Source organism: Hoplias malabaricus, chromosome 2, assembly GCF_029633855.1.
Source record: "Hoplias malabaricus isolate fHopMal1 chromosome 2, fHopMal1.hap1, whole genome shotgun sequence".
In the NCBI taxonomy this organism is placed as follows: domain Eukaryota; kingdom Metazoa; phylum Chordata; class Actinopteri; order Characiformes; family Erythrinidae; genus Hoplias; species Hoplias malabaricus.
Genome location: NC_089801.1, coordinates 25,995,196 through 26,115,869, shown reverse-complemented (window position 1 = coordinate 26,115,869; position 120,674 = coordinate 25,995,196). Strand labels below are relative to the sequence as shown.

Genomic DNA, 120,674 nt, shown 5'->3' with positions numbered 1-120,674 from the left:
TCAGCCACGGTTCGTGCTGAAGAACCTACTGTTATTGGGTTCCAGCTAGCAACAAATTTTTCTGGTTCATGTCGGTGGAAATGCGCTGGACGGTTCCAAACTTAGTTCACAAACTGGAATGTGAAACAACAGATGGTGTAGTAGTTCCACTTTAAGTTCTGTCGGTGAAAGTGCATTATGTTTAAACTTCTGCATATATAGTTTACTTACAGAGACAAATATGATGGGATCAAGTGAGTTAAGCTTAAATAATCTCATCTCACTCTCTCTACTCTCGTAATCCTGAGAACATGGTTGGTCTTTCTGGAAATGTGCTAAACTACTTTACCACATATTTAACTGGAAGACAGAATTTTGTAAGTTTAGGTGATCATTTCTCAGATAAACCTGATATGCTCTGTGCTGTACCACAAGGCTGTTTACTTAGTATGCATTAATTTCTTTTTGTAAATCTTGCAGACTATGCAGAGCAGGAACAGAATGTTAAGTAGCATTTAATGAATTTCCATACTCAATGCAGATGATACACAATAGTTACAGAAATCAGCATTAGCTCTAATGGAAAGGAGGCTGTTTCAAAATGAACACAGATATAAGACTTTATGACCCCTCCATCATAAATGCATATGTGCAGTGACATGCCTTCTAAGCTAATTTACAGAAGGACACTGCAGAGCAGGCCAGCACTCTGCCATGGATACAGGGCTGAGATATGGGATGTTCTAAAGTGGGATGGTGTATAAAAACCCAGGGAAAGAAGGGTTCAAACCTCACTCATTGCTTGGGATAGAGAAAGTCATCTGTCTGCTCTAACAGGTCAGTTTAAAATTAATCTGTAAATATTGTGTCCATACTGTGAAATCATATTTAGTGATATGATTTTTAAAATAAACTTTTATCACCTGGATTACAGTAGTATTAATTTCTGTACCATTTTGATGTTAAGCATTCAGCGTCATATAGCAATATAACCTCCAAATCTTTAAAAGAAACATTTAGAAGCAGCAACCAAATGTCTTTGCCAAGAAGAATTATTGTTGTGTCAAGAATAGCTGGAAATACATTTCATATGTATCCTTCTCCAATGCTTTCACATTTCCATATTTTGGATGTCAACCCCAGAACTCATCTTGGAGCTATGTCTGGAAACCTGTGCATCCTTTTAATCCTGTTTGGAACAGGTATGTACGACCTCTCACATCTATAAAGAAATAGTTTTAGGAGATTTTATCCAATTTGCTTCTCCATTATAATTTGGGCATTGTCAAAAACTACGTTATGTTTTGATAAAATTTATAGTGTGTGATAAACCCAAGTGTATCACCTCAGAGTAAGTACACTTATCTAGAAACAAAACCCTTGTAATTTCATGTACAAATTGCATTATGTAAACAGCAAGATCTGTGTTCTTACAAACCTGTTCCAGTTTACTGTGATGTGAATTATATTAAATACAATGAAAAATGGTTTGCTGTAAATCACTCTAATAAATATATTGCTGTATACATCCATAACATTATATTATATTTTCATATATATATATATAAAATACATGTTTTTTTATTATGGCTAACTGGACAAGCCAAGACATAATGAAAAGCTGATCTGATCGTCACAATAATCATGATCTTCATAATGTTACCTCTTAATTCATGTCTGCGTAATTAATTTCCCAGCTGCTTCCTCCAGCTCCTCCTACGGGTCTCTAGGCACTATAAACCTTCTAGTGAGGCCTGGGTCTTTCCCTGGGGCCTCTTCTCATTTGGCTTTGTCTGGTTTTAAATTAAAACTCTATTGTTTGTAATTTGTTTGACCAGGATGAGTCTCTCTTGTGAGTCTTGGGTCCTCCCATGGTTTCTTCCTGTAGCTTCAAGGGAGGTTTTCTTGCCACTGTAGCCTTTGGCTTGCTCACCTGGGATTATTAATTTTACTTTTTTGTTTGTTTTAATTTCCAATATCTGTTGAGCTGCTTGAGACACCGTGAAGTTATAAAAAGAGCTATACAAATACATTTGACATGATTATTACAGCAGATTATGACTTGGCATTGCACCTAATGGCTGGTCTCACAATCCATGTTCCCCATCATCTGTGAAGTTTAGGAAATCTGACTCAGTAAATTTCTCTAGAATGCATTATTTCACATGAATGCACTCCAAGTGATTCTAACCCTAATCTTAACTTTGTCATACTAGTTAGCTTTTTTCTTTACTCTTACTTTCAGCAATATTACATGGAACATAAAAAGTGTCATTCATATCCCCCAATCCAGATGCAGCAGTCCTTCTTCTTTCCTCTACTGTTGAAACCTCTGCTGCCTTCTCTAAGTCTATTGCTACTGCTACTGCTGGAACAGACCCAGTCACCTCTGAATCTTCAGTTACTGAGTCAACTTCTACAGGCCTCAGCTCCACCACAGAAGCAACAACATCTGAAGGAGTGACAGAAGAGCCAGGAAGTGGTTTAAACCCGGCTGAGGCAGCAGGAGTGGCAGTGGGGACCATTGCTGGAGTGGCTGCACTGGGTAAGTCCTCAGATCACATTACTAGAGTTTGTATGCTACTGTTCCAATACATTCATTCATTGTCTGTAACCACTTATCCAGTTGAGTCCGGAGCCTACTCGGAATCACTGGGCAGAAGGCAGGAACACAGTCCTTCACAGGGTGACACACACTCACACATTCACATCTATGGACATTTTTGAGTCGCCAATCCACCTACCAACGTGTGTTTTTGGACCGTGGGAGGAAACTCACGCGAACACAGGGAGAACACACCAAACTCTTCACAGACAGTCACCCGGAGCGGGACTCGAACCCACAATTTCCAGGTCCCTGGAGCTGTGTGACTGCGCCACTGTGCCGCCCAATTCCAATACAATGTTTTTATAATGATATAAAGGAATAATAATTGGATTTTTCCAGCTTTCATTAATACCACAGTGTTATATATTATATACTGCAAAATATCACATATAAATGATAAAAGTATTTTAAAAACAATGTATTTGCATCCAGATGTGCTGACGATTCATGAAATACATCATAGGTATTATGGATATTAATTTTTTAAAAATTCATTTTTGTTTCATGTTCATTCATGTTTTACAGCTTTCACAAATTGACAAGATGCTAAATATTAAAAAAATATTTTTAATAAAAAGATGAATAAGATAAATCATTTACAGTCACTATTCAGGCTTCAGTTCGCTTTATTATACTGAATATTTGAGAGGATTGTTGAAGATGATTAGGTGTCACTGTAGGTGTTATTTCACTGGTTTGATGTGTTCTTTGTATTAAGTAAATAAAAAATGAAATCACATAGAAATTCGCCAATTAGAAACATGCCATTACTTATTCAGTTTAGTTGTATCTGTACATTTTCCAGTAGAGCATTAATGTATCTGGCATTTGGCTTCCATTATAAGTCCAGATTTTGACATGATTTTGTAACTGTCTGTATATTAAAAAAGTGACAAATAGACCTGCTAATTTTATTATAATTAATGTACTATGCTATAGTTAATATAACATGTTAAAAGTGGCAGTTTAGGCCCTGAAATGTTAGTGTTCAGTATGACACACAAATGTGTTGTATTTGGCAGCGTGCATCGACATCATTAGTCCTTTTTTAGGGGGCTATATTTCCCTGAAACCTGAAACAAGATTGGAATGTTTAGTGGATCTGTGATACCACTGGATATCGCTTTACTATAGTACTTAAACAAGTAGTGTCACTTTATGTGTAAGGGGGAATGTATCTGTGTGAATAGATGTTCCTGGAGGTGAATGTAATTTCAACACAGAATTAATGAAAATAATTTAATGACGCAATGATGGTTTAGTGGAAATATAATTAATATAGCACAGGAAACCTGAAGATTGACCAACTTAGTTAGTCTACAGAGATAGAATAAACAAAGTTTATGCATTCAACATTGCAGTATTTAGTGTAGACATTTTATATTTTATTACTATTTTTAACAAATATCTGTTTATAATAAGTTAACATCTAATGAGAGACCCTAGACCCCCCTAGTCATCGATAGTCCCCCATATTTCTAAATCTACAGTGAACCTCAAGCAGGTGGTATACAAGAGATTTATGACACCAATAAACTGCAATATCCTGAAAATATTGTTGCGTGTTTAACTATTTGTTGAACTCTAAATGACAAACAAAGACCAGTGCAGGGTTAATTGCACCTTCCCAGTAACCAAACGCATTCATATTCCATTTAAATGACCAGTGAGAGGAGAGTACAAAAGAATCTAAGAACCTAACTTTATCAAATCAAGGTTCGAAACTAGATTTTGTTCATGTTTGATCACTCTCTCTCTCTCTCTCTCTCTCTCTCTCTCTCTCTCTCTCTCTCTCTTTCTTTAGGTGGAGGAATTTTTGCTGGTTTGAAGTTCAGTGGAAAACTGGGCTAACTTCACAGCTTCATGCTCTTATTCTTCACTGAGAACTTTCCTACAGAGTCTGGTTCCAGCCACAGTCTTTCATACTATCTCCAGCGGATTATATTAGATGCATAAATGCTAAGTACAGTTGAGATAAACACTGACCACTGATTTTAGAGAATAGAGAGTATATATAGAGAGAAATATAGTAATGACTCAGTCCGATAAGCTATGCATATGAATTTTAATGTATAAATCAAGATTTTCCCATTTAAAATTGATAGTAAATGAAAGAAATGAATCACACTGAGAGCAAAATCATAAATAGAAAAGAAGTCCCATGCATCAATTCAAATATATCTTCAAATATTTCATTTATATACATAGTTGTATTAACAATTTCTTTTGCAGCTTGGAATAAAGCAGCCAGTGCTATGGTGTAATAAACAGTGGTGAAAGCAGTTGTAAAGATGCGGTAAAGAAATCATTCTGTTATTATCAGATTGTTATATAAGATTAGATAGCAGATGTGGTCAAATATGCTGTATTTTGCATTAATTCTGGATAAAAGAGACTACAATGCTTTTACAATGCTACAATGATTTTTATTAAAATGTGTATACTGTGTATTGTTATCAGATTCCCTATTTATTAGTTGAAACTGTGTGTTCTGTTTCTGCTGGACTTTATTAAGATCAGTATGAGGCTGGCACAACTTTTATGACACGATCATCAGTAGCTGTATATGACTGATGATAACTATACAGACCATTAAGATTACATAAGAACAATTATTAACACAGCCCATAAAGTTGGTACAGGATGGAGCAGATAGAGAATCTTTCTCTCTTTCTTTCTCTCTGTGTGTCACTGTCTTTCACACTCTTTCTTTCATCCTCTCATACTCTGTTTCTTTCTTATTCTCTCTCTGTCTGTCTGTCTCTCTCTCCATCTATCTCTATCTATCTATCTATCTCTCTCTCTCAACAGAACAGCGTATGAAATATTTAGCCTAACCCACGCAGCTTTCTAACCCAAGTGCATTTAAATAATATATTTTGTTCCTCTCAAACTGAAATAGGCAGGGAAACAGGTAGGGAAAAGTGATACTTAAAGTAATAGTTTTTGCCCAAAGAAAAGATTAAAAAAAAAAGTTGAAGCACATTTAGTGTCATAGGTGTACTTTGAAAAATTCTTTGAAAAATCTATTTGAGACTATTAACAGTTGAATACACTTTGAGACAACAGTGTGGTGATACTGTTTGTTGCTAAATAGATTTGTAGCAGCTGTATCACCTGCAAGCTAAATTAACTTTGAAACACACCGTTTTCAGTCCCTGGTGATATCTCAGCAGTCCGTGGTGTGTAGTCCAATAGAGCAAAATTATCATTGCTTTTTCAGGGTTGGTAGAATTGACAATGACCACATTTGAAAAGACAAACACAAGACACCAATTATGTGTTTACTGATTAGCTACTTTTAGCAGAACCGGAAAATCTTTTATCATTTCAGCAACAGTTCTTTGACAAAATCTTGAAAACTAAAAAAAAGTAAATAATTGTAATAATAAAAAATGTAAGGGATAAATTAGAACATTTTTTTTTATTCTCCCAATTTTCACAACCCAAGGTATGGCCTCAAACACATTAAGAAGGCGAGTGGTTCTACAAATGAACTCTTGACGAGGCCACAGCTGTTCACTGAAAACCATTCCAGGTGACGACCTCATGAAGTTGACTGAGAGAACGCTGAGAGTGTGCAAAGCTGTCATCAAAGATAATGGTGGCTACTCTGAATAATCTGAAGTATAAAACACTTTCGTTTAACACTTTTTTGTTTGCTACATAATTCCATATGTTATCCTTCATAGTTTTAGTTTCAATTTAGAGATTAATAAAAATAAAAAAAATTGGAAATATCCATTGGAAAATAAAATTTGTATATATATATATATATATATATATATATATATATATATATATATATAGAGAGAGAGAGAGAGAGAGAGAGAGAGAGAGAGAGAGAGAGACTCTTTCATTCTGAAACTGCCAAAGATGGGTTAAATGTGGAAGAAACTTTTTCTTGTGTGTTGTACAGTGACAAATAAATGCCCATTTGATATTTGTCACATTTTACTGAGGTAACTGTTGCACCAGATAGGCGCAGTAGAACTAGATTTCGCAACAGTGGTAGAATATATCCCATTATAAATTTACATTTATGCATACATTTGCTGCAAAAATACTGTTGGCATCTTTACTAGCACTTTTATGACACTTATGTAGAGCAGTATGTGTGTGAATAAAATGTAATGATGTAGTGATGTTGTAGAAGCAGTATCATCAGGTAAGTATACCAGGAGATTCCAGAAGCTGTGGTGTCAAGCTCCAGTTCAAGCTTTTTCACTCATCTTCACCTCACACACAGATCATCTGTCTCAGCCTGTAAACCTGATCTGCACAGACTCACATGGCACTCACATTAACACACATTTAAAGCGGATTCTTGCCAGTGCTCCGTACTGACTCTTGCACCAACAGTTGTTAGTTCTCTCACACCTCTATTATCTGTCTTTGAAAACTGACGGTCTGAAATTTTTTAATAGCTTTTTTACTCTGTGTTTACTCTATTTTATTTAAATACATTTTCTAAACCCATCATTACAGTAAACAATTGCTGTTCAATCAGATCTCCTTCGATTGGTTTCTTGGTTTCTACCTCTTCTCTCATCTTTTTCCAGCCTGTTCCTCAAAGGCTAGGGGCCCCACAAAGTAGATATTATTCGGTGGTGGATCTTTCACTTTGAAAAACTCTAAAAAAACATTTAAAAGACTAAAGTGTGACACCCACTTATATCTAAAGGCAATGCCACAGTTTTTTGTCAAAGATGATGATTTTGCAAAAGGTAATATTGTTATAATATTATTTAAAATAATATTAAACAGTTTAATATTAAAGTGATAATATTAAACATAGTTGATTTTATTGTAACATCAAGAAAAAGTCTATGTTAAAACAGCCCTCCAGACCACTTTACACGAAGCAAACAAGATGACGGGAGCTCGCTGTAACTACAACAAGTCTCACACAATTTAATTCTGACATTGGAATAAATGTCCCATAAAAAAGTCATTAGATGTAATGTTGGCATGTGTATTGTTTTGTGCTGGTACGAGTGGATCAGACACAGCGGTGCTGCTGGAGATTTTAAACACTGGCTATTCACTAGCCAATCTATTAGACACAATTACCATATTGGTCTTCCATGTAGATGTAAAGTCAGAGACAGTAGCTGTTCTGTTCATACCCAGTTTGCGTTGGTCATTCTCTAGTTTTTTAGCAGTTATTACAGGGTGCTGTCCATATGACAAATAAATGTCCACATGCTGGTATGATTGGACACAGACACAGCAGTGTCGTGTGAGTTTTTGAATCCATACCAGCATCACACAGACAGATGTGTACATGTTGTTTCAGACATATCTAAATCTTTGTAGTACAAAAAAATTATATTTTATTATTATAATACTATTATATATATAATTTTTAATAAATTAACTAGTAAAATAAAATAAAGAAATACGACTTAAACATGGTTTCTAAATTTTTATATGAATCTATCACTTGGCTGAAAAAAACAATTAACCACATATTCATGAAAACTTCTTTAAAAACATTTTTGTGATTATGATGTCTTTAAGAGTAGAAAATGTGTGGTCAACAGATTTAAGTATAATGTGGGAAACATTTATTAAATTATAAAACAAATATAAATAAATAACAACTTCATCAACTTCCAAAATGAGAGAACCACTGTTCACCGACATATGTTTGCTTCTAATATCAGTTCCCCTTTAAAATCGTAGCTCTGCAGGTTTGACATTCCCACTTCTGTAGCAAGTCATAGAATTACTGCAATCACTCACCAGCAGAGGGCGGTAAAACTGTTCTAAAACTGAGCTGAAGAAGAAATTGCAAGAGAACTTGTTCGGTGTTCTTTACATTCATTATGGGGAACAAGTTTGGACATGTAGTCTTAACGTTTTCACCTGACTGTCAGGGCATCTATTATAGCGTCTTTGAAGAAGAGGTTTGAGACACACCCAGTTACTGCTCCAGTAAACTTTATTATGCGTTCAAACCGATATAAGGGTGCAAAGAAACGGGAACATGAGCAGATTGTGCTGGCTGTGTGGCAAGGGCCAAGAGGGCTTTACTCAACCCAAACATCTCTGCCCACCTTCACACACACATACACACACACAAACACACACACACACACACACCAAACCCCAATAACACACATTTCCAAAACCAGCAACCATGACACACTCACCAAATAATCCCAGGGGAGCCACAAGGCATGCAGGGAGCTACCCCCATTTCCCAGGAAAGCCTCGTATTATATCACTACAATTATTATTAATCATTCAGTGTTAGAAGTCCTAAAGAGCCCAGTACATTTTTATTAGGTATTCAAATTAATTAACTTCATTAATTATTTACATCTTACTCCAGATAATCACTAATACAATTTTGCAATTATTTTAATGAAATTGTGAATAATCAATCAATAATATACAAACTTATTTAAGTTAAAAAAATGCAGTGGACAAAAGGTTCGTGAAGTGAACAGGGGAAGGGAAGGTTTCTGTAAACACTGTTTGAATTAGTCTACATACAGTTTGAGGTGATTTTTTCCAAAATCCGTTAGTGCTCAGGTGAAGGTGGGTGAAAAAGGATCAGGGCGACAGGTTCGCATTAAAGTCACTAAACTGCAGCAGTAACTCAGTTCAGACAGTGTTGGATATGTTAAGTGCATGAATACATTCTAAAAGAAAACAAGGAAGCTTAAGCAAATTTGCTATAATTTTGTTTTTGAATCTAATATTTGGCTGAAATCACATACTCAAGAATTTTTTTTAGGTGGCACAACAGGTAGAGTTACAGTCACACAGCTCCAGGGACCTGGAGGTTGTGGGTTCAAGTCCCGCTCCGTGTGACTGTCTGTGAGGAGGTGTGTTCTCCTCATGTCCGTGTGGGTTTCCTCCCATGGTCCAAAAACACATGTTAGTAGGTGGATTGGATTCTCAAAAGTGTCCATGGGTGTGAGTGAATGTTTCACTCTGTGAAGGACTGGCGCTCCCTCTAGGGTGTGTTCTTGCTTTGCACCCATTGATTGCAGCTAGGCTCTGGACCCCCTGCAACCCTGAACCTGATAAGTGGTTTCAGAAAATGAATGAAAACGAAGAAAACTTTTAAAATAAATTTGAAACGATATAGTTTCTAAGACTGAATGAGTAGTCATTATATTCCCAGGGCAGGAATACACCCTGGAGTGGGCACCAGTCCTTCACAGGGCAACACAGACACACACTGTTTTGGACTGTGGGAGGGAACCAGAGCACCCAGAGGAAACCCACGCAGACACGGGGAGAACACATCAACTCCTCACAGACAGTCACCTGGAGCGGGAATCAAACCCACAACCTCCAGGCCCCTAGAGCTGTGTGAATGCGACACTACCTGCTACGCCACAGTGCCACCCCATGTAGTTTAATGAATACCTTATTTCAAGCCATAATGTACAATGAATGTAGCCTGGTGGATACCCATAATACACTAGACTGTTTGGTTAAAAACTCACATGTTCCAAATCCAGCAGAAAACAAGACATTTGACGTTAAGACTTGAGGCTAGCTTTTTGTGTAACACTGACCTGACAAACCAGAATACAAAGACACACCGTGCCAGGCTGAACTGAACTGAATTTTTATATTATGCTAGTGTGGTATAATATAGAACCAAGAAAGAATACACTGCACTGATTAGCATCTCCTCCATCTTGAATTTTCATCCATCTGCCTGTGCCCAGACAACTGAAGTCAGTGTAAAAATATTTTATTTCAAGTAATTTTGGAATTAACCTGGCTCATTAATTAATGTGTCTGTCTAAAATGGTTTGTGTGCATAACCTTTTTGGTGTAGTAAAAGCATTACGGTTTAAAGAAAAACTCTCAAACAATTAAAATTATAAACCCATCGGTCCATCAATGTTTTTCATGATTTAACCATAAAAAAATAAAACATTCGGAACTAATCCTGTGTTAATGGTTTATTTAAGCAGGATTTATTAAAGAGCGGCGAGACTCCATCTCGACTGGTGTGCGAGAAGACATCACACACAAAGAAGTTAGAATAGCCCTCAGAGGATTTTGTGTGGAGGGCAATGTGAAGTTCATCACAGCCATATTTAAAACCCACCGCACCATTTTTAAAAACCCCCTCGTTTTGATGTGGAGTTGTTTTTTTCACCACGTCACTTCCAGAGTAAAGGGGCGCTCTGATTGGCTACTGTACTCCGAACAGCAACAAAAACAACCCGAGCGACCTGCACAGCGCTCGCCAAGAACACACAGCAATATAGCTCATCCGTTTACACTTTTACTACGTATTTCACTTAGTGGCCGCGGTTCGGTGGTGGTAAGTGCAATGTGAAAAATAAATCAGCTTGTTTCCACTTGACGTTGAGTTTTAGGCGAATGCATTTTTTTCCATAAAAAGTCAACATAGGAATATTTGCATATCAGTGAAACAGGTAAATTAAACACAGCTTTGCGGAGTCTAAGCATAGTCCATTGTGTGTTTTTTTAATGCGATTTTAATAATTCTTTTGTGTTGCTGCGGTGTCTTACGCTTGTTTCCTGTCATGGTAAAAAATAAACAAAATCTCGAGCGCTTATTGGCTCGCCTCGCCGTCGCGTGTTACGAAATAAACATACTAAAATGTGATAGCTTTTAACCAAATTGTATGTAATTTACCGTTCATGACTACTTTAAACACTAAAGTCGTGCCTTTTATGTTGTATAAGTGTTGTTTTATTTTAAGTTCGCTCGGTTGTACTTCGAAGTCTTAGGTAACTAGAGGGCAAAATGACAACGACCCTCTTGGTCTGCTGTTCACGAACTCGAACCGCGTCGATATATTTATGTTGATTAAATTAGAATTAATATTATTATAGACTTTGTTGCAGGTTCTCGTTAAACGTTGCTGATTTGAAACAAACTCCAGGGCTGAAAATCAGTCCCAGAAAGAATCGATTCACAGATTACAATTATTTGAATCCAGAGTCGACTCCGAAGTTTGACGTTCAAGTTTGCCCACTCTCGCTGAGATGTTGTGCTGCCACAATCTAGACATTTCACCTGGGAAAATGATTGAAAACCCAATACCCATCATTAGGTTTATCGTTTTATTGTTTAATGTCAAACTAGAGAGCATACACAGTGTATAAATATTTGCACGCATGATGTAATGTTAACTTTATTGGTAGAGGAAATTACAAGCGTTGGTTAGCCAAGCTTATTGGGCTATATTTAATTCCAAGAATTTCTCTGCTTAATGCAATACTCTTTACCCCTTCTCCAGATGACATTTTTATTTTTATCGAGATTTTTGTGAGGCATTGATTCTTTGAGTCGACTCTTTTCGTTTCCGTCACTGGGAATCGGAAAGAGAGTCGACTCCAAAATATCCGGAATTGAACAGCCCTTATAAACGTTGTCATGACAGCAGTGCATTTGAAATTCAACAACATTCCACAGCTGTTGCCAAGACGCTCAGTTCCCCTGAACCTGGATGCTATTTCAAGTGACGTGCTAGTGCTTACATCTCACGTTTTGCTGTAAGAAAATCGAATTACAGGACAAGAATTATTAAGACTAGACGCTTCAAAACGATGTAAACCGACGCTGAATTAGAAATCTTGCGTCACGCGTTCAAAGTCTAAAGTTAGTAGTTTGAAATGTACCTATACTGCCAACTGCAGTAAAATACAAACACGTTTTCAACACAAATATACAGACGTAATGAGATGCTGGTTTCATTTGTATACTGCTGATGTAGATTGATTGATAATAAATATAAAAGACAATTTATACATAAGCAGAGTATCCTTGACAAGAGTCTATGCACATGTTACAGATTAATAACTCAATATATAAAACAATCTAACACACTACAGGACCTGCATGTGTGCCTGTCAAGAAAATAATATAGTATGCTAATTAACTGTATATAAACTGAAACTGAAATCCAACTATTCATTTAAAACATTGAACAAATAATTAGGATATCCCTAATGTCCTCCTACAAGTAACATATAAGAGCTTGATGCATCAGGTCCGAGTTCTTCAGCTCATCCTAAATATATTGGTTTGTGCTCCCTCATTCAGGTAAACACAGTTATACAGGTCCACAGTCCAATACTGAAGGTCCTTATATCTCTGTAATCAAACTTTGATGTTGACTTTGCAAGGTTGTGTGGCCGTTCTATTGGCAGTGCTTTTTCATGGAGATTAAACAAGTGCAAAGATAAATGCCTGTTCATTATAACATGGGTTACAACATGTAGTGCAAATTTGTGAGCATTAAGTAGGCGTATTTATTACTGACTGTCAGTTGCATCTTAGTGTGAATGTCAGATATGTATCTAAAATTGTCTACATTGTAACTCAAAGAGGTCTTGACATACTGAGATATTTGAAATGAAGAGATTGATTCATTCATTTATTATTTCATTAGTGTGTGACAACAAAGCTCTTCATTTCAAATATTATCATAGCATGTCAAGGGCTCTTTGAAAAGCAGGTGGTGAATGTTTAACCAAGTGATGGACATTCCCAGCCTCATAAGAATGTGTAAAATCACAAAGCCCCTTTGATGACAAACTCAGGTTATTGAGGGTCAATGCCCATGACAATTTGATGATTTTCATGCTCTAACACACCTGACTGAACAGATCAGTTAACAGGTTTTTTAAAAAATGCATAAAGTCTGTATTGGAGCTCTAAATTGAGAGTTGTTGATTTTTTTCTGTGGAAATCCATTAATGTTTTTTCATAATTCAGTATTTGAGGTGATTTTCTGAGATAGAGTGGAGCATTGTAGAAAAACTTACTGATTGCTTTACAGTGATGCTGATGGGAGTCCAGGGTTGTGATGTCTGTGACAGGTGTTTATTGAGTTTTTAATAGTAATATTGATAAAAGTACAATAGTAATGTGATAAATTTAGTTTTCATTAAACACTATTTTGCTTTACAGCACTGTGCATGTACATTTTTGCAAGATTGTAAGTTAAAAATATGTTTTAAGCTAAAGCTTATAGTGTAGTGTATTCATAACCATTTTTGTACATTTTTGTTAGCTTCAGGCGTCTGTTTCCTATCACCACTACTGTAAGAGTTACTCAGCAAGTTTCTCTAAAGTGATGCATCTCATTTGAGACCACGTCAAATATCGTGTGATTTAAATCTTCTCACAATGATTTAATTATCAAGCAAATCTGAAAAATCAGTGGAATTTCCCTTTAATGTAAAAAAAAACAGACCGAAAGTTCGTATCTGGCTTAGAAGGCAAAACTAAAAATATTACAATAGTTTTAAAATGGAGATTTTTTTTCTCACAAAAAACAGCCTGTATTTTTTCTTTTTTTAATCTTGTTTTTTTTTGTCTTTTTATCAAGAAAAATGCTTATGAATGTTGAAAGAGCACTGCATCCAATAAAATAAGCTTCTATTTACAAATTTGAATCAGATAAATGTTTTCAGTATTTAAATAAATATTTACATACATTTCAACAAGAAAACTGCAGTATAACTGACATGAATCTGTAATAAAAATTATACCAATTTAACAGGAATAACATACATCAAAATATATCCACATCGGTTTGCTTAATTTGGACAATATCTGCTTTGATATAAAATAATTCTATCGAAAATGATGCAAATATTTGATGCAAAAATTAAGTAAATTGAGTAAATTCAGATCATCCCCATTCTCAGTGTAGGTCTCTAAGTTGTTGATATTGCATCTCCAGCAGCATATGGTAGTTGGCAAAAGTGTTGTAGGATCTGATTTCAAGTCCAGTCCATTTCTTTCTGACTCTAATGTTACCCCATTGTGCAGATGTCACAATAGTGCAAGAAGAATGCCCATTCTGTCACTGTTAGTGTTTCATGTCACGTCCTCAGCCTCTCTACTTTTCTTTATCTCACTCTTTCCTCTTTTACCTTCTCCATTTTCTGCTTTGTTATTGTTTGGGAGTTAGAGGGCTTGTGTGGGGAAACCCAGCCTTAGCCCCAGCCCCAGAAGACCTTCTAACCAGATTTTAGGCTTCATCCCTGCATGGATGCCTGAGCTTCACGTCCGTTTGTATGACTGGGGCTCAAACACAGCACTGCAGTGTGTAGCCATCGGGTGGATGTCCAGAGCTGGACAACAGCAGAACATTCAGCAGTGAGGTAAATAAGTTCAGTTAGTTCCTTTCAACTCCACGAGTAATAAACGAGTAATTATCTGTCATTTTCAGATAATATAGTAATCAAGATCAGTAAAAGTATTCTCCACAATAACCATGTTGTCAGACATAGGCCTTTTATTTCACACCTGTCTTTACACTGCCTTCTGGGATCAGCACACTCTTGACCTTTGTACTCTTCCAATAAAGGACCCCCTTTTTATTAAAAGTTGGTTTCCTAAAGTGCATTCTCTATCCCATTATCAGTTAAACTACTTGGAAACTATTGTAAGCACCAAAGGTAGTTATTGCTGTTTTGTTGTTTGTTCAGTTTGCAGCGTGAGAGAGCAGTGGACAGATGGAGTCAGACGATGAAAGTGGACGTGCTCTAGTACAGGTCATCAGTGAGAAATACAGCCCAGACAACTTTCCATACTGCAGAGGGCCTGGTGCTGGCGTTGTGATCCGCACCAGTCCTCAAGGTTCACCTGTTAAAGGTGAGAGAGGCCTGTGAGAGGTTTTACATTCATGGCTATGTCAATCAGAGTGCTCATACTTAATTGGACACATGATAAGGGAGGAGATTTGTCACTGATTAAGAAATGAATGGGAGGTCTCTCTTTATAGGTCTCTCCACATTCAAGCGACAGGAGCTTGGTCTTACATGAGTAGAATAACTGCCCACTGCCATTACCAAGATGGCCATTGTGTGGAAATATCAAATAGCGTTATGCAAAATATAAGGTCACAACCCTGCGCCACACAGTGTTCAGCTTTAAAGCGAGTGAATTTTATTGTATCATAAAACTTCAGTTTGTGGGGTTCTTAGCTAAATATTTTTGTTCAATGACAAGAAGTCATTTTGGGAGAAGGTAAAGAAAAATGTAATTATTTTTTTCCCCCACTGATGCAGGGTAATATAATCAAAACACAGAAGACATTAGTGGACCAAAGTCAGTACATTTCTAACAAGAAAATCTTGTTTTTTTTAATAATATGGCATAGTGAACACGAACTAACAAATTAAAAAACAATCTGTTTTAATTTCTTATTGACTAGCTTGTAGTTAAAATTGTAATAGCAGCTATTTGAATGTAGCCTCTTCTGTTGTCCAGATGGTTACAACCTCCACTACTGTCTTTAGTTGTGCTATATAATATTTATATTATTTAGCAAAATTGTCTCAATGTGGAGAAGACTGTTTATTTTTAAATTTATTTCTTATATTACAGTGCATGATTAAAGGTTTGCAGACACATACTTGCCCAGTGATTCCTTTGATATCAAAGGTATCAGAGGTATCAATGAGAAGCTTGTCTGCAGTTCTCTAGTCTTCTATGAACAATTTACATGTATTATTAGAACATGTGATTATTTCATTGGATTTAATGGTGAAGGAAATTCTGCACTCATCTAGCTCATGCTTATTATTTTGTGATAGTGACCTCACAGTAAAGTGTGTAGCCCTATTCTTATTCTATTTTTACTCTATTCCTCTGTTTTAGATCGCCTGAACCTGCCTAGTGTGCTGGTACTCGATGGCTGTGGAATCAGTCATGCTGGAGATGAAGAGGAGTTGGCCACATTCTGCGCTCATGTAGTTGAGCTGGACCTGTCTCACAACCAGTTCACAGACTGGGGAGAGGTGAGTGCAGTGTGTGTCCTACAGTTTTATTGTACACAGGAGTTTGCATTGGTAAGAGGTCTTGGTCTGATTTGCTAACTGAAGTCATTACACATTACACTACACACTTAAAAGAGAGGGTTCTTTAATGGTTCTTTAATAAAGGCAATGGTTCTACATAGAACTGTGAGTTTGGTCTTAGAAATGTGCCAAAGATGAATATTAAAACAGTTATGCACATTCATTTTATGATCACATATGACCATGTTCAACTTTGATATATTATGAGCATTTATTTGTCTACATACGTTGTGAAGCATTTTATGACGGATCTGGAATTTTCAAGGCATTTAGAGATAGCTTTTTAAACTGTTTAATAGACAAAGTAGCAGTTTTTTATTTTGTAGTTACACTTTAGGCAATTACTGAAAAATCTATTAATTTGTAAATGTAATTAATGTTAACAGCAAGCACATTTTTGGGTGGGTTTTAATCTTAAACTTTAGTTTAAACAGTAAATGCACCACACTGCTGAAAATGATCCATAGCTCCTTTTTTTTTTTTTTTTTTTTTTACAGAGCGCTGAAAAGCTTGTCAGGGTGAAGGATAGCTGCTGTTAACATTAGCCCTCAGCTTGCTTGTGTCCCTATGTATTCTCACTATTTTTGTCTTATGTCAAAAACACTCTGGGAGATCTTACCAGCTCAAGTTGACTGTGTATATGTGTGTATGCTCATTTATTGTAGTGTTTACTGAAATGCCATGGACTAATACATGTTGCAGTGTATGACATTTTACATTGCCATTCTTTTTTCAGCAAAATAATGGCAAAAATGTTGCAACCCCCATGGAATCTTACTTTGTGAAATTCTGGTTCAGCTTTGTTGTATAATATGGCTGTATTATGTATCCTTTGTTCGCTGTTATTATGATACAAAAGTGAAAAAAAAAATTATGCACAAAAGTACTGGGACACCTACACATTACACCTACAGGAGCCTTTATGACAAATGTTATGACTTTTACGCACTTTGCATTTCAGCACACTTCGGCACACTGCTCTGTAATTTTACATGGTCTGCTACTTCCAATGCTTCCAATAAGAAGCTGGGTGATCCATCTCCTCTTTATACTGGAGGATACAGTATCCATAATTTCCAAAATAAAAGAATTTTACATTTTGATTTGTTTCGCCACTGGACATGTCTCTACTTCACCAAAGTGCATCTTACATGAGCTTGGGCCCAGCGAAAACAATGGCATTTCTGGATCCTGTTTACAGTTTCTGCTTTGTATGATAAAGTTCTAACTTGCTTTTGTGGGTGCAGCGATAAATTGTGTTCATAGACAGTGGTTTTGGGAAGTGTTTCTGAGTGCATGCAGTAATTTGCACTATAGAATAATGGCTGTTTTTAACGCAGTGCCTTGTGAAGGCCTTGTATTTGTTTTACTTCATAACTAGATCTAAATTGCATTGTCCCAATTTTTTTTGGACTGTTTTGCCTCAATGCCAGCAATGTATGTATATACAAATTGTGATCACAATCTCTTTAATGAAATACAGGTCAAAGAAATGGTTTTATTTTCATTTGCATTTTCCATAGCATTCCAGTATTGTTTATTATTGGGTTATACAAATACATTGGTAATGGATTTGACTGGCATTTCAAACATATATATAATAGGGCTGTGCCATATTGTATTGTTCTTAAAAAAAAAAAAATCTGTATCGTAATGATAGTGATATTCTTATTGTTTACGTAATGACATCATGCAGTTACACATAATATGGCATATATAATTTAGGCACAGGAAAACGTCTCTGAGGTGGAGGAATTTGCTCCAAAAAAAGGGGAGTGACAAAATATCAGGTGTACAAGAAGCCATGGTATTATGTTAGAAATGAAAGAAGCCTTTTATATTATTTAATATAATTAATATTAATATAGCAGATTTGTTGCAATAGTCTGTTCTTGAAAGTAATAAAAGTATTTTTCAGTGTTGTTTTATATCGCCAAGAATATCGTTATTGCCAAAATATCGTGATGTTATTTTAGGACCATATCACCCACCCCTAATATTTAGTGCAGGTGAATGTTCTATTTTCTGTTTCTCTTATGTTATCTGCCTTAAGTCTTTATCTGAAAAGCCACAGCAGGCAGATGTTTGATGGGGGTCCATGAGTGCTTTAATCACTGTGATATCCTTCAGAATCTTACAGTCATCCTTTTGATGTTATCTTTCCAACCATGACTAAATTGTGTTTTTTGTGTTTCTGTGCAGATCAGCAAGATCCTGTCTAACATCCCTCACCTGGACTTTCTGAATCTTAGTATGAATCCCCTGAATGGCCCCAGTCTGGAGCCTGGGGCTGCTGAAGCCTTCTCGGGACTTCGTCGCCTTGTTCTCAATAACACACACGTCTCCTGGGACATGGTGCACACACTCACGCAGGAGATCCCTGAGTAAGGATCCCAAATTAACAAATTTAAGGCCTGTTCAAATGACACATTTTCCTAGGGAAAAATTAAATATGCAAGTTTTCTTCATATTTTAGTGAACAATTTTAATTTACTAATTTTAGGATAGTTCTGAAACTTTAGCCTTTCCTCAAATCCTATATAAAATCTGTCCCAGGTGGAGGGATATAATTCAGAATATTTGCATCATAGACATCACAATCTCTGGTTCCTGTCACCAGAACTGAAAAGAAATCTGAGGATATTCTTTAGAATGCACCAGTTGAAATGTTTTCGATGGATATTGCACTTGTGTATCGTGTTAATAAGTAGAACAGCAAATGTTTTATTATTTGAATTAGATAAAAAGACAACTCTACATTTTAGTGTTGTGTCATTCATGATTTGAACGTTTCAACAGAGAATTTAAATCAAATGCAAATGAAATTCATTATATAAGTAACTACCCTGTATGTTCTAGAAGTTTAGACACCTGCTCATAAAGTATTTCTTATGCCATTAAAACTAAATATAAGGAGATTGTCTGTTGTTTGATGCATAAAAGCCTTTACGTTTTGGTTTGTGGTTTTACACATGGCTGTGAGAATTACATTTTTTTATTTTTTCCATCCACTGGGATGTTATGGAATTCAGATTCATTCTAAATTCTATCTTATGCTTGAGATTGTTATGGTGAGGTTTTCATGGTGATGTTAAGTTCATGAATGGCTTCTTCACAATGCTCCATTCTATTGTCAAAGCTTTCTAGTAATGAGTTCCTATTAAAGTGGCTGAATTGAGATGGGAGGTGCCTAAAATGTATGTAACGAATTACATAAAAATAATGATTAAGTGAAGTAAATCTGATATACAACAAAGCCACTATAATAAAATAAGGTTTAAGATCCCATTACCCCATCTGCATGCCAATATTAATTTCTTCATATGTGTACGTGTGTGTGAATATATGTGTATATTTTTACTACTTGTCCTGCATGTGGGTTTAACATTTTTTGTCTATGTATAAGAGGCCTTGTATCCTGACCCAAATAGTGTATGTCTCTCTTCTTCAGACTTATGTATTTGTGCATGTGCAAGAGTGTGAGCCCAACAGTATGTGTCTTTGTCTGTTAATTTTCACCACACGTTTATCTCTGCTGCAGGCTGGAGGAGCTTTTCCTGTGTCTGAATGAGTACGAGTGTGTGAGCTTGTCTCCGGTGGCATGCCAGTCTCTGCGCCTGCTGCACATCACCGATAATCAGCTGCAGCAGTGGGGTGAGGTTCGCAAGCTGGGCCTCATGTACCCTGGCCTGGCCTCGCTCATCTTGGCAAACAACTCCCTGGTGTCCATCCATGAGCCAAAAGACTCACTGCAGCGCCTCTTCCCCAACTTGCACAGCATCAACCTGCACAACTCAGGTTTGCCAAACCCATACAAAACTAGAAATATCTCAGTCACATTTTTGTGCCCCATACGCCAGAATACGTTTCAACCTTTAGAGACTTAAAATTCCTGTTTGCAGATTTTAAACTGTATTAAAGTACTGATCCCTGAGAAAATAATAGTATGATATATTCGTTTAGTAATCATGCTAATGAATTCATACTGAATCAGACATCTATTTTTACTTTATTTGACAGCAATACAATGAATTGCTGTTTAACCTATCCATGGCAGAGGACAAACACACTATTGATTATGGGAAGTGAGTACACACACATCCCCTGACCCCATTTTCCTGAAGGACCAGTGGATTAATGTGGCAAACTTTCAGTCCCATGCCTGCTTCCGCTTCTGGCTGCCCATAACACACAGACTGTTTCTCAAACAGATGTTGTAAGGTTGATTGTCAATACAAATTTGTCCAGAGGTGTGTGTGTGTGAGTGACTGGGTGAGTGTATGAATCCCTGAGATGACCTGGAGCCCTGCCCAGTGTGAGTTCCTTAGTGCCCTGTGATTCTGAGTAGGCTTCTGACACACAGCGACTCAGTTACAAATGAAATAATGCATTAATTTGTGGTTTGAGACACATTTGCAGAATGTACCTGCCCACTGAATATTTTGTCACCGAAATCTACTGCACATGCATGCCAGAGAGAAAGAGACAGTGAGAAAGAGCCAGAGAGAAAGATTCAGAATGACACTTTATCTGCTTCAGTAAATGGAAAGCATTTAGTGCGAGACATTTTAACGTCCGGTACCAACCAGACACCGGACAAATAAGCTCAACACCTGACCTGGCAACCCATCCAGTAAGGTGTCTAAATGTTGCTTTTTTTTTCCCAAGTAGAATTATCACCTTGTGACAAATACTTTACCACATACTACTGAAATTGTTCAATAAGTTCAAGTAGATTAGTTATGTGCATTTTCAGACTGCACTGGACAAAAGTAAATGAACAATGTGTGTCACAGGGTTAACCACTGGTCATAATGTCATGTGAGTCTCACAGCTCCAGGAACCTGGAGGTTGTGGGTTTGATTCCCACTCTAGGTGACTGTCTGTGAGGAGTTGGTGTGTTCTCCCCGTGACTGTGTGGGTTTCCTCCGGGTGCTCCGGTTTCCTCCCACAGTTCAAAAACACACATTGGTAGGTGGATTGGTGACTCAAAAGTGCTCGTAGGTGTGAGTGTGGGAGGGAATTTGTGTGTTGCCCTGTGAAGCACTGGCGCCCCCTCCAGGGTGTGTTCCCGCCTTGCGCCCAATGTTTCCAGGTAGGCTCTGGACCCACTGTGACCCTGAACTGGATAAGCGTTTACAGATAAAGAATGAATGAATAAACATATCAGGCAACTAGATTCAATTATAACTAGAAGGTTCTAGAAACTATGAGAAATTATGGACAACAGACAGAGAGAAATGCATAGAAAGATAGAGAGATAGACAGACATGCTAACCAAAAGACACAGAGACACAAGGGAAGAATGAAAGACATGAAAGAGACCTAGACAGAGAAAAGCAGGAACATAGAGACACTAGAAACTAAAGACTAGGACTGAGAAAGCTGAATTTGAAAGAGTAGAAACAAACAGATCTTGCTAAGAACATGGAGACAGAGACATGGAACCGGGAATAGATACCATACTGAAACACAAAACACCTTAGGATAATTAGGACACATGACGGGGATGTAACTTACAGCACAAGGATAATGGGATGGAAACAAAGAAACACATGGAGAACATGGACAAGAGAACAAGACCAATTCAAAGGGGAACAGAAGTGAAGGGACACCAGTTCTAACACATAGACATTTTGAACCGTACCTTTCACAAGCAAGTGTATTTAAAATTATTTTTGGAGGTGGAGTAAAAAACATGAATATCATAGATTTAATATTATTTCACCCCTGTACACAAGTACACAAGTGATATAAATAAAAATCAGTGGAAGAAAAATGAGCTAGAAACATGAACAGTATAATAAGGCTTGTTTTTATTGCAAGTTGTTTCTGTAGTAAATCGGTTTATTTTAGTATGTTCCTAATGTGATACTCTGAACTGAATTTTGTATTGATCTGAACATACTTTTACATCTAACGTTGTATATAGATATTCTTACTAATTAGTGTAGTGGCCCTCAATTCCACACATTTTAAATATTCCTCTGATTTCACAGCACCTGATGCAACTAATGAAATAAATAACAACTCCTTCTGAAGTTGAAGTGGGTGTGATGGAATGAGGAGAATACTACTACATGCAGAGCCGAGACCAACAGTGGTTGAAATAGGTTTTGAAATTTCCACTTTAATCTTGGCTGCACACTGAAGATGTATTGATTGTTGGTCTGTCTCTGGATCTGATCAAAGTTGTAGGTCCAATAAAATGTGCAGATCCAATAAAATATGAATTGTCTCCTACATCAGAGTGGGACCTCTAAACTATGAGCAAGGGTTCTAATTAAACAAGTGCTAGATCTCTTCCTTAATGTCATAAAGTTCTAAACACAGATTGCACACCCAAACGCTGAGGTCATACTGTATACTGCAGTACCTGTTCATCCACTTCTTTGTTTGTGGCATGATATACATAATAAACCATTACTGTTGCCGTATTTATGATATGGAAAAAAGACAACAAATGACAATTGCGTTTGTCCTTTATGGGTTGAAGGCCTGAACTGCTGGGAGGACATTGAGAAGCTAAACTTTTTCCCAAAACTTCGAGAAGTTCGTGTGATGGGTATTCCCTTACTTCAACCCTACACTGACCAGGAGAGACGCTATCTTATGGTGGCCCAGTGAGTACAAACACTCTCGCACACACATACAATATTGCATAAATCATTACAATGTATTCATATTAACTGATGCATTCTCAACAGATAGATGGATAAAAAAGCATGGTCTTATAGGTTAATTTTCCTTATTTGTTAGTAACAGATAACTAGCATAATTAACTAGTTAGCTCCTCCTGGAGATGGAATATACCTTTAGGCAACACAACTGGTCTTTAAAACCACGGTTCTAACTTTAAAGGTACAATAACAATGTTTGTACATTTAGTAACAATAACAGTATCTTTTTTTTCTGAAAGAGTATAATGGAAAGATCTTTATGATTTTGTGTCTGCAGTTTGCCTTCTGTTACTGTTCTGAATGGGAGTGTGGTGACTGATGGGGAGAGAGAAGATGCAGAACGCTTCTACATCCGTTTCCACCTGGACTGCCCAGAGGATGAGTTACCACAAAGGTACATCACTAAAAGCATGCACACACAAACTACTTTGCCCCTTAAATGCTCACAATTCTTACCATTTGGATGCGTGTTGTTGGCATGAACTGGGTCTCAGTCTCTTTTAGAAATCACTGCTGACACTTACTGTGATTTTAATGGTATAGAATTGCAGCATATGACTGTAAAATACTTCACTGATATTAGTGCTTCTGTCCACAATTACAGTATATTTTTGTTTTGGTAATACTTTATTTTAAAGATACAGTCTCCATGTTTTGTAAATGTATTCTGTTAAATGCAACTTAGCTTTAAGTTGAATGTAAATCGCCTTGGAAGTTAATGCTAATCTTATTTCTAAGCCTAGCGTTTTTTCTCTAGATTGATAACAATGAATGCATCCATGAATAATATAGTAGGGAATATCAAGATAAAATTTAGTTGTGATTTCTAAGAAAAAGTGTTTGAGCTTAGTTGTAGATACAGAGCTATGAGTAGTCAGACACTGGAGTGATGCCATAGAAGAACTACTTTTAGCTCTCTGTAGTATTAAATGTTGTTTAGGGAACTAAATGAATACTTTTTAAAAAATAAATTGTGGATGTGATGAACCTTTGATCGACCAAAGTAGCTTTTTTTGACACCTGCTTATCCACTATGGAAAAAAGCTAAGCCTACTATATATATATATTTTTAAAAAATCACTTTTCACAGCCCCTAGTGCACTTGTGTGTGTGTGTGTGTGTGTGTGTGTGTGTGAATGTGTTCACTGCCAAAGAGGGCTTAAATGCAGAAGACACATTTCGTTTACATTGTACAATGACAAATAATTGCACATTATTAATTGTAATTGTATTAGCCACTGATCTGAGTATCTCCAATCTATGAAAACAGTTTCATGTCGGACCACAAAGACAAGCATACACAGAGTAAAACAGCCTCAACGAGAGCAGAGAAATAAGAGAACTGAGAAAATGCAAAAAATGAGAGATTCTGTTCCTCACTTGTCGCTGCTGCTTGCTCAGGGCTGTGGTGAGCCATTCAGAAAATGTCTGTTTAGACAGGTGGAGAATGGTGTTTAGACAGGTGGAGAATGGTGTTTAATACTTCATACATTCAGACCCCCAGGGAACTGTGTTAAAGTTCTGTAAGAATAGGGGTATATAATTTGTCACCTTTTATGGTTATTAATAATAGAGGTGATTATTCCTTCTCTGCAACACTAGGTGTTGAAACATTACTTGGACTTGATAATATTGAGCCACGAGGGGATTAATGAGGTCAGATTGTGTTGTTGGATTTTTAGTTCTGGGCCACAAATGCCAACTCATTTCTCGGTACTGGATTGAGCTCCATCACTCCATAACACAGTTCCACCACTCCATAGTTCAAATGCTGAATGAGCTTTATACCCCTTGGGCTCATGTTGAGCAATGACCATTGGTACAAATTTTTTTTTATCATTAATTTTAAGGGTAATATGTTTTGGACATATAGCACAGCTCAATAAAATGCAAAGGCATAGATTTTTTTTTTCAAATATCCAAGCCAAAAGTGAAATTAAAAATGTCACCTTCACCCTGTGGGCAGATCAGTCACTATCAGTTGTCCAGATCTCTTCAGATGGGAAAACTTTAAAAGCTATTGTTCAACATGGCTCTCTGTGTGCACTGATCCATTTAGAACAGTCTAGAGATCAGTAACACACAGTGTGAGCACGCATACAGAGAGCACAGACTGTGTCCTTTCTTTTGTCTTATTTTGAAATTGATCTGAATTAAATATTGGTTATGGTCACTGTCCAGCACATTCTGCTGATTTAGTTTTTTCATTATCACCTGACTCATGCTGTCCATCGTGATCTTCAAGCTATCTGAGCGATGTCTTCCACTTGTCCCCTGATGATTCCTCCCTCTCTCTTAGTCATGACTCTCTCTATTTCCTTCTCCCTGCCTCTTTGTTGAGTGAGGGTATTTTCCGGTGACCGGAGGAAGAGGGATCACCCCTGTCCTTTAGCCCACCGTGTTGCATTTTAACATGGGAGAGTATGAGGGAGGACATTTTTCTGACTAGAAAAGCCTAACCTTTTGGAGACAATGTGGCTAGTCTCTGGCTCCTCAAAGACGCCTTTGTGCTGAAATACTCCAGCCAGGAAACCGATATACGAGGTGGTAGCTTGATTTTTTCCCCCCCTTCTTCTTCTTTATATCCCCCTCTCCACTACTTTCTTCTCTTGTATTTTCTTTATTCTTAAGTGGACTGAGGTGGCAGGTGGATTGTTTTTATTACAGCAAGATGGGATGATAAATGTCTTTAACTCAATTTATGAATTGATAAAATTATGTTAAGCAGTGAAGACAGTGCAATGTCTGTCTGCAGAGGAGATTTTAATGTTGAAATATGTATGGATTTCCCCCCACAGTGTTTAGAACAAAGCAAAGTCTCCATTGTACCAGGTGGTTCAGTGCTATTACTCCAATGTTCATCATTCATATTACCTGATGCATCATAAAATATGGTATGCAGTTAAAGTTGGAGCACTGAGCAACATAAAAGCAAAAAGAAAATTTGACCCTAAATAAAAATCCATTATTTATATTATACCTGTATAAAATTAAATGTAAACTTAAAATTATTTATTTTAAACCCTGTATATCCCTAAATTGAATGGAAAACTATACAAAAGCCTGGTGAAGTTGTGTAATTCTATAATATATATAAGGTAAATTAGCAACAGGTCAGTGATATGGCTTGGTTTAGAAAGAGTATCTCCGACAAGCTGAGACTTTCAGAAATAAACATGAGAAGGGGTTCACCATTCTGTGAAAGACTGCATTGGCAAATAGTGAAACAATTCAAGAGTCACGTTTCTCAGAGTAAAAGCAGAGAACCTAGGGGTTTCATCTTTGACGGTACATAATATCATTAAAGGGTTCAGAAAGATTCCGCATCATCTATGCTAAAGAGGAGAAGGACCATCCAGGTTGTTATAAGCGCACAGCTTAAAAGCCAGCATCAGTGGTGGTGTGGAGATACATTAGTGCACATGGCATGGGTGACTTGCATATCTGCGAAGGCACTGTTAATCCTGAAAAAAAGTAGAGGAGATGCAACACAGTGGTAAACATACCCCTGTGCCAAAGGATTTGAAATAGGTTGCTAGCATAAAATTCAATATGGCCATACATTTGAAAAAATATATATATAACTTTTCAGTTTCAACATTTGAAACATTGTCTTTGTAATATTTTAAATAAAAAGTAAGGTTTAAATGGATTGCACATTATTGCATTGGTTTTATTTACATTTTACGCAGTGCCCATTCATCGCAGTGTCCATTCAACTCCCACTGCCCCCCCACTCTCTCTCTCTCTCTCTCTCTCTCTCTCTCGTCCCCATTCCTCCGCATTAGGATGTTTCCCAAGAGAGAGTGTTTGAGTTCAGTAGGGGGGCGTGGGAGGGCAGGTGCTGAGTGGGTAGCACTGGTGTAGGGTAAACACTAGAGGTGAGTTAAGGTTGCCCCTTTTCTGACCCAGACAGCTTGCCCTCCCCACTGGGCTTTGGGCTGAAGCAGATTTGTGTCCTTCTCATGAGAGAGTGATGTGGAAATGGTTGTAGTTGACCTTTAACCTTTGTAGTATTGGTGTCATCATTTTCTTTATTATTTAGTCACATGTAGCTAATTGTTTAATATATAATTAATAATAGAGTTACATAAACAGCCATCACTATTTACACATTTTTTTCTTAAGTGAAGAAATAAAATCAAATATAATAACAAAACAAATTAATAGATTGAAATTAAAAAAATATTTTCTTTGTTTTGATTTTGATTTCAAATGAAGAATCTGGAAAATACAAAGACACTCTCTGCTTGGTTCAGTGAGCTACACGTACAAAAATGATCACTTTGGTTATCAGCAACAGTTTATGTGACCTATGTGAATAACTGGGTGATATGTTAAAAAATACATTGAAATGTTTCTATCCTTGTGTCCTTATATCTATCTTTTTGTCAAACATCTCACTGCTCATACATATATTTCAAAAATGGGTCCACAACCCATTTTAGGCCAGTTTCCTAAAATACTTGTAATGCAAAAATGCCATTTTCTCACTCAACACTTTTATAGAATTAGCCAAGGAAGAAAAATTGGTACAGAATTGAAATCAAACCCCAGGGCTTCCATATTGGAAGCTATCCATTATAATGTTGAACCACTTTAGTTTTGTTGGTGCAGTGCTATAGGTGGTTGCTCATTTCAACTCTGGAAGGGTTTGTTGATGAGCTCATTATTAGGAACCTGTGTAAGGAAAGTAAGGACAACTGTAAAATGTGTAAAGCAGAAAATATTCCAGGATCAAAGTTTGGACCCAATGATGGAAACCATGGGAATGAAATGTACAGCTTGACTAAAGTTCTTCAGCCTTCATTTGAGACCATGTTTACTGAACTCTGTAGGAGTAGCTTTCATGTACTAAATTTTACTTTGAAGGAATCGGAGAGAACTTTAAAGGTTTTGTAACCCCAAGCTCTGCCATGGTTGCTTAGGCGAGGGCACAGTAGCCATGGTACTGTTATCTCCATGAAGGTGAGGGGATATAGGGAGTGGGGCACACGAGTAATCCTAACCCTGTACTGCTTGGTTGCTTGCCTTCGTAACGCAGATCAGGCTTTTGGACTATAGCTTTCTCCAGCAGAGCATAAAAAGAATTCAGTGTAGGTACTGTCTGAAGAAAAATAAGAAGAGAAGCAAGTTAGAAAAAAAGGAATGGAGGAGTGAAAGAAGCAAGGTTGAGGTGATTTAATATTTCACCAGATGCCCATTTTACTGCAGCCTGGTGAGAAAGAGAAAGACATTGCCCAGGGAGTTTGAGGGAGACACTTCATGATATAACTTGTTTATATCTAGTAAATAATTGATTATTTGGAGTAATGGACAGGGACTTGATAGAAAAGAAGAAGATTGAAGAAGCGCCCCAAATTTTCACAACCATTTGAGACCCCAAAATCACAGCTGAGGACAAATATAGTAAATCCAATTCTGAGAGGAGTACAGACAGAAGCCATTTTCACATAAGAACTGTGGACAATGTTTCTGGGGTTGCCCTTTCATGCATGTAGCATACAGCCAGAGATATTCCATATCAGATGCATTCTCAAAACAGGTAATGATCTGCATGGTTAGGCATGGGGTGGCACCAGTCTAGTGCATGCAAGAGGCTTGTCATATATTCCCTCTGAATTACTCTACTGACACATGGACCTACTCGTATTTTACCTGGCCTTTGTACTAGGGGGCTGGCAGGACATTTGCATTCACACTTAGAGCTCCTCTGGGTAATTTTCCAGAAGATTTGTGGGTTACCATTCATGTGTGACAGGGTCTAGAGAGATGAAAGACGAAGGAGTTAGTGCGAGAAGAAAGTAATCAGGAGCATAGAGTGAGAAAAAACAGGACTATCTGTCACTGTGTAACTGTGCCCTTGTTTTTGCCAGTGGCAAGAAAGATAATTATGGACAATAATAAAAGATGAGAACGATTTGTGCTGGCTTAAGGGATGAGATTATGAAAGACGAGGACATAAATAGTTAGAGTGCCCAATTAAAGACATTTAGTTGTACCTCAAGAAAATATATAGATTTTAAAAAACTATATTACAATTGGGTACAAGTAGATTGCGAGATCAATTTTACAATGTCCACTGACTAAAGGACCTGGACATGTTGTGGTGCACAAAAGTAGTGCAGACTCGATACTTAAATAATATTAATAGAGAAAACTTAGTCCATTTTGGTATTACTGTATTTGAGTTATTCCTGTAAACCTTCATCCTGCAGCTTTCAACAGCCTTCAACGAAGCCCTTCATACAGAAAAAAAATGTTTTTTAGTTCTGTCTAAAATGTCTAAGCTAAAAATGAAGCACTTGCACAACCTAAGAATGAAGCAGTTAATGAGGTGAATGAGAGACATTTCAAATGTTAGCACATAGTATGTACATATTGTCACTGTCCAAGGAAAAACCATGTTTATCCATTTGATATCCATTAAATACATTAGCTGGCCTTCACATTGTGTGACAATTTCTTGATCTATGAACCAATAGAAAAGCACTAAATGACTTGGAAAAAAATCTTTTTACGTTGACTTCTCATATTAAGTTGTTATTTTGAAGATGTTTTGGGTTTTCTTTGTACAGTAATGTTATACAGTTTTCTGCAACCTAGCAAGCATAAAGATTAAAGATGGGGGTGTACAGCTCTCATCTCTGAAGACCATTGTCTGGCATAGGTTGGTGATTTGCTTGCTTAAACGCATCTGCTCTTAGTTACCAAGTTTTGAGCAAGGAGTTCCCCAATCAATGGATACGTTCAGGATTTGTAGTTCTGAATATAACTAAGATATGGATATCCTTATATTTGCAAAAATTTAGATCATGTACGGGTGGTGCTGATTCTCCCATGAGAAGTGATCTAGCTAAAAAGCAACCAGATCTTTGTGTCATCGTTCTGACTCAGTAAAGGAGACGAGTCATTGTATCCTTTCTCTTTCTGGCTCTTTCTCTGTCTGTAAGCTCAATTGGTTACCGTATTACAGTGCTTACTGTACACTCACTGTATATCTCCTGGTATGAACCCGTTGTACTTTCCACTAGTCATTGTCCAGTCTCATCTCTGGGGCTGATCAGAGAACAGTGTGTGGGAGGAATTCAGGGCAGCCGTGTTATCAACGCCAATGCGATTTCCCTGCATTTAAGAGAGCTTAGTCCTTACTAAATAAGACCTTTGAGCAAGACTTGCTTTTTTTCCCCCCCGTCAGACAGAGTGGCACTTGTATGGACGGGGCAGTATTCCCATGGCGAAGGCTCAGAGCCGCAGGCACCTACCCATGCTGGGCTTCCACTTTGTGGGGACACTTTTCTCAGAAGATGGGGAAGGCAAATTAATTTGATTGGCTCACCCTGTACTGGAGCAAACCCCCAACCCACAGCATGGGGCTTTATGAAATAATTTCTCTCATTTCAGTCTTATTCCCCACAATCACTCACTAAATAGGGGGTAGGGGGTAGGCTTTCCCTTAGCAATGTGACTCATGCTTCACAAACACATGCAAAGAATACATAAAATCTCTTATCCTATCCAGACCTGTAGACACATAAACGTTATGTGTGCATTACAAAATCCTCACCGGGCTGATTTTTCTAGGCTGAAAGGTGGAATTCATGTTGGGCCAATTGGAGACTGAATTAAGACTTTGCCCCTAAAATTACAATGAAATGTATATGTCGTACTTAAAAATAAATAAATGCACTTTAGACAAACAACATAAAAATATAATATAAAAGTATAATATAATGTTTATTGTTAGTAATACATAGTTCGTGTTAAGATTTGCAGACGTGGTGGAAAAGAAAACCATGAGGTCTTGCACATTTGACATGATACTGAGCCCTATGAATAGCACATACTGGATGGCACATAGTGTCCGTTCAAATGTGTGAGAGCAGAGGCCACACATTCAGAGTTTTAGACTAGGTTATTATTGGCACTCAGTCAGCTAATGATAGGGGAGAGGGAGGGACAACTTTCTCTCTTCCACACACACACACACACAGAGAGAGAGAGAGAGAGAGAGAGAGAGAGAGATACTCTTTTGGATTCCTGGCCACAGATAACAATGACATTAATAGGGATTGAGCTTGCTATCTTCCAATGATAGTGCAAACACTTAAAGAGTTTGGGCATTGAGTCATTGAGTCATTATATATAGCCTGTACGATCAGTGAAGCTGATCAAATGGACAGTGAATGTAGATACAAGGTGGGTGTTCTTAATCCAGTAACCATTCCTTGTGTGTGTGTATATATATATATCTTGATCAGATTTCATTGTCCTTTTACTTCTCCCAGGTTCCACACTCTGGTTGCTCGATATGGGCGTCTGGAACCACTGGCAGATGTGGACCTGCGTCCACTGAGCTCTGCCCAGGTGGAGCTACGTTTTGGGGACCACAGCGACCAGCTGGAGCTTCGGCTGGATCAGACAGTGGCTGAATTAAAGAAGCAGCTCAGACCTGTGGTGCAGCTAGCAGCCAACAAGATGCGTGTTTACTACATTGATCGGCAGCTAGGCTACGCCCTAGCCCCTCAGGAGCTCAAGTATGGAGGCCGTGCCCTTCATTCCTACAGCATTCGGGATGGAGATGAGATCCTTGTGGTACCCAAGTCTCAGTGATTCAGGAGATACTATAATGTGGATGCTACTTGTGAAAAGGGAGCAGTTAATCTGGCTCTGACCTTCTAGGCAGAGGCAAGAGGGATAAAGTCTCCCAATAAATCTGGTGTAAATCATGAGTTCTGAAATAGTGCATAACTCAATGGACCGGTAAATTGTTAGGAATTGGGGAGAGAGATTGTTCTGCTTTTTAAAAAAATGCTGAACATCTATCTTGATGCTTTACATCAGACCTGGATTGGAGCTCAACCTTTCCTCAATTCTTCCGCCACCATCTCTTGTGAAGAGAAGGGATTTTTAGACACTGGTGATTTTTTTAAAAGTTGTTTTTATTGTTTGGTGTTTGCTCAAATTATAATAATGTGCATGTGTGGGTGTGTGAGACTGTTCCTCAGGAATAACAAATGATCTATGTATTGTTTTTGATCAGCAATAAGCACATTTTGCCAATCCAAGTCAAGTAAAATTAATTTGTATAGCGCTTTTTTACAATGGGATAGTGTCCAAAAGCAGCATTCATAAGTCCAAAATAAAAGCAGAAACAAATGAATGACCCCATGTGAGCAAGCCAAAGTTGACAGTGACAAGGAAATACTCCCTCAAAGCTGGAGGAAGAAACCTTGAGGGAAACCCAAACTCACAAAGGGGACCCATCCTTCTCTGGTTAAACAAGTATAAATCACCAAAATAAAGCACCAGAGTACCCTAAAGTCTAGCAGCTAGCATAAACCTGCCAACCTTCCTTACCTCCAGTCATGTACAATACGGTACTGTTAGACAAAAGGCCAGTGGGGAAGGTGAGATTGCCTTGCTTTTTCCTACAGTATATCCTTGTATGATGAATGAATGGAGTAGTTAGCTCAGTGCTGGGGGAAATGGGGAAGTGCACACAGTAGATCCTAGCTGACAATAGTAACACAGCAGGGAGGCTTGGATTACAATACTGTTGCCCAACACATTAAAAGCCCACTGGGCTATTAAATTAGCATATTTTTGCTTAGCTTCTATTTTAAAGAGAGAATTCCACACATTTTTCATAATGTCTCATAAATAATTTAGCATATAAACATATTAATTTAGAGTGGTCAAACAGCCACGTCACTCTCTTTTTATTTTATTTATTTATTTATTTATGTATTGTTTTTACATTATTATTATTTTTGCCCACCACCACCCCACACTCATCAGGAGACTATTAGAGCTTTATTTTTATTCCTAAATTTATACTGAATTGTTCATGAGGGAGGAACAAGTAACGTGTGCCAACAAACAATGTGAATATGAACAAACAGAAAAAAAAGTAATAATAATAAAGTGCAAAAACTATATATACAAATTTAATATTTTAAAAATCATACACAGTTTTGATCCCTTTGTCTTGGTGTTTTTCACCACTACAGACTTTTTAAAAGGGATTGTTTAACATGTATAGTTACTGTGAGGTTTGTGTTTAAGTAAATGATTCTGCACAAACAGAGTAGTGTAGAATTTATAATCGCTTATTGTTCACTGAACATTGTTTATGTTGAGTTCATAAATGTTTGTTTCCTGTTGCGGTGTGGCAGTTCTTATGCATACTTCATACGTCATGAGATTCTTGGTTCCTATCACCTACTGTGTGACTCCGTGGCTCTGTGTCTGTAATTCTGACACAGTATGCTTCTTTAGTTTCATGGAGCTTTTCTATGAGGCTTTTTTGTTATTATTTATCACACCACTCGGAAAGACTTTGTTCTTGTCTTTTTTTAATGAAGATATTATGAACAATTTATGGAATTCTTATTAAAAACCTTTGATGGATTTCAGTGGGGTGAAATTCTGCTTCACATCAAGAAGAATCTCAAGTTGCCAATGAGCCCATTACACTCTCTACCATTTATGCAGATATGTTTAAAGCAGTTCTTGTAAATGTTGGTCCACTAGATCTTTTCTGTGTGTAATGGTCCATTAAGAAGTCCATGTGCACAACAAACGCTTTTGTCTTGCCTTGTAGGTGTTTGGATCAAAAAATAAAAGGATCATTGTGAATGTAACTGCTTTTAATTGCTGCGCCATTGGTTGGCAGCCATACTTAAGACGCTTTTACAGGTCAATATGTTTTATCATTTATTTAGAACTGATTTAATCAGAATATTCAATATATTTAGGTTGCAGGCTTAATGAGTGAGTGCTTTTATGTCTGAGTAATATGGTAAAAAGAGCAGAGTTTACATTTTCATGTTATTAAGTGCTTATGGGTTTGGTATAGTTTTATGTGTATAATAGATTTAATAATGATATAAATGATAAATAATAATATTACTTATTATTATAACAAAAAGAGTAACAAAGATTGTGTCTAGGATCTTAAGCATTTTCAATAATCCTCTCAGCTGATTATTGTTGTGTTGTTCAGCCTTCAAAGGAACATATTGCAACTTTTATACTCCAATATCATTCAGATGATCTTCAAAGAGTTCAAAGAGACATTTCAGCTAAGACATGCTCAGATAATACAGGTCTTGTTTTGTCTTTGTTTTTCGGGAACTTCCATCATGTAGGGGCTTGTGAGACATTTGACCTTGATTTCAATAACAATTACCCATAAGACAGACTCGCTGTTGTATTCCCTACTGAGGCAGCGAAGCTTCGCTGATACTGATGATTCAGCTACCTGTGGAGTCTTTTTCTAACACAGTCACTGCATGCCCATCAATACATTTTAGGTTTTGGTTTACCAGGTCTTGACCCCTCTACTCCTCTGTCATTTCCCAGCAAAGTGGCTCTAATCCTGGTTTAGGTGATATGGGCTACAGCTCCTCTCTGGTTACAGACAACCCTATGCAACCCTACACTAGACAAGAGTGTTAACAGAGAGCTCAAGACCCATTAAGAGTATATTTTATCCCTATTGATGAGACAAGATCATGGAGTTTGCTATACGCTTTGTCTCAGTGTAGATATATTTGTCACACAGATGAGCCATTATTGTCCTATTACTGTCTGAAATGCTGTCTCTGTTTAACAGCTACCATTGCTCTATAGCAACAAATTGGCCAACCACTGTTGTCATGTCAACATCCCATTCATGTTCAGTCGCTTCCATTAGAGTTCCTTCAGAAATCATTTTTGCTCTAATCCTTTGATTATGCCATTTACTGATTCACCTTTGTCACTTTGCTTGGTATCTGATGAGATTGTTCTTATTTCAGCGTCATGTTACTCTGGGAATCTTGCTAATACTTATTGATGGTTCTTAAATCAACATGTCATCACAGCTGCATGTATCCTCTCCAATTCTTTTTAATCAGTATTGTCTATTCGCTTTCTCTACAGCTTTCCGAACTGAGTCACCTTGCTTTTGCCTCTGTACTACTTTTACAGTGGTTCGTTGTTTGTGTTTCGCTCTAGATATGGTGTTGATACTAAGTCTTTTCAGAACAACTCCCAGAGGGCTTTCCTCCCAAGCTCCGAAACCAAAGTGTTGATTAGCTGGTGAAAAGGCAGCAAGCGCTACTGTGCTCCCTGTCACTGATGAGTCCAGGCTGTGTTTCTGAGTGAAAAGACACCGGGGCTGTCACAACAGTGATAAAATTGCCATGAATAAGTTGATATTCATTTTTTTCTGTTATGTGTGGTCAGTATAGTTAAATGAGTGCTGTTGTAAACTTTCTTGATTTCCTGTTCAAGAGATGCTTAAAAAATAAAATGCTGTTCATCTTCATATCATCATCCCTGCTCCTTCATGTTCTTACATACATGTGTGTGTGTGTGTGTGTGTGTATTGTTTTCCCAGCATTTGTTAGCTTTCCGGTTTGCTTACATGCTGGAAAAAGGTCCAGTGTTAAAATGCAGCTGTGGCTCGGTAAATGGACCATTTCACTTTAAAAGGTGCACCAAGTCTGCAAACTGCATGAGAGTAAACACATACTGAAAGTGGTACAAAACTAAACAGCTTGAGTGACAAATGAGCTTCTGTGATATTTCAAACAGTGAACAAAATCTTACAGGCACTCTGGCCATAACTTGATACTTGGCTTCCTTAGTCATTTTTCCATACATCCAGTCATTTCTCTATACATTCCACCTAATCCCAAAAGGCCATTTGCATATTAAAATATATAAATTTAAGTCTATGCCTGGCAGACTGAGATTTAGTTCAGTTCCTGGGCTTTAGCAACATTCAAAATTTTAATCAAAACTGTCTTTTTATAAAATTCTGAGGATGTTTCTTCACCATTTGCAGTTCTTCAGTCTATTTGCCTGCTCGTAATTGGTCTAACGTTTACGAATCCCCAGTGTCTGTAAACGGGCAAAAGGACAATGTGCCTTGGTCTGGTATGCTAGGTGTTATCTTTCTTCATGCCAGAGAAAAGGCACCTGGAGGTTTTTAGACAACGGAGACTCCAAACTCCAAACTTTGAAAAGCATGAACCGAAATGAGGATATTGCTCTATTCCTGCTCCATTTGTAAGTAATATTGACTTCTCTGATTTGGATTACTTAAGGTGGAATTGTCTCCAAATTCAAGAGGCAGATAACTGCAAATAACCGAAAGTGCTACAAACTATTAAACAACTCGAGTTACAAATGAATTTATGTGGTAATTCAAACTGTGAATATAAACTTACAGACAGGGAAACTTTTAGCCACGTATAAAGAACAGTTGTTTTTCTCCTCGCTCCACCTTACAATACAGAGTGCTTTTGAATGTAAACAAACCAGAGAGAACAGCATTTCCTTACAATCATAGACATCCCCTTTAATGGTCCTTGGACTAAACTAACTCAACATGTGAATAACAGCATCCGTCAAAATGACTTAAAGTGTCACTACTTTTACTAATATTGCTATACCTTTCAAATCTAGCCTGTACCATACCATTCTGTACCCATATCACAGATCAGTACTGTCTCAGCAGTTTAGCTTTGCTTTTTGCCTGTTGTTTCTTAACTGTACGAATAGTTTTAGCTGCAACAGCACTTTTGGTCCTTAGACACTAGGGACTAGGCACAGTGAAGACCTATTAAACACTGCCATCCAACTGGAGTCCATCCAGTTGCCCAGCTACCCACATGCCTGCCTCCTGGATCAGTGCAACAACTTGGCTGAAAAAATAATCAGGTTTAATTTGTGTCACCGAGGCCTGAGGTGCTGAGGGGCTGGACCTGCCCTGTCACACCTACAGGTGAGAGCAACACATGCCGAATCTGGCAGCTCACTCACACTAACACACACCACTTTTAAATCACAGATGAAAATGCCCACCTCTTTAGCTGTTTCACTATAACACAGCAAAAGCTTTCCTGAGTAAAGCAAGAGTCAGAATTCACCACCATCTTGGCAAGAGCAAGTACCATGCAGATCTGAAGGAAGAGTGAGGCAGACAGGGGGTTACCAGGCCATGAAGGCAGGGGCAGACCACAAAAGAAAGGTCGTGGAAAGGATGGCTGTGGGAGTTGGAACAGTTTGGAATGGTAGGGACCATTTTTATAGGTTTGCGGTGTACCAAAAGCAAACGTGTTCTGGCTAGGGTTCTGGTAGCCTGATCCACCCAGAGCACCACAAAGCTGGAGAGAGGGCATGAAGGGCTGAAGGAGACTCATTGTGTGACCAGGAGAGGGAGTAATTTTTGGTGAAGGCTTGGGTTACTTGAAGGTGGGCTGACATTGTGGACTTTAGGAAAGAAAAGTAAGACCAAGTGTTAAGCAATAAATGGGGATAGGATGGAAATGGAGATATTGGATGACCCATCTGTGTTCCTGGCCAGGACCTTCTCCCCCTTCGGAGGTCAGACCTGGTGGACCCACCCGAACACTGTGACAGCGTTGGAGCTCCAGAATACATTTGACCCCTTTCCCACGGAAACGGTTCCTTGCCTCCACAGTTCTTTGTTTTGCCTGCTGACATTTTAGTAACACAGTCAGCCTGATTTTGATCTGCCAAGATTGGTTGGCAGGTGGTTGATGGGGCTCATGATTTGTGGCTGCGTTTAATCGGACACTTGACTCCTACACCCAAACAGCAGAGTTAGTGCTTATCACTAAGCATGTCTCAGCCTTTTCTATGTGGGACAGAAACCGGCTCAAGACGACGCAAATCCATTTTGCTTATGCTGACCTTTTGAACAAAAACCTAGCTCCTGTTCTGAAAAAAAAAAAACAAAGATGGAGATAAAAGACACAGGACGATGTCTTATTAGCAATCCCATTACACCGTAAGGAAGACGAGATGGTGAGAAGATAGGAATCACAATCTCGCTCTCTCGTGCCACATCTTCTTCTCCTGTCTGTATTTTATCTCTTCACCTCAGCTCAAGAGCTGAATCTACTAGCAGGAATCATATGGTGCACTTTATCATCTTTACTACTAAAATTTTGGGTGCATTTACACAACAAGGCAACAAGGTGTAACAGAATCCTCCTCTGGGACTCCCACGTTGGTCATAGGGAATCCAGGTTTGGCATTCTGTCCAGCAGGTTTTCACACGTCCAGCCCCTCTTTGGTCTCCGGTTACCTCCACTGTCCCTCTGTGAACAAAGCTGCGTCTGACTCCCATCTCTCTCCCATCTCCTTCCCAGACCCTATCACCACGGATTCACCAGGCAATTTCCCCGCCTTTCAGTTCTATCGCAGCACCAGATCTATGGAAATCAACTCCCTCTGAGACTGACCTGGCCTTATGTGTGCTGTGGCAAACGAGACTGTCCTTAATTTGTGTAGGGAACCAAGCAGAACAGGAGGGGGAGCACTCACACACATCACACACAAACAGTCGTTGACTAACACACATACATATTGAGTGTCCTGATTGACTCATGTTAATGCTGTAATTCTAGCCACCCTGTCTTTATTTTTACAAACAAAGAGACTATTTTTAAATGCCCCAAGGGTGGGCAGAAGAGCTTTACGCTTTCTTGAAGGGATGCCTTGGACAATATGGGGCCTAAGAAGGGAGCTGATGTCTAGGGAACTGGGGTTTGCTCCAAGGACGGACATTTTCTTCAGAAACACTTTTTGTTCTGGACAGACTTGTTTCAATATTTTCCCTTACTTACTTACCAAGCACTAACCATTCTGGCTTTCTTTACCTTCCCTTTCTGGCTTTACCGTTCTTCTCTTGCTCTCCCTCCCTCCCTCTTCAAAAAAAAAGTCTTACCTCTTTCTCCATCGCCCCCACCCCTCCCTCTTCTGTCTCCTCTTTGCAAAAAAAAAAAAAAAGCAACAGATCTCTGATTAACCTTAACACTATCTGTAGTGCAAGAAGTGGCTTCTCCCTTCAGCACAGCAGTAAGGGACTCACAAACACTCACTTCCCACTTCTCTCATCCCAGGATCATTTACTCCAAGCTCTTGCCTCCTTGTAAATCAAACAGGCGCCACACACTTAGATTGGGCTGGGCTTACTACTCTTGCTCTCCTCGGTAATCCTGCAGACTTGGACCAGCAGAGCGCTCGTGTGAGAGGGACTTAGGAGGGCTTTCTTGGGCACACACCCCCTCCCCTTCCCTTTCCCCTTCTCCCAGCACAGAACCCCTCCACTTCTGAAGCTGTGTGGATGGTACCCAGTTGGATGGGACTGGAAGGCTGATGCCACAGGTGAGGTGCTGAGCTTCCATCCTCTGAAGGCAGGTGAGCAGATAATTACCTTTGCCCTATCCCCTCTGGTACAATCTCTCAAACAGCTGATATGTGAGGAATAGACTGATGATCCTGTCTTTTAAGACCACCCTGGAGCAAGCTGCTTTATCTCTAATAGGAGATGTTAAGGTTCTAACTCTGCCTTTCTCACCCTTTTCTTCCATTCGTTTGGAATCGCACGTAATGCGTGAATATGTAAATCATCACTTTTATCTACCAAAAAAGTAGACTGGTGTTTTCGATACCATCTATCTTTGGCATAAATGTCAGTCTTGATGTGCCATCAAGAAGACAACTTGGTAGAGATCAGTTTCTCTTGGGGTTAGCCAATTGAACCCTGTCAGCACATGCAATGTGATGTGAAAAGAGATGGATTTACTCCTTTGGCATCACCCACAATCTTTTGTGATGCACTTGGGATTGCCATCAAACAACAATTTCGACCGCACTCGTTTTCATCACAGAGGACATCAGACCTGAGTATGTGCTTCGAGCGCCACACTTTCCCTGGAAGACTAGGTTTCAGTTATGTTGGAAGGTTGACATTCACACTCATTCGTAAGGAAAAGAGCTGTTTCACTGCAACCTCAAGGAATATAATCCTTAAGACATCAACAAAATGATTCAGAATTCATCGTTCCTGAAAGATTAGGAAACATAAAACTCATAGGGCCCGCTGTCTAAATGCTGCTTAAGAATCTAAACTGATCTTAACCAACCGCTGAAATGCAGGTGAATTCAGCATTTCAAAGACATATCTTGTTTGTTTGTTTTTTCAAGGGGTGAGTTAGCAACAGATTAAAACCTCCACAAAGCCATTTCAGTGATTAATGAATATCCAAATGGCATGCAGGTCTGTATTCTTACATTGGATCTGAAATGACATAATTAAGGAGAATTTAGGTTCAGATTACCAGCTTTCAATTTTGTGTGTAGCCTGTAAGAGATGTGCCCTTTAAATACACTTCTTTATATTTGAGAATCTTAAACTAAAGTGTACGAAGTGCAAACTCCTGTAAACCAAGTCATGATATTGTTTGACTGATGTGGTGGAGGGTTTGGCAGATGTAAACACTTGTTTGAACAAAGAATGGCAAAGTTTATAGGGTGAAAATTCAACTCATACTCCTAAACATTATTTTAAAACAAGGCAGCATGATGATGTACAGCGGTGAAGTACTAGCTCTCTTGTCTTGATGAGTGATGAAAGCAGCAGCAATTCTGGACTGTACAGATGTGTTGTAAATGCTCAAATCCAGATGCTTCAAAAATCATTTTGAGATAATGTTCATTTTTCCTAACCACTATTGCCCCCCCACAAAAAAAAGTTCCTGTATGGTGCAATCAGTTGGGCTGCCAGATTTAAAATCATAGTCAGTGTTTAATTCGAAATACAATGTGATTAAGTAGAAAACAACAAAGAAAATAAATCCTCTCCACTTTGTCCACGTAATTACAAACTGGACTGTAAGGGGTTACATATACTGGAATAAAACTGTGCACCAAGTAAAACATTATTGCCATTATACAAGTGAATATTATTATTCTAATTTTACACTGTGCAGCACCAAAGATCTCATTAAGATAATAGTTGATATCCTTAATACTAATATTCATGCTTTAGTCAATCATGGTAGATACTATAGAGACTGGATTAATTAATTAAATCAACACCACCTGATTAAGTGTAATGAAGTACTGATTAGCTGAACTAGCCACTTGATTGTAATGTAAATAATGGATGCCCTTGAGTAAATGTTTGAAAGTGGATAAGCTACTATGCTGAATGATTTAAATGACCATAATGGTCATATGTTGCTCAACTTTACAGTGTTGAAAGTTTATAGAAAAAGCCCTTTTGGCCTTTCATGTTTTTTGAAGTATTTTGAGAAAAAATCTGGATTGGATTTTGCTCCTGCTGATTAGTATTACAATTTGTTTACCTCAGTGTTCTCCTCATTGTGTTTATGAGTTAATTGATGGTGGATATTAAGGTCTTCCAGATCAAACAGAACAGCAGGAGACAGAGGGATAAAACCAGTTATGGACAACAGACTATGTAAAAAAAATGAACACAGGACGGTAGACAGTTACCCAGAGCAGAGGACATTTAGGTGGTTAAAAGGAAAGTAACTCAGCATCAATAACAACTGAAGAAGAACCAATGAAGGCACCCTCTGTGCCTTGTTAGTAAGAACTTCTATGAAAGCACACCTAAGAAATATGCTCAGTCAGTCTGTACACTAAAGATCACAATAATATAGAAATGCCTGCTATTTCCTGTGGGATTTAAAAATTGGTTTATTTGAATCCCTTATCTTCAATCCTAGAAATTTCAAAGAAATGACACTTACGTGAGAATCCTATTCAATAAATCGTGTATCATAAAGTCATTTGAATTCTGAAATCTTTATGCTATTAAGCTGTCCAATGAAAAATATGTATCTACATTTTTCTCTCATATTTCTAGATAATTATAATCCTTATTATATGTAATGTAGTATATTTACACACACACACACACACTACATTAACTTCCATTGAAAGTTAAGGTTTTTCTCCCTTTTCCTACTATCCGACTTGTTTTTCTTTGGACAGTGAGGATATGTGACTATACACTATATAAGAGTTCGACTTCTCAGTGTCAATAATACTTCAGAAAAGAACCTATCATCTACAATGTTCTGTAGAATTTAAATTTCTAAATGATTGTTATTTACAAAGAAATATAAATACTAATCCTTAGTATATATAAAGTCAGAAGGCTATTTAAGTGGGAAAATACCAGAGGGCATTAATGAGCATTTTCAGGCTTTATATAAACTTTTTTTACTGTGCTCATACTTTGGTTAAAATGATTTAATTATGCAAAAAGATGGCTAATAAAATAATGCAGTGCATTTTTAAACTGATAAGATGTAAACGGCAAACACATTTCTGAGAAGTAGTCTTAAATATTGTTTATTTTATTACAGATTCATTTTAGCTTAAATATATCAAACATTTTTGTTCGTCATGTGTTGTCAGTTGGAACAGTAAATCACTCACTGGAATCTTAGTATTAGTATTATATATTATTAGTTTTATATTTTAAGTACCATTTGGTGTTCTGCTGCCATGTCATGCCTGAAATGCACCAACATGTCCTTGAAAATATGGTTATTGGTTATATGTTTTTTTTAAAGATTTCTTTTTTTAATGGTAGCTTTTAGAAAAACCTTTTTCAAATTCAAGAAGAGTGAAACTCATACTTGAGTCTCTTGGGTCATTGAAAAGATCATGGCAACTCAAGCCTCCTCAATTAGAGCCATTAGCTGAACTGCTCACACCCCTTCTCTGAAGCCAACGAGACATGGAACACAAACATGCGGTAATAGACCCCTCTAGATGATGTAGAGCGGTTGGTTTGAGTCCCAGCCAGAAGCTAGCTGGCAGAGTAGAGGCCTAGAACTGCTCCTCCACAGCCCACTCACACAGTAGTGCAGGTGAATGTGATCCCCACACATTGTTCCCCATCACATAATGGGACCTTTTCAGCAAAGGGCCAACAGGCCCACCATGGCGGGCAAGAGAGGGGGAGAAAGCCCCAAGGGAGATCTGGGAGACTGCTCTTAAAACCAAGGAAGATTAGAGGGGACATTACTTGGTCTATTTGCCTTTTTAATGTCCTTTTATAAATGCTTGATGGATCAGTTCACATGTGTAGAATATGCTATTTGAGAATATTACCTATGCACCTTCATTGGCAATATATGATATTGGGAATATCGCCTTCAAACCTTATAACCTTATGTTGACATTTGAATTCAAACTATTTTGATTTCCATGTATGTGTGTTTTAGGTCTTTAGGATGGTCAAAACAAGCACTTTAGTCTCTCTACTCCAGCTTTTCAGCACTCTTGCTCCTGGAGGAGGTGAGTACCAGCCTTGTAATGATTCCAGTGATTCCTGGTAGGGGCTGAATCCATCGTGGCCCTTGAATTAATCAATGAAGCTAAGTCTAAATGAATTGAGTGAAAGACAACTCTAGCTGAGCTAAGAACAACTTTGTCTTCTGTAATGAATCTAGTAATCTGTTATGACTAATAGTTCACTGTCTTCTCTAAAAGCTTTCTCTCAGGATATCCTCTATCCCTATGGACCAGCTTATAGGGACTTAGAAACCCCAAAGATGGATGATGGCAGTTCAACAGAAATTGTTCTACAAATTCCATTTGTTTTCTTCAATATCCCCTACCGCTCTTTATACGTGAGTATAAAACATACACTATTTATCATTACATAAATTGCTTAATAAAAGAGTCATTTTAATGTAATACCAGTAAATTACAAGTGTTCAGAACCCATTTAAATCAAGCGTCAAATTTATCAACATTCATTATCTTTAACCACTTATCCAGCTCAGGGTCGCAGTGGGTCCAGAGCCTACCTGGAATAATTGGGCGCAAGGCGGGAATACACCCTGGAGGGGGCGCCAGTCCTTCACAGGGCAACACAGACACACTCACTCACACACACTTTTGAGTCGCCAATCCACCTACCAACGTGTGTTTTTGGACTGTGGGAGGAAACCGGAGCACCCGGAGGAAACCCATGCGGACACGGGGAGAACACACCAACTCCTTACAGACAGTCACCTGGAGCAGGAATCAAATCCACAACCTCCAGGCCCCTGGAGCTGTGTGACTGCGACACTACCTGCTGCGCCACCGTGCCGCCCAAATTAATCAACAGTAATATGTAAAATGATGCCTATTTTAAATCCAACTATGCCTCTTGCCCTACAGGTCAACAACAACGGAGTGATCTCCTTCAACGTTCAGGTGAGCCAATTCACTCCTGAGGCTTTCCCCCTCAGTGACAGCCGGTCCTTTATTGCTCCCTTATGGGCAGACGTGCACAATGGTATCCGTGGGGACGTGTACTACCGTGAGAGCACAGAGCCAGAGATGTTGGAGAGAGCCACTCAGGACATCAGGAAATATTTCAAGAACATGCCAACCTATACTGCCACCTGGGTCTTCATCACCACCTGGCACCAGGTCACATTCTATGGAGGAAGCCAGACCACTCCGGTATCGCAAAAATGATTTCATAAACTTTCATTTGGCAGTCATACAGATTGATAGAAAAAAACTAGAAAATCCATTCAACCTGTTTCGATATGGATACTAATAGTAGCTTTCCTCATGTTGCACATGTTGAGTTGTAGTATATGACAATAGGATTTTGAAACATTTTTAAACTTGTTACAGGTGAACACATTCCAGTCAGTGTTAATCTCTGACGGCATGTCATATTTTGCCATGTTTAACTATGGAGAAATCACATGGAGCACAGGGACCGCTAGCGGGGGAGACCCTCTTACTGGCCTGGGTGGAACAACTGCACAGGTATCCCAGTGTCTCTGGAAATCTGTTGCACGTAATGGAGCATGTTATGAAATGTAACAAGGTTCCTCTTATATCTTGCCTGTTATTGACCTCTTTAGGCAGGTTTCAATGGTGGAGATGTCAGCCACTTCTTTAACCTACCAGGCTCGCGCTCAAACGAAGTAGTCAACATTGAGCAGACAACAAATGTCAACGTACCTGGCCGCTGGCTGTTTCGTATCGACGCTGAGCAGATAGACCCAGCCAATGGCTGCAGCTATAACGGTAAAGCAGTGTTCCTCAGTATTTCGAATAAATTCACATTCATGTTCTTTTGTTCTTATCTTCAAACTATGCCTTGTTGTCTGAACATATTTGGTATGCATCCCTTTACCAGATTCCTATTCAATTCTCTCCCTTCTTTCTTTTCTTGATTTTTACAAAGTAGGATAAAAGATTAATATCTTAAATAATGGCATTGAATCCTCTGTCATGTTTAGGGCGGTATTATCGACGTGGGGAGGTCTTCTGGCTCTCAGACCAGTGTTCTCAGCGCTGCAGGTGTTTGGATTTAGACAATGAAGTCATATGTCAGGAAGTTCCTTGTGGCCAATTGGAGACGTGTGAGCAGCAAGAAGGTGCCTACTACTGCCAACCCACTCGAACCAGCACTTGTGTAGTGTTTGGAGACCCACACTACCACACATTTGATGGCTTTCTCTACCACTTTCAAGTAAGGCTGCACCTCCACACATCCAGTTAATACAAATGCAAAAGCAAGACCGATCATCCTACTTGGCATGAGGGGCACACCTCCAAACTGTGTCAACTGTTTAACTGTCTACTCTACAAAAAATTCCTACATCAGCCAGTTTAATGCTAGACAATATGGGAATGCTATTTATGTGGGAATGCTGTAGTGCTGTATATATGAATTTTATATATGAAATATTTTATATATGAATTTTGCACATGCAAAACTTTTGATGCCTATTATTATAGAATGATCAAAAATTATTATTACTTTAATACATAAAGAAGACATTTTTAAAAAGTGTATAAAAATCCTTTTCAGTTCATTAGCACATCAGTCTGGGTATAAAGTTATTCATTTCATGATACTCTGAAATACTATCTACCTTATTTTATATTTTAATCCAATTCTCTAGGGCACATGTTCTTACTTACTGGCTCGCCCATGCTGGGAGGTTCCTGGTCTCCCCTCCTTCAGCATTGAGGCCAAGAACGAAAACCGAGGCATGACTTCTGTGTCCTGGATAAGAGATGTGACTGTGGAAGTGTATGGTCACAGAGTAACACTGCCAAAGGGAACCCTTGGCACTGTACAAGTAAGTTTCCTTCCAGTTCCTGACAGTTTTCTGCCATAATGTACCATAATGAAAAGGGCTGGCAAAACTACGTAATTGACATTATCTTTGCAGTGGAACATTGGTTCTTTGTTCTGCTAAACAAAATGTAGTCAAATATCCATCGTCTTTTGACACATGGCTTCTATTCACCATCATTTCAGGTGGACAACCTCTTGAAGACTCTACCTGTCCACCTCCAGCTTGGTGCTGTCAAGGTCTACCAGTCTGGAGTTGCAGTTGCTTTGGAAACTGATTTTGGTCTCTTAGTAACGTATGATGGGCAGCACTACGCTTCAATCTCCCTCCCCAGCTCATACTTCAACAACACTTGTGGCTTGTGTGGTAACTACAACGATGACCCTGCAGATGACCCTGTGTTGCCAGATGGATCATTAGCAGAGAGTGTTGTTGAATTAGGTGGCAGTTGGCGAGCTGAAGACACTGATTTTCGCTGTACAGACGGTTGTGCCCAGAATTGCAGTTTGTGTGAACCAGCTGCTGAAGCCTTCTACTTCCGGCCTGACTACTGTGGCCTCATTAACAAGACTGATGGGCCTTTCAGAGACTGTCGGTCTGTGGTGGACCCCACTGCATTTGTCTACAGCTGTGTGTATGATATGTGCAGCAATCGGGATAATATTACAACACTCTGTCAAGCTATACAGGCATATGCTCTGGCTTGTCAGGCACTAGGGGTCACCATCAGACCCTGGAGGTCACGTTCTTTCTGTGGTAAGCTACGTCATGTTGTTAGATACAGACCGATTTTAAATACTTTCTCAGTTCTGTTAATGAGTTATGCTTTTAAGCACTGGTCAGTGAAAATAGTCTCCCCATTGTTTTTCAGCTTTGACATGCCCAGAGAACAGCCACTACCAAGTCTGTACCAGCGCTTGCCCTGCCTCCTGCTCAGACCTGACTTCTCACCTGTACTGCACACATCCATGCACCGAAGGTTGTCAATGCAATCAGGGATTTGTGCTGAGTGGCAGCCAATGTGTACGGCGCTCAGATTGTGGCTGCGAGAGTGATGGCCTCTACTATGCCCTCAATGAGACCTTCTGGGCAGGTGAGGGGGGAGAGGTGGGCAGCGAGTGTGTCCAGCGCTGCATATGTGGCCCAGCAGGTGAAATCACCTGCTTTAATGACTCTTGCCGAGAGGGGGAGGTATGCACAGCAGAAGTAGGGTTGCTAGGGTGCTACCCTCGTAGAGATGCCGTGTGTTCACTATCTCAGACACATGTCTTGGCCACATTCGATGGGTCATCCATGCCATTCCCAGACGAGAGTTCTTTCTACCTGGTAAAGACTTTGGGCCGCCTGCCAGCCAACGTATCAGCAGTGGAAGTGAAGATTGGCAGAAGGTTGGTGAATAAAGGTCCCACCTGGAAAAGGCCTGTAGTCATCAGAGTCGCACACCTGGAAGCACAGATAGGTGGCTCTGATTTTGACCTTGTAAAGGTTTGTAAAGTCTGCATTTCATTGGACACATTCCAGATATATTCACACAAAGGTTTCGCATCATAAAAAATAAATATCTTATAAATGTCTTTGTTGCCTCAATATATTTTCCACTGTTTGTAAACTCAGCACATGTGGAATGATTTTATAGGACACACATTGATGATATCTCTCCCTTTTCTCTTCAGTTAAATGGTGAACCAGTGGCTCTTCCATATGTCCACCCACTGGAACCTCTTATGGTGTACCGTGCACCTGGTAACGCTACTGTAGTGGAGTGGACTGGCCTAATTCGTGCCCGTTACTCCCGCCAAGGCTTCCTCAATATCACCCTCTCTACCCTCTTCTACAACTCCAGCTGTGGCCTCTGTGGCTTCTTCAATGGTGAACCCTCTGATGACCTCCGTCTGCCAAGTGGCAGGCAGGCAGACACGGCTGAACAGTTCATTGAGGGTTGGAGGGCCATTGCAGATGACCTAACATGCAATGGTGACTGCGATGACCTGTACCGCATGTGCACAGACCTTCGGATGTACCAGAGCCCCTGGCTTTGTGGCAACATCAACGACCTAGGAAACAGCTCTTTTCTTGCCTGCCACACATCTGTCAACCCCTCACCCTTCTTCAGGAACTGCTTGTATAACATGTGTGTAAGGGAGGGCAACCGCTCTGCTCTGTGTTCCTCTCTGCAGGCCTATGCTTCAGCTTGTCAAGATGCACAAATCAACCTGGGGCCCTGGAGAAGCACAACCAACTGCCGTAAGCACTCAAAAACTAGTGTAATCTCAGTGGTATCTCTGTGTTCCAGTCATTTTGATTTTCTGTCCCATCTCTCATCTCTCTAGCTCTGCCATGTCCAGAAAACAGCCATTTTGAGGAGTGTACCACTGCATGCCCACTGACCTGTGAAAACTTGGATGAGCCACAGGAACCTTGTCCGTTTCCTTGTTCTGAAGGTTGCCAGTGTGAAGAGGGCTTTGCTCTCCGTGATGGGCTTTGTGTGGCCAGAAGCGACTGTGGCTGCTTCTACCTTGGACGGCAGCTGGCCACCAATGAGACCTTCTGGACTGACTGGGAATGCCAAGAGCGCTGCATCTGCAATGGGACAGACAACAGTGTATACTGCACCTTTTTCCCATGCCAGCCTGAGGAATACTGCCAAGAGAATGAGGGACTGTTCTTCTGCCAACCTCGGACTGAGGCTATGTGCGTAGTAGCTGGATATGGGCACTTCTTGCCCTTTGGAGGTGTTCCATTTGACCTTCAGAGCAGCTGCACGCTTCACTTGGTCACTACTGAGTGTGGGGGACTTGAGGAGGATGGAGATGGAGGATTAGACGGGGGCTTCAGCGCAGAGATGGGTCCAGGGGGCCTGCCTCGGTTCCAGCTCTCTGCCAGGAATGAAGAGAGGGACACAGGGCAGGCTATTTGGGTGCGAGGCTTCATTTTGGAGGTGTATGGCTATGAGATCGAGGTGTCAAGGAGTTTCAAACATACAGTCACGGTGAGGGGATGTACATTTCAGAAATTAAACAGAGTATAATATGAATATAATATTAGGTGTGCAAATATATTTTAATATGATTTGCAGCATTTTATATGTATGACCTGGAGGTTGTGGGTTGAAGTCCCACTCTGGTTGACACTCTGTGAGGGGTGCCCCAACACCTGTGAAAGGGCACATAGCCACTGATTTGATATTGAAAGCTTGTAAGACAGATTCTGTTGAGAGCTAGATATTTCATAATTACAAGAATTAATCTGTAATTCGAATATTTTAAGGAGTTACATTTTATGCAGGTCAAACGTTTCATGTTTATGACACAAAGTTATTTTTAATAAAGTAGACTGGGGCTGGAGACAAAAGAACAAATTCCACTTTGAGAACATGAGGAATATCTGATTTCAGCCTCTGTCTGTTAGCAAATTGGAGCAAAGTCAGAGAAAAAAAAAGCACACATTTGAGTGATGGCTGGAAGAGGTTCACAACACCATCTAAAGATCTGAAGAATTTTAGATCAAATAAAGATAGAGAGAGAAGGACAGGGAGGAAAGATGGAGAAGGTTGTTTTCAGGGACTCTCTCTGTAATGAAAGATCAGAGGAGAGAGTAAAGGATGGAGGAGGGGAAAAAGAGATACTGAAATTGATAGAGGCAGTATGGGAATTTGTACCCTTCTAGTAAACACCGGTAAATAAGGTGGGGGGGGGGAGAATCACAGTGAGCTAACACGCCTGCTAACAGAACACTAAATGAAACTATGAACTGCTTTTTTTTGTCTGTCTCTACAAGGTAAATAAAGAGCGTTTATACCTGCCTTTGAAACTGGGTCCAGGGAAAGTCAACATATATTCCCTTGGACTACAGTTACTGGTGGAGACTGACTTTGGACTGAAGGTGCAGTAGTGTCACAAACTTTCTAAATACTGACATTTGCTCAAATGCTGGATCTATAATTTTATGTCTTCACTTACCATATTTTGAACTGGGGTGAGTTTATAAGGTGGTTTATAATATTTTCATCTCTTTAGGTTGCCTTTGACTGGAACACACTTCTGCTGCTTTCTCTGCCACGGAGCCTTTTTAATGCCACTTGTGGGCTGTGCCAGGGAATGCCCGTCTCTGGTCCTGCCCTCAGCATTAGTGAATGGGCTATGTTTTGGGCTGAGCGTGATACCTTCTGTCAGGTGGGGTGTGGTGACTCCTGCCCTCGCTGTGGACTGGTCGAAAGAGGTCTGACAGTTGATGTCCCTGCCCCTGCTCAAACACTGGATGCTGTGGCCAGTACTGATGTCGACAATGGCAACCCAAGCAACCGTTTCCACCTCGCTGAGGGCTTGTATGTCTATGTGGAACCGGAGGCAGTGAGGCTGTGTGGACTTATTATTGATCGTGGAGGCGTATTTGCCCGGTGCCACAGCAAAGTGGCACCAGCCTACTTCTACCAGAGCTGTCTACAGGATACATGTGTGGACCAGGGAGCACAGGAGACTATCTGTAACTGGTTGCAGATCTACTCCAGTACATGTCAGACACAGGGAGTGCCTGTGATTGGCTGGAGAAGCTCCACTCCTTGTGGTACAGTCATACAGTCTACTTATAGACTTCACACATTTGCTTTACCACAAGTGCCTACCTTGATTTTCCTTTCGCTCATCACTTCATGATATTACATATATGTCACAGAGCCACTACATAGGTGTATAAATACAAAATATATACTATCTATCTATCTATATATATAATTTATTTAGAAAGGTTCTCTGGTAAGGTGTCTGTGAATGTAAAACTACAAATTGGGATGGTATGGAAAATGCAAATATTTGCATTTTATAAATGCAAGTATTTTTTTGAAGTGCAACAGTATGGGATTTTCGTTGTTGCATTTTGCATTGTAAAATATAGCACACATCATTTATGGATCAGGTCAGGACTATAGGCAAGCCAGTCTACCATCCATACACTCACCTTCCACAGTGGCATTTTTTAATTGTTGTGTTGAAATTTGCATTAGGCATCCCTGGAAAAGACTTCACCTGCAAGGCATATGTTATTGTATGTACAGCTAAGTATTAATACTGCCATCACAGAAATATACATTACCTTTCACACAACCCTATAATATGACAGACCCTGGTTTTTGGACTTGTTGTTGGAAACAGTCTGGATGGTTCTGTTCTTCTATATTCTGGAACACACTGTGTTGAATTATTTAAAAAAAGACATGATATATTGGTTAGTTTGACCACAGTACATATTTCCACTGTTCAATTCTTGATGTGTCGAAGTTGATATGTTTCTGGACACAGGTCACATAAAGCACCCTTTTGGCACATTAAAGTTTTAACTGGTATATACAGATATAACTATGTATTGTAGTGTTTGACAAAGGTTTGGCAAAATAATCCTGAGCCAATGTGGTTACCCTGACTATAAATCAGTGACTAATTTGATGTGCCTGATGGATCAGACATGGTTTTTCAGGTTGAGCTTGTACCCCTGCCATTTATGTAATTGAACCTTTAATTATGTTAGGCATAGTAAACCGTGACTTATTTAAATCCCTGTTTTACTACTTTTTTGTTGCTAGTTCTGCTTTATCATTTGTTGGGAGTGCTACAAAAGTCTCAGCATACTGTTTTGCTCGAATGGAGGATAATAGCTTGCTCCCTCTGAGGAAGTTGCAGAATGTAATAATCCTCTGCTGCCTCTGAGGAAAATTATGAAGTACATTCCTGCACATTTGAGTTATGACTGCTGCCTCAGAAGGAGCTACAAAATGTTATACACTAATGCTCTGGTAAATCAGAGGCCAAGACAGAGTTGAATGGCACGATTGCTACATCTGAGGAAGCAGAGCATTATTGTATATCATTCTGTTGCTTCTTTAAAGGCAGCAAACATAAATAAAGTGTGTAAAATGTACTGCTTTAGAATCTGCCTCAGAGGCAGCAGAGCATTCTAACATTCTTAGCTTCCTCTGCAGCGGTTACACACAATAAACACATAAAGAATAATAAAATGTAATATTAATTAAAACATTAATTTAAAAAAACATTAAATATCACGTTGTCTGCAAAGAAATAGAAGTCAAAGTAAATTTAAATTCACTTCTTTCTTCTGCATTTTCCATATTGTCCCAACTTTTTCTCATTTAAGGCTGTACATATCTTGCACTGTAAAAATGAAACACGCATGTACACATTCAGGTTACTTATTATTGCAATCACAAAAAGAAACATTTTTAAAGTATCTACATACTGTACATGCAACACATACCAATGCACACTTGCTGGAAAATGTTTTTTACATGTACATAGTTTTTAATTATTCAAACTACCTTCCTTAATGTATTGCAATCCTACAAATGTTTGAATGATCAGTACATTTGAGCTTGCTGTACCTGCTGTACATTTGTCCATGTACAGACTAATTCGTGTCCTCTGTGTCTGTGTGTAGTGCCATCATGCCCAGTGAACAGTCACTATTCCAGCTGTATGACAGCATGCCAGCCCCAGTGTGCGCCAGCACGGGGCCAGCGGGACTGCAACCAGCACTGTGTGGAGGGCTGCCAGTGTGACCAGGGTTATGTGCTCAATGGCAAGAGCTGCATCCTTAATCAGAACTGTGGCTGCTACACTGATGGAAAGTACTATGAGGTGAGAGAGAGCTTTAAACCCAAAGGTTGTTTTGAGCTACCTGATTTTAAATCACTACATAAGTTTGGCAACATATTAAATCCACCAATTTCCTTTAAACATCAAGTAGCAAAGACATACTCTGTATTTGATTTTTCCTTCATAAGTTTTTAGTGAATCTAGGAATCTTCTAAATGGCAGGTAAACACTTCACTAATTACATAAGTACCATGCTCTTTTTTATAATAAATGGACAAAAGGGCAACATTCTGGTGTCTATACAGACGTTGCTGTGGTGGTTGTTTTTCATTTGTGTGCATTAAATTATTCATATAGTGTCAGAAAACACCAGCTGATGTAGTGTAATCTTATTATACAGTCATTTATGACAAGTGCAATAAAATTGGCATGTTGTTTGTACATTGTTAATTGGTTAATGTACGTATAGAGTACAATTAAGTGTCAGTTACATTAACTTTTAAAAAATAAAGACTGATAACTGTAAATAGCAGTGGAGATTAAAAAAACCTCCTGAAATGCTTAACATCCCTGAAAGACACCTCACAAAGCTTTAAAATAAAATATTAGAGATACCTTTCATGATTTTGGTATCAATTTGATCAAGAATTTGACCTTAAATATTATCAATCAAGTAGTTCCTATCACCATCAATGTAAAGAAATTCAAGTTGGTATATGATATTTAACCATTGCTTACATCTTAACAACTGAATTTTGCAAAATTGGAGAATGGGTAAATTTCATTTTTAAGAGCAAGTAATAGTAAATAGTGTGTACATTTTCATATGATTCATCAGTGGGATCCCCATTAAAATTTCCACACAGTCCACACACCTTGTTCTGCAGTCGTGGTCCCATTGTAATGCTTAGTGCGTTGAAGGGATTATACCGAACCTGGATGTCTTGTGGTGTGTCTATCACCACAGGACATCCAGGTTCAGTATAATCAACACCACCATCACTGTACAACACCATCACTGTACACATGTAACGTATTACAAAACCATTGCTCTCTATTTGCTGTCCTTCACCTTAGCCCAAGCAGTTGTTCTGGAACAATGACTGCACCAAGCGTTGCCAGTGCATTGGCCGGAACTTGATCCAGTGTGATCCACGTCGCTGCAAGGCTGATGAAGAGTGTGCACTGCGGCATGGTGTACGGGGCTGCTTTGTCCGCCGCAACCAGCACTGTATAGCATCAGGAGGTGGGGTCTTCCGCACCTTTGATGGTGCCTCCCTACGCCTGCCTGCTTCCTGTTCATTTGTCCTATCCACCATCTGCCACAAGCTGCCTGAACTGTCCTTCCAACTTATCGCCAACTTTGACAAGTGGAGCACACCCAACCTTACTACAATCTCCCATGCCTACCTGTACATCAACGAAGAGAACATTCTTATATCTGGCAGCACCGTCAAGGTTGACAAAATTTAACTGATACAGCTTATATTATCAAGTTGCCATCTTAATTCAAAATAAATGTTTCATAAAACTGAATCAACTAAAAAAAATTAAAGTGCAACTGATCACAAAATTTCAAGTTGATTTAACTTTTGCATATTTTAGGGTTTGTTGTTTCTATAAGCACTTTAAGACAGTCACAAACAAGAGTGTGTTGATTATGTTCTATGTCTTCAGGTCAATGGGACACCCGTGTCTGTACCCTTCGTAACGGGATTGATGACCCGAGTATCTACGTCTGAAGGCTTTCTGGTGATAGACACACCACAGGACATCCAGGTTCGGTATAATCGCTTCAACACACTCAGCATTACAATGGGACCACGACTGCAGAACAAGGTGTGTGGACTGTGTGGAAATTTTAATGGGGATCCCACTGATGATTATATCACCTCTCGTGGCAAACCAGCTGTTAGTGCTTTGGAGCTTGCCCAGAGCTGGAAAACCAACGGCATGCAGAACAGGTACGTGAACCAACATGTGTCTTTGATTAATATTTACATGTCATACTATCTCAGTCATTCTCAGTATCTTGATTGCTCTCTTGTTCTATCACTCTATTCCTCATAGGCCATACAGTTGTTGTCAAATTATGAATAACAATGTGTCAAACCAATATTGAGCTTACAATGATTTCCATGGCACATTGTCTGAAAGCCATATATGTTTATGACAATGGCTCTTAAATGGCTCTTAGCATTTCTCACTTACATCAAACATATTTGACTACTTTAATTGGGAGAATTAGTAGAGCACAACCAAATGTAAATCTTTATAGTTTTGAAGTTTGGTAAGGTTTGTTTCAGGATAGAATTGATGCAAGTCCTTCTCATTATGTGAAAGGCATTTACACTATATTGCCAAACGTATTTGCTCATCAATCCAAATAATTGAATTCAGTTTCTCATCAGTTCTATGGCCACATATGAATAAATTCAAGCACCTAGGCATGCAGACTGCTTCTAAAAACATTTGTGAAAGAATGGGTCACACTCAGGAGCTCAGTGAATTCCAGTGTGGTACCATAATAGGTTGCCACCTGTGCAACAAGTCCAGTCATTAAATTTCCTTGCTACTAAATATTCCAGTCATCTGTCAGTGGGATTATAACAAAGTGGAGGTGGTTGAGAACGACAGCAATTCAGCCACAAAGTGGTAGGTGACGTAAAATGACAAAGAGGGGTCAATGGATACTGAGGCCCATAGTGCCATCTGTGGGAGCTGTTTGGGGATGGCCCATTCCTGTTCCATCATGACTGCCCACCAGTGCACAAAGCAACGTCCATAAAGACATGTATGTGTGAGTGTAGAAGAACTTGACTGATCTGCACAGAGTCCTGACCTCAACCCGATAGAACAACACCTTTGTGATGAATGAGAGCGGAGACTGTGGGCCAGACCTTTTTGTCCAACTTCGTGCCTGAACTCACAAATGCGCTTCTGGAAGAGTGGTCAAAAATTCCCATAAACACACTCTTAAACATTGTGGAAAGCCAAGAAGATCTGAAGCTGCTATAGGTGCAAAGGGTGGGCCGACATAATATTAAACCCTTTGTTTCATATGTGAAGTCAGATGAGCAAATACTTTTGGCAATAAAGTGTAGGTTGCATTTCTTGATACAGTAGTGAACTGTATGGTGGTCTTGAATTACAACCATTTTCTGAAGTACTCCCAAGCTTATATAGCTATATTTATCAGACTACCATGGCAATCTCTCATGCAGTGCCATCTGAGGGCTCAAAGGCTCATTCAACCGTGGCAACCGTAAAAGAACTTAGGCTTCACTGTACTTCCCTAATCTTTTCAGATTTATATAGAGCAGATGATGAAAGTTCATCAAAATTATTTGAAATCTTGCATTATAAAATTTTCTTTTTATATTGCTAGACAGTTCTGTCATAGTTCTGCAAAAGTGGTGAGCCATAACCCATAGCTCCCAGTAGATGTTATAGGCATAGAACACAGTACACAGGCATAGAAAATACCATACATATTTTAGTTCAGCCTGTAGATACTTGAGAATGGATATAGGCTTAAATGTTTACCATTTTATATATATAATTATTTGTTTATATCTGTATTTTATCGTTTTATACAATTTACCTGTTTAGTTTTTGATTGTTATTTTATTTATTGTCTGGTACAGATATTTCTACCTTCTTTCTATTGTCCTGCTGCTGTGACTGTTAAATTTCTCCTCAAATGGGAAAAATTAAGGATAAATTATTATTTAATTATTTAAATTATAAATTATTATTATATCTGCTTGTAAAATCTGAGCCTTTAGGGTATGTTCCTTTTATACTTTATATGTGTTTCCATACACAAGTTTCATATACGCATGAGTGCAGGAGGTGTCCCATTTGAGCCTGATGTATTAGCTTATTACATTTTTGTCATTGTCAGGCTATGTTCACGTTGCAAGTTAAAAGTTTTCTGCCTTGTGAGTTGGCATTTGTGTCTGTATGTGTCACATCATAACATTTACAAAACAAAAAAATACAGTACAAGTAACAGAAATTATATAATGAGATTTAAAAATCTCTCACACACACTTGATTCAACTCAACTGTTAATTACAAAGTTTAGTGGGTGTGTGGGATGACTCACCTAATTTAGCTGGACACAGGCCATCCAGGACCTGTTGTAGGTGGTCAACATCTTTGGCATCTCCCCATCTTCTGTCAACTGCATTTCTGCAGTAGGCACTGATGAAGTCCCCACGTGTGTTCCCTGGCACATTTCATGAATGTCTGTGAATGAACCCTGACAGTCACAAACTACTTTGATATTCTGAGCAAGGAATCCCTTTCGACAGAGGTATGCTGCCTCCTTGTTGGATGGCCTTGCAATTGGGAACAGGCTGTCTATGATAATGCCAATGACTTGGGGAACATCAGGAACAGTGTGGAAGCCTTGGATGACTTGTTTGGAAAAGTAATTCTCATATAAACTGTAACAGCACTTGAGTTACAGCAGTTACAGTTCTGCTGATGGAGGCCTTGCTGAGACCAAGGCCATCTCCCAGCAACTTGTAACAGCCTGAGGCGTAAAACCTAGGGCAGCCAAAAGTTGCACAGTTGGACAAAAGCTTCACAGTTGCCACATAATTTATAAGGAACAGGAAATACTTGGAGTTAACTGGTAGGCAAATTTCACTGGTGGGCAATTGTATCCAGAAGGAACTGTAATTGGCAGCAGCTACGGTAAATACATTGAATGTTTAGGCTATTCAAATATTCCATTATATAACAGACATGTTTTTAATACACTATGCAACACTCCTTCCTCAGAGACCCGTTGGCCAGAATGCATCCATTGACTATGTAGAAGGCTGAGATTTCATGAGGAATGTAGGCCTGATTTTCAGGCCTTTTTTGAAAAAAAAAAAAAAAAAGGAATGGTTAGAAAAGGTGGGGACGCAGGAAGGATCACTCAGGTCTGTCAAAGAAAAATAAAATTACACTTTATGTGACCAATACATTATATAATGCAAATAAATATCAATATTAACTTACTCCCAAGGTGGGGGGGAGATACATTACGACACTGAGCCTACTCGTCTTTTGGGGCATTAAGGCCAGTTTTTCCCTCTGGAATGCCAATGCCTTCTCATAGTGTTGTTGATCCAGTTCCATCCACACTGCTGGATCCTCCCTGATTTCCCTCTCAAAACACATTTTTTTCTGCCTCAGAACTGAGGAGCTTTTCACTGTACTGGCAGTGAATGTTTCTGTGCCAGCAGGTCTGGGTGCTTGGGGTCCGCAGTAGTGAGGCACCAGGATGGTTGGATGGGTTCCCAGACTAAGGGGATTCTGGGGGTTCAGGGGAGAACAAATCCTGAAGGAATTTGATAATTATATGTCATTTCCTTGATTTACCAGAGTCTTTTTTTTGAGTTAGGTTTTTAAAAATGAATGCTGTTCTGGTACTATATTTTCATACTTTGTAGATGTTCTTGTGATACTGTACATGAAAAAGATTTGTTCTCTTTTTTTTAAAAAAAAAGCTACATTAAAAAAAAAGTTTTTTTTTTCACTTATTTGTTCTCAATAGTCACATGATCAAATATCAGCTCATTAGCTTATTTTCCAGTCTATGACTACATATAGCAGTGCCTCAGACCTTATTTGTATGTGTGTGTGTATATGTATGTATACATTCATACCTACATATATGTATAAATGGAGCCATCAAGATATTAAGAACATTAATTTTTAAGTCAAATTAAAATATTATTTTCCCCCTTTTATTACATGTTTCATGTTACCTGTTAAAACTATCTAAATAACTATTATTCAGATTTCTTTTCTTATGGTCCCCTTTTCTTATGTCTTTGTAGCTGTGATGAGACTCAGTATGTGGCCCTGGCTCAGTCTTGTGATAACACCGCTGTCCTGGACCTGCAGGGGGAGGATAGCTGTCTGAAACTTACTCAGCTGAAGGGCTTCTTTCAACCTTGTCATGGATTGCTGGACCCTGGGCCGTTCTACCAGTCCTGCTACTTGGACGGCTGCTACAACCATCGCAAGGCCCAAGTTTGTGGCTCCATGGCTGCCTACGCTGAGGCCTGCCGATCATTTGGCACACTCACCACAAAGTGGATTGCCCAGGAGAACTGCTGTAAGGGCACGCTGCCACCTACAGTACGGGGGGAACATACAGGGAAGGGGAAAGTATAAAAGGATGAATAGTGGGAAACCTTTTTTTGACAAAATACTTAGTAACTACTATTTTTTTGGACGTGGTGTTCACAAATATTGGAAGCACCATATAAATAGACATGTTTTGTAATATAAAACTGATTTTGTTGCTATTATTAAAAGTTCTGCAGCATATGCTAGACATATTCATAGAATTGAAAACTACTTGAAACTTACTGTTTTAAATGCTTAAAAAATGAATAAGAAAACACAATAAGATCAAGAATTAAAGGGAACATTAACGAATCTGGGGAACTGCTGTTCTCTCATATTAAGAAATTGTTGGTCTGACACGGGCTTCAGACTGGAGACATAGCAATGCTCTGAATTTTATAAAAAGTGTTGTTTAAATATAATTGTGAACATCAAATTTAAGGTGGAAATATCTCAAAATTCAGAAACGGCTAACTTTGTAAAGGTTAACAGACCAAAAATATTACAAAACTTAACAAATCAAGTTACAAATTAGTTTCTGTGGCAATTCAAACAGTGAGTAAAACCTACAGAGAAGTTCAAATTCTGCCACATACAAACAATGGTCATTTTTTCCCTCAAACATACTGTTCCATCTTAAAAGATGCAGAGCTTCTGAATGTAAACAAACCAGACAGAACTGCAGTCGTATACATTCCTTTTAAGTAATATGAAACAACAGAAATAAGTCAACATTACCAAACTATTACCCACCTATGGAGCAGGAATAGAGCAGTAATCATCATCTCGATTCATGCTTTTCAACATTTGGAGTTCTCTCTGTTGTCTAAATAGTTTCAAATGGCTTTTCACTGCCATGAGCAGAGAAAAACAAAGCTTAGCATACTGGACTGAGACACATAGCTTTTAGCCATTTACTGACACCAGGGTCATACATTAGAGTGGTTTCGAGCAAAAAGACACTTGAAAGTGAACAAATGGTGAGAAAACATCTTCTGAATATTATTAAAAAAGCATTTTTTAAAAATAAAATAAGGCATTTGAAAGTGTAACACAGAGTAATTTGTGTGTGCATCTGTGTGTGCTAACTTTGTGCCTGGACCTGTTTTTAGCAGAATGGATCTATGACCCCTGTGCAGGAGAGATCTGCACAAACAACACTTGTGACCAAGAGAATGGAGGAGACCTGTGTGGCTGCCCAGAACTGCCCAGTACTGAGATTGGTAAGCTGGCAGGAGGGAGAGTGGTGTGGGGCTGTCTATGTTCCAGGAAGAAAACCGTTCTACATAGATTTAGGAATTCCTCACACTTTTTAAATAAAACCTAAACTTTAAAAAGAGAAATAAAATTGCCAGTAATTCCACATTGGCATCATGTCTATATGTGTTCACTGAGTGAAAAGCTGCAATCTGAATATAGTCAAGAAGACATTTAAAGTTTGAGTCATTATTGTACATGAATGAGTCAGGATTCAGTCATGTCCACCCCCTGTTACTATAAATACTGACCGAACATATCCAGTAAAGGTAGCTGTATATATATGAGCTTTTCAGGTTTTTGTTCTGAACAGCTATTTTCTTTTTCTCTCGTTGAGGTGAGGACGACATCATCCAGGCTGAGGTAACTTGCAAACATGCACAGATGGAAGTGTCCATCTCTAAGTGTCGTCTTTTCCAGCTGGGCTTTGAGAGAGAGGATGTGCGCATTAATGACCAGCGCTGTCCTGGCATTGAGGGTGAAGACTTCATCTCCTTCCACATCAATAACACAAAAGGACATTGTGGATCCATAGTGCAGGTGAAGCTCATCATCTCAATTTGTTACAGACTGTATACATTTACCACTGTATCAGTACTTAAAAATCACTCTGGAAAAAAGTAGTAAGTATATACATTATTTTGAACTTGTATTATACTAGTAGATTTGTAATAAACGTGATCAGGGCCTGTACATTTCTCTAAAATGTCCTATAGATTTTACAGTACACTACTCTCTTTATTCTCAAATACTCTTTCCAGCAGTTTGTTACCCAGGGTTAGCCACAAAAATAATACATTAAATATTATATTAAATGACAAAAACAATTCATAAATTTTAAATTGTGTGTCATTGTTGAAATGTGAACATGTTGCAAACATATCTTAGGTATTGTACACCCTCAGAAAAAATGGTATGATAGAGGTACATTATTGGTCACTAAAGGTACAAACAGTGTAAATGTACCTTTAAAGGTACAACATTGTTTAAAAATCCAGCTGTGTACATTACATTCTCTTCTCCAGAAGGAGAGGTGAATATTAAGTTTTCATTATAGAACTGTGTCAAATATAAAAACATAATAAAATTCCTGGAGATGAAATGAGGCGTATGAAATCAACACAATTGTAACATTCATTCATTCATTATCTGTAACCGCTTATCCAGTTCATGGTCGTGGGGGGTCCAGAGCCTACCTGGAATTATTGGGCGCAAGGTGGGAATACACCCTGGAGGGGGCGCCAGTCCTTCACAGAGCAACACACACACTCACACCTATGGACACTTTTGAGTTGCCAGTCAACCTACCAACATGTGTTTTTGGACTGTGGGAGGAAACCGGAGCACCCGGAGGAAACCCACGCAGACACTGGGAGAACACATCAAACTCTTCACAGACAGTCACACGGAAGCCTCCAGGTCCCTAGTGCCGCCCCAAAAACAAATCTACAGTTATAAAAGATTAAGGTTGTTCCCTAACTAAAGTTACAGAATATGTATCCTTGAGGGTACGACCACAGTGCCAGTGCATGATGTTTTTTTCTATACATATATACACTGACAGAAAATTTGTCACTGTGGTGGTAGCTTTTGCTGCCTCTGTGGTGGTACCCTCAAGGGAACAAATTTGTACCTTTAATTAGGAAACATAATTGTACCTTATTTTATTATTAGATGTCACAATTGTGGGGTGGCACGGTGGCGCAGCAGGTAGTGTCGCAGTCACACAGCTCCAGGGACCTGGAGGTTGTGGGCTCGATTCCCGCTCCGGGTGACTGTCTGTGAGGAGTTTGGTGTGTTCTCCCCCTGTCCGCGTGGGTTTCCTCCAGGTGCTCTGGTTTCCTCCCACAGTCCAAAAACACACGTTGGTAGGTGGATTGTTGACTCAAAAAGTGTCCGTAGGTGTGTGTGTGTTGCCCTGTGAAGGACTGGCGCCCCCTCCAGGGTGTATTCCCACCATGCGCCCAATGATTCCTGGTAGGCCCCAGAACCACTGCAACCCAGAACTGGATAAACGGTCACAGATAATGAAATTTGTTTTTCGTACACCCCATTTAATCCCCAAGACATTTATTATGTTTTTTTATTTTACACCATTGTATAATGAAATGCTCAAATAATCACATCTCCTTCTGGAGAAAAGAATGTAATGTACCTTTAGGGATCACAACTGGGCTTTAAAGCCACTGCTGTACATAAGGTATGTTTGCACTGTGTGAAGCTTAAGAGACCATTAATTTACCTCTACCCTACAGTCTTTTTCTGAGGGTGTATATAAAGTTGATGATTATCCATTGTGTCAAGCATCTGTTGAGAATCTTGGAACTTATGTCTTACAGATAAGAGGGAGGAATACTGAAGTTTGTTTTCTGTTCCTCAAAATGCATTGTTCACTGTGCTTTAATTCTTTGTTAGTTTGGTCCATAAAAAATCTGTTCAAAACCACTTACACCACTTATATTGTGTGTTTGTGTGTGTGTGTGTGTGTTTATTCAGTCAAATGGAACACACATCATGTACAAGAACACTGTGTGGATAGAAAGTGTGAATAACACAGGGAACATTGTGACACGAGACAAAACCATCAACGTGGAGTTTTCCTGTGCCTATGAGCTGGATATCAAGATTTCCCTGGAGACTGTGCTCAAGCCCATGCTGAGGTCAGAGGCCTTGATACCTGTCTTCTAGAGCATGCCATTATATCACATCACATGGCTTTCAATGGTTCTAAGGATGCGCATGCTCCTTATCTTCTATTATATAGAAGAATACTAGTCCTTTTCCATAGATCTGAGCATCATGAAATTTTTATTACTCTGTAGATGCAATTTGTTCATAAACTCCAGTGGAGAATAGGCTATCAAACATAAATATGAGTTTGTGCCAGATATATCTTAAATACTTCAATATTGTGGTCTTTCTTAAACATTCTGACACCCTTTTACAAGATATCTTACTGTTACTGTTACTGTTTTAGAAGTTCTAATGTTTTTCATATCATGCTTCAACTCTTCTTTAGTAGACAATGTACAACAAATTTTATAGTTACTGGCACATTTTATATATTTTTATTATCATAAATTCATCAGAAGTAGAAGAAATATTTTTTTCAAATTAAAAAATGTAGAAATGCACCGGTAAAATCAAAAACATTTCTACTTCTAATTAAGTTGTTCTTTAAATATTGTAAATAATATCTTTGATGAGGGTATTCCACCATTAGAAACTAAATGAAACCAATATTAACAAATTCATTATGTTGCCACTTTGTTGTGAATATTTAAAGCTGGAGTAGGTGATTTTATAGAAACCAGTGTATAACCAGAATCCATGTACATCGTGTCGCATTCACATGTAAAACAACACCTAACAGCTACACTGATTCATCCAGCCAGAATCTGAATTTTGCCAACCAATATGGATACAGAAATGCAGGAACAGCCTGTCTACATCTATCACATATGGGATCTATATTTTTGTCAATATGCAACAGTCTGGCATTGGTAAAATGAAATTTATATATTATTTTACACTGCATGAGGCCATGCTTAGCACAAGCAGAGGATTTGTGTACTTCCTTTAGTCCACTATACCAGAGTTCTTCTGGAATAATCCTATTATCTGCAAATAAATAGTAAATGTGTGAAACATTGTGGTGTACTTGACAGAAAAAGGAGTACTCTAACTTTGGGATTAAGAAACCATAATGCATCACTGATTGCAAAATCACTCATAAAGGTTCTAATCACACTAGCATATTTAGATCCCCACCTTAAAGGAGGGAATATGTAGACAAATGATCAAGAAAAGGAGTCCAATTTGGTGTATACATTTACCAAGCGTATTGGAACGTTAATTAAATTGTGAGGAAATATACTGGCCGTTAGAGTCAGAAGTCACACTGACGCAAATAAAGGTGACTGACCTATGCATCAAGATCGCCATCGACCTTTACTACAAACTGAAGAATACTACGACTGACCAATCCTTCCCAGTTAAATATTAGATAAATCACAAATGTGTTACTTGTAGAACAATAACTAGACCACCAAGATGTACAAGGTGTTGGAAGACTTTAGTGTGCTTCACAGAAGACACATACAATACCAACTGATGGGTTTAAGCTCACCTCGCTTTCCTGTTAACTACAAATTAGGGTGTACCATAACCAGATTTTACCAGAGGAAATTTAAAAACATGTATACTGCACCACCTACAAACAACATAGAGATTACATGGGTTGATAAGCAATAGCCAAAGATAAAAAGAAACTAAACAGCTACCATAAAATGACAGAAGAACAGGAGAATGTGTGAATTTTAAATTATAAGTCCCACAAAAACGCTTTAAAACTTATTTGTAGGCTTTCTGTCTTGCTGTGAGTAGACGGTTTTAAGCCATATTCCCTCAGAGCTTGGGAAAAAGCATCTACATTCTCTGCTTGTCACAGTGCTCCCCAAGGTATCTTTTTATGTCTCCAAACCAATGATGTAAATGATGCAGAGAATATGTATACACTAAATAATATTTGAAAAAGAATGAAACCTGTTTCATACCTTTAACCTGAAATATGGCTTCTTTAAACTGAAAATATGGTTTTGGCATTTTAAAGAAGCCATATTTCAGGTTAAAGGTATGAAACAGGTTTCATTCTCTCTCTCTCTCTCTCTCTCTCTCTCTCTCTCTCTCTCTCTCTCTCTCTCTCATTCTACAGTGTTATAAACCTGACACTTCCCACCCAGGAGGGGAACTTCATCACTAAGATGGCACTGTACAAGAATGCATCATACCGACAGCCATACAGAGAGGGGGAGGTGGTGCTTAGCACTAGGGACGTCTTGTTTGTGGGCGTGTTTGTGGAGGGGGCTGACGACAGCCAGCTCATTCTTATAGTAAACATGTGCTGGGCCACACCATCTCGCTACAGCAGTGACCGCCTCCGCTACATAATCATAGAGAGAGGGTGAGAAAATCACATCACACATACACAGATGCAAGGAGACATTAGGACAATATGTGCCTTCTGTATGTTTTATATGCATGTAAGTATATAGGTATAATGACAGAGGTAGACAGTAATTATTTCCATTTACTCAATTTCCATGTACTGAAGTCCAGGTGGCACAGTAACACAACAGAACACAACACAACGCTGTCACACAGATCCAGTGTCTTGAGGTTGTAGGTATATACCCCACCTCGAGTGACAGTCTGTGAAGGGAGTGGTGTGTTTTCCCATTGTCTGCATGGGTTTCCTCCTGTGTTCCAGTTTCCTCCTGCAGTCCAAAAACACATGTTGCATTGGCTATGGGAAAATTGTCTGTGAGTGTGAGTGTGTGATGCAATGTGATGAACTGGTACAACCCTGAAATGGATGAAGAGTTTACAGAAAACGCATGAATGAATGAATTCAAATTGTATTTATTTTATTTTCAAGTCTTGATACTTATTCAGCTTAAGTGTATTTGGGATGTTGGGCCATAACATCTATATGAGCTTGTTTTTTGGCCATGGAAAACATTTTAAAGAAGCTCATGATGCATAGGACTTGTGCTGATATTATTTTCAACCAGTTTTTAACTCTTAAGTGAATGTTAAAGTAACATTTATATAGCACCTTTATAGAAACCCAAGGACCGTTTACAATCAACACAACATTCAATCCACACACACACACTGGCGAGAAGCGGCAGCCAAACCCGCACAGCGTACTCTCGACCAGGAACAACCATCCACCAGGACTGCATCGGGCACTAGGGTTTCACCCAGGACAGGGTGCCAATCCATATCTGGGCACATACACATTCACTCACACATACAGACATTGATTCACATGCACCCTCATTAAGAACAGTTATTAAAGGGTCACATGTGTTCCATGTTTTTGGACTGTGGGAGGAAACCAGAGACCCTGGAGGAAGCCCACGCAGACACAGGGGGAACATGGAAACTCCACCCAGAAAGGGCTTCACACTTCAGAGTCAAGTCAGTCAGTATGCAGAGTCTACTGTTTTGTGGCTAGGTGAATAATAGCACTTACATTTGACCATATTTGCAAGTGTAAAAAGTAACACCAGCTTCCTCTCACTGTTTTGGTAAGATGTTATAAGCTTAAGGATAAAGAGTGTATCAAGATGGGCACACTATGAAATTTACATATTAATCTCCTTTAAATATCACCATTGCATTAAGTACTACTTGTGAAATGGCATTACCACAGGTTTGTGTGTGTATTTTAGGTGTCCCAATATTAAGGACAACACTATCGGCATGGCTGAAAATGGCGTGTCCCTGACCTGCAGATTTCATGTCACTGTGTTTAAGTTCATCGGGGACTATGATGAGGTTCATCTACACTGTGATGTCTCTCTGTGTGATTCTGAGACCAACGTGTGCAAAGTGGTGAGAATATGAACAAATACATAAACAAATGTATAACAAATGCTTTTTCAAAACTGTACATCATCACCCAGCACATTTTTATAATAGAACACATTCTGTTTAATCCACATTTCAGGCCTTGGACTGGTTCTCTGAACGCACATGGTCCTATAGCATATATAAGATTAAAATATTGTCTTTAGTACTGATGAGATGTTTTGCAATTTTTGACTGATGCAGACGTTCTAATGATAAATAGATTATTTTCTAGTTATAGTATATTGAGAGGAAGCAAGTATTCAGGCATTTTTGTTTTGATTATTTAATATATTTCAAATTCATATATCTACAAACTTAATTATCACACTTTTTTTAATGCAAACAAAATCAAGGATGGGCAGCATGGTGGTGCAGCAGGTAGTGTTGCAGTCACACTGCTCCAGGAACCTGGAGGTTGTGGGTTTGATTCCCGCTCCAGGTGACTGTCTGAGAGGAGTTTTGTGTGTTCTCCCTGTGTCCGCGTGGGTTTCCTCCGGGTGCTCCAGTTTCCTCCCACGGTCCAAAAACACATGTTGGAGGTGGATTGTCGACTCAAAAGTGTCCATAGGTGTGAGTGTGTGAGTGAATGTGTGTGCTGCCCAATGATTCCAGGTAGGCTCTGGCCACCGTGACCCTGAACTGGATAGGCGGTTACAGATAATGAATGAATGAAAATCAAGAATCTTTGATTTGTTAGTTCTCTCGAACATTTATACTGACAGAATTAGAAAGACAAACTGACCAATCTGACTGCATTTTGGTAAAATAAACAAATTTAATATTTTATAACAGTAAGAAAATTGGTTCAGAGGTATTGTTTGATTTGTGTTACATCTCTTTTCCTTTTATTTACAATTTTAATAATTTGGTAAGTTTTGAAAGTGGAATTGTTTGCCCATAAGTGCTGGTTTAATTTACTCTTCAAATAGATGGGTATTCAGTCATTGTAGACAGAAAGTGACTCTGCAGTTCTGACACCCAGGTGATGTGCATTCCTCCAATTAGGTGCCAGGAGTGAAAAAAGTGCATGCTTGAATGAATCTTGAAGGACTGGTACAGATCAGCTTTTGACAATTGCCATCAAGTATGGAGTGACTGGTCCATTTTTGGCTTTAAACGCAAGTGTCAGGGTTTTGAACTTGATGCAGGCGGCTACTGGGAGCTAGTGAAGACAATCCAGCAGAGGAGTTACATAGGTGAACTAAAGTACACTGAACATAAGTCATGCCACCATGTTCTCAATCAGCAAGGGTCTGGCGGTACACAAAGGAAGACCAGCCAGAAGGGAGTTGGGATATGTTTGAAAGGATGAGAGACTGTTGTTTGAAGTCACCAACAAGGAAGGTAGATGAGGTTACTGGTATTGCAGTTCCTGCTTTTGTGTCTTCGGGTGTTGCAGGTGACGTGGATGGCAATTGAAAAACACATTTTTGAAGTTTGAGTTATGTAAATCCAGTAGATGCTTTGGATTATGCAAGTCAGGAAGTCTTCACAATGTCTCTAGATTATTCACAATTTATCCAACCCTGCCCACACATATGGCTGGTATCTTGGTACCTTCATACATATGCAAGTCGCCTGTGCCAGGGGGCACTGATGCACCATGCATACAAAGAGAGATATTGGCTTTTACCCCCTTTGACTGATATCAAGATGGATGATCCCTTTCATCTTTTGGCACAAGCTGAAATGTGACCTCATCAAGATGGGACCTTGTGAGATGGGCTCAGGCCCAGAGAACTGGGCAATGTTTTGCGTAGAGTTGATACATGGCTTTCACCTTCTGAAACAGAGCTTCAGGTTGCATTTCTTAATGCATCAGACTGAATTAAGTGACATTGTTCTACCAAAGTACTCTGGGTTGTATGTATGATCCCAAGAATCCAATATGAATGCATTTTGGAGGTAAGGGCATCATCATATAGGGTTACGTTTCTTCAAACATTAGCGTGAAATTATACTTCATCAAATTATATAATCATCAAAGACAACATTAAGAAGTGTTTTACCAGGCAATTTAAGATGAGAATTTTGTGTCATTGACAAAGAAACTGAAAATGTGGAAGAATCTGCAAAGATATCTAATAACATAAGAAAATAATAAAGATTATAATTAGGGCTGGGCAATTAATTGAAATTGACATTTAGAATATCTAATTGACATAATCTTGTCTATATCGATTATACACATTTTTTTAACTTTTCTTTTTTTTTGTTCTGTTATGTCCCCACTGTTTGTTCATGTACTGTCCCTTTAATACCACACTACCATGCTGTAATCATGTGATTCTGCCCCTATCTGCAACATGGCAGAGAACCTAAATGCAGAGGCAGACCGAGCGACTCGAGCAGCTCGTACCAAAGAAAAACACTGTATCTGTGGTTTGGACGTGCCGTGTTTTGACTATAATTAAGATGACATTGAACAAAAAGAAGTCAACTGTAAACAATCTGAAAAACAGTTTCAGCGACCAAAGTATAATCACACACCAAATATAAACAGTGCTCAGAAAACAAGAGAAGAACAAGCTCCCAGCAACATCAGAAAAAAACATCCCAGCTTTAATACTGGAAAATTTATATACAAATATTTATATACAAAAATACAAAAACAAAATAATTGTTCATTAATTGTAATCATGGTAAAATGTACAATGAATCATGATATTGATTTGCGCTCATATCGTCCAGCACTAATTATGATCATCTCTCATGTAATGCTGTCTGAGGCCTTGATGGTCACACACAGTCAATGGTTGTTTTACCCTTACCCTACACAGAAATTACTGCAGACTTCCTGATTTAACAAGTGTACATACAACAATTGGGCGGCACGGTGGCGCAGTCACACAGCTCCAGGGGCCTTGACACTTAGTCAAGCATGTATTCATAAATTGCACTGATAACCTCACAATTTCAGAATCAGATTAGCTAGGACCTGCATGCCCTTTAGCATTTTTTTTTTAGAAATCAGTCTTGAGTTATTTTTGATGTTTCTTCCCCAGATTCAGTTTCTTTGCCACTGATACTAAATTATTTTCAACTGATACTAATTGTTCTTAAATTGCCTGATAAAACATTTACTTAATGTTTCCTTTGATGTAGTGTAATTTAACAAATTTAGAAATGTAAGCAATGTAGCTTTATATGATGATACTCTTACTTCCAAATTTTAGGTTCTTGGGACCATACCCACAGCACTTTTTTAATACTTACCCTTCCTTTCCATACTGCTTTTCCACTAGTACATGGTACCTACTTGGTTCAGCTCTATGTTTTTGCTTTTCCACTAGAAAGATTTGGTACCCAGGTATCTGGTCAGAGAGACTGGTCAATCATGACAAAATATAGACATAGACCTCCAGCACAAACTAACCATCTGTAACTTCTCCAAATATACAGCAGAGATCACTGTTTTTTATATGTGACTCACAATGGTAGCTCGTAATATTACGCAAGGTCTTTTGAATTGGATCAAAGTAGTTGATGAAAACCAAGGAATGAAAAACTCTAATGCTCTGTGGGAACCAAGAGGCCATGTAAAGGCACCCCACACAAAAAAAAAAGAAAAAAAGAGGGTTTTGCGATGTCTGGAAAAGTGAACATGAACCAAGGCTGAAAAGCTCGTCAAGCCGTGTCAAGCTAAGTCAAGTAGGTACTATGCAATGGAAAACTGGAATGCAGTGGAAAAATGGAGTGTCTGAAAACTTCTTATCCTGCCATGTTGAACTTGTTGTTTTAGTCTTTGCCCTATTTGTGCACTTGTATTCACCAAAATTATTGTTTTGAATGTATTTAGATATACTTTTTTTGTTTTAAAAATATGTTGTTTGTTTATTCCTAGAATTGTCCACATAACAGGAGAATTTACTCAGAGTACAGTCAGCAGAAAGAACACATACTCTCAGTGGGACCAATCAGAAGACGAGGTGTGTGTGTGCACGTTCGTGTGTGTGTGTGAGAAAGAGAGAGAGAAAGAGAGAGAGTGAAAGAGATGATAACAACAAAAGCAATAGCGCGCGTGTGTGTGTGGGCATGTAATTGAAAAAAGTAATTATAATTTTGTTCAGAGTTTGTGTGTGTGTGTGTGTATGTGTGTACTATTGCAGAATCAGACTGGTGTGAAGAGGATAACGGTGGCTGTGAGCAGATCTGCACCAGTCAGGTAACAGGACCTGTGTGCAGCTGTGTGACTGGAATGTTACAGAGAGATGGAAAGAGCTGTCGTGGTGAGCCACACACACACACACACACACACACACACACACACACACACACACACCCATACGCTGCTCGATTTCTGTTATCACTTTTGTTTTGGTTTTCAATAATTAAATGGAGAGTCTGGCCAAAATAATAAATGTAATTATTTACATTAATTATTTGTTTTTATATTTATGTCAACTGAGAGACACTTTTCCTGTGAAACTCTCGATTTTAATCATGCCACAGATGTAGGCAAATGCAGTGACTCTTGTCCAAGAACTTATACTGCTATAGCATGTTATTCCTGTCTAATCTAGGAATAGTGTGGAGAAGTGGTGTTACCCACTGTCTGCTGCCTCAGCTGAAAACATGTTTATTTGCATCCCACATCAGGGATGTAGATGTCTCTAAAGATTTTTGGTTAAAAAAATATATTTTGTTAGTTCAAAAACTAGGAATGCTCTCCTCTGAGGTATGTTTGTGGTGAAGTATGTTTGTGCTGAAAAGCTATGGCTGCTTTACCTGGATTTTTGTGTGTGTGGTGTATTTGTATTTTTTTTTTAAGTAAAGAAGGCAGTTAACTAACACTGCTATTAGGAAGCTGAATTTATAATCGCAGCTGTATACCTCTGACAAATCATCATTGGAGTAAACAGTACCATTTTCAGTTAGAGATGTCTAGGAATTCCACCAAATATATTTTTAAAGCCATGGCACAATAATTGAGATATAGCTACAAATGACTTGCGATATAAAACACTTTATTTAAAATAGGGAAAACAAACTCAAAAAACAAAATAGAAGCTCAAACACATGGAAACTAGGAGCAAACGATAACATAGCACAGAAATAAACACCATAAAACTCAGAATGACACAGACAAAGGACAGAAACACTTGTGCATCATTGATGTCATGTCAGCCAGTAACTCACAGGACTACAGCAGGAAACACAAATAAACAGCAAAACAAAACAAAGGCATGTGGACATTGGCAAACCAAGCAAAACCGGAGCAGAACATGACATTAAGTACAATTTTTACAATAACATATTTTTAGTTACAGTATGCTATTGCATTTTTTATTAATTATTAGATTTGACGTCCATTCTTTTTTAATTTATTGCAATTCTAAATATCTCAGAATTCCCTACAATCTTCTACACAATTATAAAACATATTAAAATGTTATTTGGGTGGCACGGTGGCGCAGCAGGTAGTGTCGCAGTCAAACAGCTCTAGGGACCTAGAGGATGTGAGTTTGATTCCCGCTCCAGGTGACTGTCAGTGAGGAGTTCAAGTTCAAGAAGTTTATTGTCATTTCAGCAGAATACAGTGTTTACAGTACACAGTGAAACGAAATAGTGTTCCTCCAGGACCACAGTGCTACATAAAACAGTACACAACATTAAAGTGCAACTAGTGCAAAGCCAGTGCAAATATAAAACATTGCACACAAATTAAAATGCAGAAGACATGGCTAAGAAAATACAAAGCAATATACATACAATACAATACGATAATACAAGACAATACAAAACCATAAGTACGGGAGGGCTGAGGGAGAGAGACACTGCAATTTAAGGTGTATTTGTGCTGTAAACGGTAACTGGATGTAACCATGATGTAAACAGGATATGTGTAAACAGTACACTCATTTTCAGTATATCATTTTTAGTCCATCAAACCAGTGTTTTGTGTGTGCGCTTCTTCAGTCCAGTCTCAGTCGCTAGATGTTCAGGATTCTGATAGCATGTGGGAAGAAGCTGTTACGGAGTCTGGATGTGAGGGCTTGAATGCGTCGATACCTTTTTCCACACGCCAGTAGGTTGAAAAGTGTGTGTGATCTCCCACAATGCTGAGTGCTTTGCGGGTGCAGCGAGTTGGTGTGTTCTCCCTGTGTCCACGTGGGTTTCCTCCGGGTGCTCCGGTTTCCTCCCACAGTCCAAAAACACACATTGGTAGGTGGATTGGCGACTCAAAAGTGTCCGTAGGTTCATTCGCAAACCAATATGTGAATCTGTGCAATGCGACTTACATACCTGTATTTATTTATTTATTTTAAGTTTTTGGGGGGATATTCGTCTTGCACAGACACAAATCAATGATTACACCTGCTCGAATCTGCGGCTACATGTCACAAATTCAGTCACATGTCACAAATTCAGTACTGTCTATAAGGAATCTCCCTCAGCTCCATTCCTATTGGACAGGCTTGACTTTGGGCTTAAGTTATCTTACTAAATCCTGCTTTAACACCCCCCAGGTCAGAGCTAAAATATTGGGAACTTACAGCTCTGCGTTTAGATAGAACTAATGTTAGCACCGTGTCCTGGAGAAATTATTTCATTTCCCTCAGTGCATCTGTGAGGATAATAAAGCTGGCTGACTTTTAGAATCAAAGATATTCTTTACATATGAACATCACATGAGGTCATTTAAGTCTAACAATTCTTAGATGTGATGTGTTGGCATATGGGAAGATGTGTAAATTACTGTCTACACCCCTGGTCTGTTTACTGTGATATTACACTTTCTGTACTTATCAGCTGTAAAAATGCATTAGTGTGCACATATACATCAATATGCATTGGTTTTATTGTTATTGTTTTATAACAGTTATTAAATGATTTTGTTTACATCTGATTCATTTAATAATGTGGAAAATTTACCTCTGATTTTTATCATTGACACGCAATGAGTAAGAATATTAATATTCAATGAGCAAAATCAAAAACCAGAGTCAAGGTAACAGGTAAAAGTCATAAAGAGTATGCAGATACAGCAAACAAAGAAAAGGATTACATCTGGAAAAAAAATCGTAGCCAAGGGTCAAGATATGACTAGGGCATAAACATGAGAACAGTGAAGAATACAAAGAAATAAAGCATGCAATTCTTCACAACAAGGTAGAGGACAAACTCTGCTTAAATAATCAATGAAACAGGTGAACCTAATCAGTATTTCAAAGAGGCAGGTCTGTCTGAATACAGTCATTGTTTGAGTTAAAAGTAAAGTGAAAATGGTGATCTCCCAAAGGATTCCAGATTTGTAGTTCATTTGTAATATCTTCAAGAGTTAACCGTTGTTCCCTGATTTATTTTTTTTTATTCTATAATTTACTTGAAATATTGTATCATGGGATGCTCTGTGATTCCCACTCGTAGTCAGAAATGTTCCATCCACTCACATCTTCATGGCATAATCAATGTCAGCATAGTCATCCTTCAATGCCACACATATTTGCCTGACTGTTCTGCTCTGCTTATTTTGAAACTAAAATGTATCTCATGCATTTTATATGGCCTCAGATAAAGTATCCGTTTAACACAGAGAGTATGAGTCACACACATGTTCTATGTATATATTTATATAAATGTCTCTTTGTCTAATGATCTAGCTATCCAGCTTTATCCAGCTCTTAGGGTTTTGACTTCTATCACAACTACAAAAGTCTGCAAGAAGCATTGACTGAAAGTTGTGTTATTATTTAGTTTTTTAAATGTCTGACATGTATAGGCTCATTCATGATGCTAAAAATATTTTTGTACTTAATGGGATGAAAAAAATATAAATAAAACATTGCTCTCTGCCTTTTGCTCAGTAATGGAATGCTATGTATCTGTCTATTTGTGTGTTTATCCATATTTCCATCAGTTTCTTCTGATCTATTTAACATATATTTGTTTGTTCATCTTTCTCCATAGCTACCAGCTCCAGCAGTGATCTTCAGCCCCTGGCTCCCTTGGTTGCTATTGTCATTGGCATCGGCGTCACACTCCTAATACACACACACTCCTCTGTGCTTTTCTCCTAACTCAATCTGAACCATAGCCGCATAGGAGAGAATGGTAGCTGCGGCAAAAAATGAAGGAAGCAGAAAGTGGGAAACTGAGATACGGAACAAGAAGAGAGGAGTGCAAGTAATAACTACACTTTGCAGGCTGGAGGAGCTCCAAACATCACCAGCAGCTTTTTTATCTGCAAAAGAACTGTGACCAAACGCCATAAGGCATGGGAGCCAATGTCCAGCTGTACGAGAGCACCCCCTTCACAAAAAAAACAAACAAAAAAACAACAACAATAACTTCCAAAAAAAAAAAACAACAACAACAAAGAAAAAAAACAGCAGTGTTCCTACACATTGTAAAATAGAACCACTTCTAAGAGACTAGTCCAAAGAACCTTGCAGTTCGCAAAGGTGCATGGACTGCAGCCCAAAGCAAGTCTGCCTGAAATGTTAGCGATAGAGAGTCAGCTACTGAATATCACAGAGTAGTAATGAGAGACTAGAGTGTGCCATTTATTAGATTACCATAATTTCTGATGAACTTCACCTTCTGGAAGCTCATGTTGCAAAGAATGGTAAAAATTCTCAGTGCTGGTTATATTTATGATGTCTTAGGAGTTCTTCCTCATAGTAGTTCTCAATTTGCCATTATTTCTCATTAATTTAATTTCCCTCTATGCCATGATGAAGTATTGCTCTGACCAAACTTTGTTCTGCACAGAATATATGAAGCATTCAGTGTTGCTGAAGTATTTCTAAATACATTTGATGAATCCTAGATGAAGCCGTTCCTTCTCCTTTTTACCATCATATAAAACTAATATTGAAAGAAAAGCGTTCCCTGTGAAAATGAGAAATACACAGCAAAATCACCAGCATTAAATCAACACTATTGTTGTTGACACTATTGTTAAATTTTACTAATAGTATTGATTTTACACTGGTGAATTTGATGTGTAGGGTGCAAGGGGATCACAAGTTTGTCCTGTGGAAGCTCATTTGCTCCTGGTAGAGAAGTGAAAATAACCTATGCATTTCCCCCCTCTGTTATTGGCATCAGTATGTCCAACATGTATCTTACTATCTCAAAGAATTGACTTACTTGGTAGAAATATTGAATAGACTGAGTCTTTTGAAATTTGGAATGGTAAAACCTTGCTATGTAATAATAAGTACATATTATTTATAAAAAGCCATATCAAGTCATTATTCTGAGATAGTAACTTTGAAAAAATAAGTCATTTCAAGACACTAAGTCAACATTATTGGAAAATAAGGTTATTTAGATGTAATAATAATAATAATAATAATAATAATAATTCATTTAAAAAGTGCCCTTCAAGTTATTCAAGGACATTGTACATAATTCTGGGAAAGAGTCAAAATATAACACTGACACATTAACACATTACAAGCAGCCTGAGAAGACAAAAAACAGCTAAACTTTTGTATGTCGCTCCATTGAGATAAGACAAGATTTTGACAGTGATGACAGAAGTAATTTTTTCTTCTTCACTACACTGGAAATTAATTTCCCTATATCTAGAAATTAATTTTATGTTCCCAAGTAGTCTATTTTTGAACAGGGATCTAGATCAAACCTGTACATATTGCCCATTTTGAATGAAAGTGATAATCTATATGTACTGTATGTGATGTTGAACAGAAATGACCATTATATCAGGATACAATAAATAAGTTACACGGGCACGCAGTGTAGCCTTTATGTATTACAATACTTGACCTAATGGTACTGTGGGAATCCAGAGGAATATTTGTAAACAGATACATGGACTTCATAGCTCTGTTGTACAATACTAATGATAATTTTCATGCCAAGATTAACGATGAATAAAAAGAGTCTGCCTAGAGCCCTTCTTTACTGAGGATGTCTTAGGCTACTGTAGAATTGTTTTGTTTTGTTTTGTTTGTTAATCACATATGTTTATTTGAGAATAAAATGAGCACTTCACATCTATTCTACCTACTTCAATTCAATTCAGGGTGTTTAGTCAAGAGTATCACAAGCCAAATTTACAACGCACTGTGTGCAAATATGTGTGTGGGACTGAATTTGTGTAGTGCTTTGTGGGTATCCACAATCACATCAAATCTTAAACGCTGTGGGCACATTTGAATACTACAAATGAGTATATATTTAATAATAATAAAAATTGATGGTGATTGTTGTTGTTAATAATAAAGTAATAATTATAATAATTATTAACAACAACAAGCATCAACATCATCTTTGTATATGTAACTTCTATTTGAGTTATTTTTGGTTGAATTAATATTATGTAGCAGTTTAAACATATGTAATGTACAATAAGATGAACTATATGCTCAAATGTAAAACCCAGCTCATTTAACATTTCTTTTGAAATGAATGGTATTAATTGGGAGTGTAACTTTTTTTTTTGTAACATCAGCAACTCTTATAAGAAGGTTCTACACTAGATGGATGTTGGAACATTGTTGTGGGGACCTGATTTAATTTAGTCACAAGAGCAATAATGTCATCAGGTACAGATGTTGCACCTATAGATTTGGATGAATAATTTTACTGTAACTACCGCCAAATATATCAGATGGATCGACATCACTTGAGAGAAAATATTTCTTCTGCTCCACACCTGAGACAGAGAGAGAGAGAGAGAGAGAGAGAGAGAAAAGAAAATGGCATTTTATATATTTTTCCAGTTTTTTATTAATTCTCCTAACAAACCGAACTCCAGGAAAATGGGAGGGTGGTAAGATTGTTCAGATTGTTTTTTATTTATTTATTTTTTTTCAACATTTTGAATCCACCTACCAACGTGTGTTTTTGGACCGTGGGAGGAAACCCATGCCGACACGGGTAGAACACACCAATCTCCTCACAGACATGGTTTTAGAAGCAGTCGGCATGCCCAGGTGCTTGGTTTTATACACCTGTGGCCATAGAACTGAGTGGAACATCTGAATTCAATGATGTGGATGGGTGATAGAATACTTCTGTCATTGTATATCTGTACTTTTCAGTAAATATGGTGGCCTTGTTAATGTTGATATTACTAATGTTGGCCCTTGTGAATTAGCAAGACTTATTTTCAGTTTAATAGAAAGTTGGATGTGTACGTGCAGAGGTACAGCACTTTGGTCTCCCCCGGTATGATGGTACAGTCCTACCACTTTGTAAGATGCAAAAGATGGAAAAATCAGCATATATTTTTTAATACACCAAAAGAACCTAATAATACGGTTTTACACTCAATTTTACATTTTCAGATTTAGCCTCAAACGGTCATAACATCGCAGAAACACTGCTAAACTGGCCAAATAAAATCTTATATCTGGATTAAAGCGTTTATTTTAGTCAGTAATTCATTCATTCATTCTCTCTCTCTCTTTCTCTTTCTTTCTTTCTTTCTTTCTCTCTCTCTCTCTCTCTCTCTCTCTCTCTCTCTCTCTCTGCTGACAACTCCGATAGCTCCTGTGTAACCGCTCGTCGAAGAATCTTTAACCAATTCGAGTGGAAACAACCAGTTTTCAAAGACGAAATTTGCGTACGACTAAATTCGCTTAATGGGAAGATGAACTGGAACTCAGCCGGTAAGGACGGTTACATGTTCCCTTTGCTATGCGACAAGCTAAATTACTGCGGGATTAACCCCAAGCTGAATTTGGCTTCTAATTCAAGCATTTCGTTCCACCTTAAACGACACCGCACTGTCAACTCCTGCACCATTTAAGGTGGAACGGAACGTCGAATAAGAAGCTGGCAAATGAAAACCAGTTCCAACCTCGTAGGATTATCCGCGTCTAGCTGTAGCTACGGACTCAAACGTGACATAACCGATTTATTCCGCCCTTCATTTAACGATGCAATTAATTAACGCTACAGTTTGTGCTGAAATGAATCCCTCCGAAGGAACTGTTCCCAAATAGGAAAATCAGATTTGCAGCAAATGCTTCTGCTGTAACTGTCTGTAAACGCTGACAACTCAATGTTTATATAGTCCGTGAAGAGATTTACGTTTCCATGAGGGTAAATGAGGTTTGTATTGAAGTACTGAATTAAAATCAACATGAACATTTGTGGCTGACCCTAGTATCAATTTCAGTGGGCTAAAGTTCAGACAATTGTTAAAATGTACCATAACATTCTCCATTCTCTTGTTTTAAATTTTATATGACAGTAGATATTCTGACATGAGAGATATCAGTTATGCCACCTAAAGTTCTGCAACATTTAGCTCTACATGGATCCCTGCTGTGGTGTTCCAATAATAAATCACACTAGAGAAATCTGTTGCATCCGCAGCTACATTAAGCTTTGGGTGGATTTAATTTGGTTGTGTTCAGATGAAAATGCACTTAGCTATATCTAGGGTAAGTTCAGGTTCGTGATAGGGTTGTCTCTGTATGTGCCATCTTTTTCTTACTGTTTAAAATGTTCAGAATGAGCAGAAGAGCCCATAAACACCACCCCACTTGCCACAGGCAGATTGCTTGTGGTTTTCGAGTGGGCTATCTGCGAAATTGGCTTCATAACTCCAATTCTTTTTGTATAACATTGCTACAAAGGAGCTTGCTTGCAAGCTAGTGTGCAGGAAAATGTTTGCGTTGCTTGGCAACAGTTCAGTCCAGTGGCAGAAGAGTTTGTGTAGGCGGAGAAAAAAATGATTGAATAAACAGTTAATTCATATTGTGGTGTGGTTTATTACTGTTAAATAATATATTCCTCGCGTATAACCTGTTTAAAAGCAGTATCACAGCCTAGGTTGTGCTGTTATATTGAATATCAACACAGCTGTGTTTATCTCTGGCACCTGCTGCATCATGCCCCTCAGGTTTATCACTGTAGAGCTGATATTCTGTAGAACGTTCAATTTAACGATGACGTAAAGTAACATTTCTACTATTGGATTGATAAATATTTCCTATGAAAAGGTATGATACATTACTAGCGACTGGTGTCCTTATGTTGACTGTTCAGTAGACTCTCACACACTTTCACAGCCACACAGAGACTGTCAGGGTTCTGCCTGTTGCATTTTGCTTGGCTCTCTCTACATCTGCAAATATGCACTTCCGTGTAGGGGTGTGCGATAATGACAGATCAGATCATAAAGGATATGAATGTGTTCATGATACACCCTCACAGGGAAATCGCTGGATTCAGTCTGCTGCTGTTCTTATAATTTGTTAACATAATGTGTACATATAACACATCAGTTGAATGGGTAGACACGCACCAGACAGTTTATGGTAACAGCAATCAAAATAAATTACAATCAAAACTATAAATATGTCTTCAAAGCTTAAATCCCTTTCACCGTCTTCCCTTTTTCTGACTGAGGCCATTTAAACACAGGAGGGTAGTGAGGGAGGCGGCCTCACTCTTCAGCCAGTCGGAGAAAGCGCCCTCCTTCTAACAAGTCTGGCCTTAAAGGGGAATAGTGGGAGTACTGGGGTAGAAACAAGACTAAATGTCAGAATAAATCTAGGTGAGTCAGAACTTTTTTCCTGCTTGATGAGGGTAAAAAACCATTGAGAGAGTTGCATGAGATCATTCTGTAAATCTAAATTAGTCTGTAAAGTAAAATGTCATTAAGCTTAGATAATGCATTTTTTTCTTCAATATCTTCAAAAATTCTGAAGGCTTTTCAGTAACGTTACTTCATAAAATTGCCAGTGTATTCACTGCCTCAAGATTTGGCTATGTAATTTCAGGCAGAAAATGAAAAAATACCGGGCGTGTTGAGGTTAAAAACCAGCATGAAAAACAATAGTGATAGAATCAAGATTGTGATCCTACAAAAAGAAAAGTGTGCTAATGTATTTTTGCCATATCACTCACTCCTCCTTCCATGTATTTTCTACTGGCTCTGCTGCTGGTTCAGTGGTAGTCATGTAGGCTGAAACGACTGGAATGCTGTCTACTGAGGTAGTGTTCTGAAGGAGGGAGGTAGTGAGGCGTGTCTGAATCAAATGCCGGTGGAAAATGCTGTCTGCTAAGGTTTCTCCGTTTGGCCGGTTTTTGAAGACAGCTTAAAAGCATCATTCGCTGCCTTAAAACACCCATAATCCTGTGCGGCAGCACGGTCAACAGCAGCTTTTGTTAGAATATAGTGGGATTTGAAGTTCGCCAAACACTTAATGTTAAATAAATCATGGGTTTTGAGAATACAATAATCATGTACTTTTTCACAAAATAAATTATTATTATAATCAATAATAATAGTAATAATAATTATAAGCCTTGTTACTTTGGGACGATCAGTTAAAGAGCAAGTAGCTGCAAATCACAGCCATCTCCTGTGGTGAGCAGACCTTTGCATTGTTGCCTGCTCTTCATACCTACTGAATTATTATTAACATCTGAATTCCTTCTTAACATTTTATTTCAGTTATAAACAGTAATGTATGTGTTGTTTATCACCTGATGGCAGTCAGTTCTCCGTATCCCAGCACAGTCCTGACATGTCGCTTTTTTACACCGCTGATAGCTCTGATGTTTTACTTATTTCTTCTTAGAGCATAATTGTAAAGAGACACAACCATTTTTGGTTGAACGTCATGTGTGTCCCACATTGTTATTCAGCATGTTTTGTTTAAACAGAAGACTACCTCAACACATATTGTCAGTTCTAAATAAACACACTTTGCAGGTACTCCAGTTGTTTAAAACTGTAAAGGACACTGAAGAAAGGCTAACACATGTTTGTGTGTTTAAAGTTACTCACCCTTGAAATTAAAGCTTCTCTCTCTTAGCTGCTATAAACTACATTCATGAATGTCTGTGCATATGCCATCCAAATCGGGCAGGTCTTGCAAATCGGGTAGTGACAGGTGGTTCTTGGTCACATTAAGAGAGTCTGACCATGTGAGACTAACTGTTTAGTAATGAAGTCACAAATCAATTGGCAGAACTGGTTACCAAGTTTTGTGTTCAAGGCAAGTTTGTTTATGAAGCACTTTTGTATATAATGGACGTTTATAGTGCTTTTATACAGAATGTATAAACAAAAAGATAATACATTAAATAAAGTCTACAGAACTAATGATATTCACCCTGAGGAGATAAGACTTACACAAAAGTTACAAATGAATAGAATAAAAATAAAAAAAAACCCACAAACAGTTAAACCATAAAATGCCATTAAAACTAGTTTGAATTTCCTGAAGGAAGTACATAGTGCATGAAAAGAGCTGACTTTGTTTGTGTGTGTGATTGAATGTGTGGCTGTGTGCATGTGTGTGTGTGTGTGTGTGCGTGTCAGGCATTTTGAAAATATTTGAGAAAATCATATAAAGCTTCAGGAGTGAGTTGGAGAGAGAAAAGTCAGGAGTGAAAGGGGGAGAGAAGAGTGTGGAGAGTAGCAGACACAAACTTAAGACAGACTTGGAAAAGCAGAAGTACACTGCTAGAGATGACAGTGCTTTCTTATTCTCTGGTGACACACCCTGTTCATTTCTTAAGAACAGTACATGTATTACCTATTGCTCCTTTTAAGATAAAGAAGTTGATGCAGATATAAAAATTCTCTGTTCTAGATAAATGTACAGTCAATGGTGTGTAACCTAGAATAAACTCCTTCAGTACGCATGTTGTATAAAATTAAATGACATATCAAGGTTTTGGATTTTAAGGATCCAAATAAATCTTTTGTTGTTGTTTTTGGTTTACTAAACTGCACAATCTACATTTTTGGTTCTGGTGACCAAAATCTCTAAACTAAGGGAAGAAATTGCATGCTGCAATAGGTACTCTACTTACTTATGCAAGCTATTAGGAAGTGTGAGTTCAGTCAGGGCTTGATGAGATTGCTCTTTATGGTTGTCTGGATCTGCAGGGGCATTAGGTGCCACACCTGCTGAAAACGCTTGCCTTTTCATACAAAGAGCATACAATTTTTGTACTCATGAGTCATGAAATACATGCAGTTTATGCAATTTGATAATTTGAGTTATTTGATTAGACGTGTATTGATTCTGTTAACAAAAATAAATATATCATTTAAATATCCTGCTGTGTTTTTTATTTTTAATTTTATTAATAATTTTGCTGATGGGTGCCCTTTTTTTATTTTGGCTTGAGCTCCTGCCCCAAAAAGTGTCTGTGCATGTGCCTGAATGTCAGTCTGTTTTGTAGGTACAGCACCTGGCCTGCTTTCACACCTCTCACTTAATTTAGGCCCAAAGCATCCAAAAAAGGGAACTTTCTTACCAGTGTCTTTTCCTTTGCTGAAATTTGCTGTACAAATCTACAAAGAAATCAAAATCTAATGGTATAATTGGTATAATATTCCTTCTGAATTTTTTTATTTGGAACTTTCTAATTCTGCTTGAATATATATGTAATTAAAGAAACAACAATATTATCTCTGTTGACTTATTTTCCTTTGTAGATTAGAATCTATAAAGATTTGTAATAATAATTTTCGGACATAAATTGATTAATTTCACAAAGGAAAAATAGACCTATATAAGGGTGGAAAATATGTTGTTTAATAATTGTGTTAAATAATGTCATATGCATTTAATTGCCATCACAATGATCACCATAACAGAGAGTGAAAGTCAAGTGCAGGTTTATTAATCCAAATACGTTGTCAGAAACAAACCAGCTCGAAAACGAATAAACAGGTCAAAGATCAGGGCAAACAATCTCAAAAAACAAGATCCGAGTAGAACATTTGCTCAGAATTGTTTGACATAGCCAAGCACAAGACTTCGCAAAGAGCCCACTGCAAGATGTGCTTTACATATATAAAATGGCCACCAACAGGAAACTGAATAAAACAAGCCTAGTATTCTAGAGAGAGTGACCTTTGCTGGTGAGGAGGGGAACTACCTGCAGTTAACATGACACTAGCATATTGTTGAATTATTCAGGGCTTAAATAATAGTGTAGTTAGTCTTACTGAATTCATTTTAGTGCTGTCTACTGTGTTCAGTAAAAGAGCATTATTGTTTTCTACTGTTTCATCTGTTGCAAAATATCAAAAAGATAAATATTGTGGATATTGGGCATTGTGAAAACACCTTTCACATTTGGACCAGTTCTGGTCCCAGATCCAGGAATTCATTACCAGTAACCAATTTAAGATGATACTCAGATGACTAATAAGGTTTACTCAGAAAAATGAAATGAATGACCCAACTCAAATCAAACACGGTGGTGTATGTGTATTGTATTTACATTTAAGATTTAGTATTGAGATTTTGTAGCAGAATAACATGTTCATTTTGAAGGTGTGCATATTTTAAGGATTTTTTTTCCAAACTGGATTTCTTACAGATACTTAAACTGGTGTTAATTAATTTCTCAATTTGTCATTTAAAATTTCATCCAAGGACTTGGATTTTAGACATCAAGGTTTGGGGTGGGGGTGGAGTTTTCCTACCCTTCCCCCAAAATTTACATTGTGCAGTTTCTGCAGTGCTGAGCCCAGAAAAGAAAAGACAGAGCATCACAATGGTTTTAAAGTTGTAATTTCAACTTTCTTTAACAGTTGTGGTTTTATATTATTATATTATAATGGTGTAGGGGCTATTGTGGACATTTTGACCTTATTCACAAAGGACAGTCATATAGGTCTGGGCCCTTTAAGAGACCACTGAGAGTGACTGGTGTCGAGCATGCGCATGAGATAAAGGGTTTGAGAATTCATTATTTTCGGTGTTCTGTTTAAATAAAGTTACCATCCTCTGGAATTTAGTTATAAAGTCTCATTTCACCTAAGCCACAAAACTCCTTCAGTAGGAAATAAAATCTGTATTTTAATGCCGAATGTAGCAGCCATAAACAGCACCAATGTGGGCGGCGAGCCTGTATGTAGCTTTGCCAACAAAAACACTACAGAGCTGCCTGACTTAATGTTATTGTACTGTACTGAAGGTTTTTATATTGTTTTTTTAATACATATTATTGTTTGAGATGATATATGTTAGAGATAAGTAATCCATCTTATTTGTGTTTCCTGATTTTAACAGTCTGGGTCTTCTTTCTCTGTGGCTGATTTTCACATCCTTCCACCATCTCTTCATCATGTCTCCAGTTTCGTCCACTCCCAAATACACTACTGGCTCCACACTGCTTAGTTCTTATCGTCTTTATGATCCATGTAACCCCAGCCTGGGCTACATCTCCCGTGGCCACCCTCAGCCTTCCAGGTACTCACCTTCAACGTCCCGCTACATCACTCCTGGTTCCTGCTTGGCCAGAATTTCCCTCTCCCTCCCCCAGGAGTCAGATCGAGGACGAGCAATCTCACTTGTAGAAACTCGGAACACTCACCGCAGTGAGAGCTCCAGTAGGATGCAGGTTACAGGACAAGCCGCAGGGGTAAACTGGCCAAGAGGTCACTTAGCATCACAAGCTGGGTTCTCTGCTACTTCACCCCTGTCGAGATGGCACCGGTCAGTCAGCCAGTCAGACTTGGCCCAGGAGCTGGCCACACTGGATCTGTGTGAGCACAAAGAGTTTGACAGAGGAGCGTATATAACCAGAGAAAATGCAGGTATAGCACGCACAGTCTGCTCAGGGCCTTTCTACTGGAATTCAGAGGTAGGTTTGCCAGTGCACTTTTCTCACCTTCCCATTCTTTCCAATTCTTACCATTCTCCACCTTTCTGTTAGGGTTATTGGTAAATTACCTCTGCAGGGCATGCAAAGACATTTTTCCTGTTAAACTTTTTCTCTAAAGCTGACTCTTAAAAATGTGCCAAAAACAGACACCTTCTGTATAACACAGAGCCTTTAAATTTTTATATATATATTTTTTTCAACAATAATATGTCCACACCCTAACAATTTCAAAACTTTTTGTTGGTTTATGAGTCAACAATAATTTTTATGGTCAACTGAAATTCTTTCTTTCTTTCTTTCTTTCTTTCTTTCTTTAAACATTGGTATATTTTTCGGTTTTGCTAAGCATCCATCATTCAAAGCATAGGTTAGTAAAGAATCATGGTGGGAAAACCACAACAACAATAAATACTTAAAAAATAAAACGACAACATTAAACACATTGTGCCATTGTCATACTGAACTGTACTTACCCAGACCCAAACATTCTCAATAGCTCACCGAATAAGTAAAGTGTTAGTAGAAATCACGCTGTTTAGTCAACTGAAATGATGTGGACAGCCCTAGACCAAAAACATTAACGAAAGCTAGGATAGCATTAATATTTCCAGTTGTAACAGCAGCATGGTAGAATTAGTAGCTAACTAAACTACTAATTAACTACTTTTGTTTAGGTTTTGCTCATTTGTAAGGTGCCAGGCTGAGTAATTTATAATTAATAATTTGTTCTTCAAACAAACTGCAGAAAACACATTACTTTGAAATTTCATGTGTTGCTCTTTAAATAAAAACAATCCACATACATTCCTGACTGTACAAAAGATAGAAATTGCTCTTTATTTATTTCTGGTCAAGAGTTGGCAGTACATTGCTGTAACAACACCAAAAGCTTCTTTGTTTTGATTTGAAAGTTTTTTTGTGTTTTATCCACTTCCTTATCCTGGTAACAGCTATTTGACCTACAGACAGAGTTGTCTTAGTGGAACTATGGAGAGAAACCCCTGTTGACTGTTCCAGATCTGAAATTATGCTTGAATGGAGTGGACTGGAGTGGATCTTGAGCGTTAAGCTATAAGTATCAGATATCTACCACGTTACCAGTTTGTTCACATTCTAATTTTTCCTCCTTATTTTTCATTGAATGAGGATGACATATGACTTTTACAAAACATGTTTTTCTGGAGCGAAGGTTATTGAACAGTAATTGAGTACCTGATTAGTGATGGGCATCATATTTCTGCATGAAGATTTATTTCAGGTAAATATATATAAGCATTACAGCATGTTGAGGCTTGTAGCTTAAAGTTCCACACAACTGCATCTCAAAATTACACTTCACACATTTGTGCAAGCACACTTGAGGTTAAATCCTAATTAACACCCCAGTCCCCTTAGGTTTTTGTCTGTGCATTGAGTACTAAATCAGCATGATCATGAGCAGACCTCATCCTACCGTTTTTCTGTGATATTTCATATATAAAATACTTTAAAAAAAAGGGCAGTTGAACAGATTTTAATCTTTTGTCGCAAAAAAGAGCAAGCTTGACCCAGCTGTGGTTTTTGCAGTGTCTCCAGTTTATCACTAGAGGGTGCCCATTGTGTGTGAATTATGGTAAAATGACAAAGGTGCAGTCTACACGAGGGATTTACAGAAAAATACAGGATTGAAATGTCAGGCTTATGTATATCAGTGCAAATATTATTTTTAGTATCTTTAATGCCAGGCTCTATGGTATTTTACTAATTAAATAATAGTGACTCCTTTACAAAATAATAATAATCCACTGTAAAACTGTGAAACAGCAAAGGTTTGTGCAGTTATTTTAGTACTAATGTCATAGGCTTTCATCAGGTTAACCCAGAGCTAAAGGTTTAAAATGTAACCCTTTGACCCTGTGTCTCTGTAATTCATTTAGGAATGCCATGGAGCATTTCAGGGTTTAACTGTGCTATTGCATTGTATCCATGCATCTCTACAGTATCTGTAAGTTCTTACAGCTTAATCATTCATTCATTTGTTCACTCATTAATTCATTCATTGTCTGAAAATGCTTATCCACTTCAGGGTCGCACTGGATCAGAAACAACTGGAATTCCAATGGTGTTATCGTTCTTTACCGTGTTTAATGTTCTTGATGATGAAGTGAGTAAACGGTAAACGGTGTATTGAGTTGATCCTCCTGGTTTGCCGCAGTGTGCATGTTACAGAATACCATAGGATTCTCCTTCGTACCTTAAAAATGGATATCAACAATTTTGGACATATTTGTCAAAATCATATTAATCCAAAAGTCTAAGCTTTTAAATCTGTATGCCTAAAGCCCTTATGAACCTTCCTAAAATAGCCAAGGTGGATCAGCACTGCAGTAAAATATATAAAAGATATACGTAGGGCGGCACAGTGGCGCAGCAGGTAGTGTCGTCGTCACACAGCTCCAGGGACCTGGAGGTTGTGGGTTTGATTCCCGCTCTAGGTGACAGTCTGTGAGGAGTTTGGTGTGTTCTCCCTGTGTCTGCGTGGGTTTCCTCCCACAGTCCAAAAACACATGTTGGTAGGTGGATTGGCGACTCAAAAGTGTCCATAGGTGTGAGTGAATGTGCGTGTGTGTTGCCCTGTAAAGGACTGGCGCCCCCTCCAGGGTGTATTCCTGCCTTGCACTCAATGATTCCTGGTAGGCTCTGGACTCACCGTGACCCTGAACTGGATAAGGGTTACAGACAATGAATGAATAAAGATATACATAAAAAATTATTCTAAGTAATTTTGGAGCATTTCTATTGGTTCATTCATCATGAAAATGAAGGACAGCTGCTGTGTTCAAATAAAGTAGTAAACTAAAAATCGACATAAATGGAAATAGATGCTTTTATTGGACAACAACTATATACTTGGGAAGTGAAAAAGGAGGCAGTCTGCCAGTGTGCCCCTAATATTGTAGAGTAAATTCATACATTCAGATTATTTGGATAAAATGAGATGTTCATTAAAAAAAAAAAAAAGTTTATTTTTACAATTATTTTATTTTGTGTGTGTGTGTGTCATTCCTGTTCTACAGTTTATATAACAGTTAGAAATAGTTCTGCCTCATAAATGACGACCTTTCTACAAACCTAATTATAGCTTTTTGGAATAACCAAAAGACTTATAGTTGTGTTGGGAAACTGCCTTTATATGAAAGTCCAAATAAAGTACACAAGAAGCATGTGAGGTTTGGTATTTACTACGGTTTATTGGTTAGTGTGCTAGTGCAATACAGAGCTCCTACACAGTACTTGGAATCTCAAAGCATGTTGAAGATCCATTGACTGCATTTTGCAATGCCAACAGCTGAAGTGAGGATTCGCGGATGTTGAAAACAGATTAGTGTTTACAACAAACACACAAACCTTGACTTGACCTCCTAAGGGTGAACACCCTGACAGGAAGCACAATGGGTTAGTCGAACTCGCCAGAATGATTATAATGTCAAGTTTGGTTGCTACTAGTTATTATCAGCAACACTGCAGATGTCTAATGAGGTGGAGCATGTAAGAGAATGTGGTAAGAAGTCAGAAATAAGAGCTCAGCCTTATTCATCATAACTGAGTTAACTCATGAGCAAGTTATGACTAGTTAAAGTCTTTGTAAAGGTTGAATCCAACAGAACAAAGGGGAGCCTTGATATATTTAAATGACATTAGTATATATACAGATCAACCATAAAATTATGACCACCTCATTTTTTCTACATTCACTGTTCTCCATTGTCCACAGGTACACTCTGTAGTTCTACAGTTACAGACTGGAGCCCATCTGTTGCTTTGTATACATTGTTTTGCCCCCTTTTACCCTGTTCTTCAATGGTCTGGACCCCCACAACAAGTATGATTTGGGTGCTGGATCCTTCTCAGCACTGTAGTGACACTGAGAATAGTCCACCATTCAAAAATATCCAGCCAACAGCGTCCTGTGTCTGTTGTTGAAGGACTAGAGGACGACCAACACAAACTGTGCAGCAACGGATGAGCTATTGTCTTTGACTTTACATCTAAAATGTGGACTAACGAGATGGGTGTGTCTAACAGAGTGTGCAGTGAGTGGACATAGTGTTTCTCCAGCAGCACTGCTGTGTCCGCTCCACTCATATCAGTGCAACACACACTAACAAACCATCACATTGTCAGTGTCACTGCACCACTGACAATGATTCTCCACCCAAATCATACATGCTCTGTGGGGGTCCCGACCACTGAAGAACAGGTAGTAGAGGGTAACAATTTATACAAAGCTGTATACAAAATGTATAAAAAACAATATACAAAAATGGACTACAGTCTATAATTGTCTAAAACTTCAAGGTGCTCCTATGTGGGCAGTGGAGCAGAGAAAATACACGTAGAAATGAGGTGGTTATAATGTTATAGTTGATCTGTGTGTGTGTGTGTGTGTGTGTGTGTGTGTGTATGAGTCAAATGTCACAGGACAGCCTTTTATCGGTATGCCCTAGCAAACAAGGGGGGCTGTCTTTTAGGACATTTCCAGAACATGGCTGCCATTTTGAAAGCCACCATATACAATCAAGGGGAAGTTTTTTCAATGTGAATGAAGTCATGTATACTGCAGTGGGAGGTATTCATTAATTCCTTCATTATCTGTAAGCGCTTATCCAGTTCAGGGTTGTGGGGGTCAAGGGCCTACCGGGAATCATTGAGCGCAAGGTGGGAATACACCCTGGAGGGGGCGCTTGTCCTTCACAGGGCAACACACATTCACTCACGCACTCAGACCTATGGACACTTTTGAGTCGCCAATCCACCTACCAACGTGTGTTTTTGGACCATGGGAGGAAATCTGAGCACCCGGAGGAAACCCACACTGACACGGGGAGAACACACCAAACTCCTCACAGACAGTCACCCGGAGCGGGAATCGAACCGACAACCTCCAGGTCCCTGGAGCTGTGTGACTGCGACACTACCTGCTGCAATCAAGACAGTTATATAATGATAGCTCCTGGTCCCTTCTGCTTATACTGCTTATCACTCTAGAAATGTTTCTCTCCCAGGATCCTCTGGGAGCTCCTTTTGTTAAACAAGCAAATGTTACCATGACAACCACAATGTCCACAGAAGACAGTTGGCTGACTTAGGCATATATCATTTCTGAAATGAAAGTGCTAGAAGTGCACTAAAACCGCTGAATGTGTCATTCATGGTTATATAGGTGCAGCTCTGATGTGGAATGACTTTGCACCTTGCCCTCTCTTGACTGATGCAGTTATTGCAGCGAATTTCTTGAAGGTAATAGATGAACCTTTGACTAGGAAAATTATTGAAGCTTGGACCTTGCCCTAGATTGAAATTGTTCATGATAAAAATACTTTTTCTTTGAGTTTACTTTCAAAGGATCATTTGTGATTTATTTACAAATTAGTTAATTGAAGGACCAAATGTATGGAATTACTCAAATTCAGTAGATCAGCGTAACCACATCTGGCGAGTTCATTGTAACTGACTGTGATTGGTCATGCACTGATAAGACTTAAAGACATTGCAGCCAGCCAGAAGCCAGGGTTGTAAAACTTTACAATGTGATTCAGTCAGAGGCATAGTATAATATATCTGCAAAGATTAAGGTTACTTTATTTGAGGTAAGCGATAAGATAATCTTGAAGTATCAATAGTACAGATCCATGTCAAGGCCAATTGGCGTGCTTTGCTCCACATCATGACCAGGTCTGAAGCCTGTTAAATGTCGAAGGCTTCAAAACCAACCAGTTGATTGAAGCAAAAAGTCAAAGCTTTTTCAGACAACTTCCAGAGGCAGTACACCTTTAGATTTTGCAACTGTGGTCAAAAACAAATACATTGAATTAGGTCTGCACAGTACAAATGTAGTCTATAAACCTTTTGCAGTTTGCTTTGAAATAAAGCACCAAAATATTGGTGAACTGACTGGCCTGCATTTACTTTTGTTGAATAATGTAAGCACATAATTTCATTAAAAAAAAAAGGGGGGGGGGGGGTTAGGATGGGGTGTGATACAATCTACAAAAAAATCGATTGATGTATATATAAAAATGTGTTTATTGTTTAATATTTATTGTTTAAATTTGATTGTGTATAAAAAACATTCAAAACATTTCTATACATTATGAGAACAGTACATATTTTAAAAAGGCTAGGGATTGCATAATATTTTAATGATGAGGAATTCTTCCTGTAGATATGCCATTCCAAAATATAAATGGTCCAGCCTCATTTGATCATGACATAAATAACTGTGCTATTACCAACAGCATGACTCCAGTAGCATCAGCATCTCAGCCAGAGGCCTTTACTGGGACAGTTCACGCTGCAGGCTTCGTTCTCCATTTCCCATCACTCCTACTCCTCCAGTCCATTAGGCAGGCCATTAGAGCAGAGTGATAAGGACCCTAAAAATGGGCCTATGTTATATCATTGAAACCTAATTTGTGGTTTCAGTTCTGATGATTATTTAGCCAAACTTGCGTGATTTTCACATTAACAAAATTTTGATCTTGAGTCTAATGAAGTTAACAAGAAATGGAAATTCAAAACCACCATGAAAACAGCAAGATTAAATCATCGCAAACCTACCTCAGACCAAATGGAGTATTTAGAGATAAAGGTCACTGGTTCAATTGCTGCGACCAACAGGAAAATTGGAGTGATGGAAGTGAAGGCACAGAACTGTCCTCTTCCCTTAGCCTAGGGCAGAGTTGCCCTTGAGCAAGGCATCTATACCCCACTCTGGGTGTTTGTTCACTGCTCCAGTGTACTCTTGTGTGGGTGTGTGTTTATTGCATGCATGGCACAAATAAATGCACATTGATTTTAAATGTAAAATCATTTGAAGTGATTGGAAAGGGGTATCAGAGTTTAAACAGTTTAATTTCTTAGAAATCTTCCTCTCTTGAGGCCTTTTTTAAATTAAACATATATGAATATGCTGCCTGATGCTGGCATGACAATAAATGAATAAAGACATCACACAATGGAGGGTTATACATGCCAGCACAATAAGGCAATATAGTTGTTTTTCTTAAACCATTATTACAGCATTATCAGCATTCATATGAAAAAGTGTAGGTCATTGGTGGTTTTGGGCATTAAATAAAACAGCTATCTTTGTACACAGTGTGACCCCATTGGTTCCTATCTCCTTCACTGTATAGAAATACAAGGCTGTACATTTCTTTACAATTAAAAATTACTTACAGAACGCTGAGAATGGCATTTCAGTAAGTGGAAAAAAATTTTTTTTTCCCCCAATGATTGAATTTACAAGAGAGTTAGCAACCCTTTCATGAGTATTAGCAGAAAGACAGCTTTTAGCCATGTTGATGGCCCTTACTGCCAAGTAAGAATAGATATCCTAACTTTCCTCCACAGTCCATGCATGCTGTAGTATGTAGCTCACTGGCCATTGAAATCAAATCTACTACAGTGTACATGATGCCTCTATGCACTTTGCCAGGACTGTCTGCATCATGAAGCTAAGCAGATATCAATCTTATCTTCAACTTGCCTGAGATTCAAGAACACCAGGTTACAGTCAGTTTGTCCTTTACGGAACATTGTCAGAGGAATTTCAGTAAATTCTTGAATTCTTGATTCTTAAATTCATCTGTGACTTTTAGTAGAACATTACCAATGATAAAATTGTATACTTATCTTTCTGAGACTGGAATGTTTTTGTGTGGTTGCTGCAGTGTTTTCAAATGACTAATAATTATGTTCAGTGCATCCCAGTCATGATCTCTGACATACCCGTAGCATAAAATCAATAATTTCCTACATGGATATTTCTTAAGTTACTCTGTGTAATGCTGAAATTCATTCATTCAATTATTGTCTGTAACCACTTATCCAGTTCAGGGTCACGGTGGGTCCGGAGCCTACCCGGAATCACTGGGCACAAGGCGGGAATGCCCCAGCACTTGGCAGGGCGACACCTCCCCGTTCTCCCCGTGTCCGCATGGGTTTCATCCGGGTGCTCTGGTTTCCTCCCATGGTCCAAAAACACACGTGGGTAGGTGGATTGGCAACTCAAAATTGTTCATAGGTGTGAGTGTGTGACTGAATGTGTGAGTGTGTGTCGCTCTGCGAAGGACTGGCGCCGCCTCCAGGGTGTGTTCCTGCCATGCGCCCAGGGATTCCGGGTAGGCTCCGGACCCACCGCAACCCTGAACTAGATACGCGGTTACGGACAATGAATGAATGAATGTATTAAAATTGTAGTTTTTTTAATTGTGTTGATTTCATATGCCCGATTTCATCTCCAGGACTTATGTTATATTATTTTATTTAAAACTGTTCTGTAATGAAAGATTACAAATATTCCCCTCTCTTTTGGAGAAGAGAATGTAATATTGCTTTAGGGAACACAACTGGACTTTAAATCCACTGTCGTGCCTTTAAAGGTACATGTACCTCTACTGTACCTTTTTTTCTGAGAGTGATCTGATATTCACCATAAGGCTAGTGACTAATTAGCCCCCTTGTGTATTCAAAACTTCTGTGGTGTTGGCAGAGACATGAACCATAGCTTGAGGAATTCTTAAAGTCTTTTCATTTTTGTAAGCAATCAGCTGATAGGCAAAACAGGCCAAGCAAATGCCTTTTTGGACTGACCATGTGATTGCATGTGGATCTGCGTCAGCAAAGGGAGGTGTAATTGATATCTGATGTTGATAGGCTCAGGTTTTTCTACCAGGAATCTAGAACACTCTTATACAGCAGCCTTGGTTTTAGAAGCCTCCTCAGATTTCTGTGATAACTGCAGTATTCTGACGTTTACTTGCATAACAACAGCATTACCTGAAAAACTGTGGTTATCAGAGGAATGCACCTATGACAGAACAATATAAACAACACATACCTCTTCTAGTAAGTAAAGCCTACATCCTCGTGTTCACTCACTGATGTCACGCATGCTGATTAACCCTTAGAAGGCCTTTAATCAAAAGCATGCTGTAAATGATCGATTTGAATTTTATATGAAGCAAAAAACCACAAAGGCTCTTTTTTGTTGATCTGCACAACCATGTTTCCATATTTAGAGAAACTACAGTTGTTTCTGTTACTGTTTGAACCTTGGCTTGAGGTATGAGGTCATTCAACAGACCTCCCATACTCCTCTGTATCATCATCTTCCTCTGAATATGTCTCACAAAGTCTATGTCGACAACTGAACCAACACATTTTGCACACAAAGGCTTTTGGAAAACAAAAAAAAAAAAAATTTTTGTTTCATAAAAATACTTTGTAAAGTTTTCTAAATGTGTTTCTGCTGTAAAGAACAGATTGAATTTTCTGAATATTTATTATAATTAATGAACATTTGACAGGTGCAGTACACTACATCTAGGAAATGGAACAAAAATGCTTAGTTTTACTTGAAGTAATATCACTCAGATCTTATCTGGAATTGCTCCAGTTGGGCAAAAAAGTAGTCTCAAGATTTTCTCCTGTGTTTTCATGATGATGGTGACAATTTTGTAATGGTTTGGTAAATACATGGAAATGCTTCCACTTCATTTACAGTTCAGTAGAGAACCCAGAACACTTGTCCCAAAAGGATCAAAGTTTGTTTCTGTATTTCTCTTCATTAGATGATGAAAGAGCCACCTCTAAAAATCATGTATCATATTTGATACGTTTGGCTTTAAAGGGTTAAAAACATTTTTTCTATTTTTGACACTTTTTGTGCGCAGACTGGAGACCTGTCAATACATGATGTAATAATAAATTTAAAATATACATCCAAATATTCAGCTTCTTGTAGGAGGAACCATTGTGGCACAGTGGAACATGAAGCTTGAATAATCTTTATAGAAAAGCATTTAATGAAATGTTTTGCAGTGGAGCTGTTGCATATGAGTTTAAGGTCATGATTTTAAAAGTTCATGATTTAAATATATTTAAAATATAATTAACCAACCTTAACAAACTTAGTGTACTTCTATGCTTTTTTGAACCAATCTTGCTAATGTTTTTTGTAAATTATCCCCATAGGAATGATTGCCTTTATTAGTGGATCATTTATTTACATTCTAAAGTGAATATTAATGTCTGTAAACAAGGTGCTGTAAACACATGACTGAGAAAGGTGGATATTATTGTTGCTCCAAGCCCAAATCTCCCTGTGGATTTCACACACACTGTTCAAGTCTTAAAATGACAGTCCACCCAAAAATAACAAAAAAAAAAAAAATCAAATATCACACACATATTATTAAAGACATATAGTATAAAGTGTCTGTGGATCATAGACATTACAAACAATGAACTCACAACCATCGCACTTGACAAAAAATTTGTCTCAGTCACTATTTGTAAATAAATGTAAATGCAGACCTTAATGTGAAGCATGTTAATATACTACTTTTCTATAGGTTAGAGAAATGCTTTTTGTCCCTACCAATGTTCAGATTTACTCCTTTTCACACTATACCAACATCACACCACATACTATACACCAGACGGCCACCACACAACACGAACACAACCCTCATATTACACACAACTACAATGTAGTTTATACATTGCTGTTTGGTAGGGTATATGATTAAATTATTTGTTAGTAACATTAGCCTCATAACTCCAGCATAAAAGCAAAAATACATTGTTTGATGTAAGAGGAAATGTAAATTTTATAAAAGTTGTAGAATCCTTTTTTCAAAAAATTATAGATTTATTAGAAAATTAATCAGTAGAAGAATTCTTGAAAAGAACGGTAATAAGCTGTAATAATGATTAAGACTGAAAATGCTAAATATTTTTAATGTTGCAATTTGAATGGGATATACTATACCCCTTTTTCCTTAAGTTTACATAGTTCTCTGTGGTCATAAAATTCTTTAATCAAAATAGCACAAAGATCAAATTACACAGCACATTTCCCACCCTGTATAGATAGTACTCTTCAGCTGTTCAGAACGACCAGCTTTGCTTAAAAAATTTAAATCTTTAATTAAATGGTGGTTTTGACAGGGAAAAAAATGTTGGAATTGTAGGTATTTTTCATGAAGGAATGATTTGTAAAATGCACACACTACACACTACTGAGAATTTGCTTTGATTGAGTTATTACCACCACAAGGCCCGTATTTTTTGTCATTGTATTTCCTCTGTAAGTTGTCACGAATGCACTGTTTACCAAAACATGCTGCAGGAGTGGTTTTGGACAGGCCAGCCATGAAGGCTGAAATCATGTTCTGATTGGGAGCTGGAGTGAGACAGGCTGTCTGTGACCTTGCAGTATGCCATGTCAGACCCACAGAGTACTCCACAGCCTCACAGAGTTCATTAGGGTTGATTAGGGCAGATGGCTGGCTTTGACATGGCATGAGTCTCTATGATTCATTGTGTACCTACACTGCCCATCAAAAACCAAAATATGTTTGTATTTTCAAAGCATTTTAATAAATGATTCAAAAATATATATTCATATATTCAAATAAACATATTATACAATATTTAGAACACATAGAACACATCATTTTGAATGTTTGTAGTGACGTGTCTGAAAATAGACCAATCATATTCAGACATAAACACTGTTTTTTACATTTTTTTACCATGCTACCATCTAACAGAGTTGTTGAGAGATTTTGAGTTTTCCCAACAATACCAGGCCATCTCTGTGTGGGGGTTTGGCCCTCCCTGACACCATCACTCAGAATAATGATAGCTGTTAGGGTAATCTGTAGGGAGATGTAAGAGAATTGGTTCAAAATATTGCTTTAACTGAGGACAACTACTTGTTAGCTACAAGCTACAAAATTAGCAACTGTTTTGAGCTAACGTAATACTCTTGAGGGCTCTCAATCCAACTCCAGGTTTACTTTCAGTTATTAGTGTTTCTGTTTTTTTTGTTTTAAGAAATGTTTATAATAATAATAAATACTAATATAAAGGTTTAACTAAATATTTGGTCATTTTTATTTTTTAAATGTTATTAATGGACATAATGTTTTAAGCGTAGGATTGGAGCCCTTATCATACCTCTAACAGAAACCCCTTTCCTTCACTATTTGATGCCTGTTTTTTCTCTACCTGTGTTCCTGTAGAGCGACAAAGCTCAGATTAAGGATACTGACAGAGAGAAAGTTCTTTCTTTTTGGGGAACCACAGCAAGTCCTCTAGTCCTGAAAAATGGAAAATCAGCATCCATTATAGCCAGTTCACCTTCTGATATATCCCTATATTTCCTTTTAGTTGTCTTTCTCTGTTTTCCCACAGAATATATAGTCACTGTCCAATTAAAAGCATGTGTCTTCATTTTTATGGATTTTTAGTTTACTACGTCATTTGAACACAGCAGCTGTCCCTCACACTGTGTGAAGAATGATTTAATGATGAATGGACCAAGAGAAATGCTTCAAAATTACTTGAACTAAAATATTTTTACATTGATTTCCATGGAAAGTTAGAAGGTTTTTCTACTGGCTTTGATATTCAATTTTAGAGAAACCCATTAACAAGTATAGAACCTTTATGTGTTGTGGATATAAAAAACTTTAACTCTTGCACATCTCATTTACATTAGGCCACCCATATATATATTTTTAAAATGCTTCAACTACGTCGTCACTGCAAAAAAAAAAAAAAAAAAGTTTAATCATGATTAGGTAACTTCTCCCCCTCCCATTTTCTCTACTTTTTCACCACTGGTAGCTGCCTGGTTGCTGAGCGTACTACAGCACCTCATTTGAGCCAACAGCTAAGCCGCTGATATTATGTAATATTCAGCAGCTTGCAGCTGGACTTCAGTTCTCCTAGATGAGGCCAAAGTGCCCAAGGATTGCTTCTGGTAGCTCCATGGTGCCATGTTACTCAATACCTCTACACTACGGAGACTGTATTGGAGCCAGTCATGCTTAGGTTGTGGCTATATTTCTAACACAATTAAATGCATGGTTGAGTGTATTTTGGCTCTTGTTGCTAAGGCATTCTGGATAGCTCCTGGCACAGAGCAAACTGTAACCTGGCATGTCTGCCGAGTGTTGTTCTAGAACTTGGCAAGCTCATTGTCACTTTTGTTAATTTTTGGAATGGTTGTACAAATGTTTAGAGTGAACCTTCTGTAATATAAAAAATGTAGATGTACACAGGTTTAAATAATGCTTTGCCAATTTCCAGGAGCTATTTACCTTAAAATTACAACTTCAAAATCATTGTGATGCCTCACTGACCAGAATAATGTCATTATTTATGTAATTTCTGAAATATTTTCAGAGGGAATTGGTTGGATCAGGGATTTTCAATTTCATTTTAAAGATAATTAATTATCACACCTCACTAAAAGTTAAAGCAGTTAATCCTCCTTCAAGTTTGAGAAACACCAAATTTGCAGGAGTGTAGATCCTATACCTAAATACTCTTCTTGTGTTTTTTAAATGAATCCCTGTATAGTTTCCATAAAGCGTTCTTTGAAATATGATGCGGTTTCCTAATTGTGGCACAAAGTTTGACACATTCAAATGTAACTTAGGTTCATTGCAGTACATAGGAAGGCTAACTCTGCCAGTAGTTTTTGAGATATTGATGCTGTTTCTACTTTGTTTTATGCATCTTACTGATGAGAAATGGGCTTGTATACAGCTTTTGGATTTAGTTTTCATACAGTATCCATTCAGTTTATTTAATTATTATTTATTCATTAATTATCTGTAATCGCTTAGCCAGTTCAGGGTTGCGGTGGGTCCAGAGCCTATCCAGAATCACTGGGCCCAAGGCGGGATCACACCCTGGCGGGAGCACCAGTTCTTCACGGGGAGACACACACACTCACACCTACAGACACTTTTGAGTCACCAGTCCACCCGTAGTCCTGTCAGTAGTCACTTTTTTGCAAAACGTTCTTGTGTTTCAGCAGTTTACTTGTGTGTGTCTGAAGTGTGTGTCTGTGTTAAACTTTTGCAGCTGTCAACCCTCTCTAGATTATGAACATAAATATCTATAGTTTTATCCTAAGAATATGTCATTACATATATAAATCTTATTTAATGTAATGTTGACAATTTGTTGTTAAAAACTAGTATGAAATGTTTTTTAAGAGAAATTAAGGAATTTTCTAATAATAAATTATTAAGAAATTCAGAGCTCAAACCATACTGTCAGGTGGTTAGTTGTTAACTGAAGTCCAATGCAAAGATGAAAAACAAACAAAAAAAACCTTAAAGGAAGGGCTTAATTTTCCCTTAAATCTTAACATTGAAAATGGATGTGTGTCCTTTGGTCTGCTAGAAGATTAAAGAAGGGCAAGGTTGTTCAGGGCATTCCTAAGACAGTAATCTGACCTGCTCTATTAGGTTATCACAGTTCAAATCTGATAGTTGAGATGCTGATGGCCTCATTACAGTGAATTGAGAAACACACACAGAGAGAGAGAGAGAGAGAAAAAGACAGAGAGAGGGAGGGGGTATACAGACAGAGGTAGGATTAATAATATAAAACTACCCATGTATGTCATTTCAAATCAAACAAATTGAGTTGATCATTCTACTTTGTGGGATTGCCAGCATGAACAATCATAGTTAGACTAAGCGTACATTGAGAACAGGTGCTGGCGAGTTACTTCGAGTGTCTAGAATTTTTCACCTCTTTACTGAGTTGATCCTACAACTTACCAAAAGCAACCTTTAAAAATGACTTTAAACAGGCAGTAACATTGCATTATTTTATCATTTAAAACTCCAAAAATGTTCAATAAGATGCATGCTTGCTAATTTTATCCATACATATGCTATATGCAATAATTTATCAATATAACATCATTTTTATATATTGTTGATATGATATACAAAATATAATTGTATATATCATACACATTATACACATTGCCTTCCCTCACAAATATTTAACATTCCCTTACTAATATTTTGCCCATACCTACTCGTGAACAGATGCTGGCACACACACACACACACACACACACACACACAAGTTTGTATTCTTGTCATTGTGGAGTTTGCATTTTCTATTTGCAGGTGCACTTTTGAATCAGAATACCACTGGCGGAAGAAATTATAGTTGTTTACATTTGAAAAACTATAGAGCTTGGAAATGTGATGAAAGGTTGCAGTGCGTGTGGAAGACAACATCAGAATTTGGTTTTCATACCACCATGGGGACATTAAAGTCCCAACAAACATAATAAAACACGATCATGTACACACACAATAATAAATATGATCACAGAGGATCATTCAGTGGCAGCAAAGAATTAGTATGGAATGACGTTAGTTTTTCTGGTTAACGTCCATTTTTACACGTTAAATTTTGACGTTACGATATTTGGCTTATTTTCAGGTAAAATTGTTTAAGACTAGATGCACCAACTCGAAGCGTGAGTATGTATGGATTGAGTGCTCGGTATGATGATGGTTTTTCTATAAAATCATGGAGCTATATGTCATAGTATGTTGCACGTTTGTTAAATGTGCTCAGAGGAATTAAGCAGACATTACAAAAGAGGCTTCTAGAGTGCTTCAGTTTTGATATAGGTCTGTTGCTCTTTTTCACCCTCACACTGTGTTTTTATTTATCCACAGTACGGAGGAGGCTTCTAGAGTGCTGCAGATTTGTTGCAGCACATGACACCATTTTTTCACCATTACAGCTTCAGTATACTTATCATGATTCACTGACCTGTATTAAGGGCAACAGAGCCTCTGTCATTACTAATCCAGGCTCAGCACTGCAGAAACTGCACTATGTTTCAAGACATTCACAACCTTATTTTATATTTTAGATGTATTTCACTTCAGTAGTTCTCCAGAAACACTTGTCTGCAGGAAACACACTGCAAAAATTGTTATTGGAGGCTTCATTTTTAATTTCTCTTCAGAGAAAGTTGCTGTGGTTGAGTGTGAGACACTTTTTTTCAGCATTTTGTTGGCAGATCTGCTAGAAGCAGGAGAGGATATGGACAGGTTAAAGTCAAATCGACCCTAAGAGATAAACACATATTAACAAATATGTATATCTTAAGTAACTTATTACGCCAGGATGAGTTACTCATTTTATGAGAACTCCTAATGAAGAACTCAAACAGATTCTCCGGAAACTGAGCCTCAGAACCTCTAAGACAATTATAAACAAGAATAGGATGCTTCAAATTGAAGGCAATTCATAGTGAGTGTGTGTGTGTGCACATGTTTTTTCAGGAGAATGTGATGCTACATGTCATCAGTGAAAGAGACTGATATTTTGTGGATCACTTGGAATCCTGTATATACATGTAGGTGTGTGCTGATGTTGTTTGTGTTTTTGGTGCATTCTGTGATGTGTTCTGGAGTCATTTGCGTCACTCTGATGTTGTGTGTGTGTACTGATGCACAGCATGCACCATGAGGTAGTGTGGAATCATTTAGAGGTCACTGTGATGTTGTGCTTCTATTTTTGAATGACGGGTCCAGACTGAGTCACTGCAGTGGTCCTGGTGACATCACTCTGTCTGTGCCAAGGCTTAGAATAAATTGAGTGCTCCTTACACACACACACATTCTGGCATTGTCTATCACACCATCCCCACCCCTGTATATGTTTGTGTGTGTGTGTGTGAGAGAGAGAGAGAGAGAGAGAGAGAGAGAGAGAGAGAGTTTACACTGGCAGCACAAAGGTTAATGGGTGCTTTCTGTGTTTATCCCTAAATAAGGCACCTCTGACTTACTAACACTTCCTCATTTCTAATGAATATGATTCAGAAGCCCATTCACACCCTTGTCTCCACCCGCATGTATTTGCTGTGGTGTTATTTTACACACAAGTGTACAATATGTAAACTATGAATTATTTAAGCTACCAGTTATTCTGCAAAGTAATTGGGTGCTCAGAGATGTTTTATTATCATCACTGCTATTGTCATTCAATCACTGCCTTATTTAAAAGAAAGCAAGTCTGCTTTCCATTGCTGTTATATTGGTGTTAAGCCCATTTTGGACAAGATTAGTTTTATGTGGGGAGCTGGGGTAAGGTCAATTTACCAGAGGATGCCAGTATGGTTTATTTTGGATTTGCACCAGGAGACCTCCAAACGTTGAAATGAGATGAGGATATTGCTTTATTCCTACTTCATAGGTGATTAATATTAATTATTTTTGCTGTTTCAGATTATTTAGGTAGGGCTCCATGCTAAATTCAGGAGACTGTTAACTGCATGAAAGTAAACACAGACCACAACTGACACAAAACTAACTAACAACTCAAGTTAAAAATGAGCTCAATTTCAAGTTCAACTTCAGCCACATACAAACATATCATTCCACCTTAAAAGACTCAGAGCTTCTGAATGTAAACAAACCAGAGAGAACGCAGTTTCTCACAATTGTACATGTTGATTTTAAAATTAAAAACTGATATTATAAATGATGGGAAACCCAAAAGTGGAAAAAGTTATTCCATGTGTCATGAAGAGGATGTTTACCATTGCTTTGCTGGCATGAAAGTGGAACAGTAAATGAACCAGGTCATTATTTAGCTCATTTATGGATCTTGGTTCAGTCTACAGCTCTTTTTTAAACTAAGACCTTAGTTGGGCTTTTGTTTGCATGCAATCACAATGTTTTTTAAAAACGATGCCAGAAGAATCCACATACCATTCACCAATTATCTCTCACATGCTGACTTAATATTTAAATACTTACTAACCTGCTTTACACTGACTCCCCTTAAGGAGTTAATGGTTAAGTCAGGAAGCACTTTAACTGACAGTTCTGTGAAAGGTTAAAAATATACAGGATTACATCCAATGAAGTTGCTCAGCAAATTCATGTTTAATCATGACCAATGGTTATTTTTGCACTGAAGCGCTAAGACTAATGTAGCTTACATGTTTCTACTAGTTGGAAAATCACCTAATTATCATTGTTTTAAAATTGCACACTGAAAACTGTACAGACACAAGGCTTTTACAATTAGAGGAAATTTGAGGTGCTGGGCACTTTACACTGAAACAGTACCAAGACAATACTTCAAATTTTGAAACATTTTTGTGTGCCCATTTTGAATATGATGCTAGCAACATGTTTCAAAAAGTTGGGATGGGGCAACAGAATATTGATAAAGACGTATAATGCTACAAAAAAAAAGGTTAATTGGTAACAAGTCTGTGACATGATTGAGTTTTAAAAGGGCATCTCAGAGAGGCTGAGTCTTTCAAAAGTGAAGAGGTGAAGAAGTTCAACACTGTGTGAAAGCCTGTGTGGGCAACCTAATATTTCTCATCTTTAAACACTAAGGACTAGGAGATTTCATCATCTACAGTACATAATGCCATTTAAAAGATACAGAGAATCCAGAAAAACCTCTAAATGCAAGGGATAAGGTTACACAATTTAAAAGCCAGCCTCCGTGATAGTATGTGGATGCATTAGTGTACATGGCATGGCTGACTTGCACATCTGCGGAGTCACTGTTAAAGCTGAATGATATATAAGGTTTTGGAGTAACATGCTGCCATTCAGACAACACATTCTTTGAAGGCCTTGCTTACATTAGTAAGATATTGCCAGTCCACATGCTGCATGGATTATAACAACAGGGCTACTTAGTTAAAAAGTCTGGGTGCTAAACTCTTCAGACCTATTGCCCACTGAAAAACGTTATTTCAACTTTGATTCTGCTCATAAAAGTAAAACTCTGTTAATTTTAGTTGAGAAATAATCCCACTATATTAAAAAGAACAAAGCCTCCGCTCCTTACTGGTCACTTCACTGCTCCTTCAAGTTGAAAGACTGCATGGTCTCACCATAAATTGTGTTCATGGCCACAGTGCTCCTCTCTTATGCCTGCCTTACCGCCTCTGTATTCTGAGGCAATATTTACTACTGAGATCACCCAAGTTGCACCAGTGAGGAACTGTGTGCCCAAAGGAAATGTCAATACTAAAGCCACACATGGGGAGCCTGTGATGTTGGCATCCACAATCCACTGAAATTTTGCAAGTGCCTCTCCCCCTCACCATCATAACTCACATGAAGGCTTACTACTTCTACTATAAAAAGGAAATGTAGTTCCAAACCCAGATATTTACAATGTACCATTTGTAACAATGTAACATTTCTGAGTTGATTTGCATCTTTTACACAATTTATGATATTAGTAGTTTTTACTATAATTTATGATTATAGTAGCTATATTATCAACAGAAACAAAAAATTTTTTTTTCAATATCAGCAAGTATTTGACAGTAAAGGACTCAAATCAAATGGTAATAAATGATCAGAGCAACAGGTCAGGGTAAAAACCCTGCAAATCTCAATGTGTGTGTTATCATTTACGCATACAGGTTCAGGATGTTAAAAAGCTTCCATTATTCATCCAGTGTCTGTAAACAACCATCCAGTTCAGGGCTGTGGCGTGTCCGGAGCCTACACGGAATCACTGTGCGTAAGGCATGCCAGCCCCTCACAGACATACTTTTTGAGTTGTCAATCCACCTGCCAACATGTGGTGGTGTTTACTTTTTTGGACCGTGGGAGGAAGCCTACATGGACACAGGGAGAACACACCAAACTCCTCACAGACAGTCACCCGGAACGGGTCTCGAACCCACAACCTCCAGGTCCCTGGAGCTTTGTTATTGTGACACTACCTGCTGCGCCACCTTGCCCACCAGCTTCTGTTGCGTCTTAGTAAAATTCATTACTGTTTTGTTCTGGTTCTAAAGGGTTTTATTTTCATGTGCCCTTTTGCTCCCTAGTGTGCCTGGTTATTAAACTCTCCCTCAAGTTTAAGCTCTGTATTCATGCATTGCTCTAGTTTATTACTGAAAGTGTTTTCACCACAGCACAGGCTTCCACCTCTCGGTTCCATCTCAATTCGTGACCAACACTAAAGAAATACGACTAAATGTTTTGCAGGTTGTCTCTAAATTAATTATTGAGTTTTATGGTACCATTAATTTTAAGAACAAGATCTCAGCACACAGCTCAAAACCTAGAATCTTAAAGACATAAAGCCTTTATGGCAGTAGCTAGAATTATTGATGAATGAACTCTTTTCTTTTTTTGTCTGCAATTTGAGGAATATCATAGTGCAAGCTTACTAGCCTAGCATACAGATTAGCCCATTTACACAAACAAACCTTAATCACTCTGCATGAAGCCTGTTGTGTGTTAAATACTTGTGTAATGGGCTTAGGCTAATATAGCTGCAAAAATAGTCTTTTTTTTCCCTCTTTTGTCCTTCTACATTTCTGCCTTAAAGGGTCAGCACATTGTTTGTGTGTGTATGTGTGTGTCTGTGTGTGTGTGTCTGAGAGAGAGAGAGTGAGTGAGAGAGAGAGAGAGATGGGGGGATTAAAGAGGGAGGGAGGGAACCAGATGGTGCTGTTCACTCTTTGCTCTGTGAAGCCCTGGAAAATGTAACCATCTCTCAGAGACACTCATCATGTGTGCATGTTTGTGTGATGGTGCGGCTCTGCATCTACTCAGGTCTTCAAAGCACAGTTATTCCTCCCTTTTTTCCTTCCCTCTTTCTTTCTGTCCTTGTCTCTTTCTCCCATGCCCCTTAGTCATGGTAGTGTGGTGTTTTGGCACGTCCATCGTTCATGGGGTAAAGTATGGCTGGCATCATTGCTAGGTTCGACACACAGCTTCAAACAAGCCTTACATAAGCTTGATTCAGAATGGCGTTTCATAAGATGATGCAATTATTCGCACAGAATAGGCTGGCCTGCTATGGCTTATGATGCTTCTTATGTAACAGGCTGGTACAGAAAGGGGGAGCGAGAGAGTGGAGGTGGTGGTGGTGGTGGGGGGCAGAGAATGTACTCAGGGAATGCATTACTATGCTTTATAATGTATATACACTGCCAGGCTGCTTTTAGGACTTTACAGTTCTTTACATGTCAGCATCTAATTTTAAATGAGGTCATCCTTTTGCAGGACAGAGTAGAGCATAACCTAAAATATTTCTACAAACCTCATTTCCAGAAACGTTTGGACACTGTATAATGTAAATAAAAGCAGAATGCAATGATGTGTAAATTATACAATTTTTAATATTTCCAAATTTATAAATTTGATGCCATCAACATGTTAAAATAAATTTGGAACAGGGACATATCTCCTTTTCATAACACTGTAAATGTTTGGGAACTGAGGAGACCAACTGTGTTACTGAGCCCACGAACTGATTTCCACCACAGTATTGATTTGAAAGGTTTTTATGGTTTTGGGCCATGTCCCTTGTATATAGAGATGTGTCAGTTAACCTAATAATTTTTTGTAGCATTACACAACTTGCCAAACGTTTTTGGATTGTCTTCAGTTTTCCAAAGTTCACCCACGTTACTCCACTTCCGTGCTCTCTTCATTAGCTTCCTGTAGCTGCCCGCATCAGGTTTAAAAATCTGATGTTTGCCTACAAAGCCAAGACCAGCCCCTCCTTACCTTATGGCAATGGTCAAGGGTCGGACTGCATCTCTAGGACAGCTCGACTTGACCTGCCATCCCTAAAGACACATGTAGGACTAGTGTCAAGACTCTTATCAGTTCTGGCGCCCAGATGGTGGAACGAACTGCCACTGGCTGTCTGAACAGCAGACTCAAACGAACACTGTAGACCCGTGTCTTTGTGACCGACTTAGGTGAGCACTAATCTAAGTGTTCAGAGCAACAGACTGTTTTTGCACATTACTGCATTTAACTGCTTTCTTTCTAGGTACGAGTACTGACTAGTTTTTCCTTCTAGGTTTAAGACTAGATTGTATTATGTATTGCGCTTACTACGTTTTGTTCTTCCTAGGTATCAGCGCTGGCCCTTGTTCTGACAAGCATCTGAGCTCAGAGGGAATTTGGACCCTAACCTATTTGTACCACCTTAGGATACACATTCTGTCTGAACACTAAGAGCTTTTGTGAGTCGCTCTGGATAAGAATGTGTGCTAAATGCTTTAATGTAAATGTGTTGCTGGCATCAGATTTCAAATAGGGATAATTTTTCAGGAAAAAATAACATCAGTTTCAACATTTGAAATGCTGTCATAGCTCTATTTTTCAGTTAAATATACCATTTAATTTATTTGCATATTTGCATTCTGTAAGAGGGCATTTACACTCTGTTACACATTTCAGAGCACCTACTTTTTATGCACAATTTAGATATTAGATGGTTAGTAACTAAAGAGTGTACATGCATCAGGTGCCCCTCCAAACATCAGAAATGTTGAATGCTCAGAGAACCATCACAGTCAGTGTGTCTCATGGCCTAACTCACACACGAGGTGCAGAACAGAGTGAAGCATAATTGCTTTTCAAATTTTCATTAGGCAGGTGACTCAACTTCTTCAAGTGGCGATAGAGCGAAACATAATTTCTGTTCCGGGCACATAGGGACAAGTCATTAATGCCGAATTGCTGCTTGTGAGGAACCAATAAATACACTTGCCTTGCCGCTGTTGGCGGTAATGGTGTCTAAAAGGTCTGCAGAGGTGGAGAGTCTCTGTGAGCACAGACATTAGTTCTGTGACAGCTGTACTGGGTGACTCACCACTGGCATTAATCCTTGGTTCACGTTTCAGAGGCTTGCAGAAAATTACGCCAGAATTTGTGGAGTCAGTGCCCTGAGGGCCCAAGAGTTCTGCTTGGAATCATCATATACAGTGGTATGAAAACGTTTGGGCACCCAAATTTCATGAAAATTATCATTCATTCATTCTCTGTAACCACTTATCCATTTCAGGGTCACGGTGGGTCCAGAGCCTACCTGGAATCATTGGGCGCAAGGCGGGAATACACCCTGGAGGGGACGCTAGTTCTTCACAGGCACACACACACACACACAGAGTCGCCAATCCACCTGCAACGTGTGTTTTTGGACTGTGGGAGGAAACCAGAGCACCCGGAGGGAACCCACGCGGACACGGGGAGAACACACCAACTCCTCACAGAGGGTCCCCCGGAGCGGGAATCGAACCCACAACCTCCAGGCCTCTGGAGCTGTGTGACTGCCTGCTGCGCCACCGTGCCGCCCATGAAAATGATCAGGATTTTCCTTTATAAATCACTGGTTGTTCGGATCAGCAGTTTCAGTTAAATATATCATATGGCAGACGAACACAGTGATATTTGAGAAGTGAAATAAAGGTTATAGGATTTACAGAAAGTGTGCAATAATTGCTGATCCAAACAACCAATGATTTATAAAGGAAAATCCTGAAAATGATCAGGGAGGCCCAAACTTTTTCATACCACTGTAACAGATTGAATATTATTGTTTAGATTCCACTGTCTGCATCAAGCATGCTCTACATTATCTATAGCTAATCAAACAGCATGCTAAAATGAGACATTAGCAGGTACGTTGTTTAATCAATTGATTTTACGCATCTTGCTAAATTTGTGCATAATTATAAATATTCCAATGTTTGCTGAAAAAAGATTTTTTAACCATTTGCCATAATTTTACCCATAATCATAATTAGTGTCATGTAGGAAGATTCATGCCGGTGCATTAGTGGTTCTTCGACGTAACTAGACATCGCAACAGCTATCCATTCCTATCACCACCACTGAAATTGTATGCAATGCTTGATGTTAGATTTGTCCAAACAATCAACCTGGCTTTGCTTACGAATTTCAGACAATTATGAAATTATGTATGCTTTATTATTATTATTTCATATTATACATAATTATTATTTTTACATCTGTGTGTATTGCTTTAGCAGTGGCTACTGACGAAAGGTTTGTGTAGTTGTTTCCTTCATTAGTTTGTTTTGGATGTTTATTTCTTCTTCTGATTATATAATCTGCCTTTGACATACTCTGTTTATTGAGAATTTTGACAGATATCTTATACAGTTAATAACGATTAACCTATCTCTCCTGCTTATACATTACAGTAACTCTCACAGTCAGCCATTTCCCCCCATTACTTTCATTCATAATCTGAAGGAGGCGATAGGGGAATGTATAAAGCACACGAGCGTCACGTGTTGCCCAAGCGTTTAAACCCATAAAATCATCCTCCGTCCCGAGAGCTCCGAATTGTCCTCCTCCCTGAACGTGGGAAGGGCTCTTCGTGACGTCAGCTCGTGTGTGGGGGGTGAGTGAGTGAGTGTGAGTGTGTGTGTGGGGGGTGAGTGAGTGTGTGTGTGTGTGTGGGGGGTGAGTGAGTGTGTGTGTGTGTGTGTGTGTAGGGGGGTGGTACAGTGGAGTGAAAAGAGAAAGGGACCAAGAGCTTAATACCATTCACACAGCCGCTTCAGGTTCAACGTACCGCTCCGTGTATCCGAAGCGAGAATCCACCCGGAATGCCACCTGCAGGAGAACTGTGCTGACAGCGACTACAGCGAACTCCTGGACGCGGAGCCTGATGAGTTTATCTCGACAGTCTACATATAACTTTTAATGTATATATGAATTCAACGTGACCCGTTCGTACGCTCTATGGATGCAAAAGCCCCGCGACCAGACTTCAAGGACGTCTTTACCGAGCAGCTGACGGGCTTAGGGCGGGCGGCACGTTAGCGACGGCGTATCGGTTGAAAAAGCGGTATACGACGCGACCTCGAGAACAGCGGTGATGCCGAGCGCCCGACAGTCTTACGCGGTTACGGTGCCGGAGGAGCCGCCGGCGGCCATGCTGCCATTTAGCAAACCGCCGCGAAGGAAGAGTCCGCCGGTGTCCCGCTCCATGCTCGTGTCCACATTCGTGGGACTTCTCATCAACCAAGCCAAGGTGAGCCTCGAACTGGTGGGGTTTCTAACTACCCGTATTCCGCCACTTCCCGCCCCTCGTGCCCTACTACTGGCCGACAACACGCGTTGGTGTGTAACAAAGTTGCTAAGACGTTATATTGTAGTCTTTTGGTTGTATTTTATGGTCTGTTCTTGTGTCTGGTGCTGTGCAAGACCACTGTGGTACATTAGTGGATTTTGCCGTTTGTTAAGATGTGTTACACAGTAGTAGTAGTCTAGAAAAAGGTGTTTTCTGCAGTAATATTTAATAAAAACTTGTTGTGCTGGAGTAGTCTTGACATGTTTGGGGATTGTCTAATAGCGGTTAACATCAATAGTCTGTAAGGTGTATTTTTATTAAACACAATAGCCAATGAGACACAGCCCGAATTAATATAATTCAACCACATGTCCGTGTATTACAGTTACACTGTAGCCAGCGGTAATGGTTTAAATGGTTCACGCAAAAAGATGAAATTAGAAGCGTGAGACGGAACAGACGAATGGTTAATTGGAAAAAAACAGTGGGAATGTAGTGTTGAATGTTTGCTGTTGTGGTTGACGCAGCAGCCAATCGCAGCACCGGAGGGACGGGGTTTGTATGAGTACAGGTGGAAAATAAATACCGCCTAAGTAGCTATAACAGTAATAATAAATTGGGAGAGGAATTATGATTTAGCTAAATATAAGAGTAGTACTGTAGAGTTTATGTTTGTGTCTGAGATATTCTGTATAATACAAATGTGTATACTGCACTTGTATTAACAGTTGTATTATAGTCGATAGCAGTCTGGAGTCAAGTGGAAAATTGTTGATTTCAGTATCTTATTAATCCTGAAAAGTCTCAGATAGTTTGGTGAGCAATCGAATATATCTCTGAGATGTCATTGAGATTACAAACTTGTAAAATGTGTCGTCTTTGTGACTGAGATTATACTTATCTGGATGTTCAGTTTCTCGACGGAAAAATGTGTGATAACTGATATCGCGTGAATGACCTGGGTCAGATAAGACGAGCTTTTCTGCTGAGCGTCTCACCAAAAGCTTGCAGCCCGACTTTAATTGCATAACACTTTATCGTAGTGAATCTGGCGCCGCCTGCTGCTCAGTACACTGATCGTTTACTGAAACAAGTGTCTGTACATAACTGTTAGCAGTCTATTGTGCTGTATATAGTTGTGTCAGCTAAATATAGATGAACATTTCCCAGTCCGGTCCTTGCACCTGTCCATTCACTCATAAAATGGGGGCTCTGCAGACCAACATAGCCACATAGGAGTTAGGACCACTATGAATTAAGCATTGTGGTAGTTCTCATACTGAGCACTCCACAGGTATAATAGACTTCAAGTGCTATCCAATGTATCAGATAAACCTTATCAAACACGTATTAGATTCAAAGGTCAAAGTTTGACACGGCCAGTTAAACTAGCATGCCACTGCAGCTTATGCAACGCTGCACTTTTATCAAGGTTTGCAGTAATTAGGATATGTTTGGTCTTTGATTAGCAAGCGTGTCAGTGTGGTGTAGACAGTAACCCAATGTGCCTTTGAGTGCTCTAGTTATAAAAGCACTTAAAATGGCATAAACGCCTGGGCTTTGACTCATATGTGTGGAAAAATAACAGCACACTTGCATAATGCAGGCACAGAGGCCAGCTAATCTGCTCACTTCTGGGAGAATGTGCTTCATCAGTAGAGTGTGAGATAAGAAATTACTGACACGTTCCTAGAATCACAGAGTGTCCTTTACTACACGCGTATATGAACCCAATTAACTTATTAATTGATCTGTTTCATGCAATTGTCCATCAAGCTATTCATTCATTCATTCATCTGTCACATCTCAGATCACTCTCGTTATTATTACTGTTATTATTAGTAGTATAATTGTACACCAGTATTATTTTAATTGTGAATGAATACACTGATCAACCATAACATTATTCTCAATTCCTTATTTCTATACTCAGTCAATTCTCTCAGCTCCACTGGCTGTACAAGGGCACTTTGTGGTGTAATTACAGACTGTACTCCATATGTGGCTCTTTTATAATCTGTTTTCCCCCTTTCTCCCTGTACTTCAAAGGTCATGACCACAGAACAGGACATTTTTGGTTGGATCTTAGTCTAGCACACTCTGTGTCTGCTCCTCTTACCAACGCAACACACATTAACACACCACCACCTTGTCACTGCACTAATAATGATCCACCAAATCATACCTTCTTCTGTGGGGGTCCTGACTATCGAAGAACAGGGTGAAAGGGGTCAAGCAAAGTATGCAAAACAACATATGGACTACACTCTGTTACTGATAAACTACAAAGTGCTCCAGTATGGTCGGCGGTGCTGAGAGAATGGAAAATGAATTTAGAAACAAGTAAATATTCGTAATGTTTTGTCTGATCTGTGTATGTGTAAATATACTTGGTGAATATTTTTATTATTTATTTAAATAATAGTGTATACATTTATTTACTGCTCAAACAGGGCTCATGCTGTTATTCTGCCAACAGAGAGGGTAAATATTTTTGTTTTTAGATCAATGTAATATACAGCGTGTTGTTTTTTTTTTATATATATATGTTTAGCTCTTGGGCATAAGTGGTATAGTTTTGTTAGCTTGATGAGCACTTGTGCAGATGCTTGATTGGCTCTGTGTTTTCCAGTGTGTGTGGCCTGCTGGTACCGCAAGACTGCTTTCAGTTACGTTTGTGCCTATGCCATTCCATCCAAAATCTAAGTTTAGGGAGACAATGTTCTTCCACCCCTGCCAACCAGTGCCGTTAGAGATGTAGTCATGCTTCCCTATTGCCCTTCGCAGCAGCAATGCTCCACGCCACTGACAACTGGCTGCCGAAAGAAACCATTCTCAGGTTCTGGCATAGCACAGTTTTAGCAGCGCCCATGAGAACCAGCAGCTGACTCATCAACGAGAGCCTCGTCCTATACACAAACACATCCTGGGCTGAAGAAGAGAATAAACCTGCTCAGCTTGGCCAGCTCTCATTTAGCAGTGATAGCATGTGTCAAGGTGTAGTTGCCAGAGGCACTCGCATGTGGTTAGCGTGGAGGTGTGAGGGCCTCACGCTGTCACTGTTGATTGTATTGAGTGACTCAGCTGTGTGACTAAGGGCCACACTGTAAACTCATCAGCACTGCATCAACTCCACCAGGCAGGAGTCGTGTTATGCTTTGTAGGAGTACACAATTTGTAACAAATGTTTTCAGTAAAGCTAAAACAATTTTGTTGCATACTTCTGTAGATGACAATGTTTTATAATGTCAACAGTTAAATAAAAATGTGAGTGTTCCTCAAATCAAAGCCAATAAGCGGAGAAAAACTAATGTAAGTATTTATAGAGAATTACTTAACACTATTAACTATTCAAATATTATGAACCAGATTTCCTAAAACATTAGAAAGCAGACCAGGCTGCTGTCCACACATGTTCACAGCTGTTCATTTTACTTTACCTACGTCTGGATGCTGTTCATTGACTTCAACTCTGCCTTTAATACAGTCATCCCTACAAGGTTGGTCACCAAGCTTGCCGACTTGGGAACTCGCACAATTATGTGCACTTTCTAACAAACGCATCACAGCCTATGAGGCTGAGGAATCACATGTCCTCCAGCATCATTATGAACACTGGTGTGCCACAGGTCTGTGTGCTCAGCCCGCTGCTCTTTTCCCTGTTTACCCATGACTGTGTACCTTTGCATCACTGTCAAGTTTGCTGACGAGACCACAGTGGTTGGCCACATCAACCACAATGATGGATCAGTCTACAGTGATCTGGCAGCATGGTGCTCCTCCAGTGACCAAAAAGGTCAAAGATCAACAAGTGTCACCAACTTTGAGTTCCAGGGTGTCCACGTTACTGAGCACGCTTCTTGGACACTTAATATCTCGTGGTGTCATGTATAATTTAAAAATCACTTGTGGAGAAAACCACTTCACATGAGGAAAAACCTGCCTGTTATTTGATTCAATTGCACTTGAGGGCCTGCATATCACAGCCAGCCTGTGCTGGTTTTGGGCCTTGTCCTTTGTTTTTGTGGGATAGTCTGAAGTCTTGAATGTCATTAAATGCCCAAGTTATTTTAAGTTGAGAAAAATTATTCCTTAATTGTTTGATTTGTCTGTGATTTGCAAAAGCCCTCCCCATCTTTATTTCTTAAAGACTTGTCCTCTCCGAGATACTCATATAAAACCCAATCATGACGCTCACCTGTTGCCAAATAACATTTTTTTTCTTTTTGTGGTATTACGCAAATCACACATTTATTGGTCTTTTCTTGCCCAGTCAACTTTTTAAACATAATATTTCAGCGTTTAATCAACCATTTTGTATTTACATTCATAAATAATCTTTTCTAATTTCTGCGTTTTCTCAGTTCTGTGTTTCTCAGTCTCACTTTCAGGTCCAAAAGCTTCTTACTTTTGATTTTTGGCCCTGTTTTGATGGAAGGGCAGGATCTGATCAGTCTGACAAAGAACACAAATATGTTTCCAGAAATGATGTGTGTGTGTGTCCTTTGTAGATAACTATGTTTTACATATCTGTCAACCCAGACAGCATTATTGTTCTCCTTCACACACTGCATAGCTAATATCATTAACTGAATTAACAGAAATTAATGTAAACTTAATGAAGATAAAACAGAAATTGTCTGTTGAGACCACTGCAAGTAGAGAAAAAATAATATGCAAATATTGGGAAGTAAGGATGGGCTAAACAGGCGGAAAGGAATGTGTGTTACTACATCTGCTTTTTGTTTACTTGAGAAACATTTCTTAGCACCATACAGAGTAATGTTAACACAAGCAAACAGCTGCATGCTTGTATATTTTCACCGACTGACTACTGCATCTCACTGTTTACTGTGCTGTGAAAAAACATGACTGCAGCACATCCAGTATATTGCAGCCAATGTGTTAATAGTGTCACATAAGAGAGAACCCACAACAGCAATTCTAGCATCATTACAACTTGCTACCAGTATATTTTAGTGCAGGTTTGAAAGTACTGCTACTCGTTTTTAAAGCATTAAATGGACTAGCACCATCATACATTATGCATGGTCTATTTCTGTATGTTCCAAATAATTCAGTGGAGTGGAAGCAGCATTTTTTAATTTTTATGCATCAGAAAAATTGAACTATTACCTTTCACATTTAATTTTTTTTGTCTAACATATATTTAAATTATTTTAACTTTTTATTTGTTATTTTATTATTTTACTTGTTTGTTATTTTTTATTAATTTTATGAGTCCTCAGATTTTTGTTTTGTTCCTAATATATGATTTACTGTAAAAAACTGCCCTTTTATTTTCATTAGTCTTACAAATTTCTCTATGTGTTCTCTCTCACAGAACTCCAAGAATGCTCAGGGACTTGTAGGCCTGAGGAACCTGGGGAACACTGTGAGTAAGAATCATCAAAAGCTAAAATCTAATTTAATATAAAAAGTTGGCATGGAAAATGTTGCCTGACTCTGACTCTCTTATCTGCAGTGTTTCATGAACTCCATCCTGCAGTGTCTAAGCAACACTCATGACCTGCGGGACTATTGTTTGCAGAACAGCCACCGTACCGACCTCAACAACAACTGCAAGGCTAGTGCAGCTCTTATGGAAGGTAAGACACTGTGAGCTGGATTTAAAGTGTACAGATCCCTTTTGCCGGGACTCTTTCTGGCTGAATAGGCCTCAGACATTCTTCATATTTCACTTTCCTACTGGTGTCACTTTTCTGACTGGTGTGATTTTTGTGTGTTTCAGAGTTTGCCAAGCTCACTCAGACTCTGTGGACATCAGCGAGCAATGAAGCCATCAGCCCTTCTGATTTCAAAATTCAAATCCAGAAGTATGCTCCCCGATTTGTAGGATACAAGTAAGTTATAGCAGGTGTAACCTACAGTCATTTCTCAAGATGTCTAACTGTCTAATGGATTTAACTGCTTCTCAAAGTACCACAGATATCCCTGACTGGAAAGTTAGAGTCTAGATTTTTCCATAAATTCAAAGTAATTTCAAGAGGTTTTTATGTTAGAAAGTTATAATTATATTTGTAAAAACTACAAATACTTTCACACTGTCACTGGATTAAAGTGAGGAATCTTTTCTCCCACTGGAATGTATTATCTGATTGAAGCGAAGTTAGGAAGATATTAGTATGCTTTTTTTTTATTAACCATGGTTCCATTGAAATTATTCATTACCCAGCTGTCAGTCTGTAAATACCAAAAAAAATTATTCTCCATCTCTCATTCGTCCTTTCTTTTTGTCTGTATCTGTCATGCACTTTTTCAGTCAACAGGATGCTCAAGAGTTCCTTCGCTTCCTCCTAGACGGACTTCACAATGAAGTGAACCGGGTTTCAGTCAGGCCTAGAGTACCTGTGGAGGACTTTGACCATCTCTCGTAAGAATACCTTATACTTCCTTCTGTTCTGTTTCAGACATGAAGCTCTACATGTTTTGTGGTAAAATTTTCTTATCTTATTTTGAAGTTTGTGTGTGTGCCTCCTCAGGGATGATGAGAAAGCCAAGAGAATGTGGAACAAGTACCTGGAGAGAGAAGACAGTAAAGTAGTGGGTGAGTGACCTGCACTGCTGCATTGTTAGCTTGAGGGTGGTAACTTAATATATTAAGTATGTTAATATATTACTTAAAAATATTGGAACTGTCTCCAAAATATTAGTGTAATATTCAGTAACATTTTTACTTATTTTTAGCCAAAATAAAGTGATTAGGCTATTTTCAAACTTTAAACTATCTTAAAAGCAAACTGTACTGTTTATATTGTATAAAAATGTTGTAAATACTTCACCAAAGTCATATCTGTTAACAATGTCCCCTCAAATAAATAAATACATTTTTAAATGATCGTACATCTGTTTATTATAAGAATTCATAATGTTTTTTGGGCTGGATCAAATCTTTTGTATGAATGAACTTTTTAATTACATTGTCATTCATTCCACTTAATGACTTTAAAAACTAATTAAAATTAGTTCTTTCATGTTGTTTATATAGATGATGATGATGATGATGATGATGATGTTTGTTTGTTTTTTCAACAGATCTCTTTGTAGGCCAGTTGAAAAGCTCTCTGACCTGCAGCGACTGTGGCTTCTGCTCGACTGTATTTGATCCATTTTGGGATCTTTCTCTACCTATATTCAAGGTACCTGCATAAATGTACTCAGCCATACACAATATATGTCAGTGTTGCATGTGTTTGGGGAGTTTTTGTAACTGCAGTATTTTTGTGCTGCAGAGCTCTGGAGAGGTGTCTTTGATTGACTGCTTTCGACTGTTCACAAAGGAAGATGTTCTGGATGGCAATGAAAAACCAGTAAGTGTTTGTGCTTTTTGCAGATGTTATTGCAAAAAAAAAGGCTAATGTTTTGTTTTTAAGTTTAAGCTTGTATTAATACAGTTACTGTATTAATTTTCTCTCTCACACAGACATGTCAAAGGTGTAAAGCCAGGCGGAAATGCACAAAGAAATTCTCTATCCAGAAATTCCCCAAAGTCCTGGTGCTTCGTATCCTTTTTACCAAACTATTGTCATAAAGTGTGAATTTTTCCAGTTATGATAGGGACCATCCACAGTGTCATCAGGAAAAGGTGCAAAAGTCATAATATGAGGGTGCATCAGTGCCCCGTGCATGGGGGATGATATACTGGGTGGCATATGTGATAAGGTTTCATTGGTATTTGGATCTTTTCTGGGAAATACATGGTTATTTCAGCAAAATAACACCAAGCCTAGTTCTGTAAATGCTATAACAGCATTGATTCATAGAGAGATTGCATGTGCTTTACTGCTGTGCATGCAGTCCAGATGTATCTCCTATAGCACATCAAAGATGAGAATGAGATAATATCAGACATGGATTTTTGAGCAGCTGATATCCTGTCTCAAGCAAAAATGGGCAGAAAATCCATGGACAACACTTCCACCATTTGTAGAGTTGGGATCAAAGGTTGTGTAACACATGGTAAACATGCTTCTGTCCCAAACTTTTTTTTTTTTTTTCCAAATTTGATTATGTTTACAAAGTACAATCAAGTTGGTCAGCCAAAACACTGGAAAACTTTGTATTTTATTTTTTTTAAATTGCACTTTACAAAAAGAAAATCCCTCTGGAAACAGTGTTTACATTTAAGTATATTTTTTATTGTTCCCCAAGTAAACGAATTTACTGTATATACATTTATTTGTGTGTATTGCATCTTAACTCTTCAGCTGATCAGATCTGAAACGTTTCTCTGAAGCACGTATCAAAACCGCCAAATTGTCCACCTTTGTCAATTTCCCAATTAAAGAGCTGGATCTGCGGGAGTTTGCCTCAGACAACAGCAGTAAGTCATAGTCACTTTTCCTTTCAACCTTCTACTGAACAGAAGAGACCTGAATTGCAGTAATACACAATGCAGTATGGAAGGGAATACAAAATTTGACATAATTTGAAAACTCTGGATACATTATTTAGGTGGACATTTCTTGATGAATGGATGAGTGTGATGGTCCTACCTACTTGAAAAAAAATCTTACATTTACTTCCAGTAAAAAATAAGAAATGTGTACTGAAAGTTATGAACTGAATCTAATCTTACTTTCTATCTCATTTGCTTTTTCATTTCTTATCTCTAGTGAATGCCATCTATAACCTGTATGCAGTGTCCAATCACACGGGGACCACTCTGGGTGGGCATTACACCGCATATTGCCGCAATCCGTCCACAGGGGAGTGGTACACGTACAATGACTCCAGGTAACGTGAACAACAAAACTTTGCTTTTTGTTCAGAGGCAATTTTTCAGGTCATAATATCAAATCAAGCAACAAACTCTAAGTCATTTTGATGTCTGATAGATCACATTAGGAGAAAAGGGGATGCTACATTTGAACAATCACTTTAAATGTTATTATGGGCAAACTGCAGTTCAGCACACTCTTTCTCTCTCCCTCCCTTTAACCACCCCACTTTCTCTCTCTCTCTCTCTCTCTCTCTCTGCAGGGTAAGTCCCATGTCATCTAGCCAGGTGCACAGCAGCGATGCCTATGTGCTGTTCTATGAGCTCAGTAACTCCTCACGTATGTGAAGTGACCAGGCCTGACCTTGGCAGAAAGATGGGCAGTAAAGCCTGGGACTTTATGGCTTTTGGCTGTCATGGGATAATATAGCCTCAGCCACTGGGGAGGCCAAATGCTGGGACTGAACTTCAGTCCATTTTTGTTTTATTTATATAGCACTTTTCACAACGAATGTTGTCACAAAGCAGCTTTACAGAGATCCGGGTCCGAGCCTCCTATGAGCAAGCCAAGGGTGATTGTGACGGGAAAAAACTCCCTCAGAGCAAGAGAAAGAAACCATGAGAGGAACCGGGACTCAAAAGTGGAACCCATCCTTCTCAGGTCAACACCGGAGACCTATGTTTTCAAGTTGCAACCTGGGATTATTTTAAAAGCTTGTGGAACAAACGCGTCGACAGACTGCATTGTGGCTTATTGTGAGAAGCCTAGGATTTAATTTTGAAGCCTAGCCCAAAAACGAGCTTCCATAAAAGGGCTTCGTTGTCTCATCAATCCCTTGGATGGGGATTATTAAACACACTCCTCCTGGAAAAAGGCAGAAACTGGAACACTACCTCTCATAAGCAGAACTTTGTGTGTGTGCGTTTGTGTGCACGTGTACGCTTGTATACAGATAATTCTATGCACTCTTTGGAGCTCACCATTCCTATTTGCCAGTTGCTATGACGCCACTAATTTTAATTTACTAACACTATGTTCAGTTTGTACAAATAACTTCACATTATTTGGGTGAGTGACCTTTAAAAGAGCAGTCTGACCCAAACTTGGGAACATGCCTATTTACCTCTTATTTGATTTTCCAGTTAAAAGACAAGGTAAGCCCCTTATCATGGCGTATCTTAAAGGTGGGAGGAGCTGTTGAGGATCTACAAGAGTTTTGAAGGGGATACATGAGGCTGGCTGAATATTTTTATAGTTAATGCTGAAGAAAGCCAGGATAGCATGACTTCTAGGAAGCCAAATATCATGATCATGTTATTTAGCCCCTACATTAGTCGTTACATTAATTCCCAATGGTTTTATGAGATATTTGCATATGTTATGCTGAGTAGTTCGAGCACACCGAATGACAAGCCCAATGCTGCTCTACAAAAAATAACCTTAAATGCTAGTTTTTGACTCAGATATTCACAACGACAAAAGGAGTTACATGTAAATGCCTCCTGTTTAAAGCTAAAACCAGCTCATGTTCAGGAACTTAAACTTTCTCTGTATTATCTGTTTTGTTGGTGACCACAGCATTCAGATTAATTTGGGAAAGAACTTTCACAGCACAAGAAGCCACCTGGTGTGTCTCTGTGTTATATGTAAGTGTGTGTGTGTGAGAGAGAGCGATAGAGAGATTTTATTTATGAATTTCAAATTGTGAATGTATGGACCTGAGCTGAAGTGTCTGGACTAAGTTATAATCATGTTGCTAATACAGAATGAATTGTCCTCTCCAAGGGACCCTGCCTATGAAGTACTTTTGGCTTTTTAAAAGTCCGGTAGATGTAAACGTAAATAAATTAACTTAAACTCTGCAAAGTTTGTGTTTTTGTGAGCGTCCTGAGTGTTTGTATCTTTGCCCATGTTGATTGATGTGACTGATATTAAAGCTTAGCATATAAAGAAATGATTCAGCGCAAAATAGGCAAAGCTTTTGAGTAGTTAAAATTGTAAGAGCAGCAGTTCTGAATCCTGGCCCTGCATATTTTATCTCTGATTACCAACACACCTAATGCAATGAGCTAATTAACAGCCATGGCCTAATGGTTCAAGAAGCAAGCTTGGAGCTGAAAGGTCACTGATTCAATCCTACAACTGGCAGGAAAACA

The 120,674-nt window shown here is 38.5% G+C and overlaps 4 protein-coding genes across 5 annotated transcripts; all 4 read left to right on the top strand.

Moving 5' to 3' along the window:
- The first annotated feature begins 10,764 nt into the window (after window positions 1-10,764).
- On the top strand, window positions 10,765-35,400 carry tbcelb (tubulin folding cofactor E-like b). Of its 2 annotated transcripts, none has more exons than XM_066660021.1 (9): window positions 10,765-10,892; window positions 14,524-14,716; window positions 15,044-15,209; window positions 16,218-16,357; window positions 18,620-18,801; window positions 19,959-20,215; window positions 22,914-23,040; window positions 23,375-23,491; window positions 31,386-35,400. In XM_066660021.1, exons 3-9 carry the CDS (start codon window positions 15,071-15,073, stop codon window positions 31,708-31,710), a joined length of 1,287 nt encoding a protein of 428 aa, XP_066516118.1. In that variant the 5' UTR covers window positions 10,765-10,892; window positions 14,524-14,716; window positions 15,044-15,070; the 3' UTR covers window positions 31,711-35,400. The 2 variants fall into 2 exon arrangements, with proteins under 2 accessions (XP_066516118.1, XP_066516119.1); XM_066660022.1 differs by lacking the exon at window positions 10,765-10,892 and adding an exon at window positions 10,897-11,007.
- Window positions 35,401-43,181: 7,781 nt separating this feature from the next.
- On the top strand, window positions 43,182-74,487 carry tecta (tectorin alpha). Its single transcript, XM_066660020.1, has 25 exons — window positions 43,182-43,245; window positions 43,441-43,580; window positions 44,119-44,406; window positions 44,587-44,724; window positions 44,823-44,988; window positions 45,204-45,436; window positions 45,873-46,052; window positions 46,235-46,805; window positions 46,921-47,534; window positions 47,723-48,293; window positions 48,380-49,038; window positions 49,827-49,931; window positions 50,066-50,612; window positions 52,494-52,693; window positions 53,729-54,109; window positions 54,329-54,615; window positions 58,495-58,775; window positions 59,902-60,012; window positions 60,384-60,586; window positions 62,543-62,706; window positions 64,761-65,009; window positions 66,286-66,448; window positions 70,311-70,395; window positions 70,576-70,695; window positions 74,378-74,487. The coding sequence occupies exons 1-25, from the start codon at window positions 43,182-43,184 to the stop codon at window positions 74,485-74,487; spliced, it is 6,630 nt and encodes a 2,209-aa protein (XP_066516117.1).
- Window positions 74,488-84,422: 9,935 nt separating this feature from the next.
- On the top strand, window positions 84,423-108,735 carry LOC136676213 (uncharacterized). Its single transcript, XM_066653064.1, has 3 exons — window positions 84,423-85,018; window positions 107,738-107,820; window positions 108,723-108,735. The coding sequence occupies exons 1-3, from the start codon at window positions 84,500-84,502 to the stop codon at window positions 108,733-108,735; spliced, it is 615 nt and encodes a 204-aa protein (XP_066509161.1). The 5' UTR covers window positions 84,423-84,499.
- Window positions 108,736-109,200: 465 nt separating this feature from the next.
- Window positions 109,201-120,374, top strand: LOC136686305 (ubiquitin carboxyl-terminal hydrolase 2-like). Its single transcript, XM_066659990.1, has 12 exons — window positions 109,201-109,738; window positions 115,122-115,172; window positions 115,263-115,386; window positions 115,530-115,641; window positions 116,061-116,171; window positions 116,281-116,345; window positions 116,834-116,937; window positions 117,031-117,108; window positions 117,222-117,300; window positions 118,014-118,121; window positions 118,414-118,534; window positions 118,781-120,374. The coding sequence occupies exons 1-12, from the start codon at window positions 109,583-109,585 to the stop codon at window positions 118,863-118,865; spliced, it is 1,194 nt and encodes a 397-aa protein (XP_066516087.1). The 5' UTR covers window positions 109,201-109,582; the 3' UTR covers window positions 118,866-120,374.
- Window positions 120,375-120,674: the final 300 nt, after the last annotated feature.

Bases quoted from the DNA above. Each gene is read 5' to 3' on its own strand.
- tecta (XM_066660020.1), top strand. From the start codon at position 43,182: ATGGTCAAAACAAGCACTTTAGTCTCTCTACTCCAGCTTTTCAGCACT. The intron at 44,989-45,203 runs GTAAAGCAGTGT...TGTCATGTTTAG, and splicing joins CAATGGCTGCAGCTATAACG to GGCGGTATTATCGACGTGGG. The intron at 52,694-53,728 runs GTGAGAGAGAGC...CCTTCACCTTAG, and splicing joins CTGATGGAAAGTACTATGAG to CCCAAGCAGTTGTTCTGGAA.
- LOC136686305 (XM_066659990.1), top strand. From the start codon at position 109,583: ATGCCGAGCGCCCGACAGTCTTACGCGGTTACGGTGCCGGAGGAGCCG. The intron at 115,642-116,060 runs GTAAGTTATAGC...GCACTTTTTCAG, and splicing joins CCCCGATTTGTAGGATACAA to TCAACAGGATGCTCAAGAGT. The intron at 116,346-116,833 runs GTGAGTGACCTG...TTTTTTCAACAG, and splicing joins AGAAGACAGTAAAGTAGTGG to ATCTCTTTGTAGGCCAGTTG.
- LOC136676213 (XM_066653064.1), top strand. From the start codon at position 84,500: ATGTCTCCAGTTTCGTCCACTCCCAAATACACTACTGGCTCCACACTG. The intron at 85,019-107,737 runs GTAGGTTTGCCA...TATCCATTTCAG, and splicing joins CTTTCTACTGGAATTCAGAG to GGTCACGGTGGGTCCAGAGC.
- tbcelb (XM_066660021.1), top strand. From the start codon at position 15,071: ATGGAGTCAGACGATGAAAGTGGACGTGCTCTAGTACAGGTCATCAGT. The intron at 20,216-22,913 runs GTTTGCCAAACC...TATGGGTTGAAG, and splicing joins CATCAACCTGCACAACTCAG to GCCTGAACTGCTGGGAGGAC. The intron at 23,492-31,385 runs GTACATCACTAA...TACTTCTCCCAG, and splicing joins GAGGATGAGTTACCACAAAG to GTTCCACACTCTGGTTGCTC.